This window comes from Trachypithecus francoisi, unplaced genomic scaffold, assembly GCF_009764315.1.
Source record: "Trachypithecus francoisi isolate TF-2019V2 unplaced genomic scaffold, Tfra_2.0 Lachesis_group10, whole genome shotgun sequence".
NCBI classification, from domain to species: domain Eukaryota; kingdom Metazoa; phylum Chordata; class Mammalia; order Primates; family Cercopithecidae; genus Trachypithecus; species Trachypithecus francoisi.
The window spans coordinates 95,883,861-96,028,039 of NW_022681455.1; the positions used below are offsets into that span (position 1 = coordinate 95,883,861).

A 144,179-nucleotide genomic window follows, 5' to 3' on the forward strand; every position below is an offset into this window, starting at 1 on the left:
GACCATCCCAGCCAGAGGCCACACATTTGGACAAAACCAGTCAGAGGCTGTGGCTAAGAACACAGCAGGGAGAGATGGGGAAGTGGGCTGGGACAGAGGTGGTGGAGAGAAAATGGGATGGGGGAAGCAATGAGCAAGGTGGGGGTGGCAAGCAAGGAAGCCAACTGCCCGTTTGTCCTTACCAGCCCAGCCAGAATCTTTAAGCTATCTTAAGGTCTTGGAGTCCACCCATGAGTCCAGCCTAGGCCAAACAGGTTCTCACCAGTCCTCTGTCTTGCTGAGGTCCCTTAGGGAAGTGGGCCTACCTTATGAACCCTTTAAAGCCTCATTCTTTTTATTTGCTGTTGGGAAGTCCCACCTAGAGCCTACCCTAAATTTCTCCTGCTGTTGGTTACAAATAAACAATTCTATCTTCAGACTCCCAAGTCTCAAGTGGTCTATCCTTACCTTACCTCCACATGGCAGAAAGGAGAAGCTCTAGGACAGAACCTGTGCCTTTATAAGACAAGAAAATCCCTAGAGTTTTGAGTCAGCCAAATGACTCCTGAGCATCCCAGGGCAGAGCCCCCAGTGCTCTGTTTAGCCTTTCCTTCTACCATGGGGACCACCCCACCATCCGCAACTCCAGTTACCGGGCCTGCCTTTCCATCTCTCCATATCTAGGGAAGTATCATTCATTTCTTCAACCATGTATTTATTCAATAGCTGTTTATTGAGCACCCATTATGTGCAAAACCCTGTTCTGAGTACTGGAGTTGCAGCTGACATTCAAGTTCAGGAGTCAATTTTAAAAAGTCAGAAATCAAAGTAACAAGATTGTTTCAAGACAGCAGTAGCTGCCAGAAATGAAATAACACAGGAGTGACTGGTTTTAGGGGATGGTCAGTCAAGGAAGGCTTCGCTAAGGAGGTGGCACTGGAGCTGAGACCTGAAAGATGAGAAGCTTTGCAGTTCAAGGGAACATTTAATGCAAAATCCAGTGGGGACAGATGTGTCAGTTGGGTCCTCCAAGAAGCAGAGTCTGAGATGAAGCTATAAATTTGGGGGACTAAGAAAAAAAGGGGGGGATGAAGCATATTTGAAAAGAGAGAATCTCAGACCTCCAGACAGCTCTGAAAAGTATCAACCCACCCAATGGGGAGCTCTGGAGAAAGGATAGGAGTCCCACATTTAGGCAGATACGCGAGGCTCTAGCCTCCTGCCATGCTTAATCATTAGCTGGGGCTTGACTGAAAGGAGGATGGCTTAGGCTTAAAGGCTGAGGCTATCATTTCACTGCATTCTGCTGCTGAATGGCAAGTTCTTTCTTTCTTTCCTTTGCTCTTTTTTTTTTTTTTTTTTTTTTGAGACAGGATCTCGTTCTGTCTCCCAGGCTGGAGTGCAGTGGTGCAATCTCAGCTCACCGCAACCGCTGCCTCCAGGGTTCAAACAATCCGCCCAACTCAGCCCCCTGAGTGGCTGGGACTACAGGCATGCGCTACCACTCCTGGCTAATTTTTGTATTTTTAATGGAGATAGGGTTTCAACACGTTGGTCAGGTTGGTCTCGAACTCCTGACATCAAGTGATCCACCTGCCTCAGCCTCCCAAAGTGCTAGAATTACAGGCGTGAGCCACTGAGCCCAGCCTGCAAGTTCTTTCTTAAAAAAGGACCCCAGCAGCCACCTCTATGGCCCCCACCATAGGGTTGCTATCTTTCAGGAACAGAGAGAAGGCTGGTGTGGCCCAGGCTGAAAGAGCAAGGGAAAGAATGCGAAGATAGAGGCCAGAGCTGGGCTCTCCTCTTTGCCTCCCCAGGTGGCTCTGTACCTCCTACCCTCAGACTGCATTGCCCAGCTCCTGTGCTCCCTGGGCTGGACTAGGTTCTGCCAATGGGGAGTGCGGCAAAAGATAAAAAGGAGAGAGGAGAATAAAGTCAGTGTGTTTATTTCCGGATTCCTCCTGGGAGGTCACCTGGGGCTGGCTGCTTCATTCATGGCCTCCGCTGTGTGCAATTTTCCCTCCTTTTGGGTTCTAGGAGCTGCTCCCTCTGGTCAGCCCTCTGGGCCTGGTGCTTCTGGCTCAGGTCCCTGCGTGCCACCCCTTGGCTTCCCTTATACCCTACCCCTGTGCTTTGGAATTAATCCGTCGTCATCAGTAAGCTCTCCTCGAATTATCCTTATCCGGGAGGGCCATCTGCTCCCTCCTGGGATCCCGATTGCTGCAAAGAGGTCATGGCAGGGTGTGGAGGGTTCTGCAGGCCATGGCAAGGAGTTGTGGTTTTATTTTAAGAGTGAGTCAAAGTTGGCAAAGGGTTTTAAGAACAGTAGCCAGGACTTCTAAGCCTCTGGAGCTTGGAATCCATGAGCCTGGAGTTGAGGTGACCAGCAGAGAACCTAAATATTCTGGGAGGCCGTGGCCCTGGGGAAAGCCCTGACTCTGCTCCTTAAGGGTTGTGTGTCCTGGCCCCCTTTTGGGCCCTTGAATGCTTCTCAGATGTACCTGGGACCTGCAGCAGGACAGAGGGCAGGGACCTCTGGCAGAGGGTCTCTCTAGCCTTCATACTCTTTTTGGCCTTTCCTTCTACCCTGGGGATGACCCCGCCAGCCCCAACTCTGATTACTGGACCTGCCCTTCCATCTGCCCACATGTAGGGAAGAATCATTCATTTCTTCAACCATTCATTTGTTCAACAGATATTTACTGAACACCTACTATGTGCAAAACCCTGTTCTAAGTACTGGAAACACAACTGACATTCTAGTTCAGAAGTCAATAAAGAAGTCAGAAATTAAAGTAACAAGACTGTTTCAAGACAGCAGTAGCTGCCAGAAATGAAATAACACAGAGGTGACTCATTTTAGGGGATGATCAGTCAAGCAAGGCTCCACTGAGGAGGCAGCACTGGAGCTGAGACCGTAAAGATAAGAAGCTTTGCAGTTTCTTATCTTTAAGATGGGAGGTTTCTCAGCTAAGAGGTTTCTCAGCTAAAGTCTTTCACTATTTCAGTCAAGACTTTCAGGCTGCAAGTGACAGAAATTCAACCCAGGCAGCTTTAAGCAAAAACAAACCAAAACTCAAGGGTTGACAGGAGGAGATTTATTGGCTCACAAACTAGAAAATGAAGGATACATCTGGCTACAGGCAGGGCTGGGTCCAGGGTTTCCACTGATTTTTTGGCTCTGTTCTCATTGGGAAGCCTCTAACCTTAAAGGTAGTTCCACCCTTAGGTCAGACCAACTTCATTTATAGCTGAAAGTGTAGGTTCATCCCAAATATAGGCATAACTCCTAGATGTTGCAAGTTCAATTCCAGGCAGCCACCATGAAGCAAATATTGCAATAAAGCAAGTCACACACAATTTTTGGTTTCCCAATACATATAAAAGTTATGGGCAGGGCATAGTGGCTCATACTTGTAATCCCAGCAATTTGGAAAGCTGAGGGGCAGCATTGCTTAAGCCCAGGAATTTGAAACCAGCCTGGGCAACATAGTGAGACCCTGTCTCCATAAAAAATTAGCTGGGCATGGTAGTGCTTACTTGTGATCCCAGCTACTCAGGAGGCGAATGTGGGAGTATCACTTGAGTCCAGGAGGTAGAAGCTGCAGTGAGCCATGATTGTATCACTGCACTCCAGCCTGAGTGTCGGAGTAAGACCCAGTTTCAAAAAAAACCAGTTATGTTTACATTATGTTATAGTCTATTAAGTGTGTCATAGCATTATGTTTAAAAAACAATGTACATACTCTAATTTAAAAACACTCGATTGCTAAAAAAAAAAAAAAATGCGAACAATCATCTGAGCATTCAGTGAGTCATCGTCTTTTTGCTGACGAAGAGTGTTGCCTCATTGTTAATGGCCACTGACTGATCAGGGTGGTGCTTGCTGAAGGCTGGAGCGGCTGTGGCAATTGCCTAAAATAAGACAATAATACAGTTTGCTGCATCGATAGACCCTTCTTCTCACAAAAGATTTCTCTGTAGCATGAAATGCTGTTTGATAGCATTTTATCTACACTAGAACTTCTTTCAAAATTTGAGTAAATCCTCCCAAACCCTGCCACCACTCCTTTATCAACTAAGTTTATGGAATATTCTAAATTCTTTGTTGTCATTTCAACAATGTTCACAGCATCTTCACCAAGAGTAGATTTCTGTCTCCAGAAACCATTTTCTTTGCTCATCCATAAGCAGCTCCTTATCTGTTCAAGTTTGATCATGAGATTATAGCAATTCAGTCACATCTTTAGGCTCCACTTCTAATTCTAATTCTCTTGTTATTTCTATCACATCTGCAGTTACTTCCTCCACTGAAGTCTTGAACCTCTCAAAGTCATCCATGAGAGTTGCAATTGACTTCTTCCAAATTCCTGTTATGTTGATATTTTGACCTCCTCCCATGAAATCATGGATGTTTTTATGGGCATCTGAAATGGTGAATCCTTTTCAGAAGATTTTCAATTTACTTTGCCCAGATCCATCAGAGGAATCAATATGTATGATAGCTATAGCCTTATGAAATACATTTCTTAAATAATAAGACCTGAAAATCAAAATTACTCCTTGATCCATGGGCTGCAGAATGGATGTTGTGTTAGCAGCAGGCATGAAAACATTAATCTCATACATCTCAATCAGAGCTCTTGGGTGGCCAGGTGCCTTCTCAATAAGCAGTAGTAGTTTGAAAGAAATGTTCTTAAGGGCCCAAGATTTTTGAATTAGCAGGCAAGCATTGGCTTCAACTTAAAGCCTCTAGCTGCATTAACCCCCGACAAGAGAGTCAGTCTGTCCTTTGAAGCAGGCATTGACTGCTCATCTCTAGATATAAAAGTCCTAGACGGGATCTTCTTTCAATAGAAGGCTGTTTCATCTACATTGATAATCTGTTGTTTAGTGTAGCCACCTTCATCAACGGTCTTAGCTCAACCGTCTGGATAACTTGTCACAGCTTCTCCATCAGCACTTACTGCTTACCTTGCACTTTTATCTTATGGAGACGGCTTCTTTTCTTAAACCTCATGAACCAACCTCTGCTAGCTTTAAACTTTTCTTCTGCAGCTTCCTCACCTCTCTCAGCCTTCATAGAATTGAAGAAAGTTACAGCCTTGCTCTGGTCTAAGCTTTATCTTAAGGGAATGTTATGGCTGCTTTGTTCTCCTATCCAGACCACTCAAACTTTGTCTGTATCAACGATAAGGCTGTTTCACTTTCTTATAATTTGTGTGTTCACTGGGATAGCACTTTGAATTTTCTTTAAGAGCTTTCCTTTGCATTCACAACTTGGCTACCTGGTGCAAGAGGACTAGTTTTCGGGGCCTCAGGGCTTTTGACATGCCTTTCTCACTAAGCTTAAACATTTCTAGCTTTTGATGTAAAGTGAGAAATGTGCAACCCTTCCTTTCACCTGAACACTTAAAGGCCATCGTATGGTTATTAATTGACCTCATGTTGATATTGTTGATCGTAGGATATAGGGAGGCCCACAGAAAGGGAGAGAAATGAGGAACAGCCCGTCAGTTGGTAGAGCAGTCAAACACACACATTTACAAGGGTGATTAAGTTCACCCTGGTATATGGACACAGTTTGTTTTCACTCTCGTCTGTGTGAAGAGACCACCAAACAGGCTTTCTGTGAGCAACAAGGCTGTTTATTTCACCTGGGTGCAGGTGGGCTGAGTCCAAAAAGAGAGTCAGTGAAGGGAGATAGGGGTGATGCCATTTTATAAGATTTGGGTAGGTAAAGGAATATTACAGTCAAAGGGGGTTGTTCTCTGGCTGGTAGGGGTGGGGGTCACACGCTGCTCAGCGGGGAAGCTTTTGAGCCAGGATGAGCCAAGAGAAGGAATTTCACAAGGTAATGTCACCATTTAAGGCAGTGACTGGCCATTTTCACTTCTTTTATAGTGGAATGTCATCAGTTAAGGCAAGAACCGGCCATCGGGATGTATATGTGCAGGTCACAGGGGATATGATGGCTCAGCTTGGGCTCAGAGGCCTGATATTTGTGGCACTTCAAAACAATTAAACAGTGACATCAGCGATCACTGATCACAGATCACTATAACAGGTATAATAATAAGGAAACATTTGGAAATATGGCAAGAATTATCAAAATGTGACACGGAGACATGAGGTGAGCACATGCCATTGGGAAAATGACATCAATAGGCTTGCTTGACGCAGGGTAGCCACAAACCTTCAATTTGCAAAAATGCTATATCTGCACAGCACAATAGGGCAAAGTGTGAATCAAATGAGGTAACCTGTACCTCCAGCTAAACTCCCAGAATGAATTTTCCTTGGCTCCAACGGATTCACAAGCCAGTATCTGAATCATCACGTCGCCAAGATGTCTGGATCTGCTTTTTAGCCCAGCCTGGGTCACATCGCCACTGTAGAGCCAGGAGGTGGGTCACATCTGCTGAACTCAGACCTAGAGTTCAGGAGAAGTGGCTTCCCAATGGGAAACTAAGGGGCAGCTAACCAGAAGTAGGAGGACAGGGTCTTGGGAAGGCTTACATGGCAGATGGCCACTACCTCCCTCAATGTTCTGTCCCCTACTTGGCATCCCGCATTGTCATTTCTGCCTCTTCATCAATAAAACACCATCTTAATGCCACTGTACCCCAGCACCAAAAACTGTGTTCATCAAAAATTTCCGGAATAACTGACAGAATCATGTCAAATCACGAAGTCTTTTAGTCACAGCCCGCGTAGTTTTCTGGGGCTGCTGTAAGAAAACACTACAGACTGCGTGGCTTACAACAGAAATTTATCCTCTCAGAGTTCTGGAGACTAGAAGTCCAAACTCAACATGTCAGCAGGGCCACGATCCCTCTGAAGCCTCTGGGGAAGAATTCCTTCTTGTCTCTTCTGGCTTCTGGGTTGCAGGCAATTCCTTGTCTTGCAGGCATTCCTTGTCTTGCAGCTACATTGCTCCAATTTCCGCCTCCATGGTCACATGGAGTTCTTCTCGCTGTGTGTCTCTGTGTCCACATTTTTGTCTTCTTATCATGATAACAGGCATTGGATTAGAGCCCACTCATCTTAACTTGATTGTAACTGCAAAGGCATTAGGACGTGAACATATCTTTTTGGGGAACACAATTCTATCCACTAAACAGCATTTTTGCCTCTACATTAAGATTGACTAAAAGATGCTGCAGTAACAAACATATCCCAAAAGCTCCGTGGTTTGTTGTATAAGAGTTTGTTTTTCACTTACGAAGTCTGTAGTGGGTCTAGTTGCTTTCACTTTATGACTTTGCCAGATCAACACGGGGCTCCCAGGGTTACCATGGCAGGGGAAGAGAGATTTACAGGAGTGCACAGGGGCCCTGGAGCATGTTGCATGTGCTCACCAACAAGCCCATTATCATCAGATACTGCCTATTCTCTGCTTGTCCCCTGGGCCATTCTAGGCCCCGGGGGAGGGTTCTTGGATGTCACACAAGAAGAAATTTGAGGCAGTCCATAAAGTGAAAGCAAGTTTATTAAGAAAGTAAGAGAATGAAAGAATGGCTATTTTATCAGCAGATCAGCCCCAAGAGCTGCTGGTTGCCCATTTTCATGGTTATTTCTTGATTATATGCTAAACAAGGGGTAAATTATTCATGCTTCTCCCTTTTAGACCATATAGGACTACTTCCTGATGTCGCCATGGCACATGTAAACTGTCGTGGGGCTGGTGGGAGTGTAGCAGTAAGGCTGACCAGAGGTTTTTCTCATCATCATCTTGGTTTTGGTGGGTCTTGGCCAGCTTCTTTACTGCAACCTGTTTTATCAGCAAGGTCTTTATGACCTGTACCTTATGCCAGCCTCCTATCTCATTTCGTGATTAGGAATGCCTTAATTTACTGGGAATGCAGGCCAGCAGGTCTTAGCCTTATTTTACCTAACCCCTATTCAAGATGGAGTTGCTCTGGTTCCAATGCCTCTGACATAGTCACTGCTGGGCACAGAAGCCTCTCTCTCACTGAATGCTGCTTCTGCAGCCATTGCCATCTCTGAATGGGCACCAAGCCCGTACACTGGAAACCGATGCCCTTGGAATGCCATAACCACAGAGGCTGTGAAGAGGTACAGTCAAAGCTGCCCTCTGCCAGAGGAGCCCCAAAGCTATGTTATGTAGACCCCAAAGATTTTCCGAAAAGGTTAAAACTCAAATTGGGCAAGTGTAAATGAGCAACACCTAGTGAAGGAAGTCACATACAAGGCAACACAACAGAGAGTGGTGAGGACTGTGGCAAACCATCTAAAGGGAGCAGTCACTACTCAGCTTCAGCAAATTATTGCCATATGGAAACTGGCATCCAGTATTGCCGGATTTTGGGGAAATTTTTTTAAAAAAAGAAAACCAGAAAGTCAGATTTTTACATGAAGTTTCCCAAATTTCAAAATGCTGTTCAGGCTGGATTCAGCCCACAGGCCACGAGTTTGCAGCCCCTGCTTTAGTGAGACAACTTTTTCCATTTTCACTCTCAGCTCTCAGCTCTCCAACTTGGCTCTCTGGCTATTCACAGGACGTGGACACGAGCCCAGTGGGGCTGGGCCAGCAGGCAATCCCCCTTCCCAACTGACCTCAGTCTTGCCCTCTCCAAAACAGCCAGCGTCTCTCACTGGGTCAGGCTGAAGGGCCTGGTTCCCTCCTGCGGGGCAGGGTCCCTCCCAAGAGGCTCCTTTAAAACTGCCTCGGGCAAGTCAGCAGCACACACCCCCCTTCAGACAAGCCTGAACTTGTCTGAAGCCCACTGAGACCCAAGCCACAGAGACTTTTCCAGCTGTGATGATCAAGACTCATAATCGTGACCTCCAAAGCCCTCCACAAGCATATTGCTCCTGATTCTTTCAGCCCCTGACCTTGCTTCTCAAACTATTCCCTGCTGAACCCCAGTCCTATCTGCCCCCTTCCTAGGCTGGTCCTTACTGACCCCTCCAGCTCCATCCCCTCACCCTGTGCCCCACCTTTTTCAGATGGAAAAAACTTCCTTCTCCAGTGCCTCTTGCTGTTTTTCATCTCTGGGCCGTTGTCAATGTTCCCTAGATTGTGCCTAAAACATTTCCCATATTACCCACTCAGCACTCCACATCTTTAGCTCTTCAGGTCTCAGCTCAGAAGTCACTTCTTCCAGGAAGCCTTCCTTGATTGTCTTTGCTAGTTTAGGGGCTGAAGTCAGGTGTTCCCAACAGCCTGCAGGAGTTTCCTATCGCAGCTTATCTCTCAACTGTCTTTCCTGAGAGAGGGAGAGGACATTCCTCAGAGAAGGTTGTCACGGGGAGAACCTCAAAATTGGCATTCAACCTGAGAGGCCACATGGATTCTTGGCTTGGCGCAGGAAAGGATTCAAGAGTGAGTGGGGAGTTCCTGGAACTGAGGGCTCCTCCCCTTTTTAGATCATATAGGGTAAACCTCCCCACATTGCCATGGCATTTATAAATTGCCTTGGCACTGGTGGGTGCTTCCTTTAACATGCTAATGCATTATAATTAGCGTAAAATGAGCAGTGAGGATGACCAGAGGTCGCTTTCTTTGCCATCTTGGTTTTGGCTGGCTTCTTCACTGCATACTGTTTCATCAGTGGGGTCTTTGTGACCTCTATCTTATTAAACCAGTCTTGACCAATTTCTATCTCATCCTGTGACTGAGAATACGGACCCTCCTGGGAGTGCAGCCCAGCAAGTCTCAGCCTCGTTTTACCCAGCCCCCGTTCAAGATGGAGTCGCTCTGGTTCAAACGTCTCTAACGCTGGGCCCGTGACTACTCTGTTTCCCAAGGTGTATCTAGCATCTCGCACTATGCGAGGCCAAGGTAAGGCTTACACATTTGCAGAAGGAAAGAGGTAGCGAAGCAACCTGGGACGTTCCACTGTTTCTGTTTCCATCTCTCTATCTCTTTCCATCTCTGTTCATCTCATTCCTCTCTGTCCCCATTTCTAAATATCGAAAATTTCTGTCTCTGACCATCTATCAATGTGGCTGATCATCTGTTTCTGACCATTCCTTCCCGTTCCTGACCCCAGGGAGTGCAGGGTGTCCTGGCCCAGCCGGCGTTCCTCCAAGTAGTACCGCTCTCTAACTTCAGGACGTCAAGGGCCTAGAGCGGCAGCGCCAGATGTTTCCCAGCAAGGGGTTCTGAGGCTGTGCGCCCAGATCTCGAGAGAGGGAAGTGGGGTGACGAGGTCGTGCACTGAGGGTGGACGCGGAGGCCAGAAGTAGCAGGCGGCCAGGGAAAAGAGGTGGAGAAAGGGAAAAAGACGAGAAAAGTGGAGGAGGGCGAGTAGGGGGTGGGGCAGAGAGGGGAGGGCCCGAGTGCGCCCCCCGCCCCCAGCGCGGCTCTGCCAGCTCCCTCCCAGCCCAGTCGGCTACATCTGGCGGCTGCCCTCCCTTGTTTCCGCTGCATCCAGACTTCCTCAGGCTGTGGCTGGAGGCTGCGCATCTGGGGCTTTAAACATACAAAGGGATTGCCAGGACCTGCGGCGGCGGCGGCGGCGGCGGCGGCGGCGGGGGCTGGGGCGCGGGGGCCGGACCATGAGCCGCTGAGCAGGGCAAAACCCAGGCCACCGAGCCAGCGGACCCTCGGAGCGCAGCCCTGAGCCGCAGAGCAGGCTCCAACCAGGCGGCGACGAGGCCACACGCACTGAGCCAGCGACCCCCGGGCGACGCACGGGGCCCGGGAGCGCAACGATGGAGGCGCTAATGGCCCGGGGCGCGCTCACGGGTCCCCTGAGGGCGCTCTGCCTCCTGGGCTGCCTGCTGAGCCATGCCGCCGCCGCGCCGTCGCCCATCATCAAGTTCCCCGGCGATGTTGCCCCCAAAACGGACAAAGAGTTGGCAGTGGTGAGTTGCAGCGCTGGCCTCAAGGAATCAAGTTTAGACAAACTTCGGAGGCAAAAGATGGGGGTGTCTCTCCCCCTGCCCTCGGCGGTGGGCACAGAGTGGGGGAGGGGCTTCGGTAAACAGCTTGGGGGGTCTTTGGCAAGCTATTGGAGTGATGTCTTGCAAATGGTGGGGGATCTTTTGTAAGCAGAGAAGACCTTTGATAAACAATTTGGCAACCTTCAGGATACAGCAGTGGGGCGAAAAACAAGCCAGAGAGCCGGAGAGTGGTGACCTGGCATACTACTGGAAAGGGATTCTTATGTAAATGGCGGGGACCTCCTCTAGTATCTGAGACATTTGGCAAGGGGCGGCGGTCTTTGTAAACAACTTTTAGACACATCTGGGCAGTTGCTAAGGGCTCTCGCCAAGCGTCTTGGTAGGCCTTTGGCAAACAGCTAAAGGGGTCCTTTTTGCTAATGTAGGACTTTGGGAACGGGGCTCTGGCGCACAATTTGGGTAAACTTATGCGCGCATAAGGATGGGAGGGAGCTTGGCCAACCCGGGGCTTGGCAAACTTCTAGGAACCTTCGGCACAGATCCGGAGAGGGGCCTTTAAATAAACAGCTCAAGGGGGCCATTTGGGAAGTGATTGGGGCAGGAGGGAAGCAGAGAGCGCATCTTTTTTCACCTGGCTTAATGGACAAATTGGTCAAGGGTTGGGCCTCGGAAAGTTTCCTCGAACTTCTCCAAAGGGTCAGAGGAAAGAAGGAGAGAGCTTGCCTGGCAGGAGGGAGGAGGAGTGGGGCAGGCGCTGGAGGGCCCGGCGCGTGGGGCGGGGGCGGACTGCGCTCCACTCGGGTCGGAGAGCGGCCAGCGAGTCCTCCTTCCTGGCTGGGTTCCCAAACTGCGGTTCAGATGTTGTCTTGTGAGCGTGCGCGCGCCTGGCTGGAGGGACACTGAGCCTGGCCACAGTGTTGCGTAAGTAGGGCCTGAGGAGGGAGGCCAGCCAGGGACCCTTCAAGATGTCCTTTCCACTCCGGGGGATATCTGCTCCCTTGTTGCCTCAGCCACCCTGCCCTCCAGCCTCCCCTTCAACCTGTCTGGGAGAAGACGCCCATGCCCTCTGGTCACCCTAGGAACTCCTTCAGGAGACAACACCTACCCTCTCCCAACTCTCACCCTTTCCAAGCAGCTAGGTCTCAGCCCCTCTGGATAGATGGGTTGGGAAACCTCTATACATTTTTAGAGGGCTACTTTTTTCAGGGGTCTGGAGCTGGCTAGCATAATGATATGGCTGTTGGGTGGGGTTGAGAGTGGAGCTGTGGGACAATGACAAAGCTACTTGGGTTCCTTACACTTTTTCCAGCCAATGGGTCACAGGATGAACCCCTAAATTGGGGTTCAGCCTGGGAACCACATGGGTTCTTGGTGTGGAAGAGGAAGGAGTTCAAGAGCCAGCCAACAGAATAAAGTGAAAACAAATTTACTAAGAAGCTAAAGGAATAAAAGGGTGATTATTCCATAGGCAGACCAGGGAATGGGCTGCTTGAGTGAGTATACACATGGTTATTTCTTGATTATATGCTAAACAAGGGGTGGATTATTTAGGAGTTTTCCAGAAAAGGGGTGGGGAGTTCCTGGAACTGAGGGTTCCTGTCCCTCTTAGACCATATAGGGTAACTTCTCGATGTTGCTATGGCATTTATGAACTGTCATGGAGCTGGTGGGAGTGTCTAACGTATTTAAAATCCTAAATCCTAATACATTATAATTAGCATATAATGAGCAGTGAGCAGACCAGAGGTCACTTGCATTGCCATCTTGGTTTGGGTGGGCTTTCTCCAGCTTCTTTACTGCATCCTATTTATTTATAGGGGTCTTTGTGACCTGACCTGTATGTTGTGAAATCAGTCCTGCCAACCTCCTGTCTCATTCTGTGACTCAGACTGCCTGCCCTCCTGGGAGTGCAGCCTAGCAGGTCTCAGCCTCATCTTACCCAGCCCCTACTCAAGATGGAGGTGCCTGGTTTCAACACCACTGACAAATGGAAGTCTGTGTTGTCCAGAGGCAATGCAGTGGGGGCTTAAGAAGATAGCTCTGGACTTAGACCGCTTGGCTTCAAATCAAAGTTGGTGCATGAACTAACTAGCTGGCCTAGTGATGATCTTGGGCAAGTGACTTCTCAGTTTCTTCATCTGCAAACTGGGAAATTTCGTATCTCAGGGTTAAAAGAGAGGCAATCTTAGCTGCTTACCTAGCACATGGTAAGTACTCAATAAGCACTAGCCATTATTCTTATTATATTATTATTATGTCCTTGGTTTCCCCTTTCCTAACTACTTCCAACAAGGCTAGGACCATTGTCAGAAGATCTCCTGGCTCCTTTCACCGTTCCAACAGGGCACTTACCACATACTTCATTTTGGTTTTATTTGTGATCTATCAGCCTCCCTGCTAGGACTGAACTTTAGAGACAGAACTGTCTGTCTTGTTCACCAATTTATCCTCGGCAGTAGCACTGGGCTTGGTACGTGGTAGGTGCTAAAATGTATTTGTTGACTACATAAATGAGTCCGTTGCTCCCTGAACCTCTTTGCAGGGACCTGCTCAGTTTTGGCCTCAGTTTGGGCAAGGCCAGTTGTATGGCTCCTGAAGGACAGGACTGCTTTATTTTTGCAAATGGCTGATTCAGGATTTGAACCCAGGTTTGTCTGCTGCCAGAGCCCATGCACATAGTCATTGAATCTCTTTAGAAGAAAAAAGGAGGAAAAAAGTCCCCAAGTCACCAGCTGCAAGGTAGATAAATGAGTTGATAGAGGTAAAGGAAGGATGCTGGAGTATCACATTTCCTAGCACAGGCTCTGGAGCCAGATTGCTTTGTCCCAAATCCAGATCTACCATTTGTGAACTGTGTGATCGTAAGCAAGTTTCTTAACCTCTCTGTGCTTCAGTTTCCTCCTCTGTATAACAGGGATAGTATATCTACATTACAGTTTTGAACATTAAATGAATTAACATATTCTGACTTTCGTGCCTGGGCATATAGTCAGCACCCAGCACCAACAAGTGGTAGCTATGCTCTCTATAGCTGTATGTCCTGTCGCTCAACTAATGGGTGACAGTGCTGATTTGGGAACCCAGTACTCTACGCAGTGCTCTGGGACCCCTGACTTATATCCTGTCTGGACTATGGCACTGGGTTGGGGGCTGATTGCTACAGCCTGCTTTGGTTAATACTGTGCCATCCTAATGTGGCTGCTTGCCTTGGGGGTGTGCATTTCTTTCAGCAATACCTGAACACCTTCTATGGCTGCCCCAAGGAGAGTTGCAACCTGTTTGTGCTGAAGGACACACTAAAGAAGATGCAAAAGTTCTTTGGACTGCCCCAGACAGGTGATCTTGACCAGAATACCATCGAGACCATGCGGAAGCCACGCTGCGGCAACCCGGATGTGGCCAACTACAACTTCTTCCCCCGCAAGCCCAAGTGGGACAAGAACCAGATCACATACAGGTGCCAGGGCAGGGCTTGGGGAGGCAGGGCCATTGGGCTGAGGGACACGAGTCTCCTTGACTCGTGCATTCTCTCCACTCAAGGGATCCATAAGGTGTCTTTTGTGAAGGCTTGGCATCTTAGGGAGTTTCAATACACAGTTCTTAGAAAATGAAGTCAGACAGACTTGAGTTTCATACTTGCTAGCCATCAGACATTGGGTTACTTTTCAGTGCTGTCAATGTTGGCTTTCCAATCTACAAAATGGGGCTTTAAAAATGCCCTTTCTCACATGGTTGGTTGGGGAACTAAGCTAGACTGAACTAATACAAATGACTTCTATGATTTTTGACACAGAGCAAGAGTGTAGTAATGCTAGCCATTGTTACTGTTTTTCGATGAGGTCATTGGGATGGGCAGAAGGAACATGATAATTGGTAGCTAACTGGGTTTAGCACCCCAATTGGGTCATAAATCGTTGCTAATTGGGCCGAAAGCTGTGCTCTGTATGGCTGGTGCTGGGTTCCAATGGTGAGATCTTTGCCTTATGCCCCATAATGCACTACTTATGGCCCTCCCCCACCAGCCAGAAGTGACAGATGGAACTCCTGAGCTGGGGCCTAAAAATGTTGACTGGCCTGGGAGTCCCTGGGTCTTCAAGGTATCCTGGGAAGTTTGTTCTTGGCAGCGAGCCCTGCCCAACCTACACACACATACGTGCAGGCACATGCTCACATATACATGCACATACTTGTGCACCCTTCCCATGCTTGTGCATATACTTGTATGTTCACATACACACACACTCAAACTTTTTCACATATCTGTGCACATACACATACTTGCATATGCACACACTTATGCCCATGCATACACACTCACATACATTTCTACCACCTCCAGGATCATTGGCTACACACCTGATCTGGACCCAGAGACGGTGGATGATGCCTTTGCTCGTGCCTTCCAAGTCTGGAGTGATGTGACCCCACTGCGGTTTTCTCGAATCCATGATGGAGAGGCAGACATCATGATCAACTTTGGCCGCTGGGGTAGGCAGAAGATGGGGCAGAAGAGGGGCCAGCAGGGAACAGCGTCGAGACAAAGGGACGGGATGGACATTAGAGGGGTGTGGGGATCCTGAGGGCAGCTTCGATAGGACAGTAGATGGTGTGGACCCTGGGGGTGGTTTAGATGGGGGTAACACAACACGGAGTGGACACTGGAGAGCCACGTTGACGTAGGGGCAGATGGTGTGCTGTGGTGTAACCTGGAGGCCGTCTAAACCCAAAGCAAGTGGTCTACTATGCTGTCCAATATGGCAGCCATTAGGTAGAATATACATGGCTATTTAAATTCAAATTAGTTAAAAATTTAAAATCAGTTTTCAGGTCACACTGGGCACATTTCAAGTGCTCAAAAGACACAGGAGGCTAGTGGCTATTGATTTTGGACAGCACAGACAAATAATATTCTTCTTATCACAGAAAGCTCTGTTGGATGATGCTGGTAGATACTGAGGAAGTGTAGATACATGAGAGTGGTTTGGAAACAATGGAGCAGTGTAGACATGAGAAGAAGGGTCATAGAACCCGGGGCCAGGTGGCCATATGAGTTTATGATGTGAACATTGTCAGTAGCACAGACATAAAGGTAGGTGGTATAGACACTGAGTGGTAAGTGATGAAGGTAAAGAGCATGGGAAACAGTGTAGACAAGTGGGTGTGTGGTACAGGCCTTGGTGACAAGGTGGGCATGAGGATTCATGTTGCAGATATTGGTGATAGTGTGACATGAAGGCAGGATTGTTGTTAAGAGGGCAGTATTGACAAGAGGGTGGATGGCATAGACACTGGGGATGATCAGGATGGGGTGAGGACACTAGTGTGGTAATGTGTGTATGTGGTAGGTATAGTGTCATGGTGGTAGTGTAGACAATGAAGGTAGCGGGTATGGATACTGGGAGTCATGTAAACCTGGGAGAGCAGCGTCGACCATAGGATGGTAACAACCGGGTCAGCAGATCTCTACTGAGCCCCTGTGTTCGCAGTCCTGGATAACCCCACTGGGATGAGGGAAGGGGACAGATGCTGGGTGGGCTGACAGGCTCCACATGTAGATGGGGTGGGAGGGGTTTCCAGGTCTAGGTGGCACAGCTAGAAGCTAAGACCCAATGTGTGTTTCAGAGCATGGCGACGGATACCCCTTTGATGGTAAGGACGGACTCCTGGCTCATGCCTTTGCCCCAGGCACTGGTGTTGGGGGAGACTCCCACTTTGATGATGATGAGCTGTGGACCTTGGGAGAAGGCCAAGGTGAGAAAGGGGCCCTCTGCATGCCCCAGACCTTCTCTCCTGTCCTCTCTCCACTCCATTTGCTTGGACCGGAGAGATGGGAGGGGAGGAAAGTCACACATCTGGGTGAGTCAGAATCTTGGTCTCCAAAGAAGGCATGGAGAAGTCCAACCTCCCCCTTCCATGTCACCCTTTAGTGGTCCGTGTGAAGTATGGGAACGCCGATGGGGAGTACTGCAAGTTCCCCTTCTTGTTCAATGGCAAGGAGTACAACAGCTGTACTGACACCGGCCGCAGCGATGGCTTCCTCTGGTGTTCTACCACTTACAACTTTGAGAAGGATGGCAAGTACGGCTTCTGTCCCCACGAAGGTGAGCATCCACTCTAGTCCCCAAGACTTTCCACCCCAAGCTTCCAGCTTCCCTGGCTCCCCACTGTGCTCCACCCTCTGCACTCTCCAGGACTGGCTGGCACTGCCAGTCGATGAGCTCCAACGTCCTTCACCCAGTTCCCCCCCAACCTGATCTGAGCCATTGCTGTTTCTCTCCCACCAGTACCATGATGAACATAATACTTTAATTAAATCAAGTTGATTTTTTTTTTTTAAGTTTCACCATTAGCAATCATTTAGGAGTCACAGATTTGATGTGCTAATTATTTCTTTCTTTTTTTTTTTTTTTTTTTTTTTGAGACGGAGTCTCGCTCTGTCGCCCGGGCTGGAGTGCAGTGGCTGGATCTCAGCTCACTGCAAGCTCTGCCTCCCGGGTTTACACCATTCTCCTGCCTCAGCCTCCCGAGTACTACAGGCGCCAGCCCCCTCGCCCGGCTAGCTTTTTGTATTTTTTTTTAGTAGAGACGGGGTTTCACCGTGTTAGCCAGGATGGTCTCGAACTCCTGACCTCGTTATCCGCCCGTCTCAGCCTCCCAAAGTGCTGGGATTACAGGCTTGAGCCACCGCACCCGGCTTTATTTCTTACATATATTGGAGTAAACTTAGAACTGTTACAATGCCCAGTGGTTCTCTCTAGAACCAGTCTTTATACTTCAATCAAGATTGATACTTCAAGGGCATGAGGAAAGACTTGCTGGTAGCTGGAAACCTAGCAGTGTGATAAGGAGGCAGGACTCAGACCAGGGCTGGACTCAACCTGGTTTGCGAACTCCAGTGGAGGAATTTCACCTATTCCTCCAGCCTTGGTCCTGATGCTGCCTCTGCTAATGCGTGTGTGCGTGTGTGTGTGTGTGGTGTGTGTGTGTGTGTGTGTCTGGGCACAGGGGCTATACCATCTGCCTCTCTTGGGCACTGTCTTTTTCTGCCTCCTGTGTAGTTTGTGTCTGCATCTCTGTGTCTTGATAAATACTTTAGGTTTGACTCAGTATTTGTGTTTGTGTGCTTGTCAGTGCCTGAGACACAACCTTTTCAGAGATTTTGAAGCCACATAGGGGAAACCTTTTAAAATGGGGTATAGATATTGACATACACACTCAATCCTTTCTAAAAATATCCTTAACACACTTCATAGTCATGATGGTGTATGTAACTTCATAGTCTATGAAGTCATCATATTTGATAATTCTGCAGATTGAAAGCCCAGAAAACCTGGGGAAAACGGAAAAAAGTCTAAAAATTTTTAACACTATCTTCTTTCCCATCTCACAAAGACTCTTTAATCTACATAGACTAAAGACTGTCTTTTTGTCTGTAATTTTACGTCTGTGAATCTCCCTAACTCCATTGTAACTGAAAACTAAGCACCAACCATCTTCACAGAATGAAAGAAACAAAGAACTAGTTAATTCCCTTCCTGTTTACGTTTTTATTACCAGAGCTAAACTTTCTATTAAGTAAGAGTTTAAGCCATTCACCATTAATAAGTCAGAAATTTTGAAATAAAAATATTTTTTGTATCTTGCGTTTCCCGGTAGGGATTACATGTGGCATTAACCCTTCCCTGTGTCACCCCTCTGATAGGAACAGAATGCTTTGATGATAGATAGATGTGGAAACAGCTGTATTTCATAAGTTTGGGAAGGGTTATTCCCTGCATTGGACATTAGTTATTTACTTTATGCTTAGCCAGATGCAAGTATGCACAACACGCACGTGTCTGGGTCTCGAGGCAGAGATTCTTGTTACTCAGCCCCTGCTGACTGCTGAGTCAGTGTCTGATTCTTGCCATCCTTGTCAGGGGAATTTGGGAGGAGACAGGGGCTTCCTGGGTGGTAGAAATGCGGCTGATGGGAGGTCAGAGGCAGGGGGCTGGCATTGGTCAAAGTTAACACTTTGCCTTTTTCAACTCTGAGGCCACTAAGGTATCTGGACTCAGTCTTGCCTTTTCTCTAGGTGACATTTTTTTCTGGCATTGCAGGACAAAGTCTTTTGGTAGAGAGGGGAGCAGTGAGGATACAGGGCTCCAAGTTCTGTGGTAGGAGGCCAGGGACTGGGCTCCATTCTGGCCATGGTGGAGTTAACGGGGGCTGGTGAGGTCACCTCTGGCGCTGTTGTGCACAGATGGTCCTTGTTATGGACTTGTGGTTTTGCTAGTTGGCAATTCCAGAGACACACCATTTTTTAGCTTTGGGTGGATGAGGGGAAGACGGGGAGAATCCAAGACACACAGGCCAGGCTCTGAAATCCACTCCCTCCCCCAGCTTTCCAGTTATGGCCCCTGTCTTGAAGATGTCAAAGTAGAAGCCCAGAGTGTTTAGTAAAAGGAACCTGAAGGCACCACCTCCCTCTCCCTCCCTCCTCCTCTTCTCTCTTTCTCTCCCTCCTACTGAGACTGCAACAAGGCCATCCACGAAGGGGCCTGGGGTTGACAGGAGGTAAAGCTTTCTTTCTGTGTATGCATGTGCACATACACATCTACATGTATGAGAGTGACAGACTGAGCAAGAGAGATTGAGATTGGTGTGTTTTGTAGTTTTTAGTTACAATCTTCATTCACTTGTTTCATTTATGTGACCATGAGCAGTTTGAGAACCAGCTTTGTCCTAGCCTTGATTTCTCCACCTATCAAACAGAGAGAGATTCTCGTGGTCCTGCCTGCCATGACTGATATATTCATGTCATACATCATTATTACATGAAATTTGCATGGTACAGGCGTGGACCAGGCAGTGTGGACAGTGACCTTGGGGCTGAGGCAGGGTTCTAGAAGCCCTTGCTGTGTGCCAGGTGTCAACCATTTTTGTTGTTGGGTGGTCCATAAGATCCCAGGGGAGGGATTGGGATAACCAGGGAAGCAGGGCTTCTCTCTGGGAGCTCAGAGAAGCAGCTCCTTATCAACCAGTAGAGATGTTTTCTTAATATTTGAACAATGCATCAACTTCACTGATGTGAACCGGCAGATGGGCAGCCAGCCATGGAGGCATGTCTCATTCATATCCTTCTCTGTCTCCCCTACCCCTAGCCCTGTTCACCATGGGCGGCAACGCTGAAGGACAGCCCTGCAAGTTCCCATTCCGCTTCCAGGGCACATCCTATGACAGCTGCACCACTGAGGGCCGCACAGATGGCTACCGCTGGTGCGGCACCACTGAGGACTACGACCGCGACAAGAAGTATGGCTTCTGTCCTGAGACCGGTGGGTGCCACTACCTCTCCCTCCCTCAGGGCCCAGCACCTGCTGTCTGATAAAAAACCCATAAGACTCCCTGTGCCAATCTCCTTTCCCCAAGACAGGGATGCTAAGACATCTGTGCGAATGACATCCACACCCAAGATGTCCATGCAGCTGGTCAGGATACTTGTCACCTGGTATGGCCTGGACACTGAAATCAGAACAGACATTGGGTATCAACAGTTGAATTGGTGACACCTAAATGTCAGGCCTGCTCAGGATCCTCTGACTGACCTGCATCCCTTTTCTCTCAGACTCTCTGACAGATACTTCTCTCTCCTCCTCTCTGACCCTGCAGTCTCTCTTCCCTGCCTTTCCTGGTCTGTATCTCCACCTTTTAGTCTGTTTTTTATTAAGAACTCCCTGCTTTCTTCCCTGTCCCCCTCCTGCCCTCCTTCTCTCCATTTCTCCCTCCTTTCCTTCTTCCCTTCCTCCAACAGGAATTTACTGAGTGCCTGCTTTGTGCAGCAGATGCAGAGGTTGGTCTCAGAAAAGCCCTGCCCAAGGGGGCTCACAGTTGAGGAGCGTGTGCTGGTGCCATCAGCTTCATCCAACTCCCTTTGTCCCTAGCCCATCTGCCCCTTTCCATGGGAGGCTCATTAGAACTCTGGAATCTGGCTTCCAGATTCCAGAGTTTGAACTGCAGCTGATACGTCCTAGCAGTGTTGGCTCAGGGAAATTTCATCATTTCTCCGATCTCCTGTTTCCCATCCATGAAACAGGGGGTGCCATTCAGTCCCTCCTGCACAAGGCTGTTAGGGGTGGGGTGAGATGAGTCTAAAGATACAGTGCCCGGGACTGAGTCTGATTTAGGTGTGGCTTGCTAAGGTCAGCATCATGTCATTGCTTCCTGGTGGTAGCCTCAGACTCTTTGCTGTGCCTTGACCTATATCCCTATCCCCACAGCCATGTCCACTGTTGGTGGGAACTCAGAAGGTGCCCCCTGTGTCTTCCCCTTCACCTTCCTGGGCAACAAGTATGAGAGCTGCACCAGCGCTGGCCGCAGTGATGGAAAGATGTGGTGTGCGACCACAGCCAACTATGATGACGACCGCAAGTGGGGCTTCTGCCCCGACCAAGGTACGAGGCCCTAGTCATTGGACAGAGACCCTGGACATCGCCCTTGCCCCTAAACTTGCTCCCAAAACCTTCCTGAGACCTCACCCACTTCAAGCATAGACACCCACCTACCCAGACACCCACCTACCCAGACCCGCCCACCTGGGCTGAGACAATGCCCACCTCTGGTGGAGCCAAGGTCCCTGCTTAGATCCTGCCCATCCAGGTGGAGGCACAGCCTCCAAAACCAGACCCTGGTAGACCAGATGCTGCTACCTGCCTCCTGGGCAAGAACTGGCCTTCCTGAGGAGTCACTGCTCTTGCCTTCCACTTCAGCCACCCTCCAGGTGGGCTTGTAACTACCAAAAAATGGCTGAGTTCTGAGCACAGGTTACCAGAGAGACAGTTCTCCTAAGACATTCCCACTGCACAAAGAGGTGCCTTCAAGGAGCTGGTGGGCAGCAGAAGAAAGGAAAAAAGGAACAGCCTCATGCTTGATCTGACCCCATGGTCCATGCAGCCCTGGGGGAGCCCCCAGAGCCCTCCCCGCCCCATCAGTCAGCACCATCTGTTACCAGGTGTAAATGGTGGGTCCTTCTCAGTCCTGGGTGCTGAGGATGCAGCTGGCTGGGACAACTCTCTGCCTCCTAGGACTCACAAGCTTGGGGGAGAGAGTGCCCAGGAGACAGCCTGTGACCTCACTGTGTGCTTAGTGCAGTGAGCAGGGTGCTTGGGGCCCTGTGCCCACTCCAGGCACAGGGCCCAGGGTTACAGGGTTACTTAAAGCTCCCTGATGGCCCACAGTGGCCAGGTGAGTGGGCAGGTCCAGGGCCTGTCAGAATTAGGCAAGCCTGTCTTTATGTTACTTTCATTCTTTATAATCATCATGAGATGGAACTTGGCAGATGTCAGTGGACAGAGGCTGGCCAAAGGAGGTTTTCTTATCCCCTGCTAAATTCCTTGCTAGGACACGTTCTGATTTTACCAGCCTTCTACCTAAAGGTGGGATTCTCCATCTTCCTGAGTAGTTCAAGGATCCAGAGCTCAGTGACTCACCCAGGGTGAATATTATAGTCTCCTAGGGCTGCCATGACAAAGTGCCACAAACTTATGGCTCGAAACAAACCCCATGTATTCTTTCATGCTTCTGGGGGCTGAAGTCTAAAATCAAGGTGTCATTAGGGCCATGTTCCCTCTGAAGGATGTGTCACTCCAGTCTATGCCTCTGTCATGACATGGATGGCCGTCTTCCTCCTCTGTCTGCCTCTCCTCTTTTATTTATTTATTTATTTTTTGAGATGGAGTCTTGCTCTTGTTGCCAGGCTGGAGTGCAGTGGCACGATCTCAGCTCACTGCAACCTCCACCTCCTGGGTTCAAGTGATTCTCCTGCCTCAGCCTCCCGAGTAGCTGGGATTACAGGCATGCGCCACCATACATGGCTAATTTTGTGTTTTTAGTAGAGACGGGGTTTCTCCATGTTGGTCAGGCTGGTCTTGAACTCCTGACCTCAGGTGATGCACTTGCCTCGGCCTCCCAAAGTGCTGGGATTACAGGTGTGAGCCACCGCACCTGACCTCTCTCCTCTTCTTATAAGGTCACAAGCCATATTGGATTAAGGGCCCACTCTGGTCCAATCTGACTTCATTTTAACTTGCATCTTAATTACATGTGCAAAGACCCTATTTCCAAATAAGATCACATTCACAGGCCCCTAGGGTTAAGACTTGGGCAAATCTTTTCTAGGGGGACACATTTAACCACAACAGGGTGTGACACAGGTTTTGCTTGCTGGCTGTGGCTCAGCCTGTGCAACCACGCTAAGCGGGAATGATTTCTACTGCTTTCACTTGAGCAGAAATGGTGGTAACATGGGGCCAGCCTGTCCCCACTATCTTACCTCTTCAGAGAACCTGAGGAGCTGGGTTTGTAGAGCTCATCTTTTATAGAGAGACACAACAAGCCAGGAAGCAGGATTTTAAAATGAATGGGGTTTTAAATAAAAAATTCACAGATACTACTTGTCCTCTTCCTTTATAGCACATCTCTCCTGATACTAACCTGGAAAGAGACAAGAGGACTTTGGCTGACCCCACTTGGAGGCAATAGGCACTAATCTCAAAATTGTGTATTAATCCCAGAAAAAACAAATCAATACATGCCGCTTCCAGGGCTCTCAGCCTTACTGTGGGGCTGTCCTCAAAAGTCTGCCTCACTGGGTCAGGTCCTGATTTCTCTCTCATCTCTCTTCCTGTCTTTCAACCCTCTCCCCTCCCTGCAACCCTCAGGGTACAGCCTGTTCCTCGTGGCAGCCCACGAGTTTGGCCACGCCATGGGGCTGGAGCACTCCCAGGACCCTGGGGCCCTGATGGCGCCCATTTACACCTACACCAAGAACTTCCGTCTGTCCCAGGATGACATCAAAGGCATTCAGGAGCTCTACGGTAAACCTTGGGGGGTGGGGGGTAGGATGGGGGGAGGTCATGTAGCCTGGGATGGAGGCCCAGGGGTTGGGACCAGCAAGATCTCATCCAGCCAGGAGTGCTGGCGACAAGGGCAGGAAGCGGGAGTGTTGACCTAGTCCTGGGAAGGCAGAGCAGCTCTGCAAGGGGATACTTGGATAACTCTTCCCTATCTGAACAATGCTAATATCCATGTCACTCTTAGCTCTCCATTTCTGGGTTTCTCCCATTTTCTAGGTGAGTAAGGTCACCTGGTGCAAGGTTACACAGGTTTGAGCAACTCAGTGGAGTTTATAATCCAGAAGAATAGCCAAGTCTGGGACAGAATTTTCCGTCATGTGGAATTACCTTAACAATAGGCGAGTGGAAGCTTCTGGTTTTCATAATAAGCTTTGATTTCAGTATGTAATAGAAACAGAACAACCAGTGCCTTAAGCCAGTGATTTACTTATTGTTGGTGCTTACAGTGAGGCTAGAGTTTAAAAAGTCTGTTCTTTTTTTTTTTTTTTTTTAATGAAATATTTAGCCGGCCGGGCACGGTGGCTCAAGCCTGTAATCCCAGCACTTTGGGAGGCCGAGACGGGCGGATCACGAGGTCAGGAGATTGAGACCATCCTGGCTAACACGGTGAAACCCATCTCTACTAAAAAATACAAAAAACTAGCTGGGCGAGGTGGGGGGCGCCTGTAGTCCCAGCTACTTGGGAGGCTGAGGCAGGAGAATGGCATAACCCCGGGAGGCGGAGCTTGCAGTGAGCTGGGATCCGGCCACTGCACTCCAGCCCGGGCCACAGAGCAAGACTCTGTCTCAAAAAAAAAAAAAAAAAACTAGCCGCGGGCAAGGTGGCGGCCGCCTGTAGTCCCAGCTACTCGAGAGGCTGAGGGAGGAAAATGGCGTAAACCCGGGAGGCGGAGCTTGCAGTGAGCTGAGATCCGGCCACTGCACTGCAGCCTGGGTGACAGAGTGAGACTCCGTCTCAAAAAAAAAAAAAAAAAAAAAGAAATATTTAATGGTCCTAGTGATATCTGAGCCAGGCCAAAATAGTGAAAATGGTTCTTGAGTGATGAAGTTTGGGGACTGCTAGACTCAGGAAGAAGCCCAAGGTCTGCCGTGAGGGGTGCTGGGTTCAAGCGTAGCCTCTGTCCCTCACCAGCTGCAAGATATTGTGCAAGTCTTTATACCTCTTTGGACTCAGTTTCCTGATCTCTAAAAGAATTGCTTATTATAAAGAGTGCCCCACTCTCAGTGCTGGACACACCAGTGGCCCCCTGACTGCCCTGACTCTTGTGGATCTAAGAATCTGAGCTTTGGGTTTGAATCCTTGGGCAAGTCACTCAACTTTCCTGGGCCTCAGTTTCCTCACCTGTGAAATGGTGCAATAATGATACCCCACTCTCAGGGATATAGAGAGGACCGATTTGGGTGATATCAGTAAAAAGCATATCTAAAGTTCAAAAGGCTCCAGGACTCCCAAAGTCCAGGCATCTTCTTGTTATCTTACAGAGCTTACACTAAGGCCAGAATACAATTTCTTCTGACTCTTAGCAGATTGGGTGGGCACCCCTGGGGGCTCAGCCTGGTGGGGAGAACCTTTGCAGCTGCAGAGAGTCTAAGGTCAGGTGTTCTCCCCCAGGGGCCTCTCCTGACATTGACCTTGGCACCGGCCCCACCCCCACGCTGGGCCCTGTCACTCCTGAAATCTGCCAACAAGACATTGTCTTTGATGGCATCGCTCAGATCCGTGGTGAGATCTTCTTCTTCAAGGACCGGTGAGTGCAGGAGCTTGCTTCTTGTCCTCCTTGTCTCCTGTCCTCTGCTCTTATACCATTATTCTTTTCCCTCATTCTTTGCTGAAGACCCCTCCAAGTGCTTCACAGAATGACCTGTATTAGGCAGTTTCTGCTGTGTGTCAAACAACCTCCAGGTTTCAGTAGATTTTTTGCACCCAAGCATTTTGTTTGCTCTCTCATAGTCTGTGGGTCTACTAGTTATCTTGGCTTCCAGCTTCAGTTTGGGTTCAGGTATGCTCTACCTGTTGTTCTCATGGGATTAGCAGCTACACATCGCATATGACATGGTGCTAGAGGCCAAATTGAACCACGCAAGTGCATTTAAAGCCTCTACTCACATCTTGTCTGAGAATATTCCACTGCCTGAAATAAATCACATGGCAAATCCCAACACCTACCCTAGAGGGTGGTACTGCAAAGTCACATGGAAATGCACATGAATGCATAATCCTAAAATCAAAATGGAGGGAAGAATTGGGAACAATAATTCAGTCTACAACAGGCCTTCTTCTAGAATGGCGTTGCCCTCAAATGGCCAGATTACTCTGTGTATGGGTGGTGAGTGACCGCAGAGTAGAAAGAGGTGGTATTCTACATGCTATAGATAAAAATCACCACTCAGTTGACTAAAGGCTGAGGTTTACCATAATATCCTAGCTCCCTGGAGAATGGCAGGCAGTATCTAGGACCTCATTAAAGGATCTGTCCTTCCATTCTTCTATCATCCATCCATCTACCCATCTATCCATCCATACCTATATCTTTCCATCCATCATCCATCCATCCAGCCAGCCATCTATTATCCATTATTTATGATCTAGCCATCCATTATTCATTATTTATCCATTTATTCATTCATAGAGGGTAGTAGTTGAGAAAATGGACCCTGAAGCCAGGTTGTCTGGGTTAGAATTCTGTACCTGCTACTTACTGGTTATATAATCATAGCCACATTAATTAAGTATCTTCTTTGTACCTTGGTTTCCTCATTTATAAAATGTGGCTAATATTCCAACCTATCTCCTAGGGCTGTTGTAAGGATTAGATTAACTTAGCGCTGAGAGCAAAAATAATGCCTGACACAGAGTAAGTGTATTCATATTAGCTATTATTATTGACAAATAATTGTTTGGCATCTACTGTGCCAAATACTTTGCTAGGCTTTAGTAGCTGGAGGAGGAAGAATGATGTTCTTGGGACAGTGGGGTTGGGGGCTGCTAGATCAGTGTTCTCAAAGACAGGAGCATGGGCCTCTCATAACAGAACCACCTAGAGTGTGAGTATTAAAAGGGGGTTTCTGCCCCCAGAGTGTGAGTATTAAAAGGTGGGTTTCTGCCTCAGCTTCAGACTCTCCTGACTGAAATCTCTGGGGATAGGCCCAGGAATCTGCATTTTAGCAAACTCTCCCAGTGATTCTGATGCACATTAAAGTCTGTGCATCACAAGTCCGGTTTGAGAAATAGGCATATAGAGAACTGACATGGCAGGATCAAAGAAAAGTGATCGCAGAGGCATTAGGTGCTTTTGTGGGCACATCCCAGTCAAGGAAGGCTTCACAGATGCAGCAGCATTTGAGCAGAGTCTTTAAAGGAGAAGCAAGAATCTGATGGGGGTGACAAGTTAGGAGGTTCTTTGAGACAGAGGGACCTGCAGAGCCAAGCCATAGGGATGTGAAAGTTTCTGGATTAACCAGCGAGAATCTGGTGAAGCTAGAAGATGTTCCATAAACTTTCAAGAAGGATTTCCTCTACTCTAGGCACTGGGCCAGATTCTGGGGTGCAGATGCTTTGCCCTTCACAGGGTCTGCTGGCCAATGGGGAAATGGCAAGAATGCAATGAGAGATGAGACTTAGAATGTAGTGAGAAAAATCAGGTCCCATCAGGCCTCGAATGCCCAAACCAGGGTATATAACAGCAGATGTCAGCGCTGCTCTGCGGTCCTCATTGTAAGGATCTGGCAATGTCCTTCATCTGGAGCACCTCCCACTAAGAAAGCCCTGACCACACATGCAGATCTCAGATGTGTGGGGCCTAGGAAAGGATGCAGAGCCCAGACCCAGGCTGGAGCCATCCCTGGCCTACCACATCACAGTTTTCTTTCAAAAGGAACTTGATGAATGTTTAATGGGCTTGTTTGATTAACCAGTAAATATTAAACATCAACCATGAACAAAAATTGCTGCTAGATACTGGTGAGGGTGGGGGTCGTGAAGGACAGTATCACAGGGTGATTAAACTCAGACTTTGGAGTCAGATCTGGATTTGAATCTTGGTAATAACTAATTTACTTAGTCATTGATGTAGTAATAACTAAGTAATCTGAATCTTAACCTCTCTGAGCTTCATTTGCTAAATAAAAATTGTGACACCTTCCTATGTTAGGATGTTTTGCTGCAAAAACAGAGATGATCACTCTGCAAACTCAATCCAGCCTAAACAGTAGAAAGAAATTGCTTTCATATGGTACAAAGTCCAGGGGTAGAACTGCCTGCAGGGGCAGAGAGAGGGTCAGTGACTTGATGTCTTTGTCCACTGCAAGCCTCTGCACTGAATTCATCCTACGGCCGGTTGCCCCTTATGGTCACAAGAAGGCTACCAGTGGCAATTGGGGCTCTAATCCCTCCCCTCTCCCAGGAAGTGAGAGAGAAAGAGACACTCACAGATACGCACACACAGACCCCCAGATGTGAAATAAGTCTGTGTGTTCCGTCTTAACACTACTTTAAGTCATATGGCAACTGCTGAATCAGTAACAGTGCCAGGGAATGCTAAACTCTGATTGGCTTAGACCAGTTCTCAAACTTTGGCATGCATTAGAATCATCTGGAAGGCTTGTTAAAACACAGATTCTGGGCCCCAAGCCCAGAGATTCTTATCTGTAGATCTCTGGAAGGACCTAATCATTTGCATTTCTAATGAGTTCTCAGGTGCACAGATGCTGCTGGGCAGGAGACTGCACTTGGAGAACCAGTGGCTTAGACCAATCAGTATCTACCCCTAGAATGGGAGTTGGGGACACAGGGTCTGAGGAGATGAAGGCTGGATCATAAATGTGGAGTTTTGTGAGGAAGGATGGTGGGGAAATAGATAATAAATGCTAGGTAGACCATCCAGAGTGCATGCTGTCTTATAAGATTGTGAGGATTAAATTACAAGGCACAAAAAGCGCATGGCACTTAGCAGGACCTCAATCAATGATAACTCTTACTCTTGACAAAGTACACAAATTCATTTCATTTTAATTCAGGAAATACTTGAGTGTCATCAGCTACTGCCCCGATTGGCTTCTAATCAAACAGGAGAGTTAAGACAAACAGACACTACTGTTCCAGGCACTCAGAGTTGATGATTTTGAGAGGCTTAGAGAGGGAAAACACAATATGGACAGAGGTAGTCAGGGAAGGCTTCCTGGAGGAGGTAGAGGGAGAGAACAAGGTAGGAGGATGTTTTTCAGCTCCGGCAGATTGCAGACAGAATCTCTGCCCGTTCTCCAGTCCTTCTCCAACCTTCCTTTGATCTTGCCTCCCACTCCCATCAAGGAATCATCTCTGGAATGTTTCTGGGTGGGTTTGGGGGGTGCGCGTGGTTCGAGCTGCAGGGTGACTGAAGATGTGGTTTCCTTTGCCTCCTGCCAGGTTCATTTGGCGGACTGTGACGCCACGTGACAAGCCCATGGGGCCCCTGCTGGTGGCCACATTCTGGCCTGAGCTCCCGGAAAAGATTGATGCAGTATACGAGGCCCCACAGGAGGAGAAGGCTGTGTTCTTTGCAGGTGTGTGGGAAGCGCCCTTCCTTGGCCCTCAGTTCCACAGGACTCTGCACTAGGGCTCCTGCGTGTCCCAGGCTCACTCCCCCTCCCAAACCACAGTTCCTATGCACCCGTGGGTGCTCCCTCTCCTTTATGGATTCATTCTTTCAACATCATTTCCCAAAGGGTGCAACTCATCTGGGAGACTGGTTCCGACACCCAACATCAGATAGCATTAACTCTCAGTGTACACATTTCATTTTCTTAATTCTTTTCAATCATCTCATTTCTTTTCTAGAAGAAAAAAAAGTCTCAGTTTAGTGCTGGTGTGTCCCTAACACCTTTGTAGTGATACAGTCTTTGGCAGGTAACAGTTTTAGTTCGAATGTTTTAAAGATTTGTTTTCATTTTACTTTTAAACATAAATTGATTTTAACAGAGGTAGTTAGTTATAATAGGGTGAAGTTTCAAGTCAGGACAGAAACGGATTATTCAGTAACTGATATTCAGTAATTGACAGTCAAAAAACATTTTTTAATAAATTTGTTTTTAAAGATTTCCAAATGAATTCACTGAAAGCCGAATGTTAAGTAAGTAATAGTACGAGGAGTCCCTAGAAGTGGTAAAATCATCAAGGTGAGGTCTGTATGGCTAAGGTTTGGGAAGCCCTGCTCATTTAATATTTATTGGAGCATTTCCACGTGCTGGGCTTTCCCAGACCCTGGGGATACAGGCTCTGCCCTCACGTTGCTCACAAACTACTTGGGGAGACAGACAGCTGGGCTGTTATGAGGGGGTAAAGAAGGACTTTAGGAGGTCCCTGCCCTGGTCTGAGGTGGGATCCTAGAGAAGATAAAGGCTCAGCCAAGACTATGGGTACTTATTGTCTCCACCACCTGGCTCCCATCTCCGCCATCCCACCATAATCATGGGTCCTGGCCAGGACAACTGCTGGCTCCTAGGGCACCTTTTTGCAAATTAGCAAAAGGTGCCTCTTCATGGCAGGCAAGGCCCTTAGAGTGCATGACTTGGTGAGCAGAGTGTGAGCTGGATTTATCCCCCAACTCATGTCCTTGACCAGGCACCTTCTGTAATTGACTTCTGAAGCCCTCTGTGTGAGCCCTGATTCTGGGCACTGCAACCAGGAGTGAGCAGGAAGTTGCACTCTGTTGGGAATGGCTGCAGTGGGGCCCGAGGACAGACAGATGATGGGAGGAACAGGCTGGCCTAGGGCATGTCAGCACCAGCCAACACACCCTTTGCTTCCACCCTAGGGAATGAATACTGGATCTACTCAGCCAGCACCCTGGAGCGAGGGTACCCCAAGCCACTGACCAGCCTGGGACTGCCCCCTGATGTCCAGCGAGTGGATGCCGCCTTTAACTGGAGCAAAAACAAGAAGACATACATCTTTGCTGGAGACAAATTCTGGAGGTAAGGGAGGGCGGTGGGTAGGACAGCAGCACAGTTGGCTGTGAGAGACAGAGAAGCCGTCCCTCCTGGGTCGAGTTCAGAGGTCGGTGGGCTCTGGATGCCCTCTCTCTGGTCTCTAACCTCTTTGGTCTCTAACACCTCTGAGACGTTGCCAAAGGTGAACCATTCTTGTCACATTGCTGATATAATTCTGGTTGGAACATCCTTTCCCTTTGCAGAATTCCTTTGATTGGCCCATGTCTGGTCTGGACCCCCACATTTTGAAATGACTCACTGAAGAAGGGGGTAATAAAAATAAAGATAGTAACTGCTCCTACTGACACTGTGTGCCAGAGACTGTCCCAACGACTCTGTGAGGTGGGAATTATTACTCCTCCCATTTTACAGATGAGGAAACTTGGGTTCAGGAAGGTTAGGTAACCGTGGCTGGACACAGTGGCTCGTGCCTATAATCTCAGCACTTTGGGAGGCCGAGATGGGCAGATCACTTAGGTCAGGAGTTCCGGATCAGCCTGGCCAACACGGTGAAATCCTGTCTCTACTAAAAATACAAAAAATTAGCTGGGCATGGTGGTGCATGCTTGCAATCCCAGCTACTCAGGAGGCTGAGGCAGGGGAATCACTTAAACCCGGAAGATAGAGGTTGCAGTGAGCCAAGACCATGCCATTGCACTCCAGCCTGGGCAACAGAGCGAGACTCCATCTCAAAAAAAAAAAAAAAAAAGAAAGGTGAAGTAACCAGCTTGGAGTTACACAGCCAGGTAGGGACAGGTTGGGATTTGAACCCTGGTGGCATTCTGTCTCCTGGGAAAACATGTTAGTCTTTACTACTATTCTGTACCTGAGATGGTGGGGTGGGGGATTCCAAGAGATGGGGGAACATGATGGCAGAGGACAAAATATTAAGAAGACTTAGAGATGGGTGCAACAGTCATCCATAGAAACCAGCATCCAAATCAGACCCTTTGGAAGGAGCAGGCACCCTGTGGCACGGCCACAGCAGGCCCATGGCTGTGGGTACAGGTTGGCAAGGGAACAGTTTGGAAGCAGGTGGTTCTGTGCTCCAGGTTATCTACAGGGAAGGGTCCAGTTCTGAGGGGCTATGGTCATGACCAGGGAACCTAATACCCAGGAGTGGCTGGTGAGAGGTAGCCCAAACCTCAGGAGTTTGACTGTAATTCTTCACACTTCCTAGAAAAGGAAACAGAGGTCCAAAGAAATTAAATAACTTGTCCAAGCTATTGAGATATGTGTGTTTGCACAACGCCAGGATTATAGCTACTTCTCTTGTATTCTAACCGAGTGCCCCCTCCACTATACCTGCCAGTCCGTTTGATTAGTGGGGAAAGAGTGGTTGGAGCACAAAGACTTGTGGTGTGTCTTTCTATCCCCTCCCTCCTGGTATCCCCACATTCCTTCCGTGGCTGCCACTGCATCTGGGCTCTACCCAAGAATTTCAGAGGGCACTCCCTGAGGCCTTTGTCTGCCATCCCCAAAACAATCCCATTTACTTCCCAAGGCCTCTGTCTTCTCCCCGTTCCCTCCTCTCCACTCTTCTGCCCCCCAGCTGCCCTGCATTCAGAAACTCTTTATATCCCAGGCCTGCCCATGTCAGGGTGGAATTCCAGACATATTGCTAAGACACTTAGCAACCTAAGCTGATTGATATCTCAAGCCTCAAGAAAGAAAACAGTCAGGCAGGAAACCACAGAGCAAGCTTTCCACCCACAGGCTCCAGACACTAGCAGGCGCATGTGTGCGCGCGCGCACGCACACAACACGTACTTCGAATGACATCTCAGCATTGTAGGAGCCCTCAATCTCCAAATCTTAGAATTGTGGCTGGTGAGCGGCACAGACCCATAGAAACGTGAATCTTAGAATCCTAAAGCTCTGATGTTTTCAGATTACGGTGTTGGAAGGACTTTTTAAATCACTTTCCCAGGCACTGTATCTATGTAAACATGCAAAAACAGACCTGTTCCCAGCATATAGGAACATGATTGTGTGCGCACGTGCACACACACACCCACACACACACACAGGCATGCAGGTTGTGGCAGTGCCCTGCTGGGTTTCCAGGCGGAGTTATTTGCCTCCCAGTCCTTTTCCACACAAGCCTACCTCCCAGAGCCAGAGCCAGGACAGACAGCCTGCTCTACAGAGGAACCACCCTGAGACTTCCTGAAAAGGGGCAGAGCTGAAAGGCCTATCAGAAGCTCTGGGTTGGCTTCCAAAGGAGACAGATCACTATTCCAAGAGAAGTGGAGAGGAGTCTGCAGAGGCCCCAGAGGCGTCTTTGCTGGAGAAGGAGAGAGAGCCCCACAGTGACAGAGGCTGAGCAGCTGTCTTCAGCATGCCAGGAAGAGCTCAGGCCCTGCTTATAGAAGCTTTCACTAAGCCACAAATATATGTTCAACATCTGCTGTGTGCCAGGCACTTAGCTAGCTGCTGGAGAGACGGAGTCAAGAAACCATCACACCCTGCCCTCATGTAGTAGAATGAGGGAAAATTATGCAAACACATTTGAATCGGATAATGATGGCTGTCAGTATGGGTCCTCTACCACAGCCCAGCCTGAGACTATGCATATCACCTATATTTCTCAGTTGAGGTAGATACTGTTAGCTCCTTTTCCCAAGTGTGGAAACTGCGGCTAATGTGGCTGAAAAAAGCTGGGACACAAATGTCTGTGTTCTTAACACCTGCTATACGCGGCAACCTCTAAAGCTGCAGAGAAGTACCACATCTTTGGACACCACAGTGCTTGCATTCTTTCTGGATGAAAAGAACTTGGAAGCAAAATAGTTCTCTTATCTGAGCCTCAGTTTTCTCATCTGTAAAAGTGGGCTTGACTTCTGCCATCCCCACCTTCTGTGGGTAGAATGAGAAAGAAACAAAGTTCAAGCATGGGCCACACATCTCCAAACCATCCTAACACTAGGGAATGTAGTTTGAAGGCTCAGCGGAGGTGCCTCGGATGGGAGTGTTGGGATTTTGAGCTAGGGAACTTGGTTTTGGTGCCCCAGGCCATGAGGAAGCATGCCAGATTTTGTAAGAACGAGTCTAATGCTGCAGCTGGGATTAAGGAAGGTTTTTCTGGCAGTTATTTGGGGTGATGGCTGAGGGAGAAGGTCCCTCTAGAAGGGAGCATATAGGGAAAGCTACTGTTGGGGTCCAGGGTGGAGGTGGTCAAGGCTGGCTGCAGAGAGGAAGAGAACCCACTAGGAGGCACTGTGGAGCAAAGGGTGGCTGCTACCAGGATGGGATTGAAACAGATCTGTCTAGAAACAGTTCCACTTGGGCAAGACTTGATCTTGTTTACTAGGATATCCATAGCTCCCATAGTGGGAGCTCAGTAAATATTTGCGGAATAATGAAGCGGAGAAACAAAGGAATCAACATGACAGCAGCGTTTAAAAAGTTCTCCAAAAATCTTAAAAAACAGAAGGGTTGCTAGCCAGGAGAAGAACATACCAACCGGCATCCAAAGTATGTACCTAAATTAAAGGCAGGGCCCAGGATTGCTGCGGCTGGAACTGAGGTGGCACCCTGTGACTAACAGGCCTTGGACTCACACGTACCTACCACCTTGCATTGAAACCTCACTGCCCCAGCCGTGATCATCTCCCAGGGCAGGGATTGTCATCTCCCTTGATAGATGAAGAAGCAGCAATTTTTCCAAGCCACGAAGTGAAAGAATGGTGGGGCAGCTTCCCATCCCTGGGCTTCTAGTTTAGCGCTCCTTGGATTACAGCAGGGATTTGCTTGTAAGGGAGCTAACATTTCTTAAATACCTACTAAATATTTATGAGACATGGGGATAGAGGCTCTGCATTGCTATTTTATTTAATGCATGCATTAAATTAAATACACGAAATTAGACACAATCCCATTTTATAGCTGGTAAAACTGAGGCTGTGTGGAAAGTGGTTAACACACTGTTTGGCATGTAGTAAGTGCTTTATAAATGTTAGCAGTAATCATGAGATTGTTTTTATGGGGTCATCCAAAGTCATATAATTAAAAGTGGTAGATTTGAGGTTCAGACTCAGGTCTGATTCCATGCTCTTCCTTCCGCTGCAGCCGGCTGCTTCCCTGAATGGCTAGGTCTGGTTTCCCAGGCCTACCCAGGAGCCATCAGCTGGGTGCTCCCATCCAGGCTGGGGGGGAGGTGTCTTTTAGAGAGGCCCTGCAGGTTCACTGTGTCTGTTTCTTTACAGATACAATGAGGTGAAGAAGAAAATGGATCCTGGCTTCCCCAAGCTCATCGCAGATGCCTGGAATGCCATCCCGGATAACCTGGATGCCGTCGTGGACCTGCAGGGCAGCGGTGAGCCACCCAGGACTGTCTCCGCTTTCTAGGACTCCCCGCCCCTAGCCAGGGCCCAGCTCCTTGCAAACACACACTTCTTCATTGTGCAGGGCAGGCAGGCAGGCGGCGCCCGGGAAAACAAATCAACTCCTTCATCCCAGTGCTGGGAAGGTTTCCAGATCCCTGACCTCTGCTCCTTGGCCTGGCTCCAGGCAGTAAGACCCAGAAAGACTTCTCACAGCTGCAGGGCCTGGAGCCAGGGCAGGGGAGGATGGAAGGCCTGGGCTGGGGGAGGAGGAAGGAACATGGGCTCTGTGCTGTGGATTCATTCTGGGGTTTGATCCAAGCCCTTTTGGGTTTCGTAGGCCTGTGACCACCTCCCATTAGCAGAAGGATGGCTCCATTTGAGACAAGGCAAACTTTGTCATGCTCTGTCGCTCATGTGGCAAAGATCCCCTACTCAGCCAGTTTGCCCCTGGCCCCTTGCTGATTAAAACACAACCAGTAGCAGCGAGGGATAGAATTTGGAGTTTGAAAGTCATACTCTTGAGGAGGCATCTGTGAGCTCTCTAGGGTCCTGGAAATGGATCCAGTTTGGCTTTTTTAGAGGAGAATTTTAACTAAATCCCACAGAATTTTTTTTTTTTGAGCACCTACTGTATGCTAAGCACAGGTCCTGACCTCCAGTAGCTGAAGGTCTTATATGTCCAAGAAAAAGCAGTGTACAATCAGATGCTAGACTAGGGATTATCTTCAAGAATAAACATCTATTGAGCACCTACTACATGCTAGCATATTAATAGTAAATGAGATTATGTATGTCAGGAGTCATAAATTCCAACAGCTCCATGGGTCAGGCAGGTAGCACAAATGAGTGAAGCAGGCAGGGGCAGACAGTGGGGAATTGTGGAGTCTGTGCTGAATCAGAAAGCACGTGCCTCATTTACAGGGGACAGTTGCTTCTCACCTTCACATAATTATTGGCGGGCAAGATTAGGGGCTTAGGCCAGGTGCCATGGTTCACACCTGTAATCCCAGCACTCTGGGAGGCCAAGGCAGGAGGATTGCTTGAGCCCAGGAGTTTGAGACCAGCCTGGGCAACACAGTGAGACTCTATCTCTGCAAAAAATATTTTAAAAAACATTAGCTACACATGACGGCACACACCTGTAGTCCCATAGTCCCAGCTACTGGGGAGGGTGAGCAGAGAGGATCGCTGGAGCCCAGGAGTTTGAGGCCGCAGTGAGCCGTGTTCATACCACTGCACTCCAGGCTGGGCGACAGAGTGAGACCTGGTCTCAAAAAAAAGAATGGAGTCTGGTGTTGTTAGATATTCTATATTAGGTATTCTATTTTTTAAAATAGAAGCCGGAAATCTGTATTTTTGTGTGACTTTTCTGGATGTTTACATGTTGGCAAGTTATTCAGATTTAAAGACAAAACAAAACAAAAAAACTTGTGAGAGTCAAATAAAAGCCATCTGTGGGTCTGATAGGACTGGACGTATCCAGTTTTGCCACCTCTGGTACATGGAATGTGCTTAGTTTGATGTTTGTGTTAAGTGGGGTTATTGTTTTTAATAATAGCATATGTTATCTGACTTAATGCTCACTGCAAGCCCTAGAAGGTTGATATCTTTATCCTCATCTTAGAGATGAGTGAACAGGGAATAAGAGAGCTTATTTCACAGCCATTTCCCTTCTTCCAGTCCCAGAGGGGGCTCTTCTGGGCTTTTATTGTGTTTTGGTTTTGTTTTTGTTTTCTTTTCTTCAATCAGCTCAGGCTGAAACAATTGAATTTTGTTTTTTTAGAGACAAGGTCTTGCTCTGTCACCCAGGCTGGAGGCACAAACATAGCTCACTGTAGCCTCAAACTCCTGGGCTTAAGTGACTCTCCCACATCAGCCTCCCAAGTAGCGTGGCCTACAGGAATGCACCACTATACCCAGCTAATTTAAAAAAAAAAAAATTTTTTTTTTGTAGAAACGGGGATCTCTTTATGCTGCCCAAGCTGGTCTCGAACCCCTGGGCTCAAGCAGTCCTCCTGCCTCAGCCTTTAAAGCTCTCTTCTGGTTTAAAAACTTCTTCCCTATGCCAGGCAGAAATTCAAAGTTCCTGGGAAACTTCTGTGTGCCAGAATGTCAGGATAAGGGGGTCACAGTCTCTTCTTTATCCCAGGTCACAGCTACTTCTTCAAGGGTGCCTATTACCTGAAGCTGGAGAACCAAAGTCTGAAGAGTGTGAAGTTTGGAAGCATCAAATCTGACTGGCTAGGCTGCTGAGCTGGCCCCGGCTCCCACAGGCCCTTCCTCTCCACTGCCTTCCATACACCGGGCCTAGAGCACTAGAGAACGACCCAGAGGGGCCTGGCAGCTGTGCCTTCAGCTCTACAGCTAATCAGCATTCTTACTCCTACCTGGTAATTTAAGATTCCAGACAGTGGCTCCTCCCTGTGCCCAAGAATAGATGCTGATTGTACTCCTCCCAGGTGCCCCTTCCCCCTCCAATCCCACCAACCCTCAGAGCCACCCCTAAAGAGATACGTTGATATTTTCAATGCAGCCTGCTTTGGGCTGCCCTGGTGCTGCCACACTTCAGACTCTTCTCCCTCCACAACCTTCTATGGCTCATAGCACCCTTGGAGCCAATGGAGACTGTCTCAAGAGGGCACTGGTGGCCCGACAGCCTGGCATAGGGCAGTGGGATAAGGGCATGGCCAGGTGGCCACCCCAGAGCCCTGGCTTTTCACTGCTGGCTGCCTTAGAACCTTTCTTACATTAGCAGTTTGCTTTGTATGCACTTTGTTTTTTTCTTTGGGTCTTGTTTTTTTTCCACTTAGAAATTGCATTTCCTGACAGAAGGACTCAGGTTGTCTGAAGTCACTGCACAGCGCATCTCAGCCCATATAGTGATCGTTCCCCTGTTCACTCTATTTAGCATGTCCCTACTGAGTCTCTTCCTCCACTGGATGGAGGAAAACCAAGCCGTGGCTTCCTGCTCAGCCCTCCCCGCCCCTCCCTTCAACCGTTCCCCATGGGAAATGTCAACAAGTATGAATAAAGACACCTATTGAGTGGCTGTGTTTGCCATCTGTTTTAGCAGGGCCTAGACAAGGGCCACAGACCCAGCCAGAAGCGACAACTTAAGAAGTCCAAATATCTGCTCCCTGCAGGGCACAGGTGATGGTGTCTGCTGGAAAGGTCAGAGCTTCCAAAGTAAACAGCAAGAGAACCTCAGGGAGAGTAAGCTCTAGTCCCTCTGTCCTGTAGAAAGAGCCCCCAGGAAACAGCAATTCTGTTGCTTTATTGTGGCATCTGTTCAAGGTTTGTTTCCTCTTTAAGTCTCAGTTTCTTCATTACCAATCATATCAGTTTTAATGCTACTACTAATAACAATGAACAGCAACGATAATATCCTCCTTCATTAATAGAGTGCTTTCTATGTGCAAGGCACTTTTCTTGTATCACTTAATTTAACCTTTCCAACCACATAAATAGAAAGAGGCTATTATTAGTTGAATCTTATTGATGAAGAGACTGATGGCTCAAGAGAAGTGATTTTTCCAGGCTCCCATAGCTATTAGGGACCTACAAGGCCAAAGGATAGCCTAGCAGAGGAGCTTTAGCCCTCAAACCAGAATCTCCACCATCCTCTGCCACCCTCAAAACCACTCTTGCTACCCTCCCCCACCCCTACAACCATGCTGGGTAAACACAGCTAGGGGAGAAATAATGTGCTTGCTTCTAAACACAACTGGTATTCATGGATAAGCTCCTTACTCCTTCCCTACCAGTCTACCCACCCCTAATCTATATAGAAATTCTGGAGCTACTGCTGAACAGAAATGGAAGGCCTGGGGTTTTTCTGAGGCCCTTTCTGGCTCCGATAGTCTGATTGATAGTATATTGCTTCTGGCCTCTTATGATGGGGCTGGTGAGGAAGGTGGGTGAGGAGTGAACTCTACAGGTGACCTCCTCAGTGAACCTGATGTCATTGTTTCTCTGTTTTTCTTTTTTTGAGTCAGAATCTCCGTCGCCCAGACTGGAGTACAATGGCGCAATCTCGGCTCACTGTAACCTCCGCCTCCCAGGTTCAAGTGATTCTCCTGCCTCAGACTCCCAAGTAGCTGGGATTACAGGTGCACGCTGCCACACCCGGCTAATTTTTTTTGTATTTTAGTAGAGATGGGGTTTCACCCTGTTGCCCAGGCTGGTCTCAAACTCCTGAGCTCAGGCAGTCTACCCACCTCAGCCTCCCAAAGTACTAGGATTACTGGCGTAAGTCACCGCTCCCGGCCCCATCTTTTCTATCTTTTATCCTCCCATGGCCTGCCCCTTCTGGCTCAGATTCTTTTTGTTTCTTCTTCTTCTTCTTTTTTTTTTTTTTCTTTTATGAGACAGCGTCTTGCTCTGTCACCCAGGCTGGAGTGCAATGGCATGATCATAGCTCACTTCAGACTCGGTCTTCTGGGCTCAAGCAATCCTCCCACCTCAGCTTTCTGAGTAGCTGGGACTGCAGGCATGCAACAGCACAGCCAGCTAACTTTTTACTTTTTTTTAGAGACACAGTGGGAGGGGAGGTCTCACTTTGTTGCCCAGGCTGTTCTCAAACTCCTGGGCTCAAGGGATCCATCCTCCTCAGCCCCCAAAGTGCTAGGATTACAGGCGTGAGCCATGACACCTGGCCTGGCTTAGGTTGTTGACAGTTGGAAACACATCCTTCTGTGCAGGTATCTGTCTAAAGAGTCTCAAGGGTCTACCAGTCCCAACTTGAAGACCCCCTAGACTGGGGAATCTTCTGTCATGGCTGTAATACACTGTTATTAATGTTACATTGAGAGAAAAGTCAGTGGCATAATAATGCTTAAAACATGCCATTTCTTCAGTGTTTCTCTATGAACACTACCCATGCATTATTTTATTTAATCCTTGCTACAGTTCTATGGAGTTAGAATAAATCTCTCATTCCTAGACAAGGAAGCAAACTCAGGTTAAGTGACTGACTCAAGGCCACACATCTATGTGGTCGGGCTGGAAGATTGTGAGATTCAGAGGGTAACTTTGGAGAACCCCAGGGCTCAGACTCAGATTTGCATCCTGGCCTTCCTGCCTGCTGTGAGCAGAGTTGATCAGTAGGGATGAGTTGATTATCCTCTCCTTCCTTTAACTCTCAGCCACTCAGGGTTGATCAACTGTCCTCAGATAATGAGACAAACCCCTGCCCTGCCACCCCCACGAGTATCTACATAGGTCCAAACAGGCTTGAACTTCCTCAGTGTGAAATGGAGCCACAACCCAATACATTTCCCTTTTCTGGTCAGGTTCCTCATCTAGCGAGGAGGGCAACTGTAATTTTTGCCTTTTCCAGTAATAGTAGCTCAGTTTTCCTCTGGAGGACCATCTCTCCCCTGTCAGTCCATTATATTTTGAGTGAAACAAATTCCACTCCTAGTGCCGTCATGGGTGGATTAATATTAGTTCACTTAATGGAACAGCCCAGGGGAAGTGGTTGCTCAATGGCATTACTGGATCCAAGTTCTGATTATCTGAGAATACATTTATCTCCATTTTACAGAAGGCAACTGAGGTTCATGGAGATAGTGATTTGTCCAACGTCACAGGCCCAGTAAAAGGGACTGAAAATCCAGGTCCGCCTGACGCTAAAGCAGGGAACTCTGTCTAGTGTCTCGCTGTGGAGTGTTAGGGATCCTGGGGTACCCTTCAAGGTCTTGGCTCTGAAGGAAAAGCATTCCTCCGAGGAGACGGGCTATATTACCAAGGGGGTGGGGCCAGATGCCTGAGGGGGTGTGGCCAGAGCCTGGGGCGTGTCAGCGCCGAAGGGGCAGGGCGGCAGCAGCCGGCTTCTAGGTAACTTCAGCGCCTGCGCAGAGGCTCCCCAGCGTCGCCGTAGGCTGGGACTCTAGTGGGTCTTCGGCTCAGTATTGGCTGCAGCGCCCGAGTAGGTCGCTTCGGCAGGGTTCCACGCCCGGCTCGACCATGAGCCGGTGCGCCCAGGCGGCGGCAGTGGCGGCCACAGTGCCAGCTGCCGGCGTCGGGAACGTAGGGCTGCGGCCGCCCATGGTGCCCCGTCAGGCGTCCTTCTTCCCGCCGCCGGTGCCTAACCCCTTCGTGCAGCAGACGCAGATCGGCTCCGCGAGGCGGGTCCAGGTGAGGGGCGTGGGTCTGACAGGGGAGGTGGTCTGAGGGGGATGTGGGTCTGAGGGGAGAGGTCGTCTGAGGGGGGCCTAGGTCTGAGGGGGGTCCAGGTAAGGGGTGTGGGTCTGAGAGAGGAGGGCGGCCGAGGGGGGCGTGGGTCTGAGGGAGGGAGGTGGTCTGAGGCGGGCGTGGGTCTGAGGAGGGAGGTGGCCTGAAGGGGACGTGGGTCTGAGGAGGGAGGTGGCCCGAGGGGAGCCAGGATCTGAGGCAGGTCCAGGTGACCGGTGTAGGTCTGACAGGGGAGGGCGGTCGAGGGGCGCGTGGGTCTGAGGGGCGTGTGGGTCTGGTAGGCAAAGGAATCAGAGGAAGAAAGAGCAGTGGATCTGAGAGGAGAGGACTTTTGAGGGACCGTGAGTCTGAAAGGGGCAGAGATGTGCGTCTGAGAATTGAGGACATTTAGAGGATGGTCTGAGCGGGCACAGGAGGAGAGAAGATGCAGGGAAGATGCGGGTCTTAGAGGAGGATCCGAAACAGGAAGAGACAGAGCTGGCTGGTGGCGCAGGCTACATACAGTCCATGCCCCAGAAGGGAGAAGGAATCTGAATCTGTGACCGAAGTTTCAGCTTGAGTTTATTAGAGTGTAGTGGGAGGCAGATCTACCACGGGAGAGTAGATTTGAAGAAGCTTTTTTTTTTTTTGCCTTGGGAAAGAGAGAAGTCGGTATGGGATGGATAAGAGTGAGGCAGAAGGCAGAAAGCCCAGGTCTGTGATTAGAACAGGTAAGGCTGGAAAGATTTAGCTGAGCAAGAGCATGATGGAAGGTGGGAAGTCAGAATCAAAGAAAAGGGACAACTGAGTCAGCTTAGGGTGTTCAAGAAGTTTTGGTCCAGAATCAGTCTTCACCTAAAACGTTTCCTAAGTAGAAGCATGAGAAGTAGTAGCCCAGACTGTTTTCCATTGTTAAAAATGGCTATACTGTTATTCACAAAGAAAGTTTCCTTTCCTTTCCTTTTTCTTGTAAAGGGTTCCTTTTACCATTGGCAGTTGCACTCTTTGGACTTCCTCTTTGTTGAAATTAGTGATTAGAGAACAAGATAGGCCCTGCTAACCACATTTGTCCCGTGTGTTCTGCAGGGGGGCGAGGGGAACAATTTTGAAGTTTTCATGTCCATCTCACACATTACTTTGGATTTGAAGTCGTATAATATTTGCAGTCAGCTTGTATGCACTAACACCGTTGTCTTCTGCAATGGGGGAAGGTTAAGTGCAGAGCTAAGCAACACAGGTGGCGGCTTGAGTAATGGTAAATGGGTGTCTAGTTGAAGAGGAATGTGAGAGAGGAAGAAGATAAAGAATATAGTAATACCGCTTTGTGACGAAATTAAACGTTTAAAAATGTGATCTTCATGTCTTTAAATGAACAGATATTCTTTTTGTGTCTTGACATTCTGAAACATTTGTAAATACATAGACCATTGTTCAAGATTAAATTTAGTCTGATTTAGTTAAATCATACTTAAATGAAAATATGCCCATCTATTTGACTTCATATTTTGGAAAGAATCAGAATGGAATATTGATAAATATTTATATTGCACCTATAATATATTATTAAGTTTTTCCATCACCTGGTTTGTTACTGTTTGAAGATCTCTTCCAAATAACTCTCTGAGAGCTGTAGTATAATGGAATGATAGCTAGTCAATTATAGGACCTGGTCATTTATCAGTTGTGTGACTTTGGCCAAGTCACTTAACCTGTCTGAACTACACTTTTCTCGTCTATTACATTGGAATATTAATAACTCAAAAGAGGGCTAAAATTAAGTGAAATAATCTGTTATTGTTTGTTGATCTTAATATTGATAATATTGATAGTTATCCTATTTATTTTCTACAAAGTATATACTGTACTTAAAATTTACTACTTGGATTAAATGGGATTTAACAAAGTCTGGATATTAAAAATACTTTTTAAATTTATATAGATCAGAGATACCAAAGAGGTTTCAATGGCTTGAGTCGTCTGGGTAAAGGGAAGATTTGAATAGGCATGGTAGAAAAACAATGTCCATATTATCCAGTTTAAAAGATGGACATACTTTCATTTAAGTATGGCTTAGTATAATTAATTTAGGCTAAATTTAATCTTTAATGGTGATCAATGTCTTGCTTAAGGACTGTTGTCCTCACATTTCAGTAAGAAAGTTAAACAAACAAGTACAAAAATATATATGATTTGCTTTAATGCGACCCCCAGAGCAAATGCCAGAGAAAAGGCAAGTAGGCAAGGCCAAAAAACTTTATTTGCAAGCCAATGTGAAGGAGGGAGCGAGGTTCACCGGCCTCCGGCGGTGGAGGCCGACGAAGTCGCTCCGGCGTTCTCGGGCGAGGTTCCTGGGTCCTGCGCACGAGGAGGGGCCGAGGAAGTTCGCTCCGGCGTTCTCGGACGAGGTTCCTGGGTCCCACGCACGAGGAGGGGCCGAGGAAGTTCGCTCCGGCGTTCTCGGACGAGGTTCCCGGGTCCCGCGTACGAGGAGGGGCCAAGGAAGTTCGCACCGCGCGCCCGCCGGGAGCGGCTTTTATGTTCTGGGCCCGGGAGTGGGCGGGCAGTGGGCGGGACATAGGCGGGTCGGGGGCGGGGCGGTAGGCGTGGCTAGGCGGGTTCCGGTTCTTTTCCGTCGGAGGTCGGGTTGCGCCTATGCAGTCGACCAGTGTCTTACCCGGGCGCTGGAAAGTTGACGGTGAAGAACCCGGAGCTGCGCCATCTTGCCTCCGTTTGTCCAAACAATATAATCTCATGTTTTAGTAAGTGTAATGAAGGAAAATCAGAGAATAACACTGAGAGAAGGCCACCCAATGGAGATGACATATTATCAAATGGAAATATGATGGGGAATTCTCTTAATTTGTCAATGAGTTAACTCAAAATTGATTTACTATTAAGCACTATTATTTGTTGCAAACTTTGAAGATGGCACAGAAAAAAAAAGCTGCCTAATATTTTGCAACTTGTTCAGTTAAAATCCATATGGGTTGCTCAGTGTAGATATGAGTGACTCTTATGCTAATATACTTTAACCTCTTTCCAGCTCTTTCTTCAGGGTCTATGCTATATGGTCCTTTCTTTCAGTCAAGATTATTTCTTGGTCTTTTAATAATGATACCTCTTCAAAGAGAATCTCAGCCAGTGACCTACCAGAGTGACTTGGGAATTTGAGTCATCTCATCTTTCTCCACAGTACTCTTCCCCAGTATACCACCATTCAAATAAATATAACATTATCTAAAAATAGTGTGCTTACCATGTACACAGAGCTTCAAGAAAAATCTCCTGGATCCAAGATCCCTTCTATATTATAGTTCTGAAACTCCTACTCATCTTAAAACATATTCTGTTTTATAGGAAATAAGACTGGTAGCAAAGTTTCATTATATTTGTAAGTCAGTTTTCAAGTGAAAAATAATTTAACAGGACTAGTTTTAGTCTCAGGAATGGTGGAGTAGCTTAATGTAGACAAACCTTTCCATGCATAACAATTATAAACCGTAGTCAAAATAGGAAAAACTTCATGAAGGCACTATAGAGCAACACAAATCAGACAGAAACTGGAGGGATTTGTTGCTTGAAATAATAGTTCTGTACTGTGTAACATTACCCCAACCCTTTTTTCCCTGAAAGTTGTCACTTGACACCATGTGAAGGGATTGTTAGAAAGCTTCAGTCTTATTGGCCTGATATATCAGAGCACAAAGTTCAGGACTATCAGAGTGGCTAAAAACTGAAGGAGGAAGTCCCAGAAAGGAGGAAGCTAGAAATGAGGGAGCCCCTAAATTGGCATATAAATTATCTCAAAACGTTGATCAATTCCTGAACTGTATATTTACAAAGGAGCCTTCAAGGGCCCTGGAGGAAAGTAACAGCCGGAAGGAAGAAGAAACTGAGCAGACATTTCAACTGATAGACACCATAGGGAAGGCACAGTTAGAATCCCACTAAATTAAGAGGACCTTGGCAAATATCTCAGGCTTTACACTGAAACCTCACAAAGGTTATACCATAGGAGAAGTCCTATACCCTAGGACTAAGGCTTCAATCGAAGTCTAAGGGCTAGCTTCAAACAAATTTTCCCTTAAAAAGTATAAAACTAAGCCTTCACAAGATGAATGCAATCAGCCAGAATTTTACCTACCTGCTAGGACAGAAATCAACATTCTTGAAGAAAGGATAACAGAATCCAGAATATCTGTAATATATCACGCAAAATGGCCAAAATACTATAAAAACAATATTAGACATTCAAAGAAATAGGAAAATGTGACCTATGATCAAAAGAAAAATCAGGCAATAAAAATAGACCCTAAGATGATCAAATGTAGGACTTTGCAGAAAAATACTTTAAAGTAGCTATTATAAAAATGCTCAAGGACTTAAAAGTAAAGAGTGGCATAATGAATGAATAGTTGGAAGGAGCTTAGCAGATAAATAGAAACTGTAAAAGAGAACCAAATGGATATTTTAAAACTGAAAACTGTTATATCTGAAATGAAAAATTCACTGAATGGGCTCAACAACACATTGAAGATGGTAGAAGAAAGTATTAGTGAACTTGAAGATAGGTCACTAGAAATTATTCAGTCTAAAAAGCAGAATGAAGAAAACTGAGATGACACATCAGCAAAACTGGTGAAGTAAAGGCCTCTGAAAATTATCTTCTCCATAAAGCAATGAAAACACAAAAAAATTATCAGAATCAACTTTGTCTTAGCTCTGAAAATTAACCAAAGGCTTTCAACAATCCAAGGAGCATTTATTTAAGAGTGCTGACTCTTAGTTAAAATAGTAGGCTTTGTTACAGTTTAATTTTATTCTTATCCCTCATCCTCAGTTCTGCAGTAGCCTTAAAAACCAACATCCTACAGATATAATGAAAACCAGCAACCTGTGAGCCACTAGAGGGGGAAAAATAGTGTTAGAGCATTTTCAAAGCCCCATTCCCAAGGAACTGTCATTATTGGCCAGTCTGGTGGCTGCCTGGAAGGCCTCATTTGCGAGACTGTCTTTATTTGATTTGTCTTGGTGCTTACACAGTGCAAATAGCCTTTTCTCAAGGGTGTTTGTTAAAAACAATCAGAGGAAAGCGAATGCAGTGGTGCACACCTGTAGTTCCAGCTATTCAGGAGGTTTATGTGAGAGGATTGCTTGAGCCTACAAGTTCAAGGCCAGCCTGAGAAAAATAGGGAGACTCTGCTTCTTAAAAAGTAAAAATAAAAAAATCAAAGGCAATTGCTTAACATCACAGCTGCCTGAGACAGTTAACAATTGGAGCAAATAGTAGGCCAGCCAAAAACCTTAAAAGAAAAGTTAAGGGATGAGATGATCATAGGGGACTTTTAAAGCTTTGACATATTCCTAGGAATCTAGAAGGCTGTCCACCTGAGTAAGGCTTTATTCATGCTCAAGGCTATGCACATGTCCTGAAAATATCGAAAAATACCCTAAGCTCTCACCTCTGACTAACCTTGAGGGACTGTACAAGCAGAAAGTGAAGGCTAAGGCAGAGTTGTCATCTGTCACCTGACTGTTTATGATGTGCCCCTATGTGTACAAAGAGATCCTTTGCAAGCATTAGGAAACTTATTGGTTTCAGATGCTTAAGAAAATCTGTAATCATTAGCTGATTACTAAGCTAACTGGTCAGAGACTTTAACTTTAGTAGCCACAATGACAAAGAATACAAGCTTTACAAATTAGTTTATAAAAGACACTAAACAAACAAATAACAAACAGCAACCACAACAAACCCTGGAAAGGGATGAGAATCATTTCCAGAGTTGCTATATTATTTAAGATGTTCAGTTTTAATTTAAAAATTGCAAGGTGTATAAAGAAAAACAAAGTATAGCTTATAAGTAGTTTACAAAGCAGTCAATACAAACTTTCCCTGAGGAAGCCCAGACTTTAGTCTTACTATACAAAGACTTTAAATCAGATACTTAAAATATGGTCCAATAACTAAAGGAAACCATGTGTGAAGAGCTAAAAGAAAGTATGGAGCAAGGTATCACCAAATGGAGAATATCAATAAAGATGCAATGCGTGTGTGTGTGTGTGTGTGTGTGTGTGTGTATTCACTAGAGGGGCTCAACAGCAGACTATATCTAACAAAAAAGGAATCAGCAAACTTGAAAACAGGTCAACAGAGATTATCTAGTTTGAGGAACATAAAGAAAAAAAGATGAAGAAAAATGAACAGAACCTCAGAGACCTGTGGATCAACTTTACCAACAGATTCATAATGGGAGTTCCAGGAAAAGAGAAAGATGCAGAAAGAATATTAGAAGAAATAATGGCCAAAAACTTAATGAATTTGATTAAAAACACTAATCTACATTCCCAAGGAGCTCAAGGAACTCTAAGAATAAACTCAAATATACCTGTATCTACAGATACATTATGTACATTATGTACAAAGAATCGTCAACAAGATAATGACTGATTGCTCATCAAGAGCCACAGAGACCAGAAGGGAGTAGCAGGATGATATATTCAGAGTGCTGAAAGAAGACTGTCAAAGAATTGTAGAGCTAGAAAACTATCCTTAAAATGAATTATAAATGAGCAAAAACTGAGAGAATTTGTCATTAGCACACATGCCCTAAGATAAATAATAAAGGGAGTCCCTCAGGCTGAAATGAAAGGATACTAGACAGTAACTCAAATTCACATGAAGAAATAAACAGCAGTGGTAAAGGTAACTACATGGGTAGATGTAAAGGACAGTACAAATGTAATTTTTTTGTTTGTAAATCTTTTTTTCTCTTATCCAACTTTAAAAACATCTACATAAAGCAATAATTATAAATCTGTGTTGATGGACATACAATGTATAAAGACATAATTTGTATAACAATAATAGCAAATAGGAGAAAGGAGGGAATGGATCACAGTTTTTGTATACTATTGAAATTAAGTTTGTTGATCCGAACCAGATAATTATTATAAGTTAACATGGCAACACTTAGGACAATCACTAAGCAAATACATTTTTAAATATAGCAAAAGAAAGAATGAGGGAATTAAAATGATACACTAGAAAATGTTTAACACAGGAGAAGGCAGCAATGTAGACATAGAGAAATTTAAAAAGACCTAAGACATATCGAAAACAAATAGCAAAATGTCATCTATAAATCCTACCTTATTAGTAATTACATTAAATATAAATTGATAAAACAATCCAATTAAAATGAAGATTCACAGAATTGATAAAAATACATAACTGTGCGCTTCCTAAAAGAGACACACTTTATTTATTCATTTATTCGTTTACTTGCTTAAAGGCAGGCCCTTACTCTGTCACCCAGGCTAGAGTGCAGTGATGTAATCACAGCTCACTGTAGCCTTGACCTCCTGGGCTCAAGTGATACTTCCATCTCAGCCTCCTGAGTGGCTGCAACTATAGGCATGCACCACCACACCCAACAAATTTTTGTATTTTTTATAGAGCTGGGATCTCCTTATGTTGCCCAGACTGGTCTCGAACTCATGGGCTCAAGCAATCTTTCCACCTTGGCTTCCCGAAGTGCTGGGATTATAGGTGTGAGCCACCATGCCTGGTCAAGAGACACACTTTTGATTCAAATACACAAATAGGCTGGAAGTAAAAGATGGAAAATGATATACCATGCAAACAGTAGCCGAGAGACAGCTGGAATGGCTGTATTACTATCAGATAAAATAGACTTCAAGACAGAAATTGTTGCTAACGAAAGACATAATGATAAGAGGATTGATTCATTAAGATGTAATAATTATAACCATATATGCATCAAGCAGCAGAGTCCAGAAATACACAAAGGAAAAAGTGACAAAATTGAAAGGTGAAAGACAATTCAACAGTAACGAGAGACTTCAATTACCAAATAATGATAGAAGGTAGAACAATGAGACAGTATCAATCAGGAAATTGAAGACTTGAAGAACACTATAAACAGACTAGATCTAGCAGATATGTATGTAGAACACTCAACAACAGCAGAAAACACATTCTTCTAGTGCCCATGGAACATTTGCCAAGGTAGATCTGTATGTTAGACAATAAAACAATTCTCAATAAATATAAAGTGGTTAAAATAATACAAAGTATGTTCTTTGACCACAGTAGATTGAAACTAGAAATCAATAACAGAAAAAATTCACAAATATGTTGAAATTAAATTACTTCTAAATAACCAATGATTCCAAAGTAATAATAAAACAATAGAGAAAAATAACAACTCCAAAAGTTGGTACTCTGAAAAAAAATTGACAAATATTTATCTGCACTGACCAAGAAAAAAAATGAAAGAAGACTCAAATTAAGAGAGGCCAATATTACTGACCTTTCCAAAATAAAAAGGATTATAAGGAATTATATGAACAAATGCATGCTAACAAATAACTTAGTTCAAGTGGACCAATTTCTAGAAAGACACAAAATTTACCAAAACTGATTCAAGAATAAATAAAAAATCAAATAGACCTATAATATATAGAGATTAACTAGTTCTTAAAAACATCCCACAGAGAAAAGTTGAGGACCAGATGACTTCAGTGGTGAATTCTACCAAAGGGTTAACAAAGAATTAACACCAATCCTTCACAAGCTCTTCCAAAAAATAAAAGAAGACAGAGCACCCCCCAACTCATTCTGTGAGGCCAGGCCTACTCTGATACCAAAACCAAAAAAGGACGTTACAATAAAAGAAAACTACAGACCAATATCCATTGTGAATATATATATGCAAAAATCCACAATAAAATGCTAGCAAACTGAATCCATCAGCTAATAAAATGAACTATACCATGGCAAAGTGGTATTTATCCCAAAAATGTAATTTTGGTTCAACATAGAAAAATTAACATGAGCACCATATTTATTGAATAAAGAGCACAAGAACATCTTAATAGACATAGAAAAATGATTTGACTCACTTTCATGATAAAAACCACTCAATAAACTAAGAGTGGAAAGGAGTTTCCTCAGCCTTATAAAGGGCATCTGTGAAAAAATAGCTAACGTTATACTTAATAGTGAAACACCAAAAAGTTTTCTTCTAAGATCAGGAACAAGACAAAGATACCTACTCTCATCACTTCTGTTCAACATTTTACTGGAGGTTCTAGGAAGGGCAATTAGGCAAGAAAAAGAAAAGACATCTATATTGGAAAGGAAGAAGTAAAACCATCAAGATGGCATGGTTTTTTAAACATAGAAAATCCTAAGGAATGCACAAAAACACTTGGAGCTAATAAATCAATTCAGCAAGGTGGCAGGATACAAGATCAATATACAAAAATCATGACATATTTTTTCACAAGCAACAATCTAAAAATGAAATTTAAAAACAGTTCAATTTAAGTTGGCATCAAAAAGAGTTAAATATTTTAGCAACAGAAGAATTCTGCATTGTAAACTACAAAATATCATTGAAAGAAATTAGAGACGACTTAAATAAATGGGAAGACATCCTGTGTTCATAAATTTGGAAGATTTAAATTGTTAAGATAATGACACTCCCCAAACTGATCTACAGATTAGTATAACCCTTATCAAAATATCAGCTGGCTTCTTTATTTTTTGCAGAAATTGATGAGCTAATTTTAAAATTCGTACAGAAATGCAAGGGACTACAAACAACCAAAAGAATCTTGAAAAAATAAAACAAAATTGGAGAACTCACATTTCTCATTTTCAAAATGTACTGTGAAGCTACAGTAATCAAGACTGTATTGTACCAGTAAAAAGACAGACATCTAGATCAATGAAATATAATTGACAATACAGAAGTAAATTCATACATCTGTGGCCACTGATTTTCCACAGGATTGCCAAGACGATAAAATGGGGAGAGAGCAGTTTTTGCAACAAATGGTCTGGGACAATTGGATTGACATGTGCAAGAGAAGGAAGTTAGGTCCTTACCTCATAGCATATACAAATTAACTCGAAGCAGATTAAACTACTAAATGTAAGAGTTAAAATCATAAAACTCTTAGATGAAAACGTAAGTGTAAATCTTCATGACCTTGAATTAGGCAGTGGTTTTCTAGACGTACAACAAAAGTACTAGCCACCAAAGAAAGAATGGGTAAAGAGGACTTCATCAAAATAAAACACTTTGTGTTTCAAAGCACACTACAATGAAATTGAAAAGATAACTTACTGAATGAGAGAAAATATTTGCAAATTATACATTTGATAAGAGTAGAGTGTTCAAAACATATAAATAACTTTTAGAACTCACCAATAAAAAGATAACCCAACCCAACTATCCACCCATAATTCTATATCTAATGAAAATATTATTCAGAAATGAAGGGAAAATGAAGACATGTTCAAATAAGAATGGAGGGAATTTGTTGTCAGACCTGCATTCAAGAAATGGTAAAGAAAGTTTTTTGGGTTGGAGGAAAATAACACCAGATTGAGACTTGAATATACAGGAAAGAATGAAGAACACTGGAAATGGTAAATATGGAAAGAATGATATAAAACTTTTTTCCTTATATTAATTTCATCAAAGAGCTAGAAAATGTAACCATTTAATACAAAAATTATTGTTTTCTTGGGCTTACATATATTTAGTGGTAAAACATATAACAATACTGAAAGGGTGGTGGATGGGATGGAATTGTACTTTTCTTACACTTTCTGTGAAGTGGTACAGTATTAACTCTGAGTACTTCATCTTATGCTAAGCACACATTGTAATCTTCAGACCAACTGCTGACTAAAAGTACAAGAAGGTATAGCTAAGGGGCCATTAAAGAAATTTAAATAAATCACTAAAGAAAAATTTCATGAACTCAAGGAAGAAAACAGAAAACGAGAAACAGAAACATGAAACTGATGGGAACTGATGGAATATATAGAAAAGAAATAGCAAAACAGTAGATTTATACCCAAATACATCAATAATTACATTTAGTATACATTAATTAACATCCTAACTTAAAGGCAAAGATTTTCAGACTGGACAAAAGAATAAGACCCAGCTCTACATTAATCCACAGTACATACACTATAAATGTAAATACAAAGATAAGAAGGAAGAAAAGATAATGTGGAAATAGTGTAAGTGTAAGAAGCTGATGTGACTGTATTAATATCAGATAAAGTAGACTTCAAGACATGTCATGACATCAGATATAAGGAGGAACATGTCTTTAAAAGGTCAGTGGGAAAACTTAGCAGCACTTAATGTTTATGTCCCTAATATCAGAACTTTGAAAACTTGAAGCTAAAATTGAGAAAACTAAGCAAAGAAATAAATAAAACATAATTGAGGATGGTAACACACCTTTCTTGGTAATTGACAGAACAATCAAACCAAAGATTAATAATATAGAAAATTTGAACATTGGTAACCACTCCTACTGAATTGACATTTGTGGAACACTACCTCCAAAAGTACCAGAATATAATTTCAAGTACACATTTAATGCTCACCAACATAGACCAAAGGCTGGATCATAAAAAATCTCAATAAACATCAAAAGTTTGAAATATTACAGAGCATGTTCTCTAAACACAATAAATTATGTTAGAAATCAATAACAAATATATCTGATAAAAATCCACATATTTAGAAATCAAGCTATATACTTTAAAATAGTCCTTGGGTCAAAAATATATTACGAGTGAAATTATGAAATGTTTTAAACTAAATGTGAACAAAATGCAACGTATCAAAATTGTAGGATGCAGTTAAAGCAGTGCTTGCCAGTAAACCAATACATTTAAATACATAGAAAAGAAGAAAGGTTTAAAATTAATGATTTAAGTTTTTACCTTCAGAAGCTGGAAGAACAAATTAAACACAAAGTAAGTCAAAGAAAGGAAATAATAAAGATAAGAGCAATAATCAGTGAAATAAAAAACTGCATAGAAAATTAAAATCAAACATTTGTCTAATAGATTAATAGAATAGATTAATGGAATTGATAAATCCTTACCAAGACTGATAAGAAAACAAGAAAGAAAATACAAATTACCAGTATCAAGAATGAAACAGCATATATCATTATAGGTTAAATGACTAATAAGGGAACATTATTAACAACTTTATGCCAGTAAATTTGAAACATACATGAAATGGACAAAAATCAGTGTATCAAAAATAGACACAAGGACTAGAAAATATGAATAGCCCTTTATCTATGAAGGAATTTGAATTTATTTTGTATCCACAAATATACATTTAAAGAAAACATTTCACCAAGATTATTTTACTAGTAAATTTTGTCAGACTTTTAAGAATACAATAAAATCACTCACACAAGCTCTTTCAGAAAGTAGAGAAGTATGGAACAGTACCCAACTAGTTTTATGGGGCTAACATTACCTTGATATCAAATCTGAAAAAGACATTATAAGAAAAGAAAATTATAGATCAATATTTCTCATGATCATAGCCATAAGAACTCTTAACAAAATATTAACAGGTCAAATATGGCATTGTATAGAAAGGATGATACTGTATATCACTTCCAAGTTTATCTTATATCAATAATATAAGGTTGATGTAACATAAAATTCCAATTTCAATGTAATTCACCATATAAGCAGAACATATGATAAAATGCCTGTGATCATCTCAATAGATGCAGAAATTTCATTAGTTCACCTGACAAAATTCAATACCCATTGGCGATAAAAATACTTTCTTAGTAAGATAGAGATAAAGAGAAACTCTTTCCATCAGGTACAGGGCATCTACAAAACACCCACAATTAATATCATAGCGGTAAAATATTGAATCTGTTTCCTGAAAGGTTTGGGATAAGACAAATATCTTGTTTACCACTTCTATTCAACATTATGCTAGGGATCATAGCCAGTGCAATAAGATAAGAAAGGAAATAAAAGACATATGGATTAGAATGGAAAAAGTATAACTGTCGTATTCACAAATGATATAGACTGTATATGAAGAACTTCCTAAGGAATCAACAGAACAAGTAACTACGAAAACCAGTAAGTGAACTTGACCAGGTCATAGGATGAAAGATCAAAAGTCAATTTTACATTTATATACTATAGGAGCAAACAATTGCAAAATGAGATCAAGTAATCTAATTTATAACAGCAATAAAATGGCATTCAATACTTAGGAAAAACCATATAAGACCACTACACTGAAAACTACAAAATATTTCTGTGAGAAATTAATGAAGACTTACATAGAGAGATATACCATGTTTATGAATTGGGAGAATCAATATTATTAGGATGACAATTTTCTCCAAATTGTTCTGTAGATTCATTTTGAAATCTCAGTAAAAATCCTAACAGGCTTTTGTGTATGTGTAGAAACTGACAATTCTAAAACTTATATGGAAATGCAGAGTATCTAAAATGCCTTCAGAAAAATGATGAAGCAGAATGTATGGGTGGACACACACTACTTGATTTCAAGACTTACTTCAACACTGTAGTAAATAAGGTAGCAGAGTATTGACAGAAGTATGATGAACAGATCAATGCAACAGAAAGAAAATCCATACATTAATATTCAATTAATTTTTTGCAAAGTTGCCAAGAATATTCATTGAGGAATGTCAAGTCTTTTGGTGCTGCAACAACTGGATAAATTTATGGTTAGAAATGAACCTTAATCCACACTGCATACCACACAAAAAAAGTCATTTAAGATTGACCATAGATTGAAATGTAAAAGTGAAAATCATACAGCTTCTAGAAGAAAAAAATATAGAGTATCTTCAGGAACTTGAGGTAAAGATTTTTTCAGAAGGACACAGAAAAGAATTAAACATAAAATAAAAATTGATAAATTAAACATCATAATTAAAATTGCTTTAATCAAAAGATACCACTAAGAAAATGAGAAAGCAAGTCACAGAATGAGGAAAAAAATATTTTTAATGCATATATTGACAAAGGGCTTGTATACATTTATATAAAGAACTCTTACAAATTGATAAGAAAAAGACTAGCAAACCAGTAAAAATGGGCCAAAGACTTGAACAGACACTAATATTAGAAGTTAAAGGAATGACCAATAAGTATATGAAAAATGTATTCAGCATTATTGTTCATCAAGGAAATGCGGATTAAAGCCACATGAGATATTCTTTTATACCCACTTTAATGGCTAACATTAAAATTAAAAACTGACCATACCATTATGGTGGTGAGGATGTGGAGCAACAGGAACTCTCATACCTTGCTGGGGATATCAACTGGTGAAGTCACTTCGGAAAACGGTTTTATAGTATTATATAAAGTTAAACATGCCTTATGACCCAATAATTTTATTTTCAGTGAAATGAAAATGTATGGTCACACAAAGATTTGAACATTAATGTTCATATGAGCTATAATAGCTGAGAACTTATAATAGGCCAAATGTCCATGAACAAGTAAATAAATAGATTGTAATATATTCATACAATGGAATAGTACTCTCCAATTAAAAAGAATAAATACTGATATATATGACAATATGGTTAACTTTCAGAAATATGAAGTGATCAAGCCAGATATAAAAGGGTAAATAAATGCTATGTGATTTTATTTATATGAACATCTACAGCAGGTAAAACTACAGTGAAAGAAGCCTATCAGTGGTTGCTTAGGTTTGGGGAGGGTGTATTAATTGCAAAGGGCAAAAGAAAACTTTTTGGGATGATGTAAATATCTTGATTGTGGTGGTCATTGCATAGGGGTATGCATTTGAAAAACTCGTAATCTGTAAACTTAAAATAGATGGTTTTTCTTTTTTGTACATTATACCTTAATAAAGCTTTTTAAAAGTCTGCCAACACCAAATGCTGGCAAGGATGTACAGCAGCTGAAAATTCTCACACATTTCCACTCATACTTTTAAATGACACAACTTTGGAAAACTGGTGGTTTGCTATAAAGTTAAATAACATCTATGAGCCAGCATTTTCACTCCTAGGTATTTACTTAAGAGAAATGGAAACATATACACATAAAGGCTTGTACAAGAATATTCATAGTGGCTTTATTCATAATAGCCCACAATTGGAAACAGCTCAAATGTAAATCAGTAGGATAATCAATAAGCAAATTGTCATATGGTCACATAGTAGAATAATACTCTGCAATTAAAAAGAATGAATTACTGATGTATGAAACAACATAGTAGAATAAAAAGTATTAAGTGGAAGAATGCATAAAGTATGATTCCATTTATGTGACATTTAAGAACAGATAAAACCAAATTATGGTGATAGAAATCTGGCATTTGTTGCCTAAGAATATAGGGTTTGACTAGAAGAGGCACAAGGTGACTTTCTGGGAGTGGTAAATATGTTTTGTGTCTTAATTGTGGTGGTGGTTACATGAGTATATATTTATCAAAGCTCACTGAATTGTATACTTTAGATCTGTACATTTTGTTGTGTTACTGTTTAATATTCTAAAGATCAGATAATTAGAATATTTTGGCATTTTTTTTCTAAATTATTTGATGGTGCTCAGAATCATGTAAGGGCCAGTAGAGACAGAAAAAGAAGGCTACTGTTTGAGTAATATAATTAGCTTATAGAGAAAAAGACAATGTGTCATACATAAGCACAATCTATTTTACTCAAACAGCAGTACAATAAAAGAATTAAGAGCACAAACTTTATAACCAAACTAAGTTCAAATCCTGGTTCTACCACTTGTGATCTTAAGCAATTTAACTTCCTCTGTGTTACTCCTTTCTGGTGTGTAAAATTTGAAACTTAAGGTTGTAAAAACTAAATAAGTTACTACATGCCAAGTGCTTAGAATGGCTGGTATATTACATAGTAAGCATTCATGTATTATTTGCTATTCTTATTTATTTTTCATTTCTTCTTAATTTTTTATTTTTGCATCTATCTCCTTATTGTTATTAGTTATAAAGTTCTGGCAGGTATATAAAACAATGTACTTACTTCTTCACACTCTGATGCCTTCAGTCTTCTACCTAAAGCTCTCAAAAAGCAATTTCTCCTTCTTACCTTGCTAGCTCCTACTTATTGCAAGATTGTTCAGGCTACAACTCCTCCAGGAGGAAGCTTTCCCTGGCTGCTAAATCAAATACACCTTTTCTTTGTTCCCCCAACATTCTCTATTCGCTTTCATGGGTATGCAGATCATTTGTCTTATGGTTTTCTTTAGTGTTTCTCTTGCTACACAGTAGGCTTTGTGAAGTCAGATATAATTTGTTTTTTTCTTTGTGCTTAAATCCTTGTCTGGTACAGGGTAGTAGTCAATTCATCCTTGACTAAATGCATGAACACCATAAAAGTCTCCTGTTACATGTTTCTGTTTGATAGCAATGAATTAAAATAATGTCCATTCATTTATTTTTACCAACTTTGACTTTCAGATTTTCCTTATTGGGATTATCCTGCTTCCAATTCGTGTCTTATTGGTTGTTTTAATTTTATTACTTGCATGGCCATTTGCTGCAATTTCAACAGTATGCTGTCCTGAAAAGCCGACCCACCCAGTAACTGGTTGGAGGAGGTAAGAAATGATTTTGTCCAAAATATTAGGACATAATGTTAAATTAAGATATATTAAATCAATGTAAAAAGAGTTCATCATAGTTTAGTCAGTGATTTTATCTGCCTACTCAGTAATAAATTTTACAGTTTTATCTGCCTACTCAATAATAAATAACTTATTTTTATTTCTCATATGAAATATGTAGAAATTACTGCCCAAATGCCAACTACATTATGATAATCTCCTAAAAGTTGTAATTTCCTAATGTTAAAATATTTTGTTTTCTGAGTTATTGCCAAATGCGATACATCCCTAGTTCAGAAAGATACCCAACTACTGTACTTGAAACCACTGAAGCTACAAAATACTTTGCTCTCTTCTGTTCTTCCTCAGTTTTCACATTTGCTTTTCTCCCTCTACAGCTTTCTGCAGTGGCATAAGTGGATTAGTTATATTATTTTTATTAATTACTTTAGTAGTAATTTCTATTATAACAATTATTAATAATAATTATTAACCAATATAGTCTAGTTATTTTAAACATTAGGATGAGGCAGAATGGAACTGCTTTTCAGGCATTATCTAATTAAGATGGTAATAGAGGAGAAACTGATCATGAGTTAACAAAGCTACTGGTAAAAGTTTATTCTTACTGAACAGAACCAAATTGTTGTGATCTGTATGCCTTAAAAGTGCAACCTCTTATGTGGACTCCACGGATTCCATGTGAATTCCAAATCTGTACATGGGTTTTAGGGCATTGTCAAACTCTTTGAAATTGTTGCCCAATTTTTATAGGCAAGAATATTTTTGTATTTAAATCTCAAATGTGAATGCATTCTCCAAAAATTTTGAGAAAGACTGTTTTAGAAACTTTTAAAGAAATATGTAGTTTGCTGTTCAGTTCATGTTCCAGTGAACAAATGTCACTATTAAAGTGGAAATGGATTCAATGCTGGCAATGCCCCAGAGAAATCTCAGTTCTTGCAAATCATACTCCTTTGTTTTATAATTCAAGGTTGTGTAGTATAAAACAATGCTTCAAGGGATGTTTTTATGACTCACCAATTCTTTTCAGATTACTTCTTTGGTTTTTATTGTCAGTGGCTTATGAAAACGTAGGATGATAGAAGGAATAGTCTAAGTAATCCAGACAATAGATATAATAAATGTTAGAAAAGAAAGTTTTACTTTTGTCAATTAAAGCAGTATCTCTTTCTCCTCTTAAACAGGTAATGTCGAAGTTATTATGTGGGACCAGACTTAGAGCCATTCTTTAAATATGTTAAATAGGAGTGTTTTAATGGCCCAGAATATGGGATAAATATAGTTATCAGAAGCTACATCACTATGGATAAAAAATAAGAGGTGTGAAAATTTGATAAAGGAATATACTTCGTCTCATTACATTAGCAGAAATCTCATCTCTAAACTAAAGGAGAAGAAAGGGAGGTACAGTTTCTGTGCCCTCTGGAAAAGTATTGTGGTCTTCTTTATCTCGTTCTTGTGAAATAAAAGTCACAGAAACTTCTTTGGAGCTAGTTGCTAATAGCTCCTCACTATATTATTACAAAAATGTGGAGAGAATTAGACGAGAATCCTATTTTTAAAAGCTGAAGGCCGGGGGCGGTGGCTCACGCCTGTAATCCCAGCACTTTGGGAGGCCGAGGTGGGTGGATCACGAGGTCAGGAGATTGAGACCATCCTGGCTAACACGATGAAACCCCGTCTCTACTAAAAATACAAAAAAATTAGCCGGGCGTGGTGGCGGGCGCCTGTAGTCCCAGCTACTCCGGAGGCCGAGGCAGGAGAATGGCGTGAACCCGGGAGGCGGAGCTTGCAGTGAGCCGAGATTGCGCCACTGCACTCCAGCCTGGGCGACAGAGCAAGACTCGTCTCAAAAAAAAAAAAAAAGAAAAAAAAAAAAGAGCTGAAGCGGGCAGATCACTTGAGGTCAGGAGTTCAAGACCAGCCTGACCAGGTGGTAAAACCCTATCTCTACTAAAAATACAAAAATTAGGCCTGGTGGTGGGCACCTGTAATCCCAGCTGCTCGAGAGGCTGAGGCAGGAGAATCACTTGTACCTGGGAGGCAGAGGTTGCAGTGAACCAAGATTGTGACACTGCACTCCAGCCTGGGTACCAGAGAAAAACTCCGTCTCAAAAAAAAAAAAAGAAAAACTCTCATTAGATACCTCCTGGATAATGTACATATTTTATTTTTTGTAAAAAGCTATGTGCTTATTCACATACCAAGATATCCCTCCTGTGTTTGCACTTCTAGGAATACATTTTTGTTTCCCTGCTCAACTGGATCTTACTTGTCTTGTGTGTCTGGCATAGTTCCTGACACAGTTTGATAAATTAACTAATCTATAATGGCAGAATCTTTTTTAAAGGTTTTTTTTTTAAAAAAGTAGTTTCTGGAATTGCTTAAGTGCATCTCTGTTCCAGGGAAGTGAGATGATGAACTCACTTCTGATGATTGTTGATGATATCTAAAAACTGTAACAATACGGATTACAAGTCTTTTTAAAAAAATTCCTAAAATAATTCTGAGAACAGTTTCAGTGTGAGAGTTCCAAAAATGTTTTAGGAGATAGTAGCATCTTCATTACACAAATGTGGATTCCCAAGATAACCACTTTGAAGGACAGTACTGATTTGGATATCTCAGTAGGGGATGTGTGTTGAAAATTCATTTTTAACACTTTATAGTCTCAGAATGATGGAGCTGTTTCTTAGCCACACATATCCTTGGGCAAATTACTTCTCTGTGCCTCAGTTTTCTCATCTATAAAATGGGAGTAATAATTTCAAAATACTTCAAAAGATTAGGCTGAGAATTAAGGAGATCAATCTGTATGTAAAGCATTTAGAATAGTGCCTAGCACCTGGCAGAAAGAGCTCCATGTAAGTGTTAGCTATTATTCTCCTCAGCTCATATTTTCATATGAAATACTCTGACATATTTTGATTTTCTTATTGTATTATAGAGTAAAACCTTGCTGCTAGCTTTAGTTAACAAAGCTAATTATGTCTTTTCTATATTTTCAAAGGAAAATTACTCAAACAGCTTTGAAATTTCTGGGTCGTGCTATGTTCTTTTCAATGGGATTTATAGTTTCTGTAAAAGGAAAGATTGCAAGTCCTTTGGAAGCACCGGTTTTTGTTGCTGCCCCTCATTCAACATTCTTTGATGGAATTGCCTGTGTTGTAGCTGGGTTACCTTCTATGGTATCTCGAAATGAGAATGCACAAGTCCCTCTGATTGGCAGTAAGTACTTGTAAGGTAACGTAGATAAAATATTTTCATGCTTATGCTTTAAATTAAAATAATCATATATAGTTTATTGATAAACTTTTTAAAAAGTTTAAACATTTCAAACATATTTACTTTATTGTAATAAGTTACTACATGGAAATAGTATATTTATGAAAAAAGATTAGACTTCCCTTTTATAGCTTCATAACTCTTTAAAACTTTATATCACTATATCATTATGTCTTTCTGTTCTTGTATATAGCCAGAAAGACTAGTTTTCAGATACTACTCATGCTTGATTTGAGAGAATTTGTGAAAACACAGGTATATGCTGTTTCATGAATTTATCTTCAGGATGTTAGCCTGCTAAATACAGTAAGTGATTTCTCCTCACTCTGTTTTCTTCATTATTGCTCCCAAAATCTCCATGAGAGACCTATGTGTAGCTCTTTGAAAATTATGATGTGGAACAATAGGTACTTCCTGCCATAAAAAATAATGACGCAAGTGAAGTGTTTTTCCTAGCAGATGCTTTGGTCTCCCTCAAGAATTGTCTCCAAGTAACTACTCCCTGTTGTCCCAAGGTTATTGCAAACATCAGATGATGAGAGAGTGTGAAAGTTCCCTGATGTTGCCTCAGTGCTCTGGAAAAGTAATAGTAGTTCTTGCAGCTTTGTCATTCAGCTAAGACACTTTTTTTTTTTTTTTTTAATGTAACTTCCATGCTTTGTGTAATGTGGCTTTTTCCTGAAAAATTGTGTAGCAATAGATTTTTGGTAAATTGAAGTTGATTTTTCATGTGCTAGGAAGCTATTTCAAAAAAATGATGTGCTGAAAATTGCAGTATTATGAGTAATGGTTACTCCTACTTATGTGTACTGTGAATCCACATAATCACTTTTCAAGGTGTTCCCAAAGTAAAACAATAATCTTGTAGCATATTCCAAAGGTTTAATATCAATTGAGGAAGAAGACCTTTAGGAAACCTTTAGGGAGAAAATTCCATTTGCTTTCTTTTGTATTTTTGCTGCTTGCTTCTGTTAAATTAATAAAATGATTTTAGTTGTAAATATCCACTTCTCCTTTCAAAATTAGAAGCTAAGTTTTAATAAATTGTTTTTTAATGGTTCTCTTTGATTTACTCATTTAAATTTTCCATACAATGTGTTATATATCCAGTATTATTGCTGTGGTTGCTTTAGCCAAAAAATGGCTTGCCTGTGACTTTTCATTTGTTTTAAAGGAATGTTACGGGCTGTGCAACCAGTTTTGGTGTCCCGTGTAGATCCGGATTCCCGAAAAAACACAATAAATGAAATAATAAAGCGAACAACATCAGGAGGAGAATGGCCCCAGGTAAAACATGGTAGATGTTAATTTAAACATATTGGGAGTTTGTTAATTGAATGTATGTAGACTTATTCATTTGGATCCACAGATACTGCTATCTGTGGACACCTATACTAGGTATCTTTAGCATAATAAGTGCAGAATAAATACAGTAGCAAGTATTAAGAAGTCCTTTTCCCCATGAGATTCTCCATGGAATTAAATGTATCATTCTTTTTTATTCTCCAAACTCTTTGAAGCAATTTTCTCTTTGCGTTATAAAAATTTGATTCTCTAACTCTAAATTTAATTACCACTTTAAAGATGAGATAGGAAATACCTTAGTATCTATTACCATTATACTAAAGTATCTCCTATTTCATGTTTTAGAAGCTTAATTATATAAGCTCAGTTATACTCAATATTGTGGTGGGTAAGTGATTAAGATCTTTAATCTCACCTGAAGTATATTTAGATAGTGCTTTTCAGTTCAAGGGGCATATCAAAATCACCTGTAGAACTGTTTTTCAAACCATCTCACCACCCCGTCCCTTGAATGCAGGGGTTGGGGGGTAACATTTACTGCAGAATAAGCCAAGGGTGATTCTAATAGGAACCCCTTTATCTTTGCCCAGTTGAAAACAACTCATCTCTAGCAGACTAATAGTCCTACAGTTATCTGGCCACACATGATGACATGAAGATGTTAAAGTCGAAGAGAAAGTATGTGACCAAACAGGTTGTTTTAGAAACCAAGGCATGGAAGGAATGATTAGAAAGAGGATTGAGAATAGGTGGCATTGGGAGTAGGGTTTGATTTTTCTCTGTGGATCCAAAGAATATATCTAGCACTGGTAGGTGGGAGATAATAAATAGATAAATTTCAGCTCATTTTGCTCATCTTGAGGAAGAACTTTCTGTCCAGAAGTGGAATGGTCTGATGTGGAATCATTTTCTAGAATTTTCAGGCATTGGCTGAACTACCACTATTATAGAAAGAATTAAAGCATTAGAGATGCTAGGTGACTTTTAATGGCCCTTTCCAGCTCTGAGATTTTACAATTCACTGTATATCCATTAATTGTTAGTAGTTTAGTTGTTGAATTTTCACTGAATAAAATGTATTTGATATTGTATCCCATTGTTATAGGAAACCCACTTTTAAATTGGAAAATGGATTATATCTATTCATAATTTTTATTTTATGAATAACCTGTTATTCTGGCAGTGTAGCCCAATAATGTTTTCCCTATCTAATTATCATAAAAACACTTTGCTAGCTGCTGTGAGTGCAGGATTTTACTTTATTTTATTTTATTCACTTAGCAATTTATTCATGGCTAAATTTTAAAAGCATCAGAAAATGAAGTTGCTATTTTACTTAGTTAATGGGGAAGCTGACATACTGCATATCTTTTACTTTGAAAACATGAAGAAGTATGTTAAAAGCTAAAAACACTGCCTCAAAAAGAAAAAAAGATATTAAGTTGTATTCCACATGTCAACTAATTCAAGTAAACATAAAGCACATTGTACACATATCTTTTTTCCTTTGTCCTCAAGACATGCCCGAACTATATGTTGTGGGAGTAAATATTAATGGGAAAACTGAAACAAAGTTGGAAATTATTTGGTTAAGCATATATACCAGAAGAAAGAATTTAATGTAGCCTAATGCACACTTTGACCATGAATTATGCTCTACATCTTTTAAGTTTATTCAGATCATTAGTTTTATCATTAAGAGACATTTGTTAAAACTTAAATCCATTTTTTAATTAAATTAATAGACAACACTTTCTTTACAAGAAAATTGAATAATCTGATGGTAGCTTTCATTAGAATCAAGTGTTAGCCTTTTATTTCATTTTTGTTTTTTAAGCATTGGCAGCTGTTTGTGAAGTCATAAGAAAGCAAGTAAAGAGGTAGTTTATTAATTAGATTGAAATATTAAATCTATTCCTTTTTTCCCAAGATACTAGTTTTCCCAGAAGGTACTTGTACTAATCGTTCCTGTTTGATTACTTTTAAACCAGGTGAGAAAAATTAAATTATGTATTCTAACAAAGTAATATGGAATATTTCGCAAATGATTTTATAGAAATACACAAAATAACTCTTTAGCTTGCTCTGAACATTTTTTTCTTTTCTGATTGCAACTTTTTAATACTGTGAATCCACAGAACTTACTGCTTTGCTTTCTCTTTTGGTGACATAATTCCTCTCCCCTTGGAGTGTCCACTCCATGCATGTATGCTTAGGATGTGTGGCTGTGTGTATGTTTGGGAACCTTCACAGACACGTGAGGTTCTATGCCATCAAGTAGAAAACCTATCTCATTATCATTATAATGTCTTTAGTTGCTTTCTGAGGTTCATTTCTTTTTTAACATTAGAAGTCAGTGAATGCAGCTTTCATTGTAATTTGTAATACTTGAAAATGTTTTTGTATTAGCTGCTAGAATGCTCAGCAGCAAAGTTATGACTCACTTCTAGCAAGTATGGTAGTTCTTGCTTCAAGCATTTGGTTTAATGTAGACTTTCTTATTTTTTCTTTGTCTTGATTTTATCATTACTTAAAAAATTCTGTTGAATATTAACACTTGGAAAATGAAAAAAAGTGGAGAAATAAATCAATACATAAACAAATATTTTAAGTGGCATAGGCACAGCTTTAATATTTTGTTTCAGTAGTTCTTAATTTAAAAAAATCCCTCATTTTGGTAAGTACTAGGGATTTATCAACATTTAGCAAATGATTTCTGTTATACATAGTCTTAAAATATTCAGTCTATTTATACTATTTATTAATTTTGTCTTTATCATAAAAGTTTTATTCACATAAAAACACATTATAAAATTTCAACATGGTTGCAGGAGCCTTCATTCCAGGAGTTCCAGTGCAGCCAGTCCTCCTCAGATACCCAAACAAGCTGGTAAGCATAGTATTTCACCACAGGAAGAATTTCAGTATTCCAAGTAGCACAGATTCTCTGGAACCCCTTTTAATATATAAATAAGGCTGTGAACAGATAAATGGTGGAAGCAAATGGGAGAGCTCATTCTGCTCGCCACATCTAGTTTTTAAAATTTTGCAAGATAGCCACATATCCATTGATACTAATATTAAATATTATTTTGCTATTACTGAACTTCAGGAAGATATTTTCTTAGCCTCTACTCTGTTGTCACCATGTTGATGTGATTAATTCCCAGATTAGGGTCTCATTAGAATGAATAGTTACAAATCTGTGATTTTCATTAACTCTAGAAGGAAATTTTTCTTGATTCAGTGTTCATTGCTAGTGAAGTATTGAAATAGCAGGATAAATATGGAAGAGGCTTGGTCTTTCATTATTGCCTCAGTACTTACTAATTGTGTGAGCCTTGGTAATAAGTAGCTTAATTAAATAAGAAAATACCTGAGAAAACTTAACATCTTTTTTTGTTTGCTTTTTGGGTTTTTTTGTTTTTTTGAGACAGTCTTGCTCTGTCATCCAGGCTGGAGTACAATGGTGCGATCTTGGCTCACTACAACCTCCACTTCCTGGGTTCAAGTGATTCTCTCTCCTTTCTCAGCCTCCCAAGTAGTGGGGATTACAGGCATGTGCCACCATGCCCAGCTAATTTTTGAATTTTTAATAGAGACAGGGTTTCACCATGTTGGCCAGGCTGGTCTTGAACTCCTGACCTCAAGTGATCCACCTGTCTTGGCTTCCCAAAGTGCTGGGATTACAGGCATGAGCCACCATGCCTGGCCTAACTTAACATCTTATATAAAGTCCAGAGTTGATTCAGGAAGTAGTCTCTTCTGTTCCAATTGGGTACACTGTTGTCCTCTAGATATTGATTGTACCACCATTTTCCTAAAGAAAGATTTTTGAGGGGATGTTTTGGTTCTGAGAGGAACTTTTTTTATGAGAGAATTTATATTAAAAGCCAGGATATAATTATTAGTTATCTCTACTATGTAAGCTTAAGGGTTATTGATCAAATCAGTTTTGTATTTAGAGGCTGGTTTTTCAACCTTGGACATCTATGGTTAAAAAAAGAATTAACATCTATAAAAATTTTATTCATTGTACTTCTGCCTATAGGTTTGATTTATTGTGTGTTCATATTATTTTATTTCCCCCAAATAAACTTTTTTTGAAAACTGATATATTCTGATTTTTTTGTAAGCAAATTAATTATCCAGATATATTCATATTAGGAGAAAAGTGGCTAAGCATGTAAAATAGTTTTTAAAAAATTAGAGCAAGTCATTTCATCAAAAGTTGTTGACATTAGGAAGATCTTTGCTATGCAGATATGTAATCCAAGAATTCATAGGTCAGTTCACTGTTCTTTAATAATAATGTATTTATTTTACTTCTCAACATGTTGCTTTTAGTTTCAGAAAAAAATAAATGAATCCCCATATTAAAATAAGATCTTTATTTTATTTAGTGTTTTTCCTCCAGACTAACAGCTAAAATAATTTTGTTATTATAGGATACTGTGACCTGGACATGGCAAGGATATACATTGTAAGTCACTTATGTCCATTGTTAGTTTATATACATTTTATTTTAGTGAAGAAAAAGAAAGATCATTTATGCATTCTTTAAAAAAGTGTTATTTTAAATTTTTATTATATTTTAAAACATAAAGATTTCTGATCAGAGCCCTAAGTCTTATAACTGATAAGTCTCTGTAGAGAGCATCACTGTCTTGCACTGTCTTGACCACTAACCCCTGAAGTCCCCTGTATGCAAAATTCTAGTCATCTGTCTCATTCAAATGGGTCTCAAGTGTTTGTCTGCTAGTTTGTAAGTGACCTAGTTTGCATCATAGTTAGCTTTAATTTTGCAGTTTTATTTCCATTGCAGATTTGGTAGTATCCAGTGTCTCTATCCTTACTTACTATGTTGGTTTAAGCCAGTCAGAAAAATTTAGTCATATGGCCTGAAATAGCTATGATGTGTCTGATATGAGTTGAAAAAATAGCTAACCAAGATTTCAGTTCTGTTCTTGGATTTGAAAAGCATTGGAATCAGCAGTTTCTATAAGCACTTTACTGAAGAGAGAAGAGGAATACAGTTTCATTATTAAGCAAGCTGATGTGAAGTAGGCCTTTAAAAAGAACAGAACATGTAGAAACTTGGTTTCTCTCAAGATCGTTTGTTTAGTGCCCTCTGAATAAGTCTGAGCCTGTTTAAATTTTGGTGAGAGCCATATGAAATACCTGGATTTGAAGACTTCCTTTAGGGTCTTACCCAGTTTTCATATTGTTAAGCACAAAGCTCAGATAACATTGTTGATGGATAGGTGACAATCACTTGGAAATATTTAAGGAAATCATCAGTTGCCTTAAGCACATTGTAGGCTTTTTTTAGATACCTTCAACATAATCCAGCCGACTTCTGAAATCAAAACTGCATAATTTCTCCGTTTTGTGTATATATACATTGCTTTGAAATAATAAATTTAAATCAGAATATGTAACTGATGGGACAATAGAATAAATATTAACACATATGAAACATTTATATTCTTGTTATGCTTCAGTCCTTGATAATTGAAGATAAGCAAATAACACCAAAAATAAAGAACATAAATTGTAAAGGATATATAAACAGCATATTATCTTTCACTTACCAAGAAATCAATTTATTCATTTAACTAAAATACATGTTTCATGCCATTACTTATTTTGAATTCCTGATTGCTTTTAGACATGGGATAATTGGGAGAAACAGGTAGTATGAAAGTATTTGGGAAAACGAAGTGCCTTAACAATGGATGCGTAGCATACTTCCACTTCCTGAGGTGTGCCATCCTTTGGGCTTTTACAGGTTAAGTTCCTTACAGAGATAGTGATGTGGCCAACAAGACTTTTTTTGATTGCCCAGCAGTCCAGATTAATGTGGTGATCAAATAGGAGAAAGCTTTTCTAGAAGAGTAACTGAGAATAGAAAATATAATAGACGGGTTTAGTTAATCTAGCCTTCTCAACTGAGAAGTATGTGAGAAGAGGAAAAGGAAATTAGGAGAAATAATTCAGGAATGAAAGGGAGAAAAAATATTTCAAAAGTCAAAAATTTTTCAGGACTTTTAAACAAATACAAAATATTTAAAAGGCACAGTTTTGTGTTGTTCAAATGTCACATTGCACCTATCTATTGCAAATCTCACATCCACTTTTGTCTTCTCATCTACTTAATATTGTTAGCACTGTGTCTGTTACTTCTAAATCTGTTTTCTCAATTGCCCTTGCTCAAAGTGCTACTCCAGATACGGATTCTAAGAAACAGATTTTATACCAAAACAAATATCCCAAGGGAAAGGAGACTTGGAATAAACTTAGAGAAGTTTTGTATCAGTCGAAGAAGTATTTGGTCTGTCTGTAGGGTGGACAAGACAGGTTAGATTTTATGTGTGGTTTCATATTTTGTACAGTATTCAGAATTTTCAGAATAGAATGTGCATCTATTAAAGTAATTGAATTCCACAGCTCCATTTAAATAATTAAAAACAGTTTATGCAAGATAGTATGGGTTGACTTTAGAGTTCATAGATAGTAAAAGATGTTTTTCTTTCAAATGGAAGACTTGTGAACTGACACATTAACAATTTATAATTAATTATGAAAGTGATATATCTACTTTCTAAATTCTTTCTTTTAACTAAATTCTTAAGCTCCTAAATTCCTTAAATAAGTCCCCTCAGGTAATTTTTACAGATAAATTATATTTTAATTTCCTAACAGTGAAAAGAGATTGGTTGGTTCTTTTCTTAAATGTGTAGTTTAATCCATTCTGCCTAGTTTCTGGGTCAATTGTCTAATGAGACTAAACTAAAAATCCAGTAGAAATCTCATCCAGAGGGTCTAAATATGTACTGGAAAGCTATAAGTAGGAACAGCTATTTCAAACATTATCTTTGAGAGGGTTGCTTAGCCACTTTAAAGACAGCCTTTGCCTGCCTTTACAATGAAATTTGAAACTTTCCAGATTTCCTCATAGCTAGAATATTTATTAATAACTGGGACAATTTTGATAAAGCTTCCGCTTTTACAGAAAGGCCCATTGATTTAATGTCAAAAAAGAGTTCCGAAATGTAATGATCTACCTAGGAGTTTTCTTATAAACACATTTACGTACCTTAAAATGTGGCCTTGAGTATATTCTCTAGGGACTTGGGCCTTTGAGTCTGTGTTGTAAAGGAAACTTCAAATTTGTGGTTTAGTCTGTTGAGCTGAGGGTCTGACTCAGATACATATTTGGTATTCATTTGGTGATTTAACTTTTGAATAACAATTGTGAAGAATACTTGTCTAAGCTGGGCACAGTGGTTCACACCTGTAGTCTCAGCTACTTGGGAGGCTGAAGTGGGAGGCTCACCTGAGCCCAGGAGGTTGAGGCTGCAGTGAACTGTGATTATGCCACTGTACTCCAGACTGGGTGACAGAGTAAGACCCTGTCTCAAAAAAAAAAAAAAACAAAAAAAACAAAAAAAACATTAGTTGTCTAGGCCCAAAAAGTGTTATACCTGCAGTGTAGCATTTATAAATGCAAAATATATATGAAGTGTGATGTGGGGGTATTTGTGTATAAAGAAATGGTTGTTGAATAATGTAAGATGATACTTGCATTACTGTATAAAAATAGCCTTTTCTTTTTTCTTTTCAGTTTTCAGCTTTGTATGCTTACTTTCTGCCAGCTCTTCACAAAGGTAGAAGTTGAGGTAAGTCATTCAAAATGTAGCCTTGGAACTTGAGATTTGGCTTTGCCTTTAATTTTGAACTTCTAGTCTAGAGAGACCAGACATAAAGGTCCATCACCCATAACATAAACCCTGGTGTTTTACAAATTGTGTATATAAACCTAGGCTGTCAGATTTAGCCCTTGAAATCATGTTAGAAAACACCTCTAGATTCTGAAACATGTAACCACCCTGGCTGGCCAGAGGGGCATCACCTTGCTCTCATCTTTTTACTCCTGTAATGCTGACACCTGCCAAATTGAATGATGTATTTTCACATCCTGACAAAAGGAGCTGTGCGTAGCTGATAGAGCCCCATACCTCTTTAAAGAAAATATTTTATGAAAGCTAAGAGATGCTACTTGGGGTCTAGGGGAGAGACATAGACGTCAGAAGACTTCACTGTGAAATCACCCTGCACATGAAAAGCCCAAGGAAATTCTGTCTGGGAGGCAGCACATATTATCATTCACAGGACAGTCTTTGGTTTGAGTTACAGTGGCAGGTAGTGAGAGAGGAGTTATTATAACATTCTGAAAATTTCGACCAGGTTTTTAAGGCTCTAAAGGTTGGTTCCAGAGCTGTTCTTAGTTTCTAGATATGATGTAGAATGGACCCCTGAATTCAGAATCCAGTGGGTTTTAGCAATACCCTCAGGTAGTCTCTGAAGAGAGACGATTTGATCATGGGTCTCCTGGATTTTCTAATTGCATCCATGGATTGTGTAATGAAAACCTTAAGTTTGCCTGTGTCATGCAGAGTTCTGAGTGGGGTCTAGTGCCTAAGTGACAGGACTGTGGAATTTAATTCACAAGAATACTATTTTGCTCTGTTGGATAGCTTAGTGATTTGGCCATTTAGAGATTGTCAGCTATACCAAATGATTTAGGAGGGCAAATTACATTTCAGAATGAGTTTAGTGAAATTTTCTTGAGATTTGCATGTTTTCTGCCTGTCTTGAAAATATCTGTTTATTAATTATATTTCACACCTCCCCACTTTTAAAACCAGCTCAGTATCTCTCACTGTGGCCAAAAAAAAAAAAAAAAAAAAAACAGAAAACAAGAAAACAAAACCCACACTTGTTCTTGCGTTTTTCTTAGAGGTTGCTGGGGAACAAAAACTAATAAGTTTAGGAAGTATCAAGGTAAAGAAAATGAATTTTTTTTTTTCTCAAGACTACTCAGTGCCTTTGAAATGTCTGACTTACAGAACCTTTTTCTCTGGATATTTCCGGGAACCAGTGTTCTATAGAATACGCTTCAGGAAGCCTTATATCATAATATTCCTAAATACTCTTGAGCACTGCTCTTGCTTTTTCAGTAGCTGCTCAGGTAGTCTAGGCTTGTTTTACTTTTCTAAAAAAAAAACAAGAAAACTCATACTTTAAAAAAGCCGTGCTATCTTCTCTGCAAGATATTGTCTCTTCCTCTCAATGTACCCCTCTGTAGCTAAAACAAGATCTAGCAACACATATAGAAATGTACACAAAGCTGTCTTTTTTTGCCATAGCGTGTCAGTGGTGAAACTGCATTACAACAGAGGTATTCAGAGTCCTCTTTTTGTTTTTTTGTCATGACCATTATTACCACATTTCCTTTCTGTGTCATGGCTTTCTTTTTTCTTTCTTTCTTTTCAAAAAAAAAAAATAATAATTACAATATTTGCGTTCTCCAGCCAGTTCTGAGACCTGTTTGGATCATATTTTTCTGGCAAAGAAAACAATGTATTATTTGTTTCATAACTTCACAAATAAAATGACTTTCAGCTGCTTGAAAATAGCCGCATCCACAGAGATTTGATGAATTAGAATTGCGGTGCAGAGCAAGAGGATGGGAATTTGTGGACTTCAAATTTAGTACAGATATTCTTATTTTAATTACTTTTACTTTAAATTTATGACTCCACCTTTCACCCAGGTGACTCCTGAATACTTTATGATATTTTAATATTTTAATACTCACTGTTGGATTTAACCGAAATGTATCCCAGCAGCCCTTCAGGCACTAAGTATACCACGCCCTGGCTTGAAGCTCTGTAAGAGCTGGGCCATCTCTGAGGTTCCAGCTTTTCCACTATGTCTGACGAGGCCCCGCTTGAGATTGGTTTGTGGTCTCAGTACATTTAGTTGCTCCAGTTTCAATTGTTTTGGTTATTCTCAAGTAACCCCCTTTTTCCTTTTTCTTTTTCTTTAAAATTGATGGAAATCCTTGCTACTCTCTTATTTTAAACATGGTTTTGGAACTTCTTGAATATTAGGTAAACCTAATGTAAGATGTATTATTCAAGAATATGGTATTAATTTTATGGTTTTTCAAATGAACTTTGAATGAATTATTAAAGTGCCCTTTTAGACACTCTTGCTTTTGTGAGTCACATGACACCCCATTATGTTGACTGCCATATCCTTTAGTTTCACACATCTCCCCTCAGTAATGATGACTACCGAACTCTTTAATTACCAAAATCATTAGATATCTAAGATGTAATGAATCTAATATTTAGGAATATTTTCTTAACACCTCTTCCCAGCCCTCTCTGCTTCCCAACATAGAGACATACAGCGTTTTTGAAAAGGTTATTATATTCTCGACTCTTGGATCTTAAAAATATAGTTAGTTCTAAACCTCATGTCCTGTGTAACTGTTCTGCTGGCATCCTTGAACAATGATGAAGACGTCTGTCTACAGTATGGTTCTACTAAAAGCTATTCTTTGAATTGTAATGTGGCATAATGGGTGTTCTTAAAGTATCTTTTAGTCATACTTTTATTAACCAGCTACTTCACAAGTATACGTTTATAAGGATATGGCTTAGGGCATAGGGAATAAAATAGCTAGTAGGAAACATTGCAAAATGTGACATGAATTAAGAGTCTGCTAGTTTATCTCATGAGAGAGAATACATGCTAAGTCACACTATAAAGCACCAAGTGGGCCTCTGCTAGTTTATGAATGGAAACAAGGCATTTACACTGACTGTGCAGTCAGTTTCCTTCATAGGCTGTATCTCAAGTTTGTATTCAAAGCGTGTTGACTTTAGAAGCCATCTAGTGTATATTATAGATACATAAAAATTGTCTGTAGTGGGCATATTAAACATATAATAAGTCCCCCCTTATCTGTAAGGGATATGTTCCAAGACCCCCCGTGAATGCCTGAAACTGCAGAAAGTACCAAACCCTATATATACTCACTTTTTTCCTAAACATACATACCTCTCATAAAATGTAATTTATAAAATAGGCACAATAAGAGATTAACAGTGATAACTAATAATTAAATAGAACAGTTGTAACAATATAGATAAGAGTTGAATGTGAACGTGGTCTTTCTCTCTCTCTCTCTCTCTGTCAAAATCTCGTACTATACTCATCCCTCTTCTCCTTGTGATGAAGAAAGGGTAGAGCAGGATGGCATGAAATTTCATCACCCTACCCAGAATGGCATGCAATTTAAACTTATGAATTGTTTATTTCCAGAATTTTTCATGTAATGTGTTTGGACCATGGTTGACTGTTGGTAACTGAAACCACAGAAAGTAAAATCCCAGATAAGGGAGACTACTGTATTTTCGTTAGGAAAATTCATTTGCAAAGCTTATAGTGAGCTTATAGTAGCTAGTTTTAGGCCTAAAATGCTCTGTGGTGGGCAATTCATTTCCTTAAAATAATAGAAAGGTTTTTTTTATTTAAAAAGAATTTCTGATTTAGGGAAAGATTGCAATTAATGATGAGTATTATGATCAACAGCTACATGTATATATCACTTTTAAGATCTGTAGAGAGTTAATTACTTAGGGAGGATTCAAAGACATTTATATAGTTTATTTAAGTATCCAAATGCACTACAATTATTTCTAGTTTTTAATCTAAAATGAGCCTCTTAGAAAACTTCAGTCACACAACTACACACACACACACACACACCCTATGTATATACTTGTTCTAACAAAGCTAATATCTTCTAGAACTTGGTAAAATTCTGGAATGTGTGAATACTAATAGAGAAATAGAAAGGGTATTAACTAGAGTTTTTGTTCTAATCCTGTTACTACCTACCTGTATGTGCTTGAGAAAATGAAACCTTTCTAAGCCTGTGTTCTCACTGACAAAAATGGGGATAATGACACCTAATTTATAGAGTTTTGAGGAGTATTGAGGTTACTTATGTGCTGGCACATAGTAAGTGTTCAGTAAGCACTAACTTTTACTTTCTGTCTCATCTGGATGTTTCTGTTCTTTTGGGAAGGAAGCAGCAAGCATTGTTTATAAATATCTTCCTTATTTTGCATTTTTTTCTCTTCGAAGATTTAAAAGAAGAATTATAGAAAGAACTAGAACTGCACATTTGTTAAGATTGTCCTTTTAAAATTTTTTTCTGTTGCAAGGAAAAATAAAAGATTGATTATAGTGTCATAATTCCTCAATCTTCCTCATCATTTTTTTTTTTAGTAGAAAGGAATGTGCTTGATGTGGTCAAGAAAAAATGAATAAACTAGCTTTAGTGATATGGAGCATTTATGTAAGTGACTGGCTTTGGTTGATGGATGTCTTAAATAGTAGGCTGAAGAATTTTGTATCTTGCTTGTATGCAATTTAAGGACCAAGAGGAAGTGGGAGACTCTGGGACCAAAAGCACAAACAAGAGATGTTAATCTGAGAAACATGTCACTTAGTCTGCTCCTCAGCTGGGACAGGATGGTGCAAAGTTAAGTATGGTGAAGGTACAGAGAATACTGTATTTGAAAGGAGAGGGGAGTGGAGATATGAAGCCAGTTTCAGGTGCAAAAGAAGGGAGTAAGTTCACATAAGCTGTCTTCTTTATAAAGTTGAAAGTGAAATACCATTTGTCCAGGGAGAGTGAGGTAAAAGTGGAATTGCAACTTGAAAAGCATGGAACATATTTAACATTTTTAGCATCTCTCAGTGGTCCCTAACAGGAATATGAAGGTAAGATCAGGAGAGGTGGCTGAGGATGTGTGATTGGCACTGTGGGCATGGCAGAAGTGAAAGATTCTAAGTAACAGGTCATACAGAAGTATCCGACTCCCAAGTCCAGTGTAGATAGGCAGGGAGATGTTGCCAGAGGGAGTGGAATGATTAAAGAGAGATGATTAGATCCAGATGTGACCATTAGGTTGTCATGGTCTATGCAAGACCAGATTAGGGGAGAAATAAACACTAATGGATAATGAGGGGAAACTGATTGAAGAACTTATCAGAAATTAGAGTCATAAGTTTGTTTCCATGGCTGAGGTAGAGTCTAGAAGAATATCTGTGGCCACGATGTCACGTGAGTCGTCAATGTGAGTACTGAGGATATTGAGAAAAGATGAAGTTAGAAAGGAAAACTTCGGGGCTTGAAGTCATTAGGGTATATAGGTGTGTGTTGGGAACCATAAAAGATAGTGGCAATCATGTTCCCCTTTCTTTGATTGATTTTCCTTTCCAAATAAATGATACATTCATACTGTGAGTCTTGAATGACTGTACAAAAAGGAAATGTGATACAGAGGGCAAGGTCCTATCCTAGGAGAGGTGACTTTTAATTAGAATTTCAATTGAATTGCTTCTTAGGAGGAATAGGGCCTCCAAGGCCCATGGGTGTCAAATTTAGGATTTTAATTATTTTGTACTCTCAGTGGATCTTTATTCCTCAAGAATAAGATGCCATGCCAATATGAGAGTTATTAAAAATCATTTTATGAAAAATACTACCTGCACTAATAGAAACCAAACCTGTATTTCATTGTATTATGTTTGGTTAACAGTGTAGCAGCAATTTATTTTTCAAGGTTTTCAGTATGTGCTTTTATGACCTACAAATCAAGTGTATTACAAATGGCTGTTTGGCTTTTCTAAAAGATGAAGAATTATATGGCAATTAAAAACTTTAATTTCTTACACTGTTTTGTTAGAGATTTTATGAACATTAATTTCAACTTACTGCTTTCTTCTTGGATTTTTTTTTTTTTTTTTTTTTTTTTTTTTGAGACGGAGTATCGCTCTGTCGCCCAGGCTGGAGCGCAGTGGCCGGATCTCAGCTCACTGCAAGCTCCGCCTCCCGGGTTCACGCCATTCTCCTGCCTCAGCCTCCTGAGTAGCTGGGACTACAGGCGCCCGCCACCTCGCCCGGCTAGTTTTTTTATATTTAGTTTTAGTAGAGACGGGGTTTCACCGTGTTAGCCAGGATGGTCTCGATCTCCTGACCTCGTGATCCGCCCGTCTCGGCCTCCCAAAGTGCTGGGATTACAGGCTTGAGCCACCGCGCCCGGCCTTTTCTTGGATTTTATACTAAGAAAGTTCAAGAAATTTTACTAGATCAGGATGCAGGGAATTTTTAGAAATATTTCTTTGCAAAGATAGTTATTCTAAATATATAAGGATGTGGGGACCTCTGGTGGCTTAGTTTATTTTTCCATCTTAAAAAACAACTATGCAAAATAGAGAGCCACGCGCAGAATTCCAATGGGAAGGACTTCAGAGATCATTTAGTTAAATGTTTTCATTTGACAGGAGAAGGCACTGAGGCTCCTAAAGGCTAAATGACTTTTCCAGGATCACACGGCAGATCTCAAGCAGCAACCCAGTCCAATAACTTTTTCTGCAACTTGCAGCTGCCCCTTTAGAGAGGAAATAATCAGATAAATGTGAAAAGTAAAAATAAAAATGTCCTATAGCACATTATTCTATAATTCCATACATTTTCTCTTAAAAATGCCACTTGCATCCATGTCATCCTCCACATCCTCACTCCCTCTACTCAAGGTCTTATTGTCTCTCCCACGATTGCAGCTGCTTCCAGACATTCTCCCCACTCTTAGTCTCTTCTTTGATGCATCCACTTCTTACTGCTGAAGTTACCACTCAAAAACTTGGACCTGATCATGTCATTCCCTTGCTTAAATGTCACCTCTGAGATACCAATGCTCACAGGTTTCTTAATATGATTGACAAGACTTGAAAACAGGTCCATTTGAAAAAAAATGGTATTTTCAACTACTTCTAGTTACATTCTTTATTTATCAAATGAAAGTGGTGGGATTTACCTCAAGGAATTGTTTAGAGTGTTAATCATGTAAAGCCCCTAATATAAAATACCCGGCACACAGTAGATGTTTAATGGATGGTAACTCTTATTGGTGGATTTAGCTCATTGTTTCATAAATTTCTACCCTACTGAATGGAGAGCTTCTTGAGGGCAGGGACTTTGTTATCATGTTTTTAGGGTGTAGCGCAGCACCTGAGCACCTATTTTGGGGAAAAATTAATGAAATAAAATAATGTATGTAAAACACCTAGCATGATGCCTGGTTTCTAGTTATAATTCAATAAACAATAACTATTGGCAAAAATCTCACTTACCCTTAAAAAGCCACTATCAGGTATTAGTTCTTCTGTAGAGCACCCTTAACAGAATTAGCTTTCTTATGTGCACTCTCTGCCGAGGCATCACCTTCCTCTTTGGCTGCATTTCCTTGGCCCCTGACAAAATTAATCCTTTCCTACCTCTTGCTCTCATACTCCAGGAAGTATGCTTAGTGGAGAAAATAAGATTTTTTTGAATCTGACAAATCTTGGGCTGAATTCTGGCCATGTGACTTGTATGCCTTTAGGTAAGTTAATTAAGCTATTGAGCCCCATCTATAATTGGGGGCAATAGAGGTAATGACACTTAGCATATGGGGTTATTAATGTGCTGTTCTATCTTATTAAAATATTGATCTTCTTTAGAGCAGGCAATAGGGTCCTACTAATCTTGCCTGGTATATAGTAGGTGCTGAAAAATATGTAATAACTTGAATATGGTACTAAAACCTTGTTAATGTTAGAAAACCATAAATAAAAACAAGAACAGTACAACTGAGGCATCACAGAACATCAAGTGGAGAAAAAATACAATTAAAAATGCTAAAGCAAAAAATGGTGGTAAGCAAAAAGCTGTAAAGCCAATACTAAGAGTTTTTTTTAAAAAGCAGAATAAATGACTAAACATAAAGTTCAACCAAATAGTAAAAATATGGTTGACATTAGAATAAATAGAAAAGATGAAAGACAAAAAGAAAAGAAAAAAAAGTTTTCACATAAAGGGATGGAAGTAGTTGAAAAGGCAGCTCGAGGAGAAAGATTTTAGTAGCTATAGCTTTACACTTCCAGAATTCCAGACACTGGCTTGTTTCACCCTCATAGTCACCGGGGAAGTAGTGATCGTAGCCCTCTTTTTAGAGTTGAGGAGATGGTTCAGCAAAGTTAAATGACATACTAGTTAACACACAAGCAGACCCAGGGCTTAGAAACAGATCTCCTGAATCCAAGCCTAGTGCCCCATTACCTCATATAAGCTATGTTCTAGAAAGGTAGATGATTTAATATATTGATAATGTATAAATTAATTTACTTGGCATTTAATGTCTTAGGCTTAAGACATTGTTATGGAAAGGTATATTTGTCTTTCAGTTTATGCCAGTTCAAGTACCAAATGATGAAGAAAAAAATGATCCTGTCCTTTTTGCTAATAAAGTCCGGAATGTAATGGCAGAGTAAGTGTCTATATCTGATTATAATTTGTAAATAATTTGAAAATTATTTGTACATGTTGTTTAACTCATTTTAAGGATTTTTTTTTTTAACCCCTGAAGGCCTCGTTCCCCAACTCATTTTGATGCATAAAATAATGTGCCCAGGGATGAGGTCAGTATAACAATCTATAAATATTTTCCCCAGCTGCATACCACAAATAAGGAAATATGTCTTTACTGGAAAGACTGGGGAGGGTTCAATAACCAGAAAAGACCAGTCAGTGCCTTGCACAGGGTGGATTCTCCTAAGCTGGCCCGCCACTGTCAAATGAGCCTTGTGATGATCTCAGTGGTTCCTGATGTGGCCCACCTTCTATTCCTTCGACCTTCATATAGCTGCCCAAGGCTGAGTGTTTCTAAGTTGTTACTGACGGTAGCACCAAAAAGGAGAAAGTTTGCCATGTAAAAAGATGCATAGAAGAGGGAAAAAGTCACCTCTTCATGGATGGCTATAAATTAGGATTTAGAAACTATAAAACGTAAGGTTAATATTTTCCTGCACATAAGAGAGTTGTAACTGGCATTATTCTGACTAGATAAATCAACCCCTATCTTGTAATGAAATAATGTTTTATACTATACCACCACCCAGGCAGCCTCAGAGCCCTCCAGGTGTGCACCCTCTTCCCACATACCACCTCTGTCATTCCCAGTAGTAAGTTTGGAGCTAATAGACCAGCAGTGTTTATTCTCTTAGTAAAAATTCAATGAGAACTCTGAATTTAGCTTCATAGCTGAATTTAGCTTATAGCCAGATTTCATATATATAGCCAGCCATGTATATATGTATGTGTATGTGTCTCTATATGTTTTATTCTAATTTATGTATCTTAATATTTTTCTGCAGAATAACTATTTTCAAAATAGAATAAATGTTTGGCAAAAAATTTGCTATTAAGTGTATATAGATATGGTTGTTTTATCTAGTTTCTAGATCAGCTACAAAGTTAATTTTTATGTTGTTTTCTTCTCTTCCTTTCTTATGTTTTCATGCCAGCTTATATCCAAAAGGTAGAAAGCAAGATAATTATCAGAAATTGAGAGAACTGGGCCGGGCGCGGTGGCTCACACCTGTAATCCCAGCACTTTGGGAGGCCGAGGTGGGTGGATCACAAGGTCAGGAGTTCGAGACCAGCCTGGCCAACATGGTGAAACCCCATCTCTATTAAAAATACAAAAACTAGCTAGGCATTGTGGCATGCACCTGTAATCCCAGCTGCTCAGGAGGCTGAGGCGGGAGAATTGCTGGAACCTGGGAGGCGGAAGTTGCAGTGAGCTTTCATGCCACTGTACTCCAGCCTGGGCGACGAGTGAAACTCCGTCTCAAAAAAGAAAAAAAAAAAAAGAGAGAGAACTTATATCAGATATTTTGGCTTCCCAAATTGTGCTTAGAAACAAGAGAAGGGACTTGTTTAGACAGCCTTTTTCTGAATTCAAAGGTGTGGAGGTAATAATGACTTGTGATAAAGAGTAAGAAAGACCTCGATTAGCTACACAACCTTGGACAAGTCTCCTCCAAATCCCCTTCTCCTCACATGTGAAATGGGAGTTAAAATCATTGCCTTGTCTTTCTCATGGTTTTGATTATTAGGAGACTCAAGTAGGAAAGTATATGATAAAAGCATTTGAAAACACAAGTACTGTGGTAAGCCCTCAACTTATTTAGCATTATCCTTACATCAACTCTATAGTATAAGTAAGAAAGCTGACTTGGGGAGGTGAGTAGTTTTCCGAAAGTCACATTAGGTAGTGACTGTCTGGGCTAGAACTCAAATCCACATTTCCTGTTACCAATGCCCAAGCTCTTAACTATGATACTGTACCATTTATTATTATAAGTCCCAAAATATTTTAAAATTTAATTTTATATCTTATATATTCTTATACCAAAACACTTATTATTCAAAGAGCTTAGAAAAAAATATTTTAGACAGAAAAATTTGTTGTTGTTGTTGTTGTTTTGAGACAGAGTCTTGCTCTATCACTCAGGCTGGAGTGTAATGGCGCGATCTCGGCTTACTGCAACCTACACCTCCTGGGTTCAAGTGATTCTCCTGCCTCAGCCTCCCGAGTAGCTGGGATTACAGGTGCCCACCATCATGCCGAGCTAATTTTTGTATTTTTAATAGAGACGGGGTTTCGCAATGTTGGCCAGGCTGGTCTCGAACTCCTGACCTCAGGTGATCCGCCTGTCTCGGCCTCCCAAAGTGCTGGTATTACTGGCTTGAGCCACCGCACCCAGCTGAAAAAAATGTTTTATTCTGATTGTATTCATTCAAAATTTAATGTTTCTAGCAATGATTCAACAAAATCCGATATGGTTTAAAGACATAATTTTATGATTTTCACTGAATATTTGTGAATAAAAATTTAGTGAAGAGGAATCTTTATCTCATGTACTGCATGTTTTTTTTTGTTTTTTGTTCAGTGTTTTTCCAGTTCTTATAAATATGTATTTTTTTTCAAATTTAATTCACTATCATTTAATCTGTGAGTAGTGAAGTAGGAACTAGGAGCTATACTTTCCCTTAAGGATGGAGGATGTTTAGGTTTAGAAGAAATATTAACTTATTATCAATTTGCTTCAGTATTTTTGGAAGATTGCTATGTAGCAAGAAGGTGATCTCTAGCTATAAAAGATGAAAAACATAGACAGCTAGCAGTTTGGATAGACTGTTTACTTACACTATATATAAATGCCATTTATCTGTTTCTTTTATTTTATTTATTTTTTGATATGGGGTCTCCCTCTGTCACCCAGGCTAGAGTGCAGTGGTGCAATCTCAGCTCACTGCAACCTCTGCCTCCTGGGTTCAAGCGGTTCCCCTGCCTCAGCCTTCTGAGTAGCTGAGACTACAGGTGTGCCACCACCATGCCCACGTAATTTTTGTATTTTTAGTAGAGATGGGGTTTCGCCATGTTGGCCAGGCTGGTCTCAAACTCCTGGCCTCAAGTGATCTGCCTGTCTTGGCCTCCCAAAGTGCTGGGATTACAGGCATGAGGCACTGCGTTCAGCTCCATTTATCTGTTTAAACAGTACCCTCCACAGGCATTCTCTTTTTGTCCTTACAGTAACCATTTGGAATAAGGACAGTATTCTTTCCTGTGTACAGATGAGAAAAGTGAGGCTTCATCCACAGCTGGTAAAAATCTCCACTAGGACTCGAACCTAAGTCTTCTAATTACTTTCGATGGGACTGAAGGCAACTATTATCATTATAGTTAAAACACAAAACAAAAATTATCAGCAACACAGACAGAAGCATGTAGATATAAGGAGATTAACCTGATCCTTAGTAAGCCTGCAAAGAAATGGAGAAACATGTCTCTTTGTCAAGAAAAGCGAGAGTTACTGGTTTAAAAAGTAGTAAATACTTTTTCATTTGCTGTTGTTTGGAACCAGTTAAAGCCTAATGAAATATGATTACTTTTTTTTAAAAAATGAATTTTAGTTTGCTTCTTAATACTTTCAGAGCTCTGGGAATACCAGTAACAGATCATACCTATGAAGATTGCAGATTGATGATTTCAGCAGGACAGCTAACATTGCCTATGGAAGCTGGGCTGGTGGAATTTACTAAAATTAGCCGGAAATTGAAGTAAGTGCATTTTAAAATGACTGTACTTTCATAAAGTTGTTCAAAGGGGATCTGAAATCCTATCTGTTTATTTTCTCCTGCTCTAGTTCCCACTTGGTGTTTATTAGGAAAGTCGGAGTTGTGAATTTATCTCACATTTTATTCATCTACTTTTGCTTTTTCAAGAACAATTAACTCAGAGATATGTGCACTGGTCACAGGAGGAGACCAAGTGATAATAAATGTGGATCCACACAGATCTACCTCCCTCCTCAGAGGGAGTTAGTGACTCAGAGAAGTTAGTCCTGCCACCTTCTTACAAGGACAGCAGCATTAGATGATACTGGCATGTGGTAGTCAGAACTTCACATGTGAAACATGAATTGATTTGTATAGTTGCAATTCTTACCATCACTGAATATTAAGTACTTGCCCTAGATCTACCTTTTTTTCTGGATACCTATTTTTAAAAAAAAGACAAAAATTCTTCTTTGTGCTCTTATGATCTAGTTTAAACCATTGAGAACTTTCTTGTTGAGCTATTTGCTGTAAAAGGTGTAACCCTCAACCTCCCTCTACCCTTATTGCAGTTCATTCTGTTCTCAGCCCTATCTGGAATTTGCAGAATTTATTAACATCCTGTCTATGAAGGAGATGAAGAACCAGTTACTATATCAAAGTTCAGTATTAAAGTATAATATTTTGATAACTGGTATAGAAAATATTTATATCGTAAGATAAAAATGTTTTGCTTTTGTTTGCATATTATAGTCCAATGTTCTGTAGATTTAAAAAGTTTAGATAGCACTGAAATTGGGCTAAGAAGTATGTGCTAGGTCATTTGTTTAATTCAACAAAGCAGAGATAGGGTATGATGTAAGCTACAGTACATTTTCCAGTGTTTTATTACAGTGATTTTTCATAACTAATCTTGGAGGACATGTGTATAGTCTAATGAATCCCCCTATCATAACATTTTGTGAAATATGAATTCATTATCAGCCTGAAAGCTTCTTGAAAGCAAGAATTGTTATTTCATCTTTAAAAACTTAATACATGCTATGGACTCACTAAGTAATGTCTAGATTTAAAATACTTGCTTTCTTATTTTCTTCTCATGAATAATTTATTATTCCACTACAGTGTTCTTCTTTTTATTTACTTTTCTTTCCCTGAGATATTTGAAATAATTGTCAGTTACAGAATTATCCTTTAAAAGATTAAATGCCTGCATATATGTTCAATATGTGCTTTTAAGTACCTGTTTTATTCTCCTTTACAAATTTAACACTTAAAATATTTTTCTCTCAGATACATTAGTAAAATAATGCCCATAAAATGTCCATGTGAATTGTAAAGGGCTAACAACATGTATCTATAATTCTTTGTTTGTTTAGATTAGATTGGGATGGTGTTCGTAAGCAATTGGATGAATATGCATCTATCGCGAGTTCCTCAAAAGGAGGAAGAATTGGAATTGACGAATTCGCCAAGTATTTAAAGTTGCCTGTTTCAGATGTCTTGAGACAACTTTTTGCACTCTTTGACAGGGTATGTTAAAATTTAATCTTTCACATTTTTACTCTGTCAGTCCTACAGTGAATAAATCAATATGGTAGACAATTTGAAAAACTTGATAGTTCAGTGTTAGAAGAATCAAGGCTGAGCCTATGGTTTAATTGCATGATTTTGTTTTTTTCTCCTTCATAGCAATATTAATAATTGTGTGTGTGTATTGTAACATTTATTATAGTGTCATATATAATATATGTATCTATTATTTTAGTGTAATATAATATAATATAATAGATCTATTATTTTAAATACCACGTCAGGAATAAATATTGTAGCCATATAACCACATTTGTGGTATGGAATTGAAAGAGTTTATATAATTGGCAGAAAATTTAAAATTTATATCAAAACTCATGTATTGATGACATGCGTGTTAGAATTTTATTCTGAAGGTTTTAGACTTCCACAAACCTGGATGAAGACCAAATAGATTTTTATTTTCAAGTGATGTTTTGTAACAAAGATTTTAATTAAAATCTGGCCATTTGCCATTATATTGGGGATACAGTTTGCTGCTTATGAATATTTAAGTACATGCAATTAGATAACTGAATTGTCAAAAAGTTTCCCTAGGAAAACTGTATCATGACTTCAGGTTTTCTATTTTTTAATTTGTGTTTTAATATATAAAATTGATAGTATACAGAAATTAGCCAGGCATAGTGGTGCACACCTGTAATCCCAGCTACTCAGGAGGCTGAGGTGGGAAGATCACTTGAGCCCAGAAGACGGAGGTTGCAATGAGCCAAGATCATGCCACTGCATTCCAGCCTGGGCAACAGAGCAAGACCCTATTCTCAAAAAAAAAAAAAAAATTGATAGTAAAATGCACTCTTTTGGTTACAGTTCTATGAGTTCTAACAAATGCACAGAAGCATGTAACTACCACTGCGTTCAAGATACACAACAGTTGAAAAAATATATATATTTTATTGCAGTTATTCCATTTGTAGTCAAGCCCTCCCCCCAGTTTTAAGTCCTGGCAGCCACTGATCTGTTCTCCATCTCTATAGTTTATCTTTTTCCAGATGCCATATAAATGGAATCATACAGTGTATAGTTTTTTTGAGTATGGCTTCTTTCACTGAGTATAATGCATTTGAGATCCAGGCATGGTGTTTTATAGATCAATAATTAATTCCCTTTCACTGCTGAGTAATATTCAATTGTATGGATGTACCATAGTTACTTTATTCCCTAGTTGAGGAATATTTGGTTTGTATACAGTTGGGGACAAATATGACTATAGCTGTCATTCTAAGCATTTGTGTATAGGTTATTATATAAATATCGGTTTTCCTTTCATTTCACTTGGGTAAATACTTAAGAGTAAGAACCCTTTATTTTATCTTATCTGAGAATTACCTTATTTTGCATTCATTCTGAAGGATATTTTTGTTGTACAGGCAGGTCTTAGAGATGTTTAGGGTTTGGTTCTAGACCACTGCAATAAAGGGAGTATCACAATAAAGTGAGCCATATGCAGTTTTTGGTTTCCCAGTACATAGAAAAGTTTATTTATAATATAGAGTAGTCTAGTGAATATGCAATAGCATTATGTCTAAATAAACAATGTATATACCTTAATTTAGAAATACTTCACTGCTAAAAAATGTGAGCAATCATCTGAGGCTTCAGCAACTTGTAATCTTCTTACTGATGGATTCTCTTGCCTCAATGTTGATGCCTGCTGACTCATCAGGATGGTAGTTGCTGAAGGCTGGGCTGGTTGTGGTACTTTAAATAAATAAGACAACAATGAAGTTTGCTGCATTGATAGACTCTTCCTTTCATGAAAGATTTCTTTGTAGGCTGGGTGCAGTGGCTCATGCCTGTAATCCCAGCATTTTGGGAGGCCAAGGTGGGTGGATCTCCTGAGGTCATGAGTTTGAGACCATCTTAACCAATATGGTGAAACCCTGTCTCTACTAAAAATACAAAATTAGCTGGGCATGGTGGTACTTGCCTGTAATCCCAGCTATTTGGGAGGCTGAGACAGGATAATTGCTTGAACCTGGGAGGCAGAGGCTGCAATGGGCCGAGATCATGCCATCGCACTTCAGCTGGGGCAACAAGAGTGAAACTCCATCTCAAAAAAAAAAAGTTTTTTTGTAGTATTCGATGCCATTTTATAACATTTTACCACTGTAGAATTTCTTTCAAAATTTCAGTCAGTTCTCTCAAGCCCTGTCATTGCTTTATCAACTAAGTTCATGTAACAGTCTAAATCAATTGTTGTCATTTTAACAATGTTCACAGCATCTTCATCAGGAGTAGTTTCCATTGCAATAAATCACTTTCTTTGCTCATCCATTAAGAAGCATCTTATCCATTCAAGTTTTATCAAGAAATTGCAGCAATTCAGTCACATCTTCAGGCTCCATTTTTAATTCTAGCTCTCTTGCTATTTCTACATCTGCAGTTACTTCCTCCACTGAGGTCTTGAACCCCTCAAAGTCATCCATAAGGGTTGCAATTGACTTCTTCCAAACTCCTGTTAATATTGATATTTTGACTGTTCTTAATGGCTTCTAGAATGCTGAATCTTTCCCAAAAGGTTTTCAATTTACTTTGCCCAAATCCATCAGAAGAATCGCTAGCTATGGCAGCTATAGCCTTATAGCATTTCTTATGGCAGTTATAGCCTTATAGCATTTCTTAATAAGGCTTCAAAGTCGAAATTACTGCTTGATCTATGGGTGGCAGAATGGATATTGTGTTAGCAGGCATGAAAACAACATTAGCCTCCTTCTATATCTCCATCAGAGCTCTTGGGTAACTAGGTGCATTCTCAACGAGCAGTAATATTTTGAAAGGAATCTTTTTTTTCTGAGCAGTAGGTCTCAACAATGTTCTTAAAATAATCTTTAAATCATCCTATGAACAAATGTGCAGTCATCCAGGCTTTGTTGTTCCATTTATAGAACACAGACAGAGTAGATTTAACATAATTTTAAGGGCCTTTGGATTTTCAGAATGGCAAATGAGCATTGGCTTCAACTTAAAGCCACCCACTGTATTAGCCCCTAACAAAAGGATCAGCCTGTCTTTTGAAGCCTTGAAGCCAGGCATTGATTTCTCTCTAGCTATGAAAGTCGTAGATGGCATTTTCTTTCATTAAAAGGCTGTTTCATGTATGTTGAAAATCTTCATCAATTATGTTAGCTAGATTTTCTGGATAACTTGCTGCAGCTTCTCCATCAGCACTTGCTGCTGTACCTTGTACTTTTATGTTATGGAGACAACTTCTTTTCTTGAACCTCATGAACCAACCTCTGCTAGCTTCAGTCTTTTCTTCTGTAGCTCCCTCACCTCTCTCAGCCTTCACAGAATTGAAGAGAGTTAGAGCCTTATTCTGGATTAGGCTTTGGCTTAACAAAATGTTGTGGCTTTGACCTTCTATCCAGACTATTCAAACTTTCTTCATAACAGCAATAAGACTGTTTCACCATCTTATCATTTGTGTGTTCACTGGGGTAGCACTTTTAATTTTCAAGAACTTTCCTTTGCATTCACAACTTGGTTGTTTGATGCAAGAGACCTAGCTTATGGCCTGTCTGGGCTTTTGACATGCCTTCCTCACTAAGCTTAATCATTTCTAGCTTTTGATGTAAAGTAAGAAATGTGCAATCATTTCTTTCACCTGAACACTTAGAGGCCATCGTAGGGTTGTTACTTGGCCTAATTTCAGTATTGTTGTGTCCAAGGAACAGGGAGGACCAAGGAGAGGGAACAAGACTGGGAATGGCCAGTCAGTTCATGGAACAACCAGAACACACACATTTATCAATTAAGTTTGCCATCTTACATGGGCAGAGTTTGTAGTGCTCCAAAATAATTATAAAATAGCATCAAAGATCGCTAATTATATATCACCATAGCAGATATAATAATAACAAATTTTTTTGAAATATTAGGAGAATTATCAACACATGACACAAAGACATGAAGTGAGCAGGTGCTGTTGGAAAAATGGCACTGATAGACTTGCTCATGCAGGGTTGTTACACATCTTCAAATAGTTACAAAAAATACATTATCTTTGAAGTTCAGTAAAGCAAAGAACAATAACATGAGATAAGCCTGTATATAAAATTCTGAGTTGACTGTTCTTTTCTTTCAACAGTTTAATAATGTTGTACTTTAAGTTGCCTCCATGGTTTTGCAGCCTTACTAGTTGTTCTTCAAGTTTTGACTTTCCTCACCAATCCTCCTCCTATGCTATTTTGTCCAGAGGTAGTTGCTTTTTGTATTTTGTTCAAAGTTTCTAGTTGTAGTCAAGAATGATAGGCTGGCTAAAGATTCCATCCATCTTGGCATGTAACAAAAATTCCAGCTTTATATTTACTATTGGAAAAAAAAAAGTAGTTTGTAAAGAAAACATTACTTGATGACCAAAATAACCAGGGCTTTTTTCTTTTTTCCCAGAGCACAGTACATTCTTCTAATGACTTATTCTGTGATCTCATAGATGAACTATTCTTTAACAAGATGCTGTTAAGCAACCTTCCTTTAGGTGTAGTGCCTGGACCTCTCTTCTGGGCTTGCATGCAGCATACAAATAATCTGTTCTCATGTATTAAATACTAATGTATGACTGCAGCAGTATTACTAAAAAGTGCAATGAAGATTTAGGGGAAGAAATAAGTAAATTATTGTTTGTTTGTTTCTTGAGACTGAGTATCACTCTATCTCCCAGGCTGTAGCACAGTGGCATGATCTCAACTCACTGCAACCTCTGCCTCCCAGGTCTAAGTGATTCCCCTGCCTCAGCCTCCCAAGTAGCTGGGATTACAGGCATGTACTCCTACACCTGGCTAATTTTTACATTTCTAGTAGAGACAAGACTTCACCATGTTGGCCAGGCTGGTCTTGAACTCCTGACCTCAGGTGATCTGCCCACCTTGGCCTCCCAAAGTGCTGGGATTACAGGTATGAGTTACTGCACTGGCCACAAGTAAATTATTGGATGTAACTGTGCAAGTTGGAAAATTAGAGGTACCTTTTTACTTGTATGATTACTAATATTTCTGAGATTTATATAGAATTTTCCACTATGTTTTTGGAAACCATGTGAGTAATTTTAAATAACATTTCTATATATATGAAACTAGTAATGGGAAAGAATATGGCAGAGACCTACAAACCAGGACAGGAGATAGGGGAATAGGAAGGGACATGAAACAGGGACAAAGGACAAAGTTTATAGCATATCTTAGACATTGTGCTCATAAGGAGTTTTAATCAAAATTAAAAATAATATCTGTAGAGCTTGCCCTGTCCTTCAGGTGTCAAACCAGCTAGCAGTTACAGAATTGCTATGACACCAGTTCTGTCTTTTGATGATTGATGATACCTGCCAACATCCTCATTGTTTGTACAGCACTGTTGAGTATAGGAAGATTTGAGTGGGGAAGGCGATGTAAACCAAAGATTAAAATAACTGCCAGCTAGCTGATTCACTAACTCAGACTAGAGATAACAATTGGCCCAGGCAGTTGGAAGACTGGTGAGCCTTTGTAGCTTACTTGGTTACCACAGTATTGCATGAACTGATTTGGTAGGCTGACATATTATTTTATAATCGTGGGTTTTTTGTTGTTGTTGTTGTTTGTTTGTTTTGCTTCTTTGTATGATATGTCTGAAGTTTAGATATAAACCATAACTGTTCTTCAAAGCACTTTTCTTTTGATCTCCAACATACTGGAAGGTAGAGAAAATAGTCTGGAGAATTAATGATTAATGCATTTTCACCTTTCTTTCCTTCCTTTTTCCTCTCTCTCTCTCCCTCTCTCTTTCTGTTCTGAACACACCTGAATGTCTGTGCCTGTGAAGATTTACTTTGTTTTGAGAAGCTGAATTGTGCAATTGATGCCACACCTTATACACATACCCACTTTCCATGCTAGGCTGGTTTTCTCAGTCTCTGTAAGTGATTTAGTAGAGGGACGTTTGATGGGAAAGGCAAGAAATTTCAGCAGCTCCATAGCTTGTTTCTCTCAGGGTAGTTTATCTTGCTAAACTAAGTGCACAATGGGAGGAAAGGGAGGAAGGATGGGAAAGAGAAAAGGTAAGGTGTCCCTGTTGCTCTTTCAGCAGGTAGAAATTCCTGCAGTGGAAAATGCTCCCATACGCCCTTCCCATGTTCCCTTCCCACTTTATCCTCCTTTCTCCCTTTCTTCTTTTTTTTTTCTCATCTTTTCTCAAGTCTAATGCTGTTGTGGTTGGCATTTGGGGGATGGAGGGAAAACCTCAATATCTCTCCACCACTCCCTTACTTTTTCTTCCCACCTACATTCTTGGTTAGTCTACAAAAACTTCATAATGTTTTTTGTCTCAATTTATCCTACAAAAATATGCTATTAGCTCCTTCTAACATGTCTTTAGATTCTCAGATATTTGATGGCAGAGAATTTGAAGGTCCAAACAGAAATGTGGTATTCGTGATCCAAAGCATGGCATAGTTCACTAGTTTGGGATAATTTCCTTTGGAAAGGTCTCATATCTTGGAAAAACAAAAAAGACCCTTTTCAACTTTAGGTTTAAGTTAGCTTCTTTATTTTCGAGAATGTGTTCTTAACTCTGGTTCAGAGGTTCATTGGGGATTAGTTAAATGTCCAGATGAGTGAGAGCTAAGGGCTTAAACAATGGTTTAAAACAGTGGCTTCTCAACATTTTTTATGTTTATAATTCAGATTAAGAGTAGATGTTATGCCAGCACACTTGAAGGGATTCAAAGACACTTAACAAGATTAGGAAAGTTTTACACTGGCTAAATCAGAATTAATTATAACACAATCATTTTTACAGTTATAACAATGTCTTGCAATGTCCATAACAACATCATTCTTCATTTCATCCTCCTTCAGCATGATATTATTCAGCAGTTGTGTGCTGCCCTGGCAGCAGTATCTTCTGTACCTATAAAACAGTTCTCACATATTTGTGTAAGCACATAATTTTTTTTGCAAGCTTGCCAATATACCATATTATCTGCCTCTTACCTCCTACCACAAGCAAGTCATATCTCTTCCACACTACATCTCAAGATGCATTCATCTTAATTTTCTATCTAACACTGTCACCATACTCACTAGCAGCAAAGCTGTATTTCAGTCAGGAAACTTTTTCTGCAAAGGACCAGATAGAAAATATTTTTGACTTTACAGACCATATGGTGTCTGTTACAACTATTTATCTCCACTATTATAGTGCAGAAATGGCCATAAAAATACATAGATGAATGGCATGACTGTGTCCCAATAAAACTTTATTTACAAAACAGGCACCAGATTGGATTTGCCCCTCCCGCTGTAGTTCACTGGTCCCTACTGTATTTCCTAAGCTGATGAAAACAAAGCATGCTTGTAGGTTTAAGAACTGGATTGAAGGATTACTATAAGTCACTATAAGTTTGACTTATAGTGACTATTATTAATTTGTGGGTATTCTACATCTGATGTAAAGGGATCACTAAGACTCTTTATTATTGACTAATCTGTCTAGCTCTTGTTACTATCCTCCCATAGTTGTAAGTAGTGGTGTATCATTCATCTTCACAGATGAGAGGAAAAGAGTGAGGAAATTGATTTCTAATTCTCAGCTGTAGCCTGGCATGAGCTCACTTTCTCTTTTTACCAACACCATTATATGCATCATAGATTATTCCTTAGTAAAACTTAGATAGATGGTTATGATTTCCATTCTGTAAAAAATTTAACAACGGTCATGATTTTTCCCATTTCTGCCTCCTAACAAGTACCTAGTTCTTCTGGCATTACTATGTACTTTGTTTAAATATTAGACAGGAAAAGTTTGTGTATACTTTAGCACTTTGGCAATCCAGCCTTCTTGGCTATTGTAAACTTCTGTAGATGTTTTATTACTGTTTCACATTATGTGGAATGAATGTGTTTCTTTATTCCAAGTTTTTCCTGTCTGCCCTGTTCTTGTTCTTGGTATTAGTTCAAATGTTAAAACTTGAGTGCCAATAATAACAAACATTCTTGCCTGCTCCTTCCTGTTAGAGAAGGTAGGGTGCTGTAGTGTGCAGGTTTTCTGCTCATGCTGAGAGTTAGGACAGGGCACTTAGGTGGCTTAAATGACTGGAAATAAACAGTGAAGTCTGCTATCTTTTAAGTTTCCAGTTAAGGTTTTATATGTAATACAGTATTTCATAATTCACATGAAAAGAACCATTTTGATTCCAATCCCAGTTAATCAGGATTTGCTATATGAAGTCTACTCCACAACTTATATGATATAGTTTGCAAAAAAAAAAGGCTATAACTTTCTGGGTGGGACACATAAAGTTTTCTATTCGGTTACATGCCTTGAAAGTTTGGTTCTACATGTCTGAGTATTTCCCTATTCAATTCTCAGGTTCACTTAGCTCCTCCATTTAGTCCGTCATAGTATTTTCTATGTCCGAGTGTAGTTAACTAAAATGTCCATTTAGACATGAGAATTATATGCTTTTCTTTTGGCTTCTCAATGCAAGTATACTTGGGAGATGCATAGAGGAAACAGAAAGGAGACTGTAAAATTAAAATGTAAGTTTTTAAACTAGAGCAAGGTAGTAATTACTGGCCTCCTCCAAGAGCACAAGGAAGTAAAGAACAAGGTTTTGTAAAGAGAAAATTGTGTCAGATCAGTTCAATTTCCCTCTATGACAGAGTGACAGTCCAAGATGATAAGGAAAACGAAATAGATTTCATCTATATGGACTCTAGAAAGGCTTTTGATTTCATCCAACATGACATTCTTATCAACAAATTAGGAAGGTCTGGTCCAGATCACGTTGCAGTTAGATGAAAGCCCCACTTGACAGAAAGGCTTCATCTAAAGTGGGAGTTGTGATTCCTTCTGTTATTCTAGTTGAGGTTCAGTTCCCCTTGGAAATCTGTTTGGAAAGCAACATACTTAATAGGTTGCAGTCACCAGACAATATATCAAAGTGGGAATAAGGGTAAGTGAGCATGTCTTTAAAAGTTGTAGAACCAGACTGAGATAAAGAAAGATTAAATTAAATTAATATATAGCATAAAAATGTCTAGGTGCCAGAAGGAAACTAAATACAAGAATGATGTTGCTGTCACAAATCTAGATTAACAGAATTGTAGAGCTAAACAGACCTTTGGGTATCAAATTGCCCATCTTCTTTATTTTGCAGAAGATTGCCAGCTCAAGAGAGGAAGTTACATGCCTAAGGCCACACAGCTGGTTAATTGCAGGACTGGGACTAGAATTCCTAGTTTGGTATTCTTTTTTACTACAAACTGTCACTATTGACTTCTTAAAAAATAATTCTCTTGAGGCATATTTTACGTATCATAACTCACCCAAGTATACAATTCAATAATTTTTTTTGTAAATTTACCAAGTTGTGCAGTCATCAACTTTCAAGCAGTTTTAGAACATTCCTATCACCCGAGTATGATTTTTTATGTCATTAACTGTTAGTTCCTGTCACCTAGTTAGCCCTAGGCAACCACCAATCAACTTTCTATCTGTATAGATTTGCCTTTTCTGGACATTTTATATAAATGGAATCCTATAATGTATGTCTTTTGTGTCTGGCATCTTTCACTTAGCATAATGTTTTAAGGTTTATCTATCTTGTAGCATATATCCATCATGATTTTATTGCTGAATTGTATTCTTTTATGTGGATATATCATATTTTGCTTATCCATTCACCAGTTGGTGAACATTTAGGTTGCTTCCACTTTTGGACTATTTTGAAAAATGTTTTTAATAACATTGTGTCTCAGTGTGTACTTTTTAAGTCTAATAACTTGGTTCCCCAAATTGGGACTAAATTATCCATCAGATGTGGCTTCTTCCCCTCCTACACTTTTTTTTTTTTTCAGATATGGATGGTAGAGTTCCCACAGACAGAAATTAAGGTTGCTATTAATGTTCTAATAAATAGCCATAGGGGATTAAATCATCCAGGGGAGAAAAAGCTTGTTAATCTAATAATAGGCTTTTATTCTATGATGGCTTATGAGAAATTGTTAGCCAAATGCCCTCCATCTTCACAGAAAATGAATGAGAAGAATTGAATTTAAACCACAGCAGAAAAAAACACTTCAGACGGGCACAAGGAGGCACATTTTATGTGACAGTCGGTATTATCAAGTTAATTTGCAATATTATAAAAACAAAGTTCATGTAATTTTCTCTGAGAGAAGCTTATATGAATGTGTTTAAATCTGTCTAAAGCCAGATGGCCCCTTGTGATTCCCTAAAAGGAAGACAGTTCTTTTGTGATACTTTTGCTGAGTAGTTAAAGAAGACATTTGGCTTTTGGTGTTCACAGAGGCCATTTCATTGTGCCTATGAGAAATAAAATCAGTTGTTGGAAAGTTTTATACAAACCACTCAGTGTGGCAGAACACAGGACATTGCTCTCATGTGCTGGACAGAGCGATGTCCCCTCGCTACTATTCTCTCCCTAATAATAGCTAGAATAATCATTATTCAGTTCTAGAATTACATAATTTCCAAAGTAATTTCACATCTAATCTCCTTTTGACTTTACATTTGAGCTGTCAGTAGTTTCTACAATTATTTGTGAGAGAGACTCTACCACATAGCAGTTCAAAGCCGTTTCCAATTTGATTCCATCTTATTGATCTCTCTTTATCTCTCATCATGCCTAGCAATAGAGTCTCATTACATTGTACTGTTCACCATCTCTTGAATACCTCATATCCTTTAGCTCCTCTGTATTTTTGCTAGACTGTCCTTTTATATCCCTTATCTATTTGGAGAACTCTGACTCAGTCTCTAGTCAGGCCTACACATGATCTCTTCTATAGGTAAATGTTCTCCTTTCCTTTGCCTCAGTAGAATTCACTGATTCTTTTTTGCGTGCCCATACTGGTTTGATGTCATAGGACAGTGCACTAGCTACATGACCTTGGATAACTAGCTTAACTTTTCTTGAATTTTTCTTACCTTATCTGAAATACATTTGTATCTTTCAGAGGAATTCAATCAAACCTAAATACTAAAACATATTATATACAAATACAATAGATTAGTATTAATAGTAGAAATGTGAACATAGACTTCATATTATAATTGTAACAGTTTCCTATAGTTCTACTTGATTCTTGAGCACAACCCTCCTGCTTTATTCACCTCTGTAACCTAAGTACTGAGCCCAAGTCCTGATACATAATAAATCAGATTGAATCATTTAAAGTAAGCAAGGCAGATATTATTATTATTATCATTTTGTAGATTTGAAATTGAGACCCCAAATGCTAAGTAATATAATGACTTAATCATTAAGTCCTAGTTACTTTCCCCAAGTTCACCAATAGAACTTCCAACAACCTCTGGAGGATTTGTGCTCTGACTGTAACTAGTATTAAAGGTAGGATTTCTCAAAGTATTATCTGAGCTACCTGTTACAGACTGACTTCTGAAGATGCTTATTAAAAATATAAAATCAAATCTCAAAAATACAATGTTGAGGGGGGGAGGGGTGGAAAGCCAGACACATAAAACCTGAAATGAAAGAGAAGACATTGCTACCAATTTTACAGAAATAAAAAGGATGGTGAGGGAGTACTATGAACAACTGTATGCAACAGATTGCATAAGCTAGATGAAATTGTCAAATTCCTACACAACCTACCAAGACTGAATCATGAAGAAATAAAATATATGAATAGACCTATAATTAGCAAAGATATTGAATCAGTAACCAAAAACCTCCCAACAAAGAAAAGCCCAGGACCAGTTGGCTTCACTAGAAAATTCCACCAAACATTGAAAGAACTAACACCAGTTCTTTTCAAACTCTTCCAAATAATTAAAGAAGAGGGAATACTTTCTGATTCATTCCATGAGGCCAAAGTCAGATAAAAACACTAGGAGAGAAGAAAACCACAAACAATATGCTGTATGAACATGGATGCAAAAGTCAACAAAATATTGTCTAACAGAATTCAACAGCACATTAAACAGAATTCAACAGCCAAAGTCAGATAAAGACACTAGGAGACAAGAAAACCACAGAACAATATGCCGTATGAACATGGATGCAAAAGTCAACAAAATACTAGCAAACAGAATTCAATAGCACATTAAAAATATTATATACCATGATAAAGTGGGATTTATTCCTGGAATGCAAGATAGTTCAGTATATGAAAATCAATTAATGTAACACAGCATATTCTTAGAATGAAGGGGAAAAATCACATGATCATATCAACGGATGCAGAAAATGCATTTGACAATATTCAGTACTCTTCCCTGATAAAATCACACAACAAACTAGAAGGAAAATGCCCCAACATAATAAACACCATATATGAAAAGTTGATAGCTAACATTATGTGCAGTGATGAAAGACTGAAAGCTTTTCCTCTATAATCAGGAATATGACTAGGATGCTACTCTTATGCTTCTACCAACATGGTATTGGAAATCATCACCAGAACAGTTAGGCAAGAAAAAGAAGTAAGAGGCTTATCAATTAGAAAGGAAGAAGTAAAATTATCTCTGTTAACAAATGATATGATCTTATTTGTAGAAAACCCTAAAGATCCCCCCTCATACATACAAAAAACAGAACTAATTAAGGGACTTAGCAATGTTACAGGATATGAAGTCAACACACAAAAATCAGTTGCATTTTATACACCAACAATGAACAATTCTGAAAAGGAAACTAAGAAAACAATTCCATTACAATGGCATAGAAGAAAATTAAAATACTTCGAATAGACTTCAAGAAGGAAGCTAAAGACTTGTGCACTGAAAACTACAAAGCACTACTAAAAGAAATTGAAGAAGAGACAAATAAATGGAAAGATATTCCATATTTATGGATTAGAAGACAATATTAAGAGTCAGTACTTCCCACAGTGATCTACAGATTTAAAGCAATCCTTTTCAAAGTCCCAATGTTTCTTCACAAAAATAGAAGAATCAATCCTAAAATTCATAGGGAATTTCAAGGGACCCTGAATAGCCAAAACAATCTTGAAAAAGAATAACGAAGTTGAAAGCCTGACATTTCTTCATTTCAAACCTTGCTTCAAACCTACAGTAATCAAAACAGTGTAGCACTGGTTTCAAGAGAGACATATAAGCCAATGGAATAGAATAGAGAACCCAGAAATAAACCCTTGTGTATATGGTCATATGATTTTCAGCAAGAATGCCAAAACCATTCAGTGGGGAAAGGACAGTCTTTTCAACAAATTGTGCTGGGAAAATTATATATCCACATGCAAAAGAATGAAGTTACCTTACACATATGCAAAAGTTAACTCAAAATGGATCAAAGATCTAAGCATAAGAGTTGAAACTATAAAACCCTTCAGTGAAAACAGAGGAAAAACTTCAAGACATTGGATTTCTCAATGATTTCTTGAATATTACACCAAAAGCACAGGCAGCCAAAGAAAAATAGATAAATATGACCACATACAAATTTTAAACTTTTATGCTTCAAAGGACACTAACAACAGAGTGGAAAGGTAACCTGCAGAATGAAAGAATGAAAAAAAATATTTACAAATTGTATATCTGATAAGGGATTAATATCTAGAATATTTAAAGAACTCCTGCAACTCAACAACAAGAAACCCAACAAATAACCATATTTTAAAATGGCCAAAAGATTTAAATAGACATTTTTCCAAAGATCTTCTTTGGCCAGTAAGTATTAATACATTAAAAGATGTTCAACATCATTAATCATTAGGGTAATGCAAATCAAAACTACAATGATATACCACTTTACACCCATTAGGATGGCCATTATTAGAAAACAAAATAAAACAAAAGAGAAAATAACAAGTGTTGGCAAGGATATGGAGTAATTGGAACTCTTGTGTGTTGCTGGTGGGGATGTAAGTGGTATGGTCAATATGGAAAAGCATATGGTAGTTCCTTAAAAAGATAAAAATAGAAGCATCATATGATTCAGCAATTCCACTTCTTGGTATATACCCAAAAGAATTGAAAACAAAGACTCAAACAAATATTTGTATACCCATGTTCATAGCAACATTATTCCCAATAGCCAAAAGGGCAACCTAAGTATTCACCAATGGGATAATGGAAAAACAAAATGAGTATATTAATGCAATATAATATTGTTCATCATTAGAAAGGAAGGGAATTCTGACACATGCTACAACATGGATGAATCTTGAAGAAATTATGCTGATTGAAATAAGCAAGTCACAAAAGAACAAATACTATATGATTCTACTTATATAAGGCATGCAGAGTAGTCAAATCATAGAGATAGAAAGTAGAGTGATGGTTACCGGGGTGGGGGAAGGGGAGAATGGGAGTTATTCTTTAATGGGTACAGTTTCAGTTTTGCCAGATGAAAAAAGTTCTGAAGATAGTTGGTGGTGATGGTTTCACAATGCAAATATACTTAATGCCACTGAACTCTATACTTAAAAATGGTTAAAATAGTATATTTTATGGTATGTATATTTTATCACAATTTTAAAATATTTAAAATTTTTATAATGAAAAAGGAATACATGAAAGAGTCTGTACTTTCTGATTTAATTTATTTAAGGTGCAGAAATAAATCTATAGTGTTAGATGTCAGGACAATGGTTATCCTTGGAAGAAGGAAGTAACTGGAGAGAAGTATGAAGAGGTTTCTGGGGTGCTGGTGATGTTCTATTTCTTGATGTGGATGCTATAACATGGATGTGTTCAGTCTGTGAAATTCTTTGAGCTATCCATTTGTGATTTATATGATACATTTTTTACATGAATATTACACTTCAGAAAATATTTTAGCAATGTCGATCACAGACCCCACAGCAGACCTATGGAATCAGAATATCTGGGAGTGGGAGCTCAGGACCTTGCATTTTAAAAATATCCCTTCTAAGTTTTTCTTAGGACTACTTGATTTTGAGAATCTTTGCTAAAGTAAGAGGATTAGATAAATATTCTTCCAATGCCCAAGATTTCTTCAGTTCTATCCTAACAATAAATATTTCTTAGAAAAGAAATTTTTGATTTCCTTGCATCATTTACCTTCTTCCTGTTAGGAAAATGCACATCATGTTTTAGGTGCTGAGACACAGGACTAAGAAATCAATGACATAAAAATGCAGAGTTTAATATTTTTTCGTTAAAACTATTACCCTAAGGTGTCATACATACTATAATTTATGAATATCTGGAAGAGTGAAAACAATTTTATTGAAGCCTTGTAAAATATGGCAGGTGCTAGGACCTCATGGAACTCAGGTATCTTCAGGAGGATGTGAAACATCACATCATGGGGTGTGGTGCAGTGTGAGCAGGTAAAGAAAAGCCAGTTCTTCCACATGTAAACACTTGAACTCCATTTCATCTTTTTTCATACCATTCCCAAGATTGCGGCAGCTTTCACATTTGCTTGTTAAACTGAAAGCATGTTTCTTGCAAAGGCTCTATTGGAAGGAGCAGATCGAGGTCTTGGAGAAGCTCTTGGAGGCCTCTTTGGAGGAGGTGGTCAGAGAAGAGAAGGAGGAGGAAGAAATATTGGAGGGATAGTTGGAGGAATTGTGAATTTTATCAGTGAGGCTGCAGTGGCTCAGTATACTCCAGAACCGCCTCCCATTCAACAGCATTTCACCAATGTGGAGGCCTCAGAAAGTGAGGAAGTTAGGCGATTTCGGCAACAATTTACACAGCTGGCTGGACCAGATATGGAGGTGGGTGCCACTGATCTGATGAATATTCTCAACAAAGTCCTTTCTAAGCACAAGGATCTGAAGACCGACGGTTTTAGTCTTGACACCTGCCGGAGCATTGTATCTGTCATGGACAGTGACACGACTGGGAAGCTGGGCTTTGAAGAATTTAAGTATCTATGGAACAACATCAAGAAATGGCAGTGTATTTATAAGCAGTATGACAGGGACCATTCTGGGTCTCTGGGAAGTTCTCAGCTGCGGGGAGCTCTGCAGGCCGCAGGCTTCCAGCTAAATGAACAACTTTACCAAATGATTGTCCGCCGGTATGCTAATGAAGATGGAGATATGGATTTTAACAATTTCATCAGCTGCTTGGTCCGCCTGGATGCCATGTTTCGTGCCTTCAAGTCTCTGGATAGAGATAGAGATGGCCTGATTCAAGTGTCTATCAAAGAATGGCTGCAGTTGACCATGTATTCCTGAAGTGGGCACTGAGAAGTCAAGACCCTCCCTGGAGGACAGGACTGAAAACCTTGCCGTGCTGTACACAGTTGCTGATACCCTGTGCAACAGCTGTCATTTCCTGGCGAGCTCTTTCACAACCCTACGTATTTCTGATTGTATGCTGCCTATTACTGCTGAATTAAAACAGATATTTCATGAAAAATGTTCTGAGTGGTTTGTATATCAGCTTTTTGAGATTTGGATTTATATGGACTTACATATATATGATGGGGAGGTTGTGGGGTAGAGTTCTAATGGAGTAGATTTTAAAAGGTGTTGCTTATTTGGTGAATAAATTCCAAGGAGTAGGAACTTTATTATTGTTGTTATTGTTGTTAAGAATGAATTTTTTAAATCGTAGAATAAATCAAGAAAGCCCTCAGGAGATACATTTTCCATTTTAAGAAGTTGGGGAGAGAGGTTCAAAATCTGTTTTTCTTGTAATTTTACACCTGGTCTTTCCATTAGATGAAAAAATGAAAAGTGCTTTTTAGGAAACTTATTTAACTGTAAAGAAACAGGTTCAGACAATGAAATTAAGCAGTTTTATATAAGGGTAGCATTTTTTAAAAATGATGGAGCTACTATCTAAAATTCTAAAGTTCTTTAATTCTGTTTTTTAGTAAAAAAAAGCACATAGCAATTTTGTTTTGCTTTGATACATTTGTAAAGAGAGTCAAAGACATTGGGGAATAAAACAGTATACTCATAGTTCAAAAATGTCTCTAGCTGCCTTAATGAATCAAAATGTTCGCTCTTACACGTACTTCATACAAAATCAGGCATGCCCTGCTGACGTTAGCCAGCTCTTGTCGTGTCTTGTCCCACCTTAGAGCAAGGAAAATTCTTTCGTTCATCTTTGGAAACTACAGGCAGGAAACAAGCAGCAAACAAAGAAGAAAAAAGAAAAACACATGAACAGTAATCAGTTAAATGGAATGTAAACCAATATAGAGAACAAATATTACTGACTATTGCTATCGTTCTCAGCCCTGGCTGCAATTTGGAATCACTGGGAGAGCTCTTTAGGCATACTAATACTTGAGTCTCCAAATATGTTAAATAAGACTTTTTAGAGGTGGGGCTCAGAGATGAATATTTTTAAAGCTCCCCAAGTGATTCTGATGATCAGCCAAGGTTGACAGCCTCGATTGCTTTAAAGTAGGGCCACCTCACAGCATTTTTCAAGCCTGTCTCAGCCAAAACTAAGGCCAAACAGGAGAGTCGGTATTGCTAGCATTCAGGAGAAGGAAGATAGAAATATCAAGAAATTGCCACCCAAAAGCTGGCGTAGTTGTGCCTTTCTTGTATACAGACCTTGGTTTGGCTTTATAATTTTGATAACAGGCTATGATCGCAGAGCAAACAGAATCCAGAATCCCGGTGCCAGTAGACACAGCTAGAGAGGCTGCATTTGTAAGTGCTCAGTTCCTCTGTCTGCTATTTAATTGATCTCCACCCATTCTGCTTCTCTGATTTTTAATGCATTGTCTCTATCCCAGGCTACTTTTGGAGGGTCATCCTGAGTTTGCAGATAAATTCTTCCTTCCTCTTTGGACTCATTTAGAAGAAAGTTGTAACTGTGGAAATGATGTAACTAGCCTGTTAACATCCTCAACTTCCTGTTAAAAATCCCTAGTGAAATGTGGAGAGGTTGGCTTTTGGCCTTTGTGTTCACCATCATCACCATCATATAATATTTATGAAACACCACACACATATAATTCTGAATGGAGCCAAGCACAGAGATCACATCCACTTTCCTCAAGGGACTTGTAATTTAACCTTGGTCTGGTATTCTACTTAGACCAGGTGTGGTTACACAAGAAGGAGGCTGCTGCCAGCAACCACACATTAATATCAATCTCTCTGTTTTAGAATAAGTCCAGGAATATGTTAGGCATGGATGTAGTAAAGTAGCCAAGAAAGGGGAAAGCTGCCAGACATCCTTTGAGGTCTCAGAATATTAGGTTTATAATTTAACCTTTCCACAGGATGGTTGTGGAAAGAACAATGTAACCACATTTTTGTTCCTCACTTTATTGTAAATATTTCATAAAAGTTAAAACAATCATCTCACACTAGGAGTGGTGTTATTGCCCTTGCTCCTTAAGTTAAAGGATTACCTACTTTTACGATTCTCTTCTAGCATGCTCACGGAAAAACATCCCGAAATTACCTAAGTTTCTCTCCTGTTCTCTTCTGAATTTGTGTAAGTAACCTCAGACATCAGAGTGGATACTAGAAACTAAAAATTCTGAACTTTTTCCAAGTAACCAAATATGTAGCATTGTGCAGAACCAATAGCCCAGCAAGTGATTGAATTTCTTAGTTTTCATTCAATATTTGTAAAGGCACATTTTTAATGTTAGAGGCAATACTTGGCACCTTTTTAAAAATTTGCCTGTTCTGTAGGCAAGACTATTTATAGCCTAAGATTTATATAAGATAATTCATATAACTCCATGCCATTATTTTCAAATTTCTAACATTAAGTAATTTAATCAGTGTAAATTAAAAATCATACTCAGTGATAAAAGTATGTGAAATTATACATCTACATTTTTAAATTTCAAAATATCCCATGTGATTTTGAAAAGTAACTTTATCTTGATATAATCCACTAAATTTTATAACCTATAAAAAAGGAAAAGAACCATGTGCTCTGTAACTATGAACAGCAAGCTTCCAAAAACATTCAAAATGTGTATGTGATCTTAAAGGTCACTTTAAAAACATTTTTAGGTAGTGGTGCATGTGTTTTTAAAAGTTGGTTTATCTAGCTACCCCAGTCAGAAATCTTATCAGTACTGGCTAGACATGGTAGCTCAAGCCTGTAATCCTAGCACTTTGGGAGACTGAGGCAGGCTGATCGCTTTGAGCCCAGGAGTTCAAGACTAGCCTGGGCAACATGACAAAACTCTGTTTCTACAAAAAAATTTAAAAATCCCCACAACTAGCCAAGCAAGTTGGCACACGCCTGTAGTCCCTGCTACTCAGGAGGCTGAGGCGGAGGATCGCTTGAGCCCGGGGGGGTCCGGGCTGAGTGACACAGGGAGACCCTGTCTTGAAAAAACAATTATTAAAAAAAAATCGTATCAGTAGTGTTACACAACTACACATTTAGTGGGGACTTAAAAAATATTTGTGGAGGCACTTACGACGTATGGATATTTAATGTGCCTACTGATCTTGAAGAACCTTCTGAATTGCTTTTTTAAAATATTTAAGTATATTAAAACAATTTTATTCCTAGAAAATTGATACAATTTATATGGTTAGAAATATGCTCTTAATCAGAATATTCAGTTAAATAGAATACTTCTTCCTATACTCTTCTGCATAACTGAGAATTTACTGTATTTTAATACTAATACTCTTCTGGATTTATAGAGTATCTTTCAAGATGTGAAGACTTTTTTTCTGTTGGTTGCTGCCAAGTAAATTCTGTTTTATGTAAACATTTTAAAATTATTTTGACGACATTGATTATCTCTCATTTACAGGGATGATATATATCAGTTATAACACAACAAAGAAAAATAGTCCCTCTTCTTGGGAATTTATCATTGCAAAATATATTCAAAACCATATCCTTACATTTTGCTGAACATAAAAAGTTATAGAGTATCTAATTCCACATGAATAAAGATGTTGAATAAATTCAATGGTGAAACAACTGGAAGGAACTGATACCTGAGAATCAGACACATGAGAATCACCACTTATTTTTTCAAGAGTTTTAAGTAGACAATATTTGAACAAGTAGCCTAGAGCTTCCTGCTGGCCCTGAAAGCTGGTGTTGTGTGACTGAGCAGATGAAAGGTGCTGGGGGGCCATGAGCTCACAGTGACCTCCCCTCACACACACTTCCATGCTTTTCTGATCCTGCTGACTTCCAGGAAAGGGATGGGGTCCACTCTCTGGAGTTTCCGTGAGACCATTATCTTTTCTATTTGTGCTTACCCAATGCAAGTCCTTAGTTCCAACTCTGGACTTCTCTGGGCTCCAGATTAGGACAGGTTATGGAGGGATTATGGCCTCCCTCCAAAGAGCTGGTCTCCTTTGAAATGTGGCCCTGAAATATTTTCAAGTCTAGATTTCTTTTTTTTTTTTTTTTTTTTGAGACGGAGTCTTGCTCTGCTGCCCAGGCTGGAGTGCAGTGGCCGGATCTCAGCTCACTGCAAGCTCCGCCTTCCGGATTTACGCCATTCTCCTGCCTCAGCCTCCTGAGTAGCTGGGACTACCCACCTCATCGCCCGGCTAGTTTTTTGTATTTTTTTTTTTTTTTTTAGTAGAGACGGGGTTTCACCGTGTTAGCCAGGATGGTCTCGATCTCCTGACCTCGTGATCCGCCCGTCTCAGCCTCCCAAAGTGCTGGGATTACAGGCTTGAGCCACCGCGCCCGGCCTCTAGATTTTTTTTTATTAAGTTTATAATTCTTCCTGGGGACCTCAGTAGGTTTTTAAAGAAAAGAACCAAAGATTGTGGAATAATTCTTATCATGATACTGATTCAACATTTAAGAATTAAAAATAGTATATTTTGCTGTATAATTTTTATTTGTTTTGGGATACATTTTATCAAGCCATTTGCTGTAGTAAGCAGCCAGATTAACTAAATTTTAATTGCAGCTATGGCAGTAGTTAGTTTTGTGACCTCAAGAGAAAGTTTTGTCTCATTTTTTTCATTGGTAAAAATAAAGAAGTTGAATGGATGATTTATAAGATTCCTTCCAGTTCTAAATTTTGTTATTCTGAATTTGGAATCTTAACAGTGTATTGATTTACTAATCCAATAATATAATCTCTCAGAATAATTTCCATGCTGCTTTTTCCTTCACATTACTAGGATGAAAACATTCATATACCTTCTCTTGTGATCATCAAGATTCTGCTTTAACAGTTTTTGTCATTCAGAACCACTCATATGTTAATGAAATTAGAGGTCCAGAATATTACCTTGTTCTGTGACTAGTGGTAATGTTAAGAGTTTGTCACATTGCTATTTCTCCATCTGCAAAATGACTTAATGATGCTTGACCTGTGTTACACATAGGGTTTGGTAGTATAGATAAAAACGGAATGTCTCACAATAAAGATACAACATAAATTCAAAGGAGTATTTCCAATTATTCAGACAATCTGTGATAGTAACTTCAGTGTCCATAAATCATTCTTGGATCTGTTCTTAAGAACTTCTATTTAAGACTTCTATGTTGCTTAGTGGAAAAAGTTAATTGCAGAAGAAATGTATCTATGTTGAGCAATATAGCCATGTTTCAAGAAGCTCCTCAGCCTCTAAGGCTCAGTAAAAACAGCCCTCCAGAGTGCATAAGAAAATTAAATGGTGGTGGCAAAGATGGAAAAGATTTCCTTTAATACTCTGCCTTCTCTGAAACTTCTGGAGTGATGAAAATGTAGATACTGACTGTGGTGCTGGTTACCATAGTGTATACATTTGTCAAAACACATCAAACTAAGCTGGGTGTGGTGGCACACGCCTGTAGTTACAGCTCCTCTGGAGGATGACGTGGAAGGATCTCTTGAGACAAGGAGTTCGAGCCTGTAGTGCACTTATGATCGTGCCTATGGATAGCCACTGCACTCCAGCCTGGGCAAGAGAGTAAGAGCATATCTTTAAAAAAACCAAAAACCAAAAAACGCATCAAACTCTACATTTAAAATGGATGCATTCTGTTGAATGTAAATGTAATCAACACAAATAAAGCTGATTAAAGAAAAGGAAAAACAAAAAACAAACAAACAGAAAAAACAGCTCTCTGACAAACTGGTAATCAGACAAAAGGAAGTCAGAGGACCTGAATGTTTGTTTCAGGAATAAACCTTGTTCCTTTAGGGAAATCTCGAAACCTCTGTTTCTACCTTCTCTGGTGGGGAAGTGAGATTAAATTATTGCTCCTTTTAGTTTCTGCCCTGCAGTAAGATAAAGTAATATGGTGAAAATGATTTTTAACTTTTTAAGTTTGGGTTGCTTTGAGAAGCTGATAAAAGCTACATTTTTCTCTAGAAAGATGTCATAAAAATTGCATACCATTTCAGGGGCTTCACAGCCCTCCCTTCCCCAAATTCATCCATGAAACTCCAGCAAAGAATTCTTGGCTTAGTGTTTTGAAGTGAAAGTCCTATGAACCTAGAGTAGTAGGTAAGGGTAGATAAGAAAAAGTTTGTTCTTGGTTTTTTTTTTTTTTTTTTTTTTCCTTAGCCCCTTCTCTGTGCTGCAGAATGAGAATACACTGTTACACAAAGAAAACAGCCCTTGCTTTTAAGAAACTTTTGATTGAAGTGTAGATACTTCATCACAGATGATTGTCATACTCTTGTTCTGTCAAATATTATTATTAGTCTATCAAATTAAGTACTGCCCTAGCTTTGTTGTTACTAGCTCATAGTTTATCTGGAAATGTATCACTTGAAAATTTAGCTGCCAAAATGATTCTAACACCTGGTATTATAATCAAGTACTTACAGTTCTCTTTCTTTCTCCCTTCTCCTACACTCCCTCCACCTCTCTATCTTTTTCTAACACTTCCGTCTCATTTGTCTGTTCTCCTCTTCTCCGTCTTTCTTTTTTAGTTCTCTGTCTGGTCTCTCTTCCTTCAGTCCTCCCTATTGTCTGCCTTATCTCTCTCTCTGTCTCTCTGTCTCTCTCTGTCTCTCTCTCTCTTCCTTTTCTCCTAAGCTTTCTTCTCTCCATTTTCATCTTCTTAGTGCTCCTGTCTAGGTAAACAGTTAATATACAGGGAAAACTCTGTATTTAATCAGCGCGAATTACAATGATCAATTTCTTCATTTATATTGCCATCAGAAAATGCCTCCTAAGGTGCATTATACTAGTTATGCTTTATTTTCATTGGCTTAGAAGTGCAAGACCTTCTGGGGTGACTGATGTCCCCCAGGGCTATTAAAGTTGCCCAAGTTTGCTTCAGTTGCTCCTGGTTTACTTCAGATTAAGCCTGGAAGAAAGAAAAAAATGTAGCTGTGATTATTGCCCTTTTTCTTTTCTTTCCATTTTCCACATGTGGAAGATTGCTTAGTAACCCTTTAGGACCCTTAATGACCCTTTGATGTTGGTCTTTATGGCAGGACCACCAATAATTGTGGAATGAACACTTCACTTCCACAAAGGATGAAACTCACAGGTCCTGCCTCCCAGAGGGGCTCCAGTCATGGCAAAGCTGAGCTCAGGAACCCACACTGGGTGCCAATGAGCCATGATAAATGGCCCCAGTCATAAATAGTTTATATTTATTGCTAAACAGAAAATATATTTTTCTTCCTTCTTGGGAATAGTTGGGCTACTTGCTTGCTGTTCCTTCTCAGTGAGACTTTTCTCCAAATAGGAACAGTGAATGATGATGTTGAGCTATAAGATATACCTGAATTTCACCTTGTAGTAGGATTAATAGTAATTCCACTAGTGGCCCTCCTGATTTCTCCCATCCTTTCACAGAACCATGACGGCAGCATCGACTTCCGAGAGTATGTGATTGGCCTGGCTGTCTTGTGCAACCCTGCCAACACAGAGGAGATCATCCAGGTGGCATTTAAGGTAATGTCAGCCCCATTGAAAGCATCTTGGTCTGCCTTGTAAACAAGTGTTGACTCTAAGTGTATTATTTGGAAATCAGTGAATCTATTACATGATTTTATAGATCTGCTGTGACATGTACAGGACAATAATGTGATTAAGTCAGTTGCTACTGAGAATAAAGAAAACACAAGCATTTGTTTAAGCAAAAAGTCTCTAGAAGTAGCCTAATTAACAGCATCAAGATTGAAGAGCAGGAGATTTCACAAGCTAACTTAAAAAATTATTTCTTTTCAGCTTCCCCATTTTGAAGCCCCAAAGGGGAAATTTATAAATAAACACCACCTGTCACTAGTCATCCTAATTCACTCTGGAAAGTTCTGATCCATCCTTATTTTCTCATTCTGTATGTCAGTGATATTTTCAGTGGTACATTTTTTTAAATGACATTTGTTTTGTCATTGTGGCATCAGGTGAACACCATCATAAATGTCCCAAGTTCCTACCCCTCATGTCTTCCTGTAGTATCACGTATATTTTCACAGCAATACAGGAATCTAAATTGGGAGCAGATGAATAAAATTCATATCCCTGGTTCCCACAGAGCTTGATGAAAGTTTGAATTTTGAGGACCATTTACTTACAAGTGCAAAAGAAGAGGGAAGAATACATTCCCAAAATGTGGGTTCTGTTCTGAGAGTAAAGGGGCTTCATCTAATCAGTATGTTTAAATATGATATGCCCTTTTAGTTCTAAGGTCGTCTCTCAAGTAAAAGAGAAACTTGATTTATCTCCTTGTCTTGCTAAGCTGTGTATATTTGCCCTTGTTTTACAGCCACGTAGTTCCCTTGCTTTCGTCCAGCAGGAGAGCTGCAGACCTTCTCTGTTTCTGTTTTCTTTTTTTCTTTTTTTTTTTCTGAGACGGAGTCTCACTCTGTTGCCCAGGCTGGAGTGCAGTGGCACAATCTCAGCTCACTGCAAGCTCCACCTCCCAGGTTCACGCCATTTTCCTGGCTCAGCCTCCCGAGTAGCTGGGACTACAGGTGCCCACCACCACGCCTGGCTAATTTTTTGTATTTTTCATAGAGACAGGGTTTCACCATGTTAGCCAGGATGGTCTTGATCTCCTGACCTCATGATCCGCCCGCCTCGGTCTCCCAAAGTGCTGGGATTACAGGTGTGAGCCACCGCACCTGGCCTTCTGTTTCTGTTTTCTACTCATCTTTTCCTGACTTTCTTGGAGAAGAATGTCTCCCTGCAATTCCAAGAAGTCTTTTCCCCCTCTATCATCTAGAAAGACTTTCTTCTTCCAAGAGTTCATTTCTTATGTCTTAGAGGCCACTTGGGATAAGCCTTAGGAATTTTCATGTGCACTATCATTGATAGAAGAGCCCCTGAGTTTACTTTTTATTTCAGATTGGTTTAAACTGAGTTAACTGCTAGGCCTGTAAAGAACCTAAATGGTTGATGCTTAGCAGATGGTCATAAGGCAAGGGCCAGACTTTTTCCAAAGTTTAAATCCTTCAGCTTTTACAGACTTATTCATCATAAAACCTAAAATTACACACATAGCTAACTTATTCTGATCTAGATATTTCTGTTTCTGTTTGGGGATTGTATGTGTAATTGTAAGTTTAGTTGAGCAAATGGTCATTTTTGGTTTACCAATGAAAGACCTGATATAAAATTTGGCCCTTAATCACAGTAATTACGTTTTGAAAGAAGCTGTGAGATTTTTATCTAGCTTAGACCTTGGTTTGGGGAAGGGGAAGGGAAGAAAGGAAGGCTTAAAACTATAATTACCTTTTTTTTTTTCCAGTAAGGCAAGAATTATGCTTTATATTGGTTATTTTTTAACCCTCCTTTTCAAATGTGTTTTATGTTTTGGAAGTGTTTTTGCATACTTTTTATTTAGTAGTATCCTTTTATATATAGGATTCTTTTACATACTTTTATTTGGATAGCACTTCACAGTTAATTTCCCATCTTTTATCTTATTTCACTTTCACAGTGACACTTAGAGTTAGAATAGTAGTCAGGATTCTTCATTTGCAAGCAGTAAGATAGACTGGCTGACTGACGCCAAAGTGGAATTATTTGTAAGGCCAGGGAGTAGACTCAAGGGAAGACTCACAGCCAGGCAGATTCAGAGGTCCTGGCTGCAGGAAGAGCCTTACACCCTCCCTGGGCACTGCAGGTAAAATGAGCAAACTTCAATTCTGTTCATAGTACACATTTCAGGGAGGGTCCAGCTGGTCTTGGGCCATGTGCTTGATGGGAAAGACAGAATGTTTTCATTAAGATTCCAAATTATTCTGTGCAATGGGGAGATATCAGTCCCCATTTCAAAGGAAACTGAGGTGTTAAACTTTCTACCAGAGTCCAGATCATGCATGTGGTTTACCTTAGATCTAGGAACTTTGTAGTGGGTAGTGACGAGCAAGTGAGGGAAATTGAAGAGTTTAGTGAGGGGAGTTATGGCAAAGGACAAATATAGAAGAAATAAAAGTCGGCTGGGCGCGGTGGCTCAAGCCTGTAATCCCAGCACTTTGGGAGGCCGAGATGGGCGGATCACGAGGTCAGGAGATCAAGACCATCCTGGCTAACACCGTGAAACCCCGTCTCTACTAAAAAAATACAAAAAATTAGCCGGGCGAGATGGCGGGCGCCTGTAGTCCCAGCTACACGGGAGGCTGAGGCAGGAGAATGGCATAAACCCGGGAGGCGGAGCTTGCAGTGAGCTGAGATCCGGCCACTGCACTCCATCCTGGGCGACAGAGCGAGACTCCGTCTCAAAAAAAAAAAAAAAAAAAAAAAAAGAAATAAAAGTCTTTAGTATGGACCATGTAAAAGGAACATACACAGAAGTGAGAGACACCAAAGCACCAAACCTGGCAAGAATTTAGACTGTTCAGATGAGTTGGTACAAACTATTTAGAAATGGAAGGCCTCTGAAGAAAGCTTAAAGCTTGTGAGGAGGGAGCTATGACTGAGTCCCGGCAATTACTCTGTGAAGTCCAAGGCACATGAAGAGCCTGAGGTCTACAGTTTGTGAAAACAGATGCCGATTCACTTTTCATTTTTCAACTATTGTATCCCCTAACTAGGGACTGAGTGGTAAGAAATGGAATTGAGACCAGAGCTTTGTCTGCTAGGGCAACAAATCTCAATTTCAAGTTATATTTTTTTTATCCTCCTACCCTTTAGTGACCGTTAAAACATGATTCAGTATTTGCTTATTAGTTTTTTCATGGTTATCTCCCCTTATCTAATACCTGTTTTTCTCCGTTTTTGATCTTGTATTTGGTCAAAAGTAGAAATCTCAACCTCAGGAACTCTAGATATTATCTGCCTGGATTTGGATGCCCCCTGTACTACTTGCAAGTGGTGTGACCTTGGGAAAAGTTACCTAACTTCCCTGTGCCTCAGCTTTCCCATCTGTAAGATAGGACTGACAGTGCCACCTACCATAAGACTATTGTGAGGGTTGAGTGAGTTAATATATGTAAAGTGATTTGAACACTTTTGATCAGTGCTTATAAAAAGTAAGTACTCATATAATTAAAAATTCTTAAGACCCAGGAGAGGATTTTGAATATGGAATATTATTATCCATCAGTTATCCTTATTTTGCTGCATGACTTTCAGTCTACTCCACTCTACTGCCTTTTCCCCTTCTCCTAAAACATATTCAGTCTCTCCCTTCCTAAAATAACCTCTTTTGTGCTTGGGTACTACCCCGATTATCTCTTTCCTTTTGTTTCATAATTTCTTAAAATGAAGAGTCCATACTTCTTGCCTCTGCTTTTCACTTCTATTCATCTCTTGATTCCCATTACCATCTGGCTTCCGGTCCCCTGAAATTGTTTACTAAAGTCATCAGGATCCTCTGATAATCAAATCCAACAAACGGTTTTGCTTCTTGCTTGGCCTTCCTATGGCATTTTGCTCTGTTGGCCCTTACCACTGTTAGCATCTCTTCCTCTTTCCTGAACACACCCCCTTAGCTTCTAAGATGCATGCTCTTATTTCCTGGTTCTGCTGTCTGGCTGCTGCTTTTAAGCCTTTTCTGTCAGTTCCTCTTCACTACTCATACCTCAACTGTTGCTGTTCCCAGGCCTTACTTTACTTTGTGCATTCTCTACAGATAAGCTCAAACATGCCCATAGTTTCCATTTTTACCCAAATTCATATCTCAAGACTCCTCAGTTTCCTAAACTGATATTCTGAATCTCTTATTTACTCCTAGCACCTCTGATTCAAATTTAACCTATCTAGGTCTAATTCTTGATCTCATTGGCACTTGTTCTGTTTTCCCACTTCGGTTAATGTAATCAGCTTTCACCCAGTTGCCTAAGCTAGAAGATATCATTTTTACTTCTGTCCTTTCCATCACTACAGACCCCTTATTAATACGCAAGTCTTGTCTTTGCTTTTTATGAATTCTATCCCTTCCTATCCTTCCTACATCTCAAACCCAGATTCTTAATTGGTTTTCATGCCTCTGGTTTTATCAACCTCTTGCTCCCAATTCATCCTCCATACTCTGCCTCAAAGTTTTCTCAATTCTCATAGGATCACACCACCTCCACTCCCATTATAATCCTACAGGATTTGGTGAGGAATTATATACACACCATGATCTAATTCCTGTTTGTCTCTATCTCCTGACTGGAGCCCCAAGCAATCACTTGCCATTCCCTGTATATTCTGGGAACTTCTCTTAATGTTCTAAGACCCAACTCAAATGTCAACTCCTGTGAAGCCTTCTTGGACCTCTCTGGGTAGGATTCATTATGCTCCCCATGGAGCTCCCCTGTTATGTACCATCGGTATAGCTCCTGTTTTAATCCTGTCTCTCTCAACCATCAAGCTACAGGTGTTGTGAGGGTAGCAGAGATGATACTTTCTTAATATACATATTTCTAGCCTGTGCCACAGTAGATGTTTGAATTATTAAAGACTTTATTTTCTAAGATTATTCCCTACCACTATGACCCTGAGGGAACTAATTCTTACATTTTATTTTCTTCAGCTCTTTGATGTTGATGAGGATGGCTACATAACAGAGGAAGAGTTCTCTACCATTCTACAGGCTTCCCTTGGAGTGCCTGACCTTGATGTTTCTGGTCTCTTCAAGGAAATAGCCCAAGGGGACTCAATTTCCTATGGTGAGTAGGCAATTTGGTCTCCTGACTTAGTTTACAAGGAGGGCATCCAGGCTATGGACTGATGCTCAAGAGTGCTGTTTCTCTTAACTAATTACATTAATAATAGACATAATAGTAATAATGATGACCACAGTAATAATAGTAGTAATGGCATAATAGTAATAGCTAATTATTGAGAACTTACATGCTAGGCACTCTTCTAAACATTATATATATTAACCCATTTAACCTTTATAGCAAGCCTATCTAATCAGTATTCTTTTTTTTTTTTTTTTTTTTTTTTTTTTTTTTTTTTTTTTTTGAGACGGAGTCTCGCTCTGCCGCCCAGGCTGGAGTGCAGTGGCCGGGTCTCAGCTCACTGCAAGCTCCGACTCCTGGGTTTACGCCATTCTCCTGCCTCAGCCTCCCAAGCAGCTGGGACTACAGGCGCCCGCCATGTCGCCCGGCTAGTTTTTTGTATTTTTTAGTAGAGACGGGGTTTCACCATGTTAGCCAGGATGGTCTCGATCTCCTGACCTCGTGATCCGCCCGTCTCGGCCTCCCAAAGTGCTGGGATTACAGGCTTGAGCCACCGCGCCCGGCCTCTAATCAGTATTCTTAATTATTCTTATTTTACTAAGATACAAAGAATTTAAGTAACTTATCTAAGATAATTTAACTAAAGAACATCAGAACTACAATTCAAAAACCAAAACAGTTTGGCTTTGGAGCCTGCACTATTGACTCTACACTTTAGTGCTCTCTGCTGTCAGTGTGGCCAGGCAAAACGGAACAAGTAAACCAAATAGGTTGCAACTATAGTAAAGGAACATGGACTGAGGCACCAACAATAATAGTAGCTAAACCATTTATTGATGTTTACTATTAGTGACCTATGTAACTTTTCACATTCCTTGTCTCATGCCATCTTGCTAACAGCTCCTGTGAGTTAGGGTCTATCAGGGAGAAAGACCTTGTGGCAAAGTGGCAGGTCTATCCATCAGTATCTGTCTTTTCTCTTGATGGCTCAAGTCCACCCATCAAAACAAGTTGCACTGGGCTGAAGTTTCTCTATATTCACAGTGTAGTTGTTGAGAAACACACCTCAATGGAGAGGCCAAGATAATTGTTTCCCCATCTTGGGTTTGATGTGGTCATGGATGTCAAGCTGGCTTATCTTCCCCAGTCTTTCCCCTGAGGCTGGAGGGAGACTCCTCTTTAATTACTCTTTCCTTATGGTGTTCAAGAGTTTCAGCTTGTTAACTTTCATGGGATGGGAAAAGTAGATCACATACTTCTCTTACTTTTAATTACTGTCATTTAGGTAATTAAATGCCTAGAGCAGTTAATCTATTGAGTTCATTTGAAAAAATAGCATAAAATGGGAAGTATAAATACTGAAATGAAACTTATGAGTCATAAACTCATGTGTACTAATTCTTCCCTGGCTATTTTCTTTTCGTAAGTAAGACTATTACTCTAAACTACTAAATTTTGAAAAACTATTGGAATAACTACTTCAATGGAAGCTAATACTAAAAATGATTTGTAGATAGCCATTATAACCTGTTGATTTAAGTAATTTTGCAGGGAAATCTGCTTTGTTTTTTGGAGTTCAACCTTTTTCTTTGCAGAATACAGAATATCTCCCCTTATTCTGCAAATAGGCAAATCTGCTATTTTTTTCAAGCGTGTTTGAAGTATGTAAGTATAATTTTGTTTAAAAAGTAGATATTGATATCTGTCATGAATGTGACCATTTAAATTGTTTAAATGTGATCCTTTAAATCAGGGGTTCCCAACCCTTGGGCCATGGACCGGTACTGATCTGTGGCCGTTAGGAACAGAGTTGCACAGCAGGAGGTGAGTGGCAGGCGAGTGAGCGTTATTGCCTGAACTCTGCCTCCTGTCTGATCAGTGGAGGCATTAGATTCTCGTCGGAGTGCATGAACCCTATTGTGAACTGCGCATGCGAGGGATCTAGGTTGCATGCTCCTTATAAGAATCCAGTGCCTGATGATCTGAGGTTGAATAGTTTCATTCTGAAACCATCTCCTCCATCCCCTTTACCATCCGTGGAAAAATTGTCTTCTATGAAACCAGTCCCTGATGCCAAAATGGCTGGGGACTGCTGCCTTAAATTACTTTATTTTCAGTTTTCCGTTATCTAAATTAATGCTCAAATTCCATGTAGAGTCAATCACAGGACTTCCAGAAATGAGTTACTCTTTAATGCCACTGACATCTCAACCGAGGATCTTGATCTTTTGGCCATAGCACAAGTCTTGAAATTAAAGTTCTTGGTTTCAGTAGATCAACTGTCATGCTCACTTATCTTCGAAGTCACTTAAGTCTTCTATGTGTCTCTGTCATTGAAACAGACTCATGTAGATGAAACTTTATTTTTATTTTTTTCTATAATGTATCCCTAGAAACTAGAAACTTTATTTTGGAAGTTAATAAAGAATAATTAGTAGTTTGCCTGATTTAGAAATAAAAAGTGGTTTATTAATGCAAAACAACATTGCAATTGCAAATAATGATTTGGGTTCAATCTGGTGACTTCCTCATCACTAAGACCTGTTTATATATTTGTGTTTTTTGAGATAGGGTCTCACTCTGTTGCCCAGGCTGGAGTGCAATGGCATGATCACAGGTCACTGCAGACTAAGACCTATTTTTATATTCAAGAGTAAGGTAGTCTAATGTGTCATGACGCAGACCCTTGCTTATCAGAGGATTTTTAAAAAGTAAATGGATAGAAATAGGACATTGAGTTAAAATTATTTTATTATAGAGCCAAATGGCAGCTAATCCAAAGACCATGCTGTCTTTGCTGTAATAAGCTCAATAAAGTTTTATCCACCCAAAAGTAGAGAGTAGAAGGATTTAAAAATAGAAGACAGAATAATATTTCAGAAACTCCAAGTTACTGGAGGATTGAGGTTCAAATCCTGATAATTAACTGAGTAAGCCTTTTATAGCCCTATCCCAGCTTCTAAAACACTTGAGATAAAAAGAACTCCTCTACTTGGAGGTCTTGTGGTATGATTATTATATGTTGTACACTGTCTTATCCATTATTGATTATAAATCAAGGCTCAGCTTTTTAAGACTATATTTTTCTGTACCAGAGTTAAGGGCTCAAATAATTTTAAAAACCAGTTATAGAAAGTGGTGGGTAATAGAATTTTTTAAACATTTTTTAAATTGCTAGAAATAACAAAAATACAAAAAACTAAATAAAACATATAAAGCACAATGAAGTTTTATAAAGTGAACACCTGTGTAACTACCATTCAGGAAATAGAGCTTTTCCACAACTCCAGAAACCCCTGTGTGCCCTTTCCCAACCACACCTCTACCTCTCTCTTAAAGAAGAGAGTTGTTATTCTGACTTAAAAAGGAATCTCTGCCTTGCTTTATTTTACTTTAACAGTTCACCCCTAAAGTATGTCTCTTTAAATATTAAATTTTAGTTTTTTCTAAGTTTTTGAACTTTATATAAATAGACTCATACAATTATGTGTTACTTTATATCTTGCTTTTTTCATTAAACATTATGGCTTTAAAATTAATCTACACTGTGACTACTAGCTGTTCATTCATTTTCATTGCCTTATAGCCTTATGTTCCATGAGTATGACACAATTTATTTATGCATTTCTACTGTTGATGGACATCCAAGTTGTTTTTATTTTTTATCTATTATAAATAATGTTGCTGTGAACATTCTCATGCATGTCTCTCAGAGTACAATATGCACAAATTTCTCTAGGATATATACTTCAGAGTAGAATTAATGGGTCAAAGAGTATGTATATCTTCAACTTGACTAAATAATGGAAAAACTATCTCCCAAAGTGGTTGTACAACTTTTATTTTCATATTTTCATCAGCAATGTTTGTGTGTTAAGTAGTAGAATTTTGTAATAATTGCATGAGTCATTTATTAATCTGCATCATGTCAAAAGAAGATTCACCCCAACTTATTGGATTTTTTTTTTTCTTTCTCTTCTAGAGGAATTTAAAAGTTTTGCCTTAAGGCATCCAGAATATGCTAAGATATTTACAACATACCTAGACCTCCAGACGTGCCATGTGTTTTCATTACCAAAAGAAGTCCAGATAACCCCCTCCATTGCCAGTAATAAAGTCAGCCCTGAAAAGCATGAAGAGAGTGCCTCAGATAAAAAAGATGATTGAAAGCAGTATTTCCAATAAGGAAAACACAGTAGCTTTTGCTTGAAATTATAAAGGCACTTATTGATAATACTTTTAATGTGTTGGTAATGATGTTTAAAATTGAAATATTTTTTTAATAAAAATGATAGATTTTCTTACTAAAAATGTTTTTATTAACCTTGCTTTTATTGGAAAAAATCAAGCAATATTTCTTTTTCTTTTATGTTATATCGTACTTTACTGATTCATTTACTGGTGATACATATGTTTTTATGGATTTTCCGGTTTAATTTGCATATACAAATGAATGCAATGGTCTTACTGTTGGTGAGGATTGAGCAACCTCATATAAAGTTTTAAAAATATAAACACTTTTTAATCTACTTTCCTCTAAAAATCAATAATATTCTATTATTTCTAATCCTTTTCCATTTGGGAAATAAGAATGAAGAATCTGAGAATTTTACATCTATAACTTTAAAGATTCATTTTCCATTTAAATTTCAGTGTCTTGGATCACTGAATATGGGAAGGGAGAGCTTCACTAATTAGATGCAACTTCTTAAGAACTTATATTCTCTTTAACATACATCTCTATTGTAGTTTTTTTCTCTTTTGTTTTTTGAGGTGGAGTCTTACTCTGTCACTTAGGCTGGAGTGCAGTGGTGCGATCTTGGCTCGCTGCAACCTCCACCTCCCGGGTTCAAGTGATTCTCATGCCTCAGACTCCTGAGTAGCTGGGATTACAGGTGCCCACCACCACACCCACTAATTTTTGTATTTTTAGTAGAGATGTGGTTTTGCCATGTTGGCCAGGCTGGTTTCGAACTCCTGACCTCAGGTGATCCACCCATCTCAGCCTCCCAAAGTGCTGGGATCACAGGCATGAGTCACTGTGCCCGGCCTGTTGTAGATTTTCTTAACTACTTGCTAAGGAAATCATATCCTTTTACATGAACTACAGGTTTAGAACTTGGTTTTAAGACAACTGCTATGGCCAGAGGGTAAATGGGAATTGCCTTATTGAAGGTAACGTTGATTGGCTAATGAGAAAATGAATTGTTTGCCACAGAGTTGAATTTAATTTGAGTTAGATAGTTCAGAATGTAGCACTTGCCCTATAAATGAATCAGATTTGTTCTATTTATATAATATTAGAATTAATATATTATCGTCCAAGTGGGAATTTTATTTTGTTGAGTAGACTCTCAAATTTTAGAGCTTATGTGAAGTATCTCCACAGAAAACACAAAAGGTTTCAAAGTATCACCCAAAGCTAGGGAATCAAAAAACCTACTTTATTAATGCAAGACCACAATTTAAGACCCAGGCAGGAATCCAACAGCAACATTTTTCCTTTAGGTTAAGCAATAATTTTTCTGAATTGCCATTTTTAATGGGTCTCATACATGCATATTGCTAATATCATTCACGTTTGAGATTTTCAACAAAGAACCAATTTATTAATATAATGTACAAAAATAGTTGGCTCATTTTCTGAATTCAGTCTTTGAAATAAAACTACTTGTTTTGGCTGTGTTTCTGAATGTACTGGTGATTCATCCCCAAGCTAATTTTTTAAAGTCATTTTTGAAGTTGGGAAGTCTCATGAGAGATGTTGAAGTAGGTGTTTAATCAAGAGTCATGATTTCAAACTAGTTTTACATATTAAGCAGTTAGTGTTCTAATTTAATGGGTAAATGTGTGTTTGGATAATTAAATACCTGAAAATTTTATCCTTAGGTATATGTAATTATTTGCCACTTATATGTCTTAAAGCTATTTAAACAAGGTGTTCAGTGAGCCAAAACAATTGTTTAAGTAATTAGAACAGTAAGTCTTTATCATAGTGTCTGTCATATGCAATGAATGTATGTAATACTAAAAAATCATCACTTTTATCAAAGAAAAACCACACATTAATCCTATTAATCATGAAAGCATAGCACTGTAAGTTAAAGGTTTTCTATGAGGCTCTTGAAAGTGATCCCATTGCTTTCCTGTTTTAGAATAATATTTTATGCTCTTTATTTCCATTTCTGTGAATGTGATATTTCTATTTTGTGATTATGTTACTAAATAAACAAACTTGCTACATAAAATTCTTAGCAATTAAAAAAATTCTGATTCTGCCATTTTGTCTTGAATGTAATATACCTTTATAGTATGTTTACATATTTATGAATATGATTAATCATTTTTGTTTGCATTAAGCTTTATGAAATGTCAGAAATAGTTTTACTCTAATGAAAAACTCAAATTTTGCTGAAAGTAGCAATATTCTTAAAGATGTTGAATTTTGACTGGTTGAATTTTATATAGTAACACAAGTCATGATCATCAATATTATTGCAGACCAGGACTCTGCTTATATGCCTTGCTAATAACAAAGATTTCTTTCACAGAGGCTTTTCTCCTCTAAAGTTTTAAAGTAAGAATTACATTTTATTAAGTCAGTAAATGCACCATGGTTTCATATAATAATACAAAAAAAATACTTGGCCGGGCGCGGTGGCTCAAGCCTGTAATCTCAGCACTTTGGGAGGCCGAGACGGGTGGATCACAAGGTCAGGAGATCGAGACTATCCTGGCTAACACGGTGAAACCTCGTCTTTGCTAAAAAAGTACAGAAAACTAGCCGGGCGTGGTGGCGGGTGCCTGTAGTCTCAGCTACTCGGGAGGCTGAGGCAGGAGAATGGCGTAAACCCGGGAGGCGGAGCTTGCAGTGAGCTGAGATCCGGCCACTGCACTCCAGCCTGGGCGACAGAGCGAGACTCCGTCTCAAAAAAAAAAAAAAACTCTTGGAAGTGAGAAATATTTTATCCTAAAACCTCTAAACCATAAAAATTCAACTGAAACAGTTCTGTTGAAGGATAATGACATACTGACTGCTTATAGACCAAGTTGCTCACATTATGTGTGTTTAGTCCTCCTCTGCCACTGCTTTTAGAGCCTTGTAAGGCTGAGTGTGATGGTAATGCTAGCTCTTATGTATATTTAAAGGAGACTGCCTCCCTTTTAGAAGACATCTGGTCTACTCTCTGCATGAGGCACAGCAGTAAAGCTAGCTGATTCCCAGAATCAGAACTCTCACCTTCAGACTATTACCGAATGCAAGGTTGTTCATTGAAGGCTATTAATTGATGCTCAAATAGAAGGGCATTGACTGTATTGGAACAGATGGACTCTCTACTACAAAAGTCTTTGGGTATTTGTTTCTTATATAGAAAATGCTAACATGGATAGAAAGATACTGGTACAAGACCATTCCCGGGAAGGCAGACTTCTTACATTTGTTTCCTTTTCAGCTCATTTGAATGAACGCCTCAAGTTTTTGTTAAATTGTTATATCAGAGTGATAAATAAGTGCTATGGCTTGATAGAGGTGAAACTCTTCATATATATTCAAAATACATATCACAAACTTTGGTAAATAGGATAGTAATCTGAAGAACTTTTGCCCTTTCTACCTCATTTACCGTAACTCTTGTTTCTAGGTAATCGTTCTCTCCCAACAAACCTGTCAAGTGTCTGTGTAACAACCAACATGTTCTAACAAATTGTCTCCATTGCACTTCAGCCAGCTCCCTATTTTTTATAACGTATTAACTTTATTATTTTCTTATTTTGAAGGAACCTATGTACATTAGCAAAATTAAAAAGGTAGAGAAAAATATAAACAGAAAAAATTATGTTTATTTCTACCACTTTAAATCAACTATTACCAATTTTACACATATTTTACTCCATCTTTTTTCAAAGTTTCTTACATTTTCAAAACAACGTGTATATGCTGTTTTATATCCTACTTTTTCACTTATAGCATAACATTTTTCAATGTCATTAAAATTCTCTGCAAATGTAAATTTAAAAAAGTGTACCTACTGTTTTTTGGAAATCTGTAACAAACTATGTGTAATCATTCTTCTAATATTAAACATATTGTGTCTAGAATTTATTTCTTCTGGTGGGTTCTTGGTCTCGCTGACTTCAAGAATGAAGCCGTGGATTTCACGGTGAGTGTCACAGCTCTTAAAGGTGGTGTGTCCAGAGTTGGTTGTTCCTCCTCGTGGGTTCCTGGTCTGGCTGACTTCAAGAATGAAGCTGCAGACCTCACAGTGAGTGTTACAGCTCTTAAAGTTGGTGCAAACCCAAAGAGTGAGCAGCAGCAAGATTTATTGTGAAGAGCAAAAGAACAGACCTTCCACAGTGTGGAAGGGGACCCAAGCAGGTTGCCCCTATTTGCCCAGGTGGCCAACTTTTATTCCCTTATTTGGGCCCACCCAGGTCCTGCTGATTGGTCCATTTTACAGAGTGCTGATTGGTCCATTTTTACAGAATGCTGATTGGTGCATTTACAATCCTCTAGCTAGAGGGAAAAGTTCTCCAAGTCCCCACCCGACCCAGAAGCCCAGCTGGCTTCACCTCTCAATATGAGTTTGACTTTCATTTGGGATCTATTAAAAAATCCAACTCAAAATTCCATAGTAGTTCATAATTAGAAATAGTTTGCTAAAACTTACTGGAAAATCTGCTGAAGATTTTATAATTATTAAAATTGGTTTGAAACTACTTTTATCACAGGAAAATTTTGATATTATTATAGATTACATAGAGTATGGTAATTTTAACCATAACTTAGCCTGAAGGTAATTTTATGTGAAGTTAACAGGTTCATGTCTTTTAAAGGTGAGTAGATTTCATCTTTTCAAAATATTTTTTCCTTTGTAAAAGTAACAGACTTAACAATTATTACAATAAGCAATAATAATTATAATGGCTACCTATTTGGAGTGCCTACTATGTATTAGTCATTGTGCTAAGTGATGTACAGGCATCTTATTTACAGTTCAACTCATTTGAACCTCAATGACTCATAGTTTTGTTTGTCCTTTATTTTATTTAACAAAATTTAAAACTATTTCTAAGTCACTCATTAAATGACAAAGCTTAAATCAAATTTTGTCTGATTGTAAAGGCCATACTTTTAATCATTTATATAAAACAATACAGCTGCCTGATTTATAGAATTTATAGATTTAGTTTCTGCCATGTATTTTCTTACTGATGAATGATATATATCAAATGTTGACTTAATTTTTAAATGGAAGACAGAGGCAGTTTAGAATGGCCTGTTTTCAGTCAGCCAAAAATGTCAAAACCTTCTATGAGTAGTCCAGGTACTGGAAATCAGAGACAATTTGAACTTTAGGATACTACAATAATTTTTTTCCTTTGTGGGTAGTGGTGCAGCATGAATTCTCTACTTCTTATCAGTCCTTCTGCTGTGATGGCCCTTTCAGTCACACCTCTGTTCTCAAAATAAGAATATAATCAAAAAAGTAGAGTTTGAGGGAACTGAGGACTAAGTCAAAAGTGGGATACCTAGGACTTCATTCTAGTTACCGTGGAATTATCTCCTTTGCTTTTCTTCCTGTTTGTGCTTTTTCTATCCTGTTAATTCTGTTACCTTATGGAAAGCACAGTGATTGTTTCAAAGCATAAACCAGACATCACTTCTCTAGTTTAATTTTTTTCAAAGGCCCCATTGCATTTTGGAAAAAAAATCAAAATATTCAACATGGCCTACAAAGCCCTGTCACCTGTAAATAGGGTGTTGAGTCTGGCTCGTACCCACAGTCTAAATCTCAACTGTCTCCAATCTCCTCCCTCATTAAACTCCTACCAGCAAATCTTTTCTTCAAACTGGCTAATGCCCTATTCTAGCCTCAGAGTTTTGTGCTGCTGTTCTCTTAGCTACAGTGTTCTTCCCCAGGATTTTTATCTGGCTTTCTCTTCTTCATTTAGTCTTTTGAACAAACAGCTTCATTGAGATATAATTCATATACATACAATTTATCCATTTAAGGTATACATTTTAATGTTTTTACTATATTCACAGAGTTGTACAACCATCACCACAATCTAATTTCAGATCATTTTCATCTTGGTTCAGATTTTAAATCAAATGTCACATCATCCAGTAGGAACTCCAATCACTAATTAGAAATGCCCATTATGTTTCTATAGACATTCTCAATCCCACTACCTGTTTTGTTATTACACTTGAACTTACATGAAATTATTTAGTTGTTGATATATTTATTGTCTGTTATTCCTAGCACATAGAAAGTATGCCTGACACATAGTAAACACTCGATCTTTGATGAATGAATGTATAATGATAACTTTTTTTTTTTTTGCTTATTCTGCCTTGTATTGTGTAAGATTAGAGACAATCCTTACAACAGACTTGAAAACCCAGACTTATGATCTCTAAAACTCATATGTAAATTAAGGCTTAGAGAAGTTTCATCACTTGCTCAGAGTTACATAACTGGTGAATACCAGGGCTAGATTTCAAACCCAAGTCTGCCTGACTCTAAATGAAGGGATGTTTGATTCGGCCAAAGTAACCTGAACCCTTGAAACAATAGATGTGGAGAGGATGTGGAGAAATAGGAACACTTTTACACTGTGGTGGGATTGTAAACTAGTTCAACCATTATGGAAAACAGTATGGCGATTCCTCAAGGATCTAGAACTAGATGTACCATATGACCCAGCCATCCCACTACTGGGTATATACTCAAAGGATTATAAATACTCTACTACAAAGACACATGCACACGTAGTTTATTGCGGCACTATTCACAATAGCAAAGACTTGGAATCAACCCAAATGTCCATCTGTGACAGACTGGATTAAGAAAATGTGGCACATATACACCATGGAATACTATGCAGCCATCAAAAAGGATGAGTTTGCGTCCTTTGTAGGGACATGGATGCAGCTGGAAACCATCATTCTTAGCAAACTATCACAAGAAGAGAAAACCAAACACCGCATGTTCTCACTCATAGGTGGGAACTGAACAATGAGATCACTTGGACTCGGGAAGGGGAACATCACACACTGGGGCCTATCATGGGGAGGGGGAGGAGGGAGGGATTGCATTGGGGAGTTATACATGATATAAACGTTATGCACATGTACCCTAGAACTTAAAGTATAATAAAAAAGAAAAAAGGAAAAAAATAAAAATAAAAAAAAAAAATAAAATAAAATAACCAAACAATTGTTTGACAGGCTTTAACTTCCAGTAACATGGAAACTAGATAACCTGAGAACCTGCTGGGCACAAAACCCCTAGAATACTGAACACAATATCACAAACGTATTTTGAAATGCATAAGATGAACATGCAAAATACTGAGGGAACTCCTCAATGGCCAAAAGTGGAAAGCAGCTGAAAACCAGAACTGTGTAAAAGCCTAAAAGTTACAGTTGTCCTGTAGATATTCGTCAATCTCGGTAACAAAGGGACTTAGTATTTTTTGGCTATGGAAGACAAAAGACAAGCTTTTTGTATAAGGTGGGAATGTTAAACTCAGACCTCATGGGAGAAAAAACAGATGAAGAGCTAGAGGCTCAGTAAAAGAAAGAACCGGAAAAATCCATCTTCTGACAAAAAAGACAATGAGGAAAGTTTTCCATCTTGGGCTGGGTGCTTGGTTGGAGCAGGGGGAAAGAATCTCTGATTTTTCAAAAGATTTCAATTAAAAAATGTTTCAAAACTCATTTTATGGCCCAGTCTGTGTATGTCTTGTTGAATGTCCCATGTGCATTTGAAAGGAATATATATTCTGCATTTGTTGAGTGTAATGTTCAATAAATATAAATTAGGTTCGGTTAGTTGGTAATGCTATATAAACCCTCTATAGCCTCACTGACTTTTTGTTGGTTTATTCTATAATTATTGAAAAGGGGATATTGAAATTGTCAACTGCAACCGTGGTTTTATCAGCAGTCAGTTTGTCTGATGTCCTGCCCTTAGATTCATAATCACTTATGATTTTCATAGTCTTGATGAATTGACCCTTTTATCATTATGAAATATTCCTCTTTAATTCTAGTAATACTCCTAATGTTACCATAGCTACTCCAACCATGCCAACTTTCTTATCATTAGTATTTGCATGGTTTATATTTTTTCATCCTTTTACTATTAACTTGTGTCCTTATTTTTTAAATACATCTCCTAAATGAACATTTTTATGACTCATTCAGGCCTTGATTTTTTTATTCTATCTGACACTTTCTGTCTTTTAGTTGGAGCATTTACTCCACCTACATTTAATGTAATTATTGATACAGTTAGGTTTACTACCATACAGAGTCTACTATCTTGCTTTTTGTTTTGTTTGTTCCATCTGTTCTAGGATACTCTCTCTTCTTTTTCTGACTTCTTTTGAATTAATCATTTTTTTGACATTTTATCACTTTATATTTTCTTTTGACTTATTAGATATAATTACCTATTTTTAATGGTCGCTCCAAGGCTTACAATATCTTTCACATCTAAACTGTATCTTTAATGTAATATAGTCTACTTTCAAATAATAGTATACTTTTTCACCTATAGCATGTGAAACTTACAACAATATACTTTCATTTTACTCTACCTTATCATTTCTGCTATTGTCTTATGTTATTTGTGTGTTTTAAACCCCACAAGACACTTTAATTATTTTTGTTATAAGTAATTACCCTTAAGAGAAAGTAAGGCTTTGATAAAGAAAGATATTTTGTATTTATCTACATATTTACTGTTTCTGGCATCCTTCGTTTCTTTATGTAATTCCACTTTTCATCATTTTCCTTAAGCATGAGGACCTTCCTTGAATAATTCTTGTAGCACAAATCCTCTGTCGATAAGCTCTCTCAACTTTATTTTGTCTAAATATGTCTTTATTTTGGCTTCATTTTTGTAGAATATTTTTGATGGATACAGAATTCTAGGTTGATTTTTTTTCCTTCTAGTACATTACAGATTTCATTGTCTTTTTCTTTTTATTATCTCTGATGAGAAATTAACAATAATTATCTTCCTAGTTCTGTTGTATGTAATTTATCATCAGGCTACTTTTAACATTTTTTTCTTTATTACTAGTTTTGAAAAATTGTATTATGATTTGCCTTGGTGTGATATTCTTTATGTTTTTGGGGTTTATCGAACTGCTTGGATCTGTAAGTTTAGAGTTTTCATGAAATTTGGAAATTTTTCAGCTATTTTTTTTCAAATAATTTTTCTGCCCCTAAACTTTCTCATTTCTCTCCTCTAATTACATATATGTTAGACCATTTGAACTACTCCATAAGTCACTGAGTCTATGTTAATTTTTTTCATCTTCCTTTTTCTGTATGCTTTGGTTTTCATATTTTTTGTTGCTCTTCAAGTTCACCAATTGTATCTACTGCAGTATAAATGTTTCATTTCAGATACCACATTTTTTGCTTATTGAATTTTTATTTAGCTTTTTTCTTAGCTTCTATTTGGCTAATGAGAATTCCTATTATCTCATTGTGTTCACAGATTTCCTAAATTTCTAGAATATATTTATATGTAGTTTTAAAGTTCTTATTTCTTATTCTGTCTTTGTTATTCCTGTTTCTATTCCTATCAGCTGATTTTCCTCCTAGTAATAGGTCATATTTCCTTTTTCTTCACATGTCTGATAATTTTGTGTTATATCCTGGACATTATAGATGCCACTTTATTAAGTGTCTAGATTTGGCTGTCATACTTAAATTGGGTGTATAGTTTTGTTCTGCCAGGTAGTTAATTTACTTGCAGATCAGCCTGGCTCTTTCTAGGCTTATTTTAAGGTTTTACAATAAAGGAGCCATAGTATTCTTTACTCTAGGATTAGATTAGCCTTGTGCCTAAGGTGTAGCCTTTCTGAGGGTCTCTTTTGAATCTCCTGGATATTCAACAAAGTCTCTATGCTCTGGCTCTATGCTCTATGTTCTAACCTTATGTGAGCTCCAGTAGTTATTCAATATACAGCTTCCTTTGTAGATATTCTTACCTCAGTACTTTTTTGTTTCTTCAATAGATGTTCTTTATCTGGCCTTATGGAGTCTTTCGCTGAGCATGTGCGGCTTAGTAGCTATATTAGTCTACTTAGGCTGCCATAACAAAATAACACAGACTGGGAGGCTTAACAAACCAGAAATTTATTTTCTTACAGTTCTAGTGGTTAGAAGTCCAAGATCAAGATGCTATTAAGGATGGTTTCTGGTAGGATTTCTGGTTTATAGACAGCTGCCTACTCATGTGTCCTCACATGATCTCTTCTCTCTATACATGTCTGGAGAGAGAGAGAGAGAGAGAGAGCGCGCTCTGGTATCTGTTTCTCTTATAAAGACACCATTCCTATTGCGTTAGAGCACAACTCTTATGATCTCATTTAACCTTAACTTACCTTTCTAAAGGCCCTGTCTCCACAGACAGGCACGTTGAGAGCTAGGGTTTCAACACATGAATTTAGGTGAGGGGGATGAAGACACAATTCAGTTCATAACAATAATTAACCAAAGACTTAAGAGGTTTCCTATGGAGATTTCTGTAGCTCTATCTATAACCAACTTCCTTTTTCTCAGTACCATACTCCACACTTTCCAACCAACTTAGCCTCCTCAGGCTCTAATCTCTGTCTCCTTAGCTAAGTGACACTTCTGTATTCTGTTTGGGCTCTTGCACTCTACAAAACAGTCCAGAAAATTTTCTAGACAGAATAAAACAGAGTGGTTATTATATCACCTCATTTGTTTTCCTTCTCTTGGGAATCATAGTCCTGCATTGCCTCTTGTCCGAAGTCCGAAAATAGTTTTCATATGTTTTGTTCATTTTAATAATACTTTATAGCAAGAGGGCTAACCAAGTACTAGCTATCCCATCATAGGTGGAAGCAGAGTTTCCTCACTGCCTCCATCCCAAGCATTTTAAAACATAGAGCTGACCTCACATGTTTTCAAAGTTTGAAATGTACTGATATGGTCCATGAATCCCCAACGCTAAGAATTAAGAATTCCCTGGGATACCAACTAGACAGAAATGTAAATCTTTGGAAGGATACATCTTCAACCTAACATGTGATGGATTGCCAAGTGAAGCCCAGCCAAACCAAAGTTCTAAAATTATGAAATATGCAAGGAGATAAGGCAAGAATCAGCACAAACAAACATCAGGAAAAATCTCAGAATCTTTGGATTATAGAATTGTTGAATATAAAAATTAAAGCAAGACTTTAAAGGCTGTTTAAGAAAATGATGAAACTATGAGATGTGAACATGGTACCATAAAAAAGACCAGATCTATTTGAAAAAGGCTGCTAGAAATAGAGCATCTAGAATATAAAGCTATATATTACACTAAATAGATTAGTTAAACTGTAAATATTGACACAGCTGTACAGAAGAATTAGGAAACTGATAATAGATTTGAAGAAACTATCCAGAATGCAGCATACAGAGGCAAAGAGAGAAAAATGAGGAAAAGAAAGTAAAAAAAAAATACAAGAATAAGAATAATTGGCACACATTTCATTGGAATTTGAGGAGACAGTAGTAAGAATGAGGGAAAAAAGCATTATTTGAAGAACTAATAGATAATACTATTCTGGAGTCAACAAATGTGAATCCCTTGGATTCAGAACTGTAATGAGCCCCAGGGAAATGTATAAAATGAAATCTGTACCTCAATTCAACATAGTGGACTGCAGAAACTAAAAGAAGATTTTTAAAGCAGCCAGAAGTACGTATATTACTTACCAAGGAACAAACTTGTCAGTAGCACTGCTAGATTTGTCAGCAGCAACCACAAAAGCCAAAAGACAGTGGAATAGTATCTTTAAAGTGCTGAGAGAAAATAACTTTTGACCTAGAATTGATTATCCTACTAAGCTAATTTTTAAGTATTGAGAGTAAAATAAAGCTATTTTCAGACAAACAAAAACAGTTTGTAACAAAAAAAATTTATTCAAGAAACATCTTAAGTATATACTTCAAAAACAAAGAAAATGAACCTTGATGTAAAGACCAAAATTCAAGGAAGAATGATAAATAAAATAAGTGGTAGATAAATCTTTTTAAAAAAATTGACTGTAAAGAAAAAGAAATAGGAGGAAGAAGAGGAGAAGACAGTGGACAGTGAATAAACATCAGTAACAAAGTGGAACTAAAATGCTACACAATCATAACATAAAAGAGGAGAGGACTATGATCAGGTTTAAAGCCTTAGTCAGGAGTAGGATTGAGATTTGGATTTCTTTAGATTTTATTAATTTTCTGTGTTAATATTTTAAGGGAACCATGAAAAGAACAGAAATAGCTGGTGAAATGTGGAAACTATTGTGGGAATTTTAATTTAAAATTTTAATTTCATTAAAAATCAAGCAACCACTAGTGCATAAAAGAGACAAGAACATGGAAAAAGCAAGGTAAATATCACAAAAACAATATGACTGAAATAAATCCAAATTAACCAATAAGCAAACCGATATAAAGGGATTAAATACGTAAACTAAATTATCAAGATAGCTAAAGTTAATCCAGTGCTATGCAGTTTGTAACAGATACAAGAAAAGTTTAATATCAGAAGAAACTCTATAAGCCAAAAGAGATTGTGGGCCTATATTCAGCATTCTTAAAGAAAAGAAACTCCAACCAAGAACTTTACATTCAGCAATCTAAACTTCGTAAGCAAAGGAGACATAAGATCCTTTTCAGACAAGTAAATGCTAACAGAATTTGTTGCCACTAGACATGCCTTACAAGAAGTCCTTACATGAGGAATGCTAAATATGGAAACAAAAGACCATTACCAGCCACCACAGAAACACACTTAAGTACATAGACTGTTGACATTATAAAGCAACTACACAGTCAAGTCTGCATAATAACTAGCTGGCAACATAATGACAAGATCAAATCTTCTCATATCAATATTAACCTTGAATGTAAATGGGCCAAATGCCCCAATTAAAAGGCACAGAGTGGCAAGTTGGATAAAGAAGCAAGACCCAACTGTATACTGTTTTCAAGAGACCCATCTCACATGCATTGACACCAATAGGCTCAAAGTAAAGGGATAGAGAAAATCCTACCAAGCAAATTGGAAAAAAAAATAGGGGTTGCTATTCTAATTTCAGACAAAACAGACTTTAAACCAGCAATGGTCAAAAAAAGACAAGAAAGGGCATTACATAGTGGTAAAGGATTCAACTTAACAAGAAGACTCAACTATCCTAAATATATAGGCACCCAAAATAGGAGCATCTGGATTCATAAAACAAGTTCTTAGAGACCTACAAAGAGACTTAGATAAACCATACAATAATAATAGGAGACTTCAACACCCCATAACAGTGATCATTGGAGGCAGAAAACTAACAAAGATATTCAGGACCTGAACTCAACATTGGACCAAATGGATCTGATAGACCTCCAAAGAACTCTCTACCCCAAAACAACACAATATACATTCTTATCATCACCACATAGCACATCTTCTAAAATCAACCACACAATCAGGCTAAAACAATCCTCAGCATATCCAAAGAAAAACAAAATCTTACCAACCACACTCTCAGATCACAGTACAATAAAAATAGATATCAATGCCAAGAGCATTGCTTAAAACCCTATAATTACATGGAAATTAAACAACCGGCTCCTAGATGACTTCTGGGTAAACAATGAAATTAAATCAGAACTCAAGAAATTATTTGAAACTAATGAAAACAAAGATACAGCATACCAGAATCTCTGGGACATGGCTAAAGCAGGGTTAAGAGGAAACTTTATAGCACTAAATACCCACATTAAAAAGTTAGAAATTTCTCACATTAACAACCTAATATCACATCTTGAGGAACTAGGAAAACAAGTGAAAGCCAACCCCAAAGCTAGCAGAAGACATGAAATAACCAAAATCAAAGCTGAACTGAATGAAATTGAGACACACAAAAAAAGTCAAAAGATTGATGAAACCAGAATTGGTTATTTGAAAGAATAAATAAGATAGATAGACTGCTAGCTAGACTAACAAAGAAAAGAAGATCCAAATAAACACAATCAGAAATAACATAGGGGACATTACCACTGACCCCTAGAAATGCAACAAAAAAAAACACACCAGAGATGATTACAAACACCTCTATGCACACACATATAGAGAACCTATAAGAAATGTATACATTCCTGGAAACACACCTCTCAAGACTGAATCAAGAAGAAATTGAAATCCTGAACAGACCAAAAATGAGTTCCAAAATTGAATCAGTAATAAAAAGTCTACCAACCAGAAAAACTGAGGTGAAAACAGATTCACAGCCGAACTCTACCAGACATATAAAGAAGAGCTGGTACCATTCCTACTGAAACTATTAAAAAAAAAAAAAAAGTTAGGAGGCACTCCTCCCTAATGCATTCTATGAGGCCAGCATCATCCTGATACAAAAATCTGGCGAAGAGAGGAAAAAAAAGAAACCTTCAGGCAATAAGTTTGATGAACAAAGATGCAAAAATCCTGAACAAAACATCAGCAAACTGAATACAGCAGTACATCAAAGAACTATTCCACCACAGTCAAGTAGGCTTTGTCCCTGGGATGCAAGTTTGGTTCGACAAAGGCAAATCAGTAAATGTGATGCACCACATGAACAGAAATAAAAACAAAACCACATGATTATCTCAACGGATGCAGAAAAAGTTTTTGATAATATTCAGCATTTCCTTATTTAAAAATCCTCAGTAAATTAGGCATTAAAGAAACATACCTCAAAATAATAAGAACTATTTACAGCCAACATCATACTGAATGGGCAGAAGCTGAAGCATTCCCCTTAAGAACTGAAACAAGACAAGGATTCCTACTCTCACCATTCCTATTCAACACAGTACTGGAAGTCTTAGTCAGAGCAATCAGGCAATAGAAAGAAATAAAAGGCATGCAGATAGGAAGAGAGGAAGTCAAACTACCTGTATTTGTAGACAATATGATTTTAAACCTAGGAAACCTGATTGTCTCTACCCCAAAGCTCCCAGATCTGATAAACAACTTCAGCCAAGTTTCTAGATACAAAATTAATGTGCAAAAAACCCTAGCATTTCTATACACCAATAACGTTGAAGCTAGTGTCAAATCAAGAACACAACCCCATTCACAATAGCCACAAAAAAGAAACAATGCTTAGGAATATAGCTAGCCAAGGAGGTGAAACCTCTCTATGAGAACTACAAAACCCTACTCAAAGAAATCAGAGATGACACAACAAATAGACATAAACAAATGGAAAAATATTCCATGCTCATAAATAGGAAGAATCAATGTTGTTAAAATGGCCATACTGCCCAAAGCAATTTGCAGATTCAGTCCTATTCTTATTAAACTACCAATGACATTCTTCACAGAATTAGAAAAAAAACTGTTCTACAATTTTTATAGAACCAGAAAAAAAGAGCCCAAATAACCAAACCAATCCTAAGCCAAAAGAACAAAGCTGGAGGCAACACATTACCCAATTTCAAACTATACTACAAGGCTACAGTAACCAAAACAGCATGGTACTGGTACAAAAACAGATCCATAGACCAATGAAACAGAGTAGAGAGCCCAGAAATAAAGCCATACACTACGACCACCTCATTTTCAACAAAGTCAACAAAAAAAAGCAATGGGGAAAGGATTCCCTATTCAATAAATGGCTGATGAAATAACTGGCTAGCCATATCCAGAAGACTAAAATAGGCCCCCTTCTTTACACCATTTACAAAATTAACTCAAGATGGATTAATGGCTTACATGTAAAACCTAAAACTATAAAAACCCTTAAAGAAAACCTAGAAAAATACTATTCTAGATATAGGCCCTCGTAAAAATTCTGTGACAAAGATACCAAATGCAATTTAAACAAAAACAAAAATTGACAAATGGGACCTAGTTAAAGAGCTTCTGCACAGCAAAAGAAACTATCAATAAACAGACAACCCACAGACTGGGAGAAAATATTTTCAAACTATGCATCTGACAAAGGTCTAATATCCAGAATCTATAAGAATCTTAAATTTACAAGAAAAAATCAAAAAACTCTATTAAAAATGGGCAAAGAATATGAAAAAGACATACACACAGCCAACAAGCATATGAAAAAATGCTCAACATCACAAATCATTAGAGAAATACAAATAAAAAGCATGGTGAGATACCGTCTGATACCAGTCAGAATGGCTATTAATAAAGTCAAAAAATAACAGATGTTGGCAAGGCTGCAGAGAAAAGAGAATGTGTATACACTGCTAGTGGAAATATAAATTAGTTCAGCCACTGTGGAAAGCAATTTAGTGATTTCTCAAAGAATTTAAAACAGAACTACCATTTGATCCAGCAATTTCATTATTGGGTACGTATCCAAAGGAATATAAATTGCTCTGCCATAAACACACATGCACATGTATGTTCACTGAAGCACTATTCACAATAGCAAAGACAAGGAATCAACCTAAATTGATTATCCAGTACACTGGATAAAGAAAATGTGGTATACATACACTACGGAATACTATGCAGCCATAAGAAGGAGCAAAACAACATCCTTTCCAGCATAATGGATGGAGCTGGAGGTCATTATCCTAAGTGAACTAATGCAGGAGCAGAAAACCAAATACTACATGTTCCCACTTATAAGTGGGAGCTAAACACTGAGTACACATGGGCACAAAGAAAGGAACAATAGACACTGGGGCCTACTTGGGCGTGGAGGGTGGTAGGAAGGTAAGAATTTTTAAAAACTGTCTTTTGGATACTATGCTTATTACCTGGGTTATGAAATGGTATATGCACCAAAGCCCTGTGACATGCAATTTATCTATAGATGTACTCTGAAACTAAAATAAATGTTAAAAAAATGAAAAAGAAAAAGAAGCTGAATATCAAAGGAGAGAAAGATATACCATGCAAAATATAAGTTTACATTAAAATAAGTAAACTTCAAAGACATTAAGAAGGATAAAGAGAAGTCAGTATATGATGATAAAAGGTATAATTCACTAGGAAGATACAATAATTCTAAACCTACAGGCATCTAATGATCTAACATCAAATATATGCAAAGAAAAAGTGACAATTAACCAGGAAAATGAAGAATCCATAATCACAGAGAAAGATTTTAATACATTTCTGTCAGTAATTGATAGATAAAGCACAGAGTAATTAGTAAGATTGTAAAATATTAGAACAAGTTAATTAATAAATTGGAGCTAATGAACTTACATAGAATACGTATAATTTTGCACTCAACAATTAGAGACTATATGTTCTCAAGCATACATGAAATTTGACCACATACTGAAGCACCAAGAAGCACTCTAACTAAAATTTAGCCAAGTTAGAATTCCATGGCAGATATTTACCAAAACCCCCCAAAACACATCAAAATAACGTGGGAAAGATGCAAAACTATATATGTATATGTATCTCTCTCTCTCTGTGTGTATATATATACATACATACATATATATATATAATGAATTAAAGCCAGTAGATAAGTGGATCAATAAGAAGATGGATAGATAGATACATGAAAAGAGAGAGAGAGATTTTAAGAAATGGTCTCACATAATTGTGGAGGCTGGCAAGTCCAAGATCTGCAATGTTGGCTGGCAAGGAGACCCAGTGGAGAGTTAATGTTGCAGTTGGAGTCCAAAGACAACCTGGAAGCAGAATTCCCTGTTCTTTGGGGACCTCAGTCTCTTTTCTCTTAAGGCCTTCAAGTGACTGAATGAGGCTTACCCACATTGTCAAGGGTAATCTGTTTTCCTCAAAGTCTACTAATTTAAATGTTAATCTTCTCTAAAAAATGTCCTTACAGCTGCATCACACTGGTGTTTGACCAAACATTTGAATACTTCGACCTAGCCAAGTTGACACATCAATTTAATCATCAAAACTCCACTCCTTGGTACCCATACAGACCCCCTTAAACCATACTTAATCTCCTCTAGAGAAGTATGCCAAGTGAAAACAGCCAATCCCCCAAACTTACATATTGCATGATTCCACTTACGTAACATTATTGAAGTGACAAAATTACAGAAATGGAGAACCAATTAGTGGTTTCCAGAGACTAAGGTGGGTAGTGTGGATGGGAGTGGGTTGGAAGTGGCAGTGGCTATAACAAACAAAATGAGGACTCCTCCCTCCTGGTGATGGAAATGTGCTGTATCTTGATTATATCAATGTCATCTGGTGGTAATATTGTACTGTAGTTTTGCAAGATGTTACCACTGGAGAAACTGGATAAAGGATGCACAGGATCTCTCTGTGTTATTTCTTACAACTGCTTGTGAATCTATAGTTATCTCAAAATAAAAAGATCAGTTTTAAAAACTTCCAGAAAAATGAATTAAGAGAAAAACAATTTTAAGTATCTAAAAATGGGCATTACTACATATTGAGAAATATTTTTTTAAAATCATAAGCCAACACTATGAAACACATTCTTCAGATGAAACAAAATATTCAGGAACAAGCAATGTTTATTCATGAAACTCACAGCAATGTAGTTTGTTGGGGTGGAGAGATAAGAAGGAGAATGACCTCTTAAAATTAATCTGCTTTGCTTTAAAGGAGACCCCTTTTACATTTACATTTCCTATATTTTACAGAGAAAAAGGTATATTTCTCATCTATTCTGAGTCTTAAGGTCATATTTTAACCCAGGGGTGTCAGAATTTCCTGAGCATGAAACAAAGGAACAATTTGAAATAGTGACAGGTGGGAAAATATAATCGTCAAATAATTGGGTAACAAATACTTTGGTAAATCAGGTGGTTTTCATTGTTTTCAACAAAATTGGAGGAGGACTAATCAACTCATGAACTGGTGAATAATTACAAATAATCTGTGATAATTGATCACTATATGATTTTGGCAAATAAATGTAATTCAAATAAATTTTTTATAACACACTCTTCCATTCCCATCTTTTATATATTTGAATGATTTTTTTCAGGGCTTTTATCTATAAAAATGAAAATAGGAATAGTACTAATGATAAACCATGACCTTTTAGCAATAAGTAATATTCATGAACAGATGCATGAACTAATTAGAAAGAAATCCTGCTCATCTCATAAAAAGATGCACTTCCAATGAAAGTTTGCTGTTGTATTTGATAGTAGTAAAATATATAATACATTCCATTCATCACATTCAATACAGAAGATGTTTTAATGCTTATGGCCTTAATTTACATAAAAACTAAGAATATCGTGATAGGGTGATAAATAAAAGATTTTAAAGCAAAAACTTGTGAAATGGAAATGCACAAAGAAGAGGGAATATTATAAAACTTCTGACTGAGAAAAGTTTGCTCATGCATTTTTGTTATTTTTATAGGTATTTTAATTAAAATATGTAAACAATGGAATGCAAAAATCTATCTGGAAACACCCATGTAAACCACACTCTTATTTCAAAAAGTTCCCTAAAGTCTATTTGCAGCCAATAATCCTTATCACCACAGAGACAACTACTGTTTTAATTTCTATCACCACAAATTAGCTTTGCCTGTTCTAGAAATTCGTATAAATGAAATTATACAGTGCATGCTTTAAGTACATAAAATATGCATGCTTTGGTGTCCAGCTTCCTTTGCATTATCTATGAGATTCATCTATGTTGACGAATACTATTGCACAGTAGGATTATATTGTATGAATACATCTCAGTTTGTTTATCTGTTTTCCTAATGATAGATATTTGAATTGTTTTGAGTTTTTCTTATTATGAATAAGAGTATTCACAGAATCTGTTTTGAACATTCATGTACAAGTGTTTTCTTTTAACTTTTGTTTTAGGTTCAGGGGTACATGTGTAGGTTTATTATATAGGTAAACTCGTGTCACTGGGGTTTGTTGTACAGATCACTCCGTCACTCAGGTACTAAATCTAGTAGCCAATAGTTATTTTTTCTGATCCTTTCCCCTTTCTGCCCTCCACCCTGAAGCAGGCCCCAGGTCTGTTGTTCCCCTCTTTGTGTCCATGTGTTCTCATCATTTAGCTCCCACTTACACGTGAGAACGTGCGGTATTTGGTTTTCTGTTCCTGCGTTAATTTGTTCAGGATGATGGCTTTCAGCTCCATTAATTTTCCTGCAAAGGACATGATCTCATTCTTTTCTATGGCTGCATAGTATTCCATGTTGTATGTGTACCACATTTTCATTATCCCATCTACCATTAATAATCTTTGCTATTATGAATAGTGCTGCAATGAACATACATGTGCATGTCTTTATGGTATGATTTACATTCCTTTGGGTATATACATAGCAATGGGATTGCTGGGTTGAATGGTAGCACTGTTTTTAGATCTTTGAGGAATTGCTACACTGCTTTCTACAATGGCTGAACTAATTTACACTCCTATCAACAGTGTACATGTGTTCATTTTTCTCTGCAACCTTGTCAGTTTCTGTTAGTTTTTGACTTTTTAATAATAGTCATTCTGACTGGTGTGAGATGATATCTTACTGTGATTTTGATTTGCATTTCTCTAATGATCAGTGATGTTGAACTTTTTTTCATATGCTTGTTGGCTGCATGTATGTCTTCTTTTGAGAAGTGTCTGCTCATTTCCTTCGCTCACTTTTCAATGGAGTTACTTGTTTTTCTTCTTGCAAATTTGTGTAAATTCCTTATAGATGCTGGATATTAGACCTTTGTCAGATGCATAGTTTGCAAATATTTTCTCCTATTCTGTAGGTTGTCTATTTGCTCTGTTAATAGTTTCCTTTGCTGTGCAGAAGCTCTTAAGTTTAATTGTATCCCATTTGTCAAATTTTGCTTTTTGGTGATTGCTTTAGGCATTTTCATCATGAAATCTTTGCCGGTTCCTATGTCCAGACGGTATCACCTAACTTCTTATCTTACAGGGTTTTTATAGTTCTGGGTTTTACATTTAAGTCTTTAATCCATCTTGCATTGTTTTTTGTAGATGGTGTAAGGAAGGGGTCCAGTTCCAATCTTCTACATATGGCTAGCCAGTTATCCCAGCATCATTTATTGAACAGGGAGTCCTTTCCCTGTCGCTTGTTTTTGTCAGCTTTGTCAAAGACCAGATGGTTGTAAGTGTGTGGCTTTATTTCTGGGCTTCCTACTTTGTTCCATTGGTTTATGTGTCTATTTTCGTACCAGTGCCATGTTGTTTTGATTACTGTAGTCTTGTAGCATACTCTGAAGTCAGGTAATGTGCCTCTAGTTTTGTCCTTTTTATTTATGATTGCCTTGGCTATTCATGCTCTTTTTTTGGTTTCATAAGAATTTTAGAATAGCTTTATCATATTCTGTGAAGAATGTCATTGAAGTTTGATAGGAATAATATTAAATTTGTATATTGCTTTGGACAGTGTGGCCATTTTAATGATATTGATTATTTTGATCCATGAGCATTAAATGTTTTTCCATTTGTTTGTGTCATCTCTGATTTCTTTGAGCAGTGTTTTGTAATTCTCATTGTAGAGATCTTTCACTTCTCTGGTTAGCTGTATTCATAGGTATTTTATGCATTTTGTTGTGATTGCAAATGGGATTGTGTTTCTGATTTGTCTCTCAGCTTGGCTGCTGTTGGTGTGTAGGAACTTTTTGTATGTTAATTTTGTATCCTGAAACTTTGCTGAAGTTGCTTATCAGCTGAAGGAACTTTTGGGCCAAGGCTATGGGATTTTCTATATATAGAATTATGTCATCAGCAAACAGGGATCATTTGACTTCCTCTCATCCTATCTGCATGGCTTTTATTTCTTTCTCTTGCCTGATTGCTCTGGCCAGGACTTCCAATACTATGTTGAATAGGAGTGGTGAGAGAGAACATTCTTGTCTTCTGGCAGTTCTTCAGGGGAACGCTTCCAGCTTTTGTTCATTCAATATGATGTTGGCTGTGGATTTGTCATACACGGCTCTTATTATTTTGAGGTATGTTCCTTCAATACCTAGTTTATTGAGGGTTTATAACATGAAGAAATGTTGAATTTTATCGAAAGTCTTTTCTGCATCTATTGAAATAGTCTTATAATTTTTGTCCTTAGTTTTGTTTATATGATGAGTCACATTTATTGATTTGCATATGTTGAACCAAGTTTGCATCCCAGGGATAAAGCCTACTTGATTGTGGTGGATTCACTTTTTGATGTGCAGCCAGATTCAGTTTGCCAGTACTTTGTTGAGGATTTTTGCATCAATATTCATCGAGCATATTGGCTTGAAATTTTCTTTTTTTTCATGTGTCTTTGCCAGGTTTTGGTATTAGGATGATGCTGGCCTCATAGAATGAGTTGGGGAGGAATCCTTCCTCCTCAATTTGTTTGAATAGTTTCAGTAGGAATGGTACCCACTCTTCTTTGTGCATCTGGTAGAATTCAGCAGTGAATCTGTCTGGTCCTGGGCTTTTTTTGGTTGGTAGGCTATTTATTACTGATTCCATTTCAGAGCTCATTATTGACATGTTTAGGGAATCAATTTCTTCATGGTTCAGTTTTGGGAGGGTGTATGTGTCCAAAAACTTATCCATCTCTTCTAGGTTTTCCAGTTTGTGTGCATAGAGGTGTTCATAGTAGTCTCTGATGATTATTTGCATTTCTGTGAGGTCAGTGGTAATATTCCCCTTTGTCATTTCTGATTGTGTTTATTTGGATCTTCTCTCTTTTTGTCTTTATTAGCCTAGCTGTCAGCCTATCTATCTTACTATTTTGTTTTCCCAAAACAAATTCCTGGATTTGTTTATCTTTTAAATGGTTTTTCGTGTCTTGGTCTCCTTCAATTCGGCTCTGATTTTGGTTTTCTTGCCTTCTGCTAGCTTTGGAGTTGGTTTGATCTTCTTTCTCTATTTCTTTTAGTCATAATGGTAATGTTAGGTTGTTAATTTGAGATATTTCTAACTTTTTGATGTGGGCATTTAGTGCTATAAATTTTTCCTTTTTTTTTCCTCTCTCTCTCTCTCTCTCTCGAGATGGAGTCTCCCTCTGTCATCCAAGCTGGAGTGTATTGGTGTGATCTTGGCTCACTGCAACCTCTGCCTCCTGGGTTCAAGTGATGTTCTTGCCTTAGCCTCCTGAGTAGCTGGGACTACAGGCACACACTACCACACCCAACTAATTTTTGTATTTTTAGTAGACAAGGGGTTTCACCGTGTGGCTAGGATGGTCTCGATCTCCTGACCTCATGATCCACCCGCCTCGGCCTCCCAAAGTGCTGGGATTACAGGTGTGAGCCACTGCACCTGGCCTAAATTTTCCTCTTAATACTGCATTTAGCTGTGTCCCAGAGATTCTGGTATGTTGCATCTTTGTTCTCATTAGTTTCAAAGAACATCTTGATTTCTCCTTTAATTTCATTATTTACCCTACAGTCATTTAGGAGTAGGTTGTTTAATTTCTATGTAACTGAATAATTTTGACTGATTTTTAAATTATTGATTTCTATTTTTATTGTGCTGTGGTCTGACAGTGTGCTTGGTATGATTTCAGTTCTTTTGCATTTGTTGAGGATTGTTTTATATCTGATAGTGTGGTTGATATTAGAGTATGTGCCATGTGGTGGTGAGAAGAATGTATACTCTGTTGTTTTTGCATAGAGGGTTCTGTAGATGTCTATCAGATCCCTTTGGTCCAATGTTGAATTCAGGACCTGAATATCTTTATTAATTTTCTGCCTCGATGATCTATCTATTACTGCCAGTACCAACTTATTATTGTGTGGTAGTCTAAGTCTCTTTGTAGGTCTCTAAGAACTTGCTTTGTGAACCTGGGCACTCCTGTGTTGGGTGACGTGTTTTTGTGGACCTCCATTTATACTTCTCTAGAGCAAATACCTAAAAATATCAATAGGTCATTAAGTGACTGTAGGTTTACCTTTATAAGAAACTAAAATAGCTTTACCCATTTACATTCCCATCAGCAATGGATAAGAGCCATGATCACTCTACAGTCGTACCAACATTTGATGGTGTCATCATTTTTAATTTTATAGGTTGTGATTTTCAAGGACTTTGTTTATTTCATCCAAGCTTTTCATTTTATTACAATAAAGTTGCTCATAATATTCCTGTGTTATTCCTTTGATATCTTCAGAATCTAAGTCGTAGCCTTTCTCTTATTGCTGACATTTATAAAGTATATCTTATACTTTATGAATTATAACTGTTGCTTATTTTCTTTTCAATAGATTTGTGTTCTTATCTTTCTTATTACCTTTCTTCAAGTTTTGGTTTTCATTTGCTCATATTTTTTCTAGCCACTTAACATGGATTTTAAGATAATTGATTTTAAGCATTATTTCATTTCTGCCAAAAACAAAATTTCAATGAATTGAGTTTAAAGATCTAACTGTCTTTTACTAGTGATTCCTGAATCAGGAAGCACCCCATCTATTAAAAAAAAATAGAAAATTGCTCTGTTGAACATGGCTGAATGGTTATTTTCATAAAGTAGGCTGAGCAAGAACAAAGAAACAGAGCAGTACAAAAGGCAAATTGGTAAAAATCAGGTTACTTCCATGCAACTTTCCTTGGAAAGGTTAAAGCAAGGGATTTCATTATTATACCAGCTCAGGTTAACTGGTCTTTCTGATTGGTTGCTGTGAATCTCCTATTTTTAGAAATAACTGGTCTGTTTGGAGATTTTCCTGCTTCCTGACCATTTCAGTTTGATTATGTGGTACTCAGCACAAGTGACTCCAACTATTCTACAGTTAGACAATTAACTTCTAAACAAGCCAAAAGTCAAAGAGAAAATTAAAAGAGGAATTAGAAAATATTTGAAACTGAATGACAATGCAAATACAAAATTTGTGGAAAGCAATGAAAGTAGTGTTTAGAGAAAAATGCATAAATTTAATTGCTTATTTAGGAAATGTTAAATAAAATTTGTGGGAGGCCATTGTTTTAGACTGAGCTCCTGAACTAGACTCCAACACACTAAACCATTTACTTTCAACCTATTTATGTCTATATATTTAAAGAATATCTTTTCTAGATACCCTATAAGTGGGTCTTGCTTTTGTATCCAGTATTGACATTCTCTGCCTTTTGAGTGCTTAATTTATTTACATTTATTATAATTATTGACACAGTTGGATTTATGTATACCATTTTGCCATCTTTTCTTTCTTGTGTATTTTTTTCTTTATTTAGATTAAATGAATGGCCTTTAAGATTAATTTTAACTCATCTATTGGATTTTTATCTATTCCTCTTTGTATTATTATTTGGTGATTGCTGTAGGGTTTACATTATACAACTTATCAAAATCTTCTCAGTATTGCAATACTTCATATACAATATAGGAACTCTCAACATTATAGTTCCATTTATAACTCCAATTATTTGTGCAATTGTTATCATGTATATAGCTACATTATTACAAGTGTAGCAACTCTTTATAATTTTTGCTGCAAAGAATCATGTCACATACTTGTTTGATTTGGAAATCATAACTGCCTTGAGATCAGTGTGGGTCTCTGCATTTCAGTCCATGATTGAGGGATCCTACTTTTCCACTTGGATATTGGCCTGGCATTCCATATGCACATTAGTGCCCACTGTTCTTTGTCCTTAGAGTTTCTAAACCTGAAGTTTTCTTCCCAAATACTATGTTGCCAATAAGCAGATTAGTTTTTTCTTCAATAAAATAAAATAAAATAGTAACATGTCTTTTAAATAAATTTAGAGGAAAAAATAAACGCAGACTTTTATATTTATCCAGTTATTTACTATTACCCATGTTCTTTATTCCTTCCTATAGATTTGAGTCACCATCTACTGTCATTTCGCTTCAGCCTCCAGAACTTCATTTAACATGTTTTGTAATGCAGTTCTGCATGTGAGAAAGTCTCTGTCTTTGTTGATTTGAAAATTTCTTTATTCAGTCAGTAATTTTGAAGCATAGTTTTACTAAATATAAAGTTCTGGATTGAGAAGGCTTTTTGGTACTACTTTAAATATGCCATTTCCATTATCTCCTGGCTTCTATTGTTTTGCATACAAAGTTAGCTGTCATTTTTATTATTGTTTCTCTGTATGTAATCTGCTATTATACTCAGCCTGCTTTCAGTCTTGGGAGGCTATTTAGGCAGTATTTTCCTTGCTCTCTTATGTCCTATTGGTTTCAGCCCATGTGGAGACCTAGTAGGAGATCAGAGGATGGCAAGAGGATGAAGTCAGAATACTTATCACCCTAACTTTTTCCCTATAGTGTTCTTATGCTGACTACATCCCTTTGTTGAAGATCACAGCTCATTTCAAGGAAATGAAATGTTACTGTCCTATCAGAATTCTGATAACCACTTCCTCCTTCTGGCCTAAAGGTAGTAATGGCCTTCACTGTTACTAGTCCCAGAGTACTGTATCCCATGTGGTTTCCCTGGATCTTGCACACATCTTTATGAAGTAGACCCTTTTCGAAATCCCCCATAAGTTACCCTAATTTGACTGTTCAATCGGTTTCTTTCAGGGATCCATAGAATTCAGGTCATTTAGAATTTAAAATAAACCCTGAGTGCTCCAGAAAAATAGTCAGTTTTTACTAAGTCTGGCCTTGTGAGAGAGGCCTGGAATATTTTCCTAAAAGAAGCAAAATCCAACCTGAGTCTGGAAGCTTGCATTAGCTACGTACAAGCAAGGGAGGGATCCACAGAGGCTTAGTGGTCTAAGTACTGCACACAGTTCAGTATGACTTGGAGTAAATGAGAGCCTAAGAGTAATGCATGAGGTCAAGCATGGAGAGATAAATGGCAGCCTGGTTGTGAAGGGCCTTGTGTGCTATGGTAGTTAGTTGTAATTTGAAACTCAAGAAGTGTGATTGATATATAATGCTTGGTTTCAAAATATATTGCAATTGATAACATTTCCAGGAACCTTGGAAGCTTTTGTGTAACTTAAAGGCAGCAAGAGCATACAAACCTTATCTTGTCAGGAAATCCTAAGGATTAACAAATTACTGTCTAACAGGGCAGCAGCAAGATGCCCTAAAGTAATTAATGCCCCCAGGATATTGTACTGCATTTGCATTTTTTACCCTGTTGTCAGACCAAGGTTTATTAGGCACTGGGGAGCCACCACTGCCCTTTCCTTGTAAGAGTTGTGTGTGACATCTCTTTCTCTGCTCCTGTATATGCTTAATTCCTTAGTGTCTGGGTTGCCAAACCCTCTGTACCACCATGACAAGGTAAGAACCTAAAACTTGAATTATCTTCTTGATTTTCCTTCCATTTTATGTAAAACTAATGCCTGCATCCACTTGTTTTGGCAGTTGAAACAACCACAGAATGGCTTTGCACCCAGTCCTAAGTAGCTCAGTGTGAAAGTGACAGAGAACAGTGTCTCCCACATACACCCATGTCACTAAGCAGGGAGCCCCTGTGGTCGGACACACCAGTAAGATGTAGTTCAAAGAATATCAAGTTTTAGCCTGTTATCAGTTTATCAAGTGAGTAAAAAGAGGA

The 144,179-nt window shown here is 39.3% G+C and overlaps 3 protein-coding genes across 4 annotated transcripts; all 3 read left to right on the top strand.

Annotated features, from left to right (window-relative positions):
* The first annotated feature begins 10,123 nt into the window (after positions 1–10,123).
* MMP2 (matrix metallopeptidase 2) lies at positions 10,124–38,090 on the top strand. The gene is made up of 13 exons (XM_033218430.1): positions 10,124–10,815; positions 14,085–14,311; positions 15,194–15,342; positions 16,477–16,605; positions 16,782–16,955; positions 19,998–20,171; positions 21,114–21,287; positions 23,553–23,708; positions 25,360–25,495; positions 29,152–29,288; positions 30,539–30,698; positions 34,922–35,031; positions 37,191–38,090. Exons 1-13 carry the CDS (start codon positions 10,663–10,665, stop codon positions 37,292–37,294), a joined length of 1,983 nt encoding a protein of 660 aa, XP_033074321.1. The 5' UTR covers positions 10,124–10,662; the 3' UTR covers positions 37,295–38,090.
* Positions 38,091–40,462: 2,372 nt separating this feature from the next.
* Positions 40,463–118,971, top strand: LPCAT2 (lysophosphatidylcholine acyltransferase 2). Of its 2 annotated transcripts, none has more exons than XM_033218431.1 (14): positions 40,463–41,179; positions 57,562–57,701; positions 60,742–60,959; positions 62,191–62,303; positions 64,252–64,312; positions 65,153–65,211; positions 66,770–66,804; positions 69,949–70,003; positions 78,480–78,562; positions 82,054–82,200; positions 83,577–83,730; positions 107,424–107,522; positions 112,537–112,672; positions 116,673–118,971. In XM_033218431.1, exons 1-14 carry the CDS (start codon positions 41,009–41,011, stop codon positions 116,855–116,857), a joined length of 1,656 nt encoding a protein of 551 aa, XP_033074322.1. In that variant the 5' UTR covers positions 40,463–41,008; the 3' UTR covers positions 116,858–118,971. The 2 variants fall into 2 exon arrangements, with proteins under 2 accessions (XP_033074322.1, XP_033074323.1); XM_033218432.1 differs by having other exon boundaries at positions 40,474–41,179; positions 82,075–82,200.
* Positions 98,748–100,113, top strand: CAPNS2 (calpain small subunit 2). Its single transcript, XM_033218433.1, has one exon. The coding sequence runs from the start codon at positions 99,183–99,185 to the stop codon at positions 99,927–99,929; it is 747 nt and encodes a 248-aa protein (XP_033074324.1). The 5' UTR covers positions 98,748–99,182; the 3' UTR covers positions 99,930–100,113.
* Positions 118,972–144,179: the final 25,208 nt, after the last annotated feature.

Excerpts from the sequence above, each read along its gene's own strand:
- MMP2 (XM_033218430.1), top strand. The coding sequence starts at position 10,663 with ATGGAGGCGCTAATGGCCCGGGGCGCGCTCACGGGTCCCCTGAGGGCG. Across the intron at positions 16,606-16,781 it reads GACCTTGGGAGAAGGCCAAG|TGGTCCGTGTGAAGTATGGG; the intron begins GTGAGAAAGGGG and ends GTCACCCTTTAG. Across the intron at positions 29,289-30,538 it reads GAAGGCTGTGTTCTTTGCAG|GGAATGAATACTGGATCTAC; the intron begins GTGTGTGGGAAG and ends CTTCCACCCTAG.
- CAPNS2 (XM_033218433.1), top strand. The coding sequence starts at position 99,183 with ATGTTTCTTGCAAAGGCTCTATTGGAAGGAGCAGATCGAGGTCTTGGA.
- LPCAT2 (XM_033218431.1), top strand. The coding sequence starts at position 41,009 with ATGAGCCGGTGCGCCCAGGCGGCGGCAGTGGCGGCCACAGTGCCAGCT. Across the intron at positions 62,304-64,251 it reads CAGGAGGAGAATGGCCCCAG|ATACTAGTTTTCCCAGAAGG; the intron begins GTAAAACATGGT and ends TTTTTTCCCAAG. Across the intron at positions 66,805-69,948 it reads ACATGGCAAGGATATACATT|TTTTCAGCTTTGTATGCTTA; the intron begins GTAAGTCACTTA and ends TTTTCTTTTCAG.